The 141,248-nt window shown below is 45.6% G+C and overlaps 4 protein-coding genes and 1 long non-coding RNA gene across 11 annotated transcripts in view; 4 read left to right on the plus strand and 1 right to left on the minus strand.

Annotated features, from left to right (window-relative positions):
* Positions 1 to 19,229: 19,229 nt before the first annotated feature.
* Positions 19,230 to 21,370, plus strand: LOC140650481 (uncharacterized). Its single transcript, XR_012042005.1, has 3 exons — positions 19,230 to 19,324; positions 20,785 to 20,853; positions 21,267 to 21,370. It is a non-coding gene; the product is annotated as an uncharacterized lncRNA (long non-coding RNA).
* A 1,550-nt stretch (positions 21,371 to 22,920) lies between these two features.
* Positions 22,921 to 62,600, plus strand: ATP8B1 (ATPase phospholipid transporting 8B1). The gene is made up of 28 exons (XM_072858950.1): positions 22,921 to 23,039; positions 35,012 to 35,204; positions 38,855 to 38,952; positions 40,278 to 40,391; positions 40,931 to 41,029; positions 41,136 to 41,197; positions 41,636 to 41,708; positions 41,799 to 41,869; positions 43,135 to 43,217; positions 44,897 to 45,055; positions 45,231 to 45,319; positions 46,078 to 46,268; positions 47,167 to 47,375; positions 48,238 to 48,281; positions 48,426 to 48,582; positions 49,761 to 49,949; positions 50,700 to 50,812; positions 51,292 to 51,456; positions 51,816 to 51,927; positions 53,049 to 53,124; positions 53,933 to 54,065; positions 55,239 to 55,524; positions 56,294 to 56,517; positions 57,476 to 57,559; positions 58,504 to 58,749; positions 59,003 to 59,141; positions 60,287 to 60,417; positions 61,279 to 62,600. The coding sequence occupies exons 2-28, from the start codon at positions 35,024 to 35,026 to the stop codon at positions 61,507 to 61,509; spliced, it is 3,759 nt and encodes a 1,252-aa protein (XP_072715051.1). The 5' UTR covers positions 22,921 to 23,039; positions 35,012 to 35,023; the 3' UTR covers positions 61,510 to 62,600.
* Positions 62,601 to 63,963: 1,363 nt separating this feature from the next.
* Positions 63,964 to 79,073, plus strand: NARS1 (asparaginyl-tRNA synthetase 1). 2 transcript variants are annotated; one of them, XM_072859337.1, is made up of 15 exons: positions 63,964 to 64,118; positions 65,071 to 65,153; positions 65,364 to 65,429; positions 65,537 to 65,629; positions 66,064 to 66,153; positions 67,423 to 67,501; positions 68,521 to 68,591; positions 68,876 to 68,962; positions 71,978 to 72,199; positions 72,583 to 72,782; positions 73,239 to 73,374; positions 74,428 to 74,541; positions 76,110 to 76,241; positions 76,849 to 76,980; positions 77,592 to 79,073. In XM_072859337.1, exons 1-15 carry the CDS (start codon positions 64,076 to 64,078, stop codon positions 77,721 to 77,723), a joined length of 1,680 nt encoding a protein of 559 aa, XP_072715438.1. In that variant the 5' UTR covers positions 63,964 to 64,075; the 3' UTR covers positions 77,724 to 79,073. The 2 variants fall into 2 exon arrangements, with proteins under 2 accessions (XP_072715438.1, XP_072715437.1); XM_072859336.1 differs by lacking the exon at positions 63,964 to 64,118 and adding an exon at positions 64,159 to 64,543.
* A 5,268-nt stretch (positions 79,074 to 84,341) lies between these two features.
* Positions 84,342 to 105,388, plus strand: FECH (ferrochelatase). Of its 5 annotated transcripts, none has more exons than XM_072858934.1 (12): positions 84,391 to 84,476; positions 85,660 to 85,813; positions 86,875 to 86,980; positions 88,214 to 88,333; positions 88,714 to 88,862; positions 94,962 to 95,096; positions 95,639 to 95,745; positions 97,542 to 97,640; positions 98,427 to 98,534; positions 99,575 to 99,739; positions 100,155 to 100,214; positions 100,656 to 105,388. In XM_072858934.1, the coding sequence occupies exons 2-12, from the start codon at positions 85,810 to 85,812 to the stop codon at positions 100,788 to 100,790; spliced, it is 1,188 nt and encodes a 395-aa protein (XP_072715035.1). In that variant the 5' UTR covers positions 84,391 to 84,476; positions 85,660 to 85,809; the 3' UTR covers positions 100,791 to 105,388. The 5 variants fall into 5 exon arrangements, with proteins under 5 accessions (XP_072715033.1, XP_072715035.1, XP_072715037.1 ...); XM_072858933.1 differs by lacking the exon at positions 84,391 to 84,476 and adding an exon at positions 85,079 to 85,195; XM_072858932.1 differs by lacking the exon at positions 85,660 to 85,813 and having other exon boundaries at positions 84,342 to 84,476.
* A 21,450-nt stretch (positions 105,389 to 126,838) lies between these two features.
* ONECUT2 (one cut homeobox 2) overlaps positions 126,839 to 141,248 on the minus strand; it is a 20,821-nt gene continuing 6,411 nt past the window's right edge. For both annotated transcript variants that reach the window (XM_072859696.1, XM_072859697.1), the window contains one exon: positions 126,839 to 127,125. In XM_072859696.1, coding sequence (XP_072715797.1) covers positions 126,839 to 127,125 — 287 coding nt within the window. The remainder of the gene's footprint in view (positions 127,126 to 141,248) is intronic.

The following is a 141,248-nucleotide window of genomic DNA, read 5'->3' on the forward strand; positions in this document are numbered from 1 at the left end:
CGGCAGCATCTGTTGCAGCAGCATTAGCCATATCAATTGAGACTGTACGCCTTCCAACTAACTTCTGCTCGGTCCTCATTCACTGGAAATGGAGTCCCTGCTGACTCTGGACTGCGTGTATGCAGCAGGGGAAATATTTTATCCATCCTGCAAAGACAAGAGTGGAAATGCTGCAAATTTGTGCCAGTATCTTCTGGCAAGTATTCCTTCCGTGTTACTGGAGCACATTCATTATTTTACCTGAAAATAAGACTGAGATTATAATCAAGCCTACTAAAATAATAAGCTATATAAGTTTAAAGAAATACAGTAGCTGCAAGGGTGTAATGAGAGAAGGTCGAGTGTTTGGCAGTCACAAAACCTGCGGCAGCACAAGCAGTGCTGTCCGCAGCAGCGCTGGGGAAACGCAGCGTCCGAAAGCTGCAGCTGGAATGAGAGGCAGGGCGATGCTGCCGGCCCAACACTAGCAAGGACTGGGGAGGGGCTGGGGAGGGTAGGAGCAGAGCTAAAGCACAGGTCTGTGCCTGAGCAAGCACAAGAATGGGCTGCAAAGCCCAGCACCTTTGATGTGGCTCCCAGGAAAGAGAGCAGAGGTGGCAGAAGCACAGCTCACAAGGGGCGATTTCAAACAGGCCGCTTGGCTAAACCAAATCACCTCCATTGCACCTTGCCAAGAAGCTGTTGCAAAGACTAATCCCTCTCCTCGTCCTTCTCTTCGTAAACATTTGGGAATGGCTTTGAGACAAGTCGGGACTTTCTGCCCAATGGGTTCTTGGCAGAGCAGCGAGGTATTCTGTCCAAGGACGGCGCCGTCCAGCTCTCCACTTCCAAACACAGAACAGCAACTGGGGCTCCCTCTACGAGCGTTTTCTACTAGTTCAGAAACAAACCAAACCAAAACTACAAGGTATCTTTCAAGGGATAAAACATTTCCAGTCATTTCTACGTATTCATGCTGCTCTAGGTATTGATACTGCTAGCTTGGGACATAACATTTCCAGTGGAAAACAGGGGGAGATGTTTCTGCAGCTCAGAACTACGCTGAAAGCCTTGCAGGATTTTATGTAAATATTTTCAGACTGGATTTGAATGGCCTTTTCTTCTCCACAGATCCAAATAATCTCCTCCACAGGATAGTGAGGTATAGTAACGGATGATCATAAAAGGAAGCGCTCCCCCCAATTCTTCGGAATTTGCAGAGCCAGTGTATTTCAGCAGAAACGTAAGGTCTGCTTTTCAGACCGCAGCTTTACCTCCGCACAACCCAAGCTGGTCTCCCTAGGAAATGTCCATACATACAGAGGACACTCAGATGTGCATGGGAGGGAAGACAAGTGCGCAGAGAGGTGAGTCGATATGTAAAGATATTACGTTCAGCACACCAAACATCTGTGCAGGACAGTGGAACACTAACTGAGGATCCACTGATGAACAAGGTCTTGATCAGTACGTGGAATTATCACCTATTTGAGTTTAGTGATATAAGCGGGAAGCTTAATTATGAAATTGTAAGCTGTGGAGAATGATAAACAAGCTTAGCCCAGCTTTTATTGCTTTGCTAGGAGGAGCCGAACTTTAGCTCACTTCTGCAGCCACTTGGGATCCACAGACGTCCCAGCCAGGGCGCTGGTAAGACGTAATGCAAAATATGTATGAACTGATTCAGTGCCTGCGTTCAGAGTATCGGTGTCTGTTCTGAACTCCACCACAGCTAACATCTGAGATAAAGCCTTTATTTCCTTTCACCACCAAGGGCACAGGAAAAAGCAAAAGGTGAGCACAGCTGGGACAACAAACTTAGCAGTTCTTGTGAAATAAGACAAAGTATTAGAAGCACTGTATCCTGTATTCCTATTCTTGAGTACTGTTAGCACTCTCTGTGGTACAAATGTTAATGCACTAGAACCATAAACCCAGGAGAACTAAGAGTAAAACTCCTCTGGTATTTTCAAAGATGAAACATTGCATGCTGTAGGAGAGACAGGGTGTCAGCTCTGTTTGAAAAGGAGTTCATGACTCGGGATGTTGATCTTTCCGGATAAAATTCAGTCCTGACTGGCTAAACATCAAATGGAGACTGTTCTCCTGTCATTTCTATATTCATCTCCATCTGGTCTGCTTGGAAGAAGAGCCAGAAGAATGCAGTGAGTGATACCTCTTCTTTCCAGAAGACCCTCCAGGTAGCAGATAATGCCAACGGCAGGACATGCTCTTCAGGGAGGGGATCACGTATCTCGTTGACTCAGCCCTCAGAAGAGCAAACTCCTTCTCTGACACTGAAAGATCTGTAGATAAATCTTCATCAGCAAGGGAGACCTACAAATCCATTACAAATACTAAGTCTTAAGCTACCAAAGGTTCAGCAGGTTTGCACTTCTGTACCAGAGAAACATTTTTTGCTTGTCTATTTTTAAAATTCTGAACAGAGTCTTTTCTGCTGACGCTTACGGAGATGGTAGCATCTGGCAGAGGGAAGCTGGGGACAGGACATCTCAATCCACTGAAGTCAGGCTCTTCAGAGCTTCTCTGCTGAGACAATAATCTGCAGTAATTTTGAGAGCAGGTTGGTTGCCATTTACATGCTGCTGAAATAATAGAAAATAGTAAGATATATGTGAAATGTTTATGCCATTATTTCCTCACTGTTTATTTCCAGTGACTTGCAGCTCCAAGGTTTTCCAGTGGCATGCAGGGTCACCAGCTGGGCAGCATTGCTATGGAAGTGGGGCCTTAACCCAGAATTCTAGTTTCTGGGAAAGAAACACACAACCTGGGAGGACTCTGTTAGGCAAAACACTATCTGCAGGCAACGTGAATCAGCCAGCGTCACACAGAACCTAAACTTTTTGTTTATCTGAGGATACAGGTTGAACACTACAGGGAACCTGATTCTCAACCTACCCAAGCAAGAGTCAGGAATAATTCTCCAGAGATGTGATAAATTATTCTAGAATTAAGTCTTATAATGTGACATTTGTGTAAGCCTTTGCAGTTAATTTTCTTGCTGAGTGGGAGGAGGATTAGTAGAGAGAGAAAAAAGACATTAGTTAAGGTATTGAGTCTTCTGTGTTGTCAGAAACTGAAGTATGTGTAACTCTGTAGATGGCTATACATCTTTACATAGTCAACACAGATTTCTGCGTGGTTCTGCCTGATTTTTAATCTATCAGCCATAGCTTTATTGTATACCTATGATTTTCTGTCTCATAAAGCTGATCAGTCCTATGAACTGTTTTCTTCATTATCTTAAATAAAAATACTGGGTTTTTTTAATTAAAAGATTAAAACAACTGTGATTTTACCCACCCATTACAAGCACCTCAGCAAAAGCTCTCCAGCTACAAAGCAAACAAACTGCCCCCCTCTGCCCTCCCATTTTCCAGAAACCCTCATCCTTCTTTAAAATTGTAAATGAATAAAGACTATGGAATAAAATTAAGCTTTCTTGACATCATCTTCCGCCAAGCAATGGTAAGGTAGGTTTCTCCCCCCAGGAACACCACACATTTCACCAGTGCAGAGATACCATTCATCTCAGACCTGCCTGGAAAACCCAGACGAGCCAGCTGGCCCTAGCAACGCGGTGTGCTTCCCGCTCTTTACAGGGAATCTGTGCAAAACAGGACAAAAGGCCTTGCCCTCAGCCAGGCGAGCGGAGCCGCGGCAGATGGCCGAGCAGCCGCGAGGGCGCAGGTGCCACGGCGGCAGCGGGCCATGGTGGAACATGCTCCGTCCCGCCCGCCCGCCTGCAGATCTGCGCCTGGTGAAAACAAACGCCTGCAGCTGGTGTTCCCGCCACCCCCTCTGCATTCCCCCACCCTCCCAATATCCTTCCTTAGCCCTTGTCCTACCTCTGATCTTTGTCTGCATTCCCCAAACACACAGACCCCCTTTGTCCCCAGACCGCTGGTCCAGGAGGAAGAACTAACTGCCTTCTCCGCTTCTCTCCCTTCTGTTTTTTCTTTTCCACTTGAGTCATCCCCGCATTTCTCTTTCCCACCAGATTTCCGCAGCTCTACTTCCACTTCTCTCTCTTCTAGGCTCCCTATCTCTTTAAGCTATTTTCCTCAATCATATTTTTATGCTTTGATGGACATATCTTTACGGTTTGAAAGCCACAGTATACTCAAGATAGACCTAAACATGTTACTTCTAAATACCATCCCCCAGCAAGCAGCCCAGATGATGGGCTGTATACCAGAGACGGTCTGGTTTAGCTAAGCAGCAGCAATAGCTGAAATAATTAAAATAAATCTGCCTTTGAAGCAAGCTAAGTCAATAGATGCTAACTCACCAAATCTAATAATTACATGCTTCCTCCTGTGAAACCTGGAATAAAAGGGTCTATTTCCAAGACACTGTATTTAAGCAAATCAACAAAGAGAAAAAGAGAATGCATGTTTATGTGGGTAAACACATATAATATAAACATATTATTGAATATTTCTTGGTCCAAATAGCAGCACTTTTGTGCTAGGCAGTGCTAGGTTAAGAGTTGGACTTGATGATCTTAAAGGTCTTTTCCAACCTAAATGATTCTATGATACTATGACTTTTAGAGAAGCTGCAAAAATTTAATGCAGATGTGTCTACATTAAAACTGCTGACATTTTTATAGAACGCCACACATAAAGCATAAATTACGTTTACCAGCTATCCAGTGCTTAGGCATTTCTACTTTGCTTACTTCAGGAGTTTAATCAAACGAATGCTATCAACCCCTAACATCATAAATCAGCCATTTTAAGAAGTAATGGGGGCTTAAAGTAGTATGAGTGAATGAATTTCTAGTTAGCTCGTGCTTCTTTGCATATTAATTTTAAGTCTTGAATTTACTCCAAATGCCTATCAAAAAAAAAATCAAAGGGGGATACATTTTTACTGTGTAGATGGCTGATAGTAATGAATTCTCATTTATTACAGCACCAAGTATGTGGTTCTCTCTGCTTTGCAGTTCAAGAGCACCCTGAAAAATTCCAGTGTTCAGCGAGAACATACAAATGAGCCAGCTGTAGAAGATGCCACGCTGCAGCACTGTGTACAAAGGCTCCAACAACACCTCCAACCCAGATGAAAATGATGACAAGCCCAGACGTTACAGCCCAAGTTCTTCTAGTTCTAAAAGGATGGGCTAGGAGTTAGAACGGTGAGTAGAGCACCCCAAGGTCCCAACTATTGTTAGTGCAGCTGGTTGGCAGGTACAACCTCTCCCTCCTCTCATTATGTTTTAAACCAGTCTTTCCCCCAGTTCAGGGAACTTATCATGAGCTCTGCTGTCTCATTTCTTTTATGGAATACTTTCCCCTTAGTCTCAGGCTTCAAGTCCTGTCTATAGGGAACACAGCATTTTAACTTCCATAAAGCACCTTTCTGTAGAGATGTAGTACGCCGAAAGAGGCAAAAGACAAAATAATTTATTTTCACTGTGTATGAAGTTTAGTCAATCACGTCAGTACATCCTATCTTGTTATATTTTAGCAAAGACTGAAGAGATTTTTTGACTACAGTTAAATGGATGCAAACTTGCCATTACTACTTGAAATCCTTCATCTGCACACGTGCTCCGCTGGCTAATTGCTAAACATCACAAAACCCCCAGTGGGAAAGTGCCCACTGCCCTGCTGACTCTCCTTGTATGTACCCGTGCTCAAGTTATGCACAAAACGCAGTACCTGCAAAAAATGATACGCAGCGTGCAAAGGAACCACAGAAGCTATAAGACAGGAAAAGAAGAAGGATGCCGTGACAAGTTTTTTAGAAAGAGTATATGTGGCCACTTTATTGTAATGCCTCTAAAATATATATAGCCACGGCTGTTGATATTAAGCCCACTCATGAAAATGTTACATAAAATGACTCTTGAGATGTTGCTAAAAGCAGTAACTTCCCTTAAAAACAAACAAACTGACTCACTTTCACATGGCATGTCTCTGGTAAAAGAGAGGGATGCTGCTACGTGACAGATAAATACTGTGAATCCTAGAGACAACTGCAGAGCCAGTCCCAGAGCTGAACTGTGCGGGTACAACTGCAGCGCCTGATGCTGCCCTGCGGTAGCACAAAGACCGGCTGGTCACGAGTACAGCAGTGGTTCCTTACCTGTTGCCCAGGGCCTACATGTCCAGGGAGCCCTTGCTAGAAATCTCTGTGAAGATACGATTTATCACACAGTGCTGGATATCCTCCTTACAAACTACTCTTGAAATAGGAAAAAAAAAAAAAATCCACATAAACTATTATTATGTTTCCGTTTTAAAATTGTGGCAGCTTGTACAGACATGCCAGACCGCGTGGCAAGAGAGCAATTGTAGGGTACGAGTCCATGACATAATAATCCATTAAGAGCATCTGGATGCACAGCCTGCAGCCACCATCATTTGCCTGCGGTATTCTTCTACTTTCTTCTTTATGATGGTATTCAATGCCTGCCAAGAGTATGCAATAGCATTTAAGTCAGTGAAATTACTTTACTAGAATGTACCTGTTGGAATTGCTTTAAGGATTAGTTAATGTTTGTACAATACTTTGAATTTGTAAGTAATATTATTGCTTTAATACCTTTCTTTCTCCTGGGGGATTCCATTGTTACAGTGAATTTTCATAGAATTATTGCTAAAATTGCCTGGCAGACTAGATTCTCCCATCTTTCTAGCAGGTCAGCAAGTCAGGAGTGCACTGATAACTGATGTATACTATCTGGGATAACAGTCCTAAGTAAACCCTGCACAAAGGTCTCTATGAATAATGTTACAGTAATTTCTGATCATAGAAGTGCCTCCAACAGTAGCTGCAGGGAAGCACAGGATGGATTCCCTTTGTAAACCACATAAAATAATAGCAGGTTTTTGCTGCCGCTTCAGTCAAGCCAACATACATTACCTTCTCTCAGAAAGTATGAAAGCAGCAAATTACCCCAAATGTGCACAGTTTTGTGCATCCAACAATGCAGGTCACAAAGTCAACAATATACAAAGCAATTGCTCAGAGATGAACAATGAAATACATTACGCAAGAATAATGCTCCCTTCAGGAAAGATGCATCAAAATCACAAAAGACAGCCTGCTATACAGATTGCAGAAAACAAAAGTGACAGTCAGAAAATACCAAATTTTGATTTGTGGAAACACAGGCTCACAGGGAGACAAAAATAGAAAAAACCCTTCTACAGTAAAAAACCCAGAAAAAGGCAGACTTCCTAAGTGTACTCTGATGGTAAAATTTCCATTTTCAAAAGGGTCCAGAGACCAGTTCTGTAAGAAAATCTAAGGCCTAAGGTAAAACTTGAAGTCTGTAACACAAGACTACAGTCTTCACATCTTTTTCTTTTTTCAGCCAGCTAAACAAACAGCGGCAGTCACACAAGGCTGGGGCCACGCAGACTGCGCGTGTGCAATGGTCCTTACGCTGCTTTACGCAGATGGGGAGTGCTGGCGAATCTGTAACCAAAACTCAATTTCCCACTGAAATACCAAACGGGAACCTGAGTAGGAATGAAATGTCTAAACACTTGCATGGCTCCAGGACTAAATCAATTCAGCTCTTTTGGGAAAAAAAAAAAAAGAGAAAGAAAAAGAAAAAGAAATTACCTTCCATTAAAACTGTGTTAGATACTGAATTATGAACCTGCGTGACAAAAAACTACAAAGGTCCAAACTGGGTCCCATCAAGGTGCAGGAGTAACAAATGTCTACCTCTCTCCGGAGCGCTTTAGTGGTGGCTGGTGCATGGAGAAGCCCCGACTTTGTTTCTCTTTCTCCTTGCACAATCCTCTCGCCTGGCATGCTGTCACAGAGTCAAATCCTAACGGTGGTCACTGGCAATTTCTCCGGTTCAGAAAGGAAATATGATGAAAACAGGCACATAAGTCAGGTCACTCACTTTTCAGTTCCTTGGTCTTATCCAAGAGTCCTTCATTTCCAAATATTTCTGTGAGAGCGTGAGTATATTCTACTATTCTGAATTTATCATTGAAACAAACATCATTTGTAATTTCACAGACTTCAGTAACTCACAAAGCACTGCAACACCCGAACATATGTCTGAAAGTTATCCAACCCGTGCAGGATTTCCATTCCCTTCTGCTTCCTGAACTAATCTTAAGTGACAGTAAATATATCGAATGCTTTAAAAGCATTATTTTAAAACTTCACAGTCAAGATCCTCAAAAGTGTGCAACAAAGGTAGCCGTCTTAAGTTTTAGATATTTTGCTCAAGCCTGTACTTAGTGAGACTGAATCCCCAGGCGGTTCAGTACCTGTCTCCTAAAAAGTCTGGCTTCTTCTAAGTGTCTTTAAGGTGAATAAAAACCTTCAAGGCAAATAACAACTATTTTCCAAAGCTACTTAACACGACAATAGGATCGTATTGCAAATCTAGTTCCAGAGGACCAAGTTTTGACACATCATCTCTCAGTCGTTCCACTCATTCAAGAAAAACCTATTTTATTCTGCATAAATCCACGCTGCTGCTAAAATGGGTGCCTGCACCTTCCCTCTTCTTGTCTCTGCTCATTCCTACCAGTTCTTCACGATGGGGCCACCCTCCAGGCAGCCCTGTGATAGGCCGTATTAGGCAACTGATCCAGCTGCAGATGAAGCTTTTTTCCTGGGGCGGAGAGATCAAATTCATTTTCAGCCTGGTCACGTTGCAGATCCAGCTCATCGCACAAATGCACAAACGCTCCTGCCAGTATGAAGGAAATGGCAGGAACTAGCAGACGCTGGCGGGAAAGACAGCGTGCCCTCCGGTATGAGGAAGCTGCGGATTTGCGGTCCACTGAAGTGACCGTGTACCTTGCCTTTGGAGCAAAATGTGCTCCGTGACAAACGGCAGCAGCCTCCGAATCAAGAAGTATGTCAGTGCTTGGATGTCGCCAGACAGAGCTAAGGGCAGGGATTTCAGCGGTGTGGCTCTCCATCTGTCGGCCTGAGGAAGGAATAACACTGGTCCTCACGCTCACGAAAAGGGAAGATGGCACGCTACGCCTTCCAGGGCTGACATCCCACCATTTGGTGTAAAATGCTTGACTTGGATAGATGAATACGTAGTTATAATATGCTGAGTCTTTTCTTTTTTCTTTTTTTTGCTAAAAACCCCCTTCATTTTAGGAAAAGTATTAGTACATAAAATGCACAGAAACAAGTGGTTTTGAATGATACATTTCTTTGTGTAAAAATCACCTACTGACTTATTCTTCGTATTTGTGATTTACAAAAATAAATCTCAAATATTTTGTATAGTTTTTGGAGATGAGATTAAACATTATTTGCTTTAAAAGCCAACAATATCATCGTAGATTTAGAAAACAGATGGAGTCAAGGGTTCCTTCTGTATCTGTTAGAAACATTAAGCCCTGATTTTACAACTAGATCACTTTGGGAAAAAAGTTGCTCTCCTCATGTGAAATGTCACTAGCTTGCTTGACTGCGTTTTTTTTACAGAAACAGGAACTTCTATAAAATCCATGTGTATACTTGATGGACCATAGTCAGAAAAGGGAATGTGTAGGAAACAAAATTATTTGAATAGTTGGAATTGGAAATTAACTTTATTCTCTGCAGTGGATACAGTTATAAATTGAGCCCACTGTTATTTTAAGCGCCCTTGCAAAGCTGCTATACTATAGTTTATACCACAGTCTCTTACCACTGAGTCTTCACATATGTTACCAACGCTCACATATGTTACGAGTACAAGCTGGAATCGCGATGGGTGACCTTCCACTGGCACCACCAGCGGAACCACACAAATGCTCAGGTAAGAAGTTAAGGCATTCACAGGTACAGTAAGGCAAAACGGAGGAGCCAGCGGGGTCTCACACAGCTCCATCAACAGTGCTCACCAGGAAAAAAACCCTTGGATTTGGGTATCTCCTAACCTATTACAGCACGTAACACAGATGAGTAACGTGTGAACTCCACGCCGCGGAGGACTCCGCCCTGCGCAGCATTCCAGCTGTGAAGCGGTTCACAGCCGCACTACAACATCTGCACAAAGGGAACAGAGATCTGCACATCATCTGATTGACACCTTGAGGCATCCAGTTCCTGCAGGCAGAGTGGGAAAACGCGTTCTGGTATCATTATCAAGTATCCCACAAGTATTTCAATTAATAAATACACTGAATCCCTTCAATTAATACATTAAAATTAATAAATTGATAATAAAATTGATTTCAAACAACAAATAAGCAACAGCTACCAGTCTATTAATGGAGGATGATCCTTCTATTTCTGTAGAATGCAGGGGTCAACATCTCTAAGACACATCTCTACAACTAAGCCATGAAAATTGCATTAGGATTTCTTTATGTGTATAAGCACGATATAAGAGAACATCCCTTAAAACAGGGCATAATGAGGCGCGCTCTAAGTGCAGTTTAGCAGGCACTTCATCTTCGTGGAATTCCCTGCTGAGCTGCACTAACCCCAACACCACTAATTAACAATCAGATTGGAAAGGATACCTCATTTAAAGCAGAGCTATATCTAGCAAGTGCAAAACATCAGGCAGGAAAATGTATCTACGCAGAGATGACCTTCATGAAGAAACCTGTATTACAAACACACATCACCCGTGAGCAAGCACAGGTTAGGGTACCTGCTTCTGTATTTTGCTAGATTACCAAGTCCCTGCATTATAAGTTACTGTGGAAAAGTCTCTTTGCTCATCCAGTTAATGACACTTGCATTTTTACAGTACCAAGCTTTGAAAAAAACCCACAAAAAAACACCTTGCAAAACTTGAGACTATTCTGTTATTAGAAGAATTTTTAAGGTTGTGGCACAAAATGAAACCACCCCTTTTCTTGATTTTAATGACTAATATTCCATCTGAAATCACATTACTATGTGAAGAGACATGAAGGCATGGATATTCTTATACCCTGAGAATTAGCTCTAGAGTTCTGTGTACTATTGATTTTTTGGTTCCTTCACTTTTAAATATTGACTTTAGGATATTGAATCTTCCAAAGCTGAAGCAGTAAAAGATCTGGACTCAGCCTCTTTGACACTGAAACAGGGCTTTAACCTAGGAAGACCTCTAATCAATTTTGTCTGAAAGCTTTTAATTTAAATGGTGAAAAAAAAAGAGGAAAAAAATCATAAATATTACAAATGTCTCACTTCCAGCTTTAGCTCCAAGTAAGAAATGGTTAAACACTGCCTATCTTCCGCTTCTAATTAACTGATGCAACCTGCAGTGAGAAGGAGGAGAAAAATAGTTATATAAAAAAGCATATAGTATAATGAGACAGACTACTTTGGGGCTCTCAAACCTGTCTTCAGATCTGAAAGAGAACCAGCAAACACCAAACTAAGTACAGGTTGGGGAACACTCACTCTTGGTCTAATTTATGATTTACATAGTTCAGTTAAGCCCCGTAAATTGTCCCCAAGCTGCACTTAGCCTGCAGTCGTCTGTTTCTGTTTCCGAACTGAGGAAGGGCTTATGTACCCCAGAAGCTGACTGTTCTTCAGATACAAAAGTTGCTATTAAAATAAGATATTACCTCTCTGTACAAGCCTTCTTTTTCCTTATAGCCTTAACTATGAGAGCCATAGAGTTATCATTATTACGGGATGGATACAATTATATTTTTTATGTTTATGACTGCATCACTTCGGAGGGTCTGGTGCTCACTCGTGGCGTTGCAAAGTGTGCCTAGTGATTCAGCTTGAATCTCTGCCATGCTGGGTGTAAGCCATTTGGAAAATATAATCTGAGAGTAGAAACTTCTTAGTCAAGTTATCAGAGCAGGTCTGAGTAAAAAAACCCAAACAAAGAGATCTAAAACCACACATTTTGCATGTCATTGTTGCATACAGGAAAACTTCCACAGAGCTTTTATGAAGAATGGTCACAGCAAATAAAACCTGCTACTTTTGAAAAAATACCACAGCCAAATCTTCATCTAAGTCAGAAATACTTTAAGTCAAGATATTTAAAATCAGTTTAAATTAACCTTTATGAACATGGAAAAAAAATCCCACCTGTCCAAAGCTACCTGTGAAATTACAACAAAAAGTTGTATAATTTTAGTAATTATAGAAATCCTGTAACTACACATTTTCAAAACAGGCAGACCAGTGCATCTTTCACACATTTTAATCAACATAGCACACACACAATCTACTTCAGCATACAGTGTTGTCACAATTTATTTTCTGTCTTTACAAACTATACAAGTTCTAGTGTCCACATTTTCCTCAAAGTAATAATTTTCAAAATTACCGTCTAAATTACTTTTGCTTGGAGATTAGCTAAAAGATACAGAAAAGTTGTTTTTTCCCATTTGGGTTATTTGGTAGAGAAACCAATGGAAAGATGAAGAGGGAGAAGATGGTTTTTATAGCACAGCCTGTCAATCAGAGAGGCTGCAAACTGGAAGCTCAAAAGGTGTCGAGGCACACTGCCAGAGGCACCACAGCCGGGTGTGGATCCCTCCCGCTCGGGACGTCTGCAAGGCTTGGGGACTTCGTCTTTCCTGGAACGCTGCAAGAAAGGGTCCTACCAGCCTACGGCTTCTGCATGAAGAAATCTGGCTCCAAAGATGAAGTCTGGCACAGAAATAATTGGTCATTTCACAGACTTATAGTTGGTCTTTGTTTAATAAACGAGTAAACTGAGAACATGCGAGGATGACACAACTTTGTCATGTGTTTAACACCCTGACGGTAATGCCGTTCTCGGCCCCCCAGAAGAGCTTTCCTAGTTGAATGGCAGGTTTCAAAAATTGAGTTATATATAAAACATGAAAGAAAAGAAAAGCCACATCATTTCCTCTTTTCTGCATGTTAGGAAATGATTCAAATAAGAATGTGAATAAATATGTGTTACAGAACTGCTTAAATATATAATTGCCAATATGCATAACCCTTGATAAACAGGAACAACTATTACTGTTAGGTACAAATCAAGTGCCCATCAATATTTTTGAACAATTAGTTATCAGCAGGAGTGAACCCTGCTTTGACTGTGCTCACTTATTTAAATCAAGATCTGCTCATTGCTTTAAAAAAACCCCAACATTAAAATTGACAACCAGGGGTTGCTATTGTAATACTATATAGTTATTTTATACAGCTTATTCTGAAAAGGACTGGACTGATGATCAAAATAAAAGATAGCTTTTGGTTTTGAGAGACTAGACCAATAGTCAGAAAGTTTTGGGTGCGATTTCAAGTTTAGCCACAAACAGCTAGTATGATTTGAAGAAAAAGAAATTCAGTGTTTGTGTCTTTTTTTTTTTATCCCCCTACGCAAAACGTGGCTATAATTCCCACTTCTCAAAAAATACATTACTGTCTGAAGTTCTAAAACATTCTGGTGATGAGGAGCACAACAAAACCAAACAAGCTCAGGTCATGCACCTTTCTATTCACCTTGGGGGTTGTACGGAAATCTGTAGGAGATTGGTGGGAAAAATAATAGCCTGCCTAGCAGATTCCAAACATGACCATAGCTGTGCTTGTTTTCAGTTTGCTTATCTCTAAGTGATTATGTTTATTACAAACAAGCTTGCTTTCCATCCACCAGGAATGAACAGATGCCAGGGTTAACTTCTTCAGACGACAGTAGCTCCTTTTGCAAAGCTTTGTGCAGCAGGGCGAAGGACATGCGGGTTTGGTACGGAGGGTTACATCCTTTTGCAGGATGCCCACCCGTCCCCTGCGCTCCCTTTCCTAAAAAATCCATGGAGAGCAGAGCAGGAAGCAGGAGTACAGCGGGGCCAGGGACACGCCAGTGTGCCGAATACGCATCAACTCGGGGACACAGCGGCTTGTGTTTCCACTGGACTGGCAGCAAGGAGAGGCCAGGCAAGAACCACTTCTGCTCAAGTCCTCCTAACTTCCCAGGAAATCTCAGATCTGACGTGGTGAGTCCCAAACACTGACAAAACGGGACAAACAGGAGTAGAGGGAGGGAAAGAGAGAAGGAGCAACGGTGCAGAAACAAGTGTATTTTTGACTAGAGCATGCTCTTTTGGGGCAAGGGGGCCTGAGTGAAAGATGAGATTGAGGAATAAGGGAAAGGAAGGAAGTATATAGGAGAAAAATCCAGAAACAGAATTGGAGCTATTTGCTGGGACTGACCAAAATCGGTGTCTGTGAGCAGCAGCAGCAGAAGTTCCTTCATCATGCCCACAATTTACAGAATGGCTGCTGCATTTCCCTTGAGCGCGGACCAGGACTTTGTTAAGTGTAAAAAGTAATATTTGGACTGTGCCATTAATCACTGTTATAGCAATTAATCACTGTTAAGGGGCCTTTTTATCTCTAATAATCTTCTTCCTGAAAGGGCATCATGCAAACCTAGCTGTGCATACAGCTATCTAATGAAAACTGGTGTAGAAACCAAACATTCAGCCCTGGACATGAATTAACTTTCTGGACAGAAATGGAATTATCCAAGGCATAAGTAAACCTCTGTTTCTTTGATAAGCCAAAACGTTACTGATTTTTAATTAACTTTGGTTTTATTCCTGTGTGAGGAATTTGAGGCAGGTACTAAGAGAGGAAGGTGCTGAAAGACACAGCTTTGGAATCCAGCCTCACATTTTAGGTCTAGGGAAAAAAAGTCTATTTGAAAAAGACTTTTTCTGGCACAGGAAAATTGAGTATTGTTGCTACTGAAAAATAAACCAAGCAATCTCTTACATATCTGTCAGTCCAAAACAAAGATCACTTTTATTATACAGCAGCATCCATGAGTGGGTAGATTCTATTTCTGCAACAGCTACTCATAAATGAATAGCTAAACAGTGTTAACCTCAGCCAGGTTCTCCCATGTATATAATGATCAAACACGCTTTTATTAGCTAAGCCTGCAGCAAGGGATCAAAAGATATGATGGTTTCATGGTGTATTGATTAAAAAACTGCAAGATACCAAGCTTTTCCTTTTTTTTTTTCCCCCTGCTTGTATACCTGTTCAATAATAAGACTAGTGTTATGCCAAACTAAGAACGTATGTTAAGGTAGAAAGCACATTTCTCTTTTCAAGAACAGAAGAAATTCTGCTGTGGTCTTTCTCACTCATTTTTGTAATATGACTTGAGTAACAAAGGTGCAACAGATCAGATGCTGGTATCGCTACAGCCGCATGGAAGCTACTTCCTGGACACAGTCACCTGAACCTCACCATGTTTAAACACGGATAACATCCTCTTCAGGAGCGGGTCTGCATGAGAGGGAGAAAACGGGATGCCTTCCAGGGAATTACGTTTCCTCCTTACCCATTGAAAGACAAGGGGATTTTTGCATTACTAAAATATTCTGATGTATGAAGAAGCTTTTCATTCCACTTAGGTTTGATCAATATGGAAAGTTTCAGCCCATGAGGCAGGTGGTTTAAAAATGGATGACAATGCTGGAAATTCTTGCAAGCGCTAGCTGCAGCTTTAACACTACCTTCTGTGGGTGAGAAGTGGAGCTGGAATACAGCAGCTGGCTCTTGAGGAGAAATTAACCCAAACCATGCAAACTGACAACATAGCAAAGACCCCAAAGCTGTACTTGGTGTGCATCTAAACCACTATTGCTGCCCAAATGTCACTTCTTTCCAATTTTGAGCACCTTCCCAAACTGCTTTACTCCACCACTGTACCACTCTCTGCTCCATGCAATGCAAACATTTGAGTTCACAGATATCTGAACAACCTGGACGAGGGAACCAGCCCTGGTGAAATTTTACCCAGCAAAAAACCAGAAGTGATTGTTTCAGCCTCATTAATCCCCTTGATGCAGTTCACTGTGACAGGACGAGACTTTTGCCGCTGACGAGCAAGGTGCTGTAAGGAGATGGTACTGTGTAACTGGGATGTGAGAGCAGAGACAGCTACTTTGTGCAGCAGCAGCCTCAGCCTGCATACACACCCGAACCTCCCCGGTCATCACATCAGCAGGACAAAATGACAATCTGGCCACGGCGCCTGGGGATACGACTCAGTTCTCTGCCTAGGAGCTCTCTCAGTGTCTGTAGGTACTGCAGAACACATCGACAGTGGTAACACAAAGCATAAAACAGAGATACACCATAACAAGAACAGAGCAAAACACCACAAACAGGTATTATAATACCATAACAAGCAGCTTTTATCCTGCCTTTAGTGAGATACAGCACTGTGGATGCTGGTAGATTAGTCTCAATTTGGATTAGCGTACACAGCTTCAAAAACGGAGCTGCCAGGGTAGGTGTAGCAAAACAAAACCAGGAACAGAATGGAGTCAAGTGATTTTCAGTAAAGTTTTGGAGGTTTCACTTATACAAATAAGGTCAAATAAAAAATAAATAAAGTTTCATTTAAAAGAAAATAAAGGAGCTGGGCTGGTTTACAAAGAAAATATGATAGAAGCACATGTTTAACTTACAGTGGCCAGCTACTGAGCAAAAAATTGAAAGCGTTATTGCAGAAAGAGCATATTAAACACTAGAGCATTTGGCTTATGTTACATTCCCATCATCCCTTTAAGACATAGCTAAAATTTTCCATTTTTTTTATTTAATCAGATGCGTAAACATATCTGCATTTCACTTGCCATGAACTGTATTATTTGTGAATAAAAGTGCATGCAAAAATTTCATAATAATTTTAAAATATTTCTTTATTGTTCAGGAACATTTAGTGACCATTTTGCTCTCAGCTGGGCTATATAATAAAATTTTAAATTATAATGGCACTCCAGGAAACAGATTTCTATAAAACAATAAAAAGAGTCTAGACAATTCTTCCTGTTACACAGACTGATGCAGGCTACCATCAGCAGCTTCACAAACAGCCCTTCCTAACACCACCATTCCTCATACCTGCTCCAAACGTTAATTTCTTGGCTCATATCAGCACTATTTCAAAATTGCCCTTGAGCCTTGGTATGCCCAGGACATTTGTGGGGTGGGGGTTAATTAACTCTTAGGTTATGCCCTAGAAACCTTGTCTCCCCACACACAAAGGAACACAGGGGATCAGGGACGGGGGGACCCAAATGACCCAGCCAGAGAAACAGAGCCTCTGCTGCAGCCCCACCAGCCCTGAGGTCCGGGGGTGACACCCATCACAGCGGGTCACCATAGCCATACAGACTGATGGGGCTATGCCTAGGGGGCACAGGACACATTACAGGATGCAGGGCTGGGGATAGCACGGGCTGGGATGGTGCACATCGGGAAGGAACCACAGGTGGAGAAGGGAGGGATCCGGGTGGTCAGGGGAAGAACTGCCTGATAGGCGCAGTCTGTCCTGAATTCTCATTAGACTCCATTTCTAAACACTTTCCTGGGTGAGGGACTCTCTATTCTGCATGCACCAGTGTACATGGAGGTCGAAGCGCCAACAGGATGAGGCCGTTGGTACTGTTTGTTCCAGGACACCTCCTGCAACCAGGACGGTTGCCAGGGCTGCCAGATGAATGCAGATGCAGGGCAGGTGTGTGTCTGTGTGTCCGTGTGTGTGCACCAGCAAAACAATAGCGAGAAGGCCTTTGAGACAGGGTGACCCGACCAACAAACCCAGGATACAAACAAACTAGCAAAACCTCTCAGTCTCCAGATTTCAAGTCAGGGGAACTAGCAGCCAAGTACAGCAGCATCCAGGATCACATACCAAGGCTTATGAAAACTCACTGAATTAAAACTTACAGTCGGAGCTTGTCACATTCCTTTGACGAGTTGCCAGTAAGCTCCCGAGATGTTTACATGTATTTTGCTGGAGCCTGAAAGAAGAAAAATACAATGAAGAGGATAGCAAATAGATACAGCATGTAGCAGAATTGCACTATTGTTGACCCTAAACATAACCGCTTTATTCATTACTTAATTAATAAGCAAAACTATTGGTCTCAAGTGTTAACAGTATCACGATTGAGCATCCTCCAACTCTCCAATCCTTCCTGAAAAGGACTTGGGAACCAGGAGACCGTTTTGACCTTTTACAAAGGCCAAAAGGTTAAAGCCCTGTACCTCTTACAAAGTTTTCTCTGTAACGCTGCACAGTCCCACTAATTAAGACAGGATAAAGTAATCCTGTCACTTAAAACAACACCAGGAGGGAGATCTCACCTATCGCAAGAGCCATGCCTCCTTGGCGCCCGGCATCCGTTCCCCCCGGCCGCAGCCTGGGTGGGGAGCAGGGACCTCCCGAGCACCCCGGGGGGCCCAGTGCCCTGGGACGCGCTGAACACTGTCCTTGTGCCAGACAGGCCACTTCTCCTGCACACGGCAGGGTGACGAGCCGACGGCGGTAGCCATCGCCCCAGCCCCCATTGGTATGGTGTTACTTTTCTGTCAGTCGTCACAGGACCAGTGGGTGACAGAGCCGGGGCCGAGCTCCCTCAGCACAGGCCTGAAGTGATGCAGAACTGAGCGCTGCTTGACCAGCGCATGGCCTTTGTCGACGGGGACGGGGGCCTGGAGCTGCGTCCTCTTCCTCCCACAACGGTTCAGGAGCCACTGCTCCCCAACCTTCAGGGTGACGTGGCCTAAAACACTGCGCGAGTCGCCCCGCACCACAAGTGCCACGTTACCTGAGAGAAATGCGCTGCTGTTGAAGCGCTCGCCGCATCTCTGGGTGACAGAACCACCACGGACACCACATAATGGCAGTGCGGACACAGGCAGAGGGGCAGAGCCGGGGTGGCCTCGCTACAGGGCGTATCGTGAAAAAGGGGCGAGCTGAAGTCTCTTCGTCTAGGGTAGTGACTCCTGTTCGTTCTTTATTACCGCTAACATTTTCCCCTCAGCACTCAGCTTTCTGCCCTTCAGGCCCGGGAGCCCATCCTGCTCCTTTCTGAGCCCCTGTGTGTGAACCGGTGCCTTTCCCGCCGTTCCTCGACGCCGGAAAGGCGGGGGGCGACTCTCCGCAAACGAGAAGGGGGTTTTGCAGGGCCTCGGCGGGAGCAGAGCTCACGGCCCGGCCCGACTCCGCTCCCCGTGGACGGCGGCCCCGCGGCCGGCGCATTCGCGCCCCTCACCTGCCGGGGCGGGGGCATCACGCGTGCTGCTCGGCCGGGCGGGGAGAGGCGGGGGCGGCACCGCCCCGCCGCGTAACCGGAGCGCGGCCCCGGCGCAGGAGGGTCCCACCGCCGCCTCCCCTCTCGTGAGCCGGGAGCGGCCGGGCCGTGCCGTACCGGGGCCAGGCACAGAGACAAGTCCAGGGCCGGCGCGGCCCCTCCCCTCCTCCTGTGCGGCGGGGCCGGCCCTGCGAAGTGGGGGAACCCGTTTGTCCGGTCTGACGGCGGTTCCCGCGGGGAGGCCGGGCGGGAGCGGGGCCGTCGGAGGCATGAGAGGGCCCTGAGCGAGCGAGCGGCGCCGGGACCCGCGCCCACAGGTGCTGCTGGCGGGCGGGCTGGGGCCGCGCCGCTGCCGGGAGCGGGGCGCTGCCTCCGCCGGCTGCGCCCGCCGAGGGGCGGCGGCGGCTCCGCCGGGCGGCGCGGGGGGGGCCGCGGACGGCTCCTGCCGCAACCGAGGCGTTTCGGTAGCAGGGCAGCGGGGCGGGTCCCCAGCCGCACCCGCGGGGCAGCCCCGGCTCCTATCGCTTCCGCGGGGGTTTGCGGCCGCGCCGGTAGCAAAGTCCGGCGGGGCGCGCTGCCGTGCCGGGGAGCGCTGGCGGCGCCGGGAGAGCCCCTGGAGCGGCTGCGCGGGCTGGGGCGCCCAGCGGGGCGTCGCCCAGCAGGTACGTCAGCCCCGCCGGGCAGCCCGGCCGCCCCCAGAAGCGCTCGGTGGCGGGCCGGGGCCGGGGGCTCCAGGGCAGAGCCCTGCCACAAACCGCCCCCGCCGCCTCCTCCCGCCCCGGTGCCAGAGGAGAGGTCAGAGCTGACACCAGGGCAGACCTGAAACGATTTTCTTTCTCAAAATGTCATCTCCTTAGTCTGAAGCCGGATGGGTTTTTGTTGGGAGATTGCAAAGCTGAAAGGCCTCGATCTGCTGGTTGGGCTCGGGGTGTGAAGGCGGCGACGGCTCTGCCTCACGCTGCAGACGCTGTCTGCTCGGGCGGGGCTGGGCCCCAGGGAGCTGTTTTTCCATTGGACTGGGGAGGTCCAGTAGCGCAATGAATATTTAAACAATTAAATATTCATTCAGAGAAGAGCGGCTTTCTCAGGGGACTGTGAGGCGGCTGGTGCTGAAGCAGTTGGTGCGAGGGCCCTTTTGCCAGGTGAGGCCTTTGCTAGTGCCTTGCCTGTCTGGCAGCATGGGGCTGGTGTGGTGGGGCCGGGGGAGCGGGGCTGTGGCGGCTACCGGCCTGGCTGCCCCGCGGCTACCGGCCTGGCTGTGGCAGGTACCGGCCTGGCTGCCCCGCGGCTACCGGCCTGGCTGTGGCAGGTACCGGCCTGGCTGCCCCGCGGCTACCGGCCTGGCTGTGGCAGGTACCGGCCTGGCTGCCCCGCGGCTACCGGCCTGGCTGTGGCAGGTACCGGCCTGGCTGCCCCGCGGCTACCGGCCTGGCTGTGGCAGGTACCGGCCTGGCTGCCCCGCGGCTACCGGCCTGGCTGTGGCAGGTACCGGCCTGGCTGCCCCGCGGCTACCGGCCTGGCTGTGGCAGGTACCGGCCTGGCTGCCCCACGGGTACCGGCCTGGCTGTGGCAGGTACCAGCCTGGCTGCCCCGCGGCTACCGGCCTGGCTGTGGCAGGTACCGGCCTGGCTGCCCCACGGGTACCGGCCTGGCTGCCAGCACCTCCCGCACAGGCAAGGGCCTCTTCTCACCTCTGTGCCTGACGGACAGCACATTCCAGCAGTATCAATCTAAACCCTCACAGTGATTTGAGTCTCTCTCTCTTCCACCCACAAAGGTGTGCGTCAGTTGATCATCACATTTACCACAGAGTGTCCCTAGTCTGAAACTTTGGGTTGAGGAAAGAGTAAGTATTTGCTGGGAGGTAAGGCACAGGGGAACAAATGGAGCTTTGCTTTCTCCCTGAGCTCTGGCAGGTACCGCTGTTTTACTGACTTGCTTTTGTGGCCTTGGGCTAGTTGCTCTGCTTCTGGCTTTTTTCCTTCTCCCCCCCCCATCTATAAATGAGGAAAATAGCTTTCATGGTTGTGGGGTGATTACTCATTAGTGAATGTTTATACAGCCTTTAGAGCAGTAATAAGTGTCCATGTTAAGGAACTGTCATAATTCTGCAGCAGAAAATACTGGAAAAGTTACTTGTGAGGTCAGTCACTCACTTGGGAGATGAAAAGCATTTTTTCACCCCCCAAAAAATCAGTATCTCAGTCCATGTTTCCTACTGCTCTGTGTCTATAGCTTAAATAGCATCCCTTCTCTTAGAATCTGAATGGAACTGTGTTAAATGGAGCAGCTAATGAAGCATTTCACCACTGGCTTGAATGTCAGCAGAAACGTTTTGAAACTGAAGAACGCATACTGTACAGGGAGCTTCTGGCAATAAATAGTTTCTGGTAATGAGTAACAGTGCGGTCTCTTTTATCTTGCGTGTGTGGTGGGGGGTCTGGATGTAAATGGCTGAAGAGTGCCCTGGGCGAGTCAGTGGGACTTACAGCTAACCTGGTTCTTGTACAGTCCCTACTTCTGTAACCGCTGCTAGAGCCCTTGGGTTTAAGTCTCTGCATAAGTGTCTTTACTGGCTCAGATTTGCTCACAATTTTCTGTTTGATTCTGTGGGGGGTTTTTTTGTTTTTTGGGGGTTTTTTTGTCTTCAAAGTCTAGTTCAGGTGTCAAGTGGTATTTGGTCATTTTGTGGTTTTCCTTGTCAGCTTCTGCATTGCTGTTACTGACATTCACGTTAGAGCGTGGTTGCTTTTGTATCTGTCCCAGACCTGTATTTGTCTCTTTGTTAACTTGTAGGTATCATAAAGATTATTTTCAGTAACTTCTAAACTGTTCTCTTCATTTAATTCTCCCTTGTGAGACAGCCTGTGAATGTTCTAGTCCCTTGCTTTGCAGTTTGTGATGGTGAATTCAAAAAGCCACTTGCTCGCTTTGCATTGAAGCCCTCTATTTAAATTAGCTAGAACTTATTTTCCATGCTCTTTTGTTGCCGTGGCTTTTATTTTGATGGCATAGGTAATCATATTGGGCCTTAGTGTAACGTGATACCTGCATTTAAATATGGGGAGGGGTTTGATTTTCTTTTAATTATGAGGGGGCTTGATGTTCTTCCTTGGCTGTTTCCTTTATCTGGCCTCTGTTAAATGAGATGCTTTGTGTAGACATAATTGAATGCAGGATATTGGCCAGGAGCTTCTGAAACCTAACCGTAGCTCTGTCTGTGACTTACTGTATGGCCTTGGGCAAATCACTTAACCTCTCTGTGTTTCTGTAGTTGTCAAGGGTGAAGAACATGGTTCTCATTATATCCCTAGGAGACTGACAGTGCGTGAGCTCTCAACCCTGCTTTGAAGATGCTGTGCTCTGTGACAGAGCACTGCTGCTGCACCTTTGCTTTTTGGCAAGCTTACAAAATTATTCTGTGACGTGTAGTGGTGTGTTTAGTGCTGTGTGTTTTTTTTTTCTTCACGTGTTCTTATATAAATTAGAAATGTATTTTTAATTTGGCAGTAGAGATGGACAGTTTCAGCAAGTTCATGGATGCTTTTGTTTACAAAATGGTGTACAGTTATGCATAGGGAGATGTAAAGCAAAAGCAATAACTAAAAAGAGAAAGGGGGGGAGAGAATAAGCAGTGTAGAGAAAACAGGAAACAAATCAAGGAAAGAACCAGGTCATTTGTCAAAGTGACTTCCTGCCTGAGAGGATGAAGCGGAGGTAGCATGAAAGGGTTTGGAGAACTAAACAGAAATCTCTCTTTTCGTTAAGAAAGCTTTGCAAGGCAAGTTAGTTTCACTATTTGCCTTAAAGTAATTTTCTTTTGTTATTGCATGCACATAGTCTCATGAGGTGGAAGTCAGCCAAGAAACCATTTTCTAACATTGTTTTGTTACAGATGGAGCCTAATTTAAAGTCCGATACAGGGGATGCTTTCTGAGCGGCCGGTGGTCTCTGTGCACTGACAGAACAAGCGCTTCAAGCTGCACCTGTAATGCAGTCTCTTGGTTCAGTCACAAACTGCATTGGATAAAGGTCAGTTTAGGAAAATATCTGTAGTGTCAATTTTAGATGCTGACAGAAAAGGTGTATTACTATGTAATCTCTCAACCTTGTTAGCAGGAAGCAACCTGTATTTTTTACAGTTAAAAATACCTGCTGGTTTTCATGGGGAAGGGTAATGTGTAGGAAAATAACTCTATTTAAAGTTCCAAAAATCTTCCATGCCAAACAATACAGTTTATGTGTGCACAAAAATAATTATTTTTTCCTTTATTAAAACAAAGATATGCTGATCTATAACATGAACCTTGAGAGACAACATAACGATCTCTGTAAAAGGCTGGTTGAAACCCCTTCAGAGTACACGCAAACCTACAGCTTGAACAAAGGTTACCAACTTTATTATCTACTGCAAAGATAACTTGTCTTGATTTGGACTTTACATGATGGAAAGTCTGCATATCTGTTAATGAAAAATCCTAGTGCAGATAGTGGGTAAAATTATTATTTTGTTTCTGCAAGTGGCCCGTCTTCAACCATCCTTGCTTAGCCTCAGGCAACTTGGACTGTAGGCTATGGGTCTCTCTTTGTTATTATTATTTGCTGTTAAATTGTTGGTGACTAGTTAATCTCGTCCTTCTGTAGAGTCCTGTTGGCTCATAGCGATCAATTCACTTATATTGGAGTGTCCTTCATATTCATTTTCATACACAGCAGTCTTAAAATTTTCATAGGTAGCTATCTTGGTGAGTACACAGCGGCCACTAGTTTAATTCTAGTGCTTCCTATATGAGGAAGGTGTGTTGTTTTGTTTTTTAAATGAGGTGCTTTTCTCCAGTTGGTGCGATCATGCCAAACTGAGGTGGGGAAGCATTAGGAGCGAAGGCATTTGGAAGCTGGTGTCCCCCGTGTTTTCGTTTTCTTCTGCTGATGCTGTGGGTTTTTTTTTCTTTCTTCTGTTTTTCCCAAATTTGGTCTTGGACATCTGTTAACAGTACAAAACAGTACTCCCTCTTTCCGGTGACCTCTCTGCAGGGGGTTTCAGGGTTTTGGTCCCTCGGCTTGTTTGGCTGGGTCTTCAATGTGTTCATTGGAAAAACCATCACTTCCCTTCAACCAAGTTTGGAAAGAACAGCTTTTAGAGAAAGTAAGATTTCACGAAGCTTGGTGGTACCAAAGTATTACAATTTTACACTGGTGTTTACCTCCTGATGGTGCAGGTAATTAGGAGGTCATTCTGGCATCCAAGGAGGGGCTGGAGTTGATTCCTTGTAAAAGAAAGATCTGTGGACATTACAAGGTTGGCTGTGCTTGATGCCAATAAAAAAAAATATCTCTTGGAGCGGGAAGTAGTCCAGTTCGGTAAGTCCTTGATCCTCACAGTTGAAAAGGTATAGCTGAAACACCTTTTTGGAAACACTTTTTTAAATGAGCGGTTGCCCTTGGTACATCGTACAAGGCAGGGGGTGTGTGTTCCCGATTGCAGTATAAGCTGAAAGAGATGCTGTAGCTGTCCCAGTACTGTGCCAAGGCATTTCTTTATGGCAGAATAGCCCCATTCTAGTACACACGCTTTGCCAAAGCAGTTTGTTTATATAGTGGGAAATAACAGTGCAAGTTTGCTTATGTCTTTATTTCTCCAGCATCCTTATTCTGCACAATTATGGCACTTCTCTTTTCCCACTTGAAACATGGGTGAGTTGATAAACATAGTTGAGTGAGGCACTGTGGGCTTACGGCGCGTTAGCATGTAGCTGTGTACATGCAACTCTCCATCAGTTGTCTGTACTGTGGTACTCCCAGACTTTTATCCTGGCGCTAAAATTTCAGAATTGGTGGTAAGGGGAGATAAGGAGAAATCAATTATTCACTGGAGTTTAACCATCTCCAGGTGTTCTTCCTCTGGGGGATATTAATGCTGATGTTACTGCTCATTCTCTGTTAGTGTATAGATTGTGTAAGATGTGTTACTTCTAATCAATAGATACAAGATGTTAACTTTATGATGCTAATGTTTGGGGAAAGTGAAATGAACCTCTGCTATTCAGACTAAATTCTAAGTAGCTTCTGCACAATTTGCAGTCACAAATTGCTTGAAACGATCGTTTTTATAAATGTTTTCTGTGAGATGAGGTACCATTATGAATCAAACATCATATGTGAATCATACATGCATATGCGTAGAAAGCTTGGGGCTGGGTAAACGACAGAAATAGATGATACAACCAAGCTGACTCATATGAGACCTGTTGCTTACAAAACAGGTTCCCCAAGGATTTCTCATGTTGCAGTGATAGCCTGAGTCTCCGAAAGTGCTGTTTGAATCTTTTGTGGTTCTGTTATTTGGTGAAGATCTTAGACTCGTCAGGTATGACGTGTGTTCTGGTGTCCTGGGATTTGGAGGTGCATTACTTCACCACAAGCATTTTATCTGCAGCCATATTTTAATCACTTGAATTTTAACCTTTTTGGTGGGAATTCTGAGTCATCTCATGTTAGGCATGTGTTGGCAGTTTCAAGGTGGGAACTTTCTCCAAGGTCACGGTGCAATGAAGAAGGTGTGTAGGGTCAGGAGTTTGTTTCCTTACTACCTCGGTTTTGATTAGCTTACGCTCTCAAGTGTGGTTTGAGCACACTTATTTCAGAAAAGCATGCCTGACCCAGAATGTCTTTGCTGTAGGTAGAATTGTTGAGCTGTGGGAGCTCTGACAGACAAGCAAACCTCTGCTTATTTCCTCAGCTCTGATGTATTTCTGTTGGAGCGGTTTGGCTGTAAGCTGCCCCGTTTGCAATGCATGGTGTAAGTGTTCAGCAGTTCTGTTTTCCTGAAGCAGCACTGGGAATTGGGGTGTGCCTCTACGTCAGCTGCCAGGAACCTAATTGTCCGCGACATCTGGGCAGAGTCTGCTTGTCAGTTGTACCAAGCACCAAGCTGTGCCATTTCCGATAGTCATTGGGAGCACTTAGGATGACACTAAAGGGCACACACCATATATGATATGTTCTGAATGATAAGCTATGTTTTTTTGCCTAATGCAAAGTATACTTGGTTGGCCTAGAGGAATTGAGGCTTCAGCTTCGGGATTCGGTTTGCCCCACTTCTAACGTACTACTTGATGGAGACTGCCTCAGATGAACAAGAGCATGCCTCCAGTCACAGCTGACTTAAAATAGTTATCTAAACTCTTGAGGTTGCCTTTCTCCAAGGCATGTCAAGATCTGGGCTTTACCACGGTCATGGCATACTGTAAGGATGCATACAAAAGTCAGTGTGTTTCTGAACAGATGACTGATAGAAATTGTTCCCCTTGAAGATGTAATTTTGGGGGTGTTCAATTATTTTAAAGTAGCCATTCAATGAAGTAAATATAACTGTTACGTATTAAGTAGCTATATAAATTGATAAGCTTAAAGCATGTAATTTGCATGGTAATCTAACCAAAGCTTAGTAGTGTTTGGAATGAAGGTTATTTCCTTGGCCCATTTGTGCTGATTCATGCTATCTTTAGTAACTACTTTTTTTCTTAAAACGTCATAAAGATTAGCTAGAAGGTTTGAGTTGTTCAGAAGATACTTCTGTCTGCCTGTCCAAGCACTTGTTACCAGTAAAATTTAATATCTGTTTTGAGTAACATGTGATCTATCTCTTATATTTTGGAAGCAAATCTAGTTTTATTATTTGCCTGTTTCCTTGTAGAAGCTCTTGTTACAGGTAGATTAGTTGATTAATACATTTTTAATGCAGGATGATACTCTATTAAAGCATTTGGCTAGGATTGCTGAAGTGAGAATAGAAATGCAATATCCTGCCATCGAAGGACTTTGGTTCTGACTGCTGCTTTGTGAGGATTAAACAGTGAGCAAGAACTGTAGAAGCATTAACTGAACCCATGTTACCAATCCGATGATTATCAGGCTGGGAGATGGACTGCTGTGCAGTGTCCCAAGGTAATGGTTCTTTTGGAGATCCTGTAATGCTCACCTACAACTATTATCTCATTTGTTGTTTGTACTAGACAGTGGAAAGTTAGGTGGCAACTACTTTTTTGGCTGTAGGAGTTTCACTTTACATATAAAACAAATAGTATTTTGTTTTCTCCCTGAATATTTACAGAACCCTCTGAGAATTTGTGTGGTGAGGAGTTGGGCTCCTGGTGTGGTTTACTACCCCTTCCTCTGTGTTTCATGGTATAAAAACATCTTGCATTTAAGCAACTGCATTGGATGTTCATCCCATAACTCATGGGAATCCTCTTTCTTTTCTTATGCCCTAAAAATAGCGATAGCTAATAATAGCCATCTGAATTGCTGCCACCAGGTGGAAAAAAAAAAATCTTTGCATGGTGAACCATCCATATACTCTGAAATGTGCTGCTCATTGCCTCTGTTCTGTTTTAAGACGATTTTTTTTCCTTCTGTTTGAAGCCCACTGCTGTCTTTTTAGATCAAGAATCCTAGCCTTAAGACAAAAGGCACGCACCTCTGTATACCTCCTGCTTTGCTGTGCAAAGCAGACCTTCCTTTTTCTGAAGCAGCCTCTGTTCCTCAGAGTTCTGCTGAATTTGCTGGTTTTGTTAGTAGTGTGAAGAGGTGGGGATTACCCCAGTCATGTGTTGGTGTACCCTACCTAGCCGTTTCAGAGTCTGTTTGCCACAGTCAGGTTTACAAAATGGTCATCTGGATTAAAGACTTTGCTTTATATCTGCATTGTCAGAAAGGATGGATAAATTGATCCTTAGGAAGTGGCTGTTTTGTTTTGCTTGCCCAGGACTTGATATTGGTGACTAGGTTATTTTAAAAGACACCAAACTGCAACCTTACCCAAGAGTGGATCACGAGCTGTCTTGTCGATAACAAGCTTCAATTCTCAAACATTCAGAGCTGTTCTTTAAACATGTGCCCATGGATGAAAAATCATTCTTAAACCTATCAGGGTCTAAGCTGGGTATTGACTTGAGTCTCTCAAATACAGGTGTCTGCTTTGATAGAGCCATCAAAGTACTCTGTGGGCTCTGATTTCTTTTTTGGTCATTTGGATTGCAGTCCTGCAAGTGTCCGTTCAGTTGCTGTATTTACCTAACAGGCTGTCTTTGTTTCATGCTCCCTTTTTAGCTTAAAATCTCAGTTATTGGCAAGATGAGCAATGTGTTACGGCTGAAGATGGCAGAATAATTCTATCTCTTAGGGGAAAATGTAATTGGAGTAATTGTGCATCTGCTAGAAAGTCCTTGGGGGGAAACCCGCACCCCAGGGATTAATGTTAGACATGGTATTCTAGCTGCAGGTTTGGAAGTGCATATTCAGTCCTGTGAGTTTTGTTTTTCAATGTTTCTTTCTCCAGTAACACATAGTAAAGAAATAAATCTAATAAGTATAGGAGAGCTTTTAAAAACATGCAAGTTAGTGGACGTGGAAATTTTACCTGGGTGGAGAAATTTAATTTTTTTTTTTTCCTGTTACTCTATTGCAACACTATTCCTCCTGACAAGGAAAACAAGTATCACTTCACTAGTTCATTGCTGGAGCTCCAAGCAGAGTACTGGCTTTAAAAGGTTTGATGGAGTTTCCCAAGTGAGACTAAAATACATTCTCATTTTATTGAACAGGACATTGGTGTTACCATTCTTTATAACTCTGGTTTTGCTGTTTTATTGGAGAAGACCATTTCCCTATTGGTTTGGCAAAATGCATTTCCTTTTTTCACAACAAGGTGAAGCCTGACAGCTTTATATTTGGATTACGTTGTTAAGGGCTTGGCAGATGCTCACGGCTCAATGAATGCTGGGTTGGCGCAGCTATGGAAGTTTCAGTGTTTGCCTTCTGTCTGCCGAGGCAGCAATTAGTCAGCTGCTGTTTAGATTTCCTCTTGGGATCCTCTCGACAGGTGCCCAAGAAAGACTTCGTTCAGGGGTGTACTGAGGCAGGAAGCTTGTTTGCATTTACCTGTTTTTTGCTTTGTTCTTGCTTAAAATATTGATGTTGTTGCATTCTAAAAACAGTCCGTGGCAAGGTTTGAGAAATTGTTGTACTAGGCACTGCACGAATGTGCGAGAGTGTTGTGCAGAACAACGTGCTAAGGAGACAACGGCAGGTTGTAAGCTGTGCATGTGTCGTGAAAGGACCGATGACTGACAGGTATGTAATTGTTAGGCTGCTTGTGCTTCACATCACAGGTTTTTATATCCACAATAAATAAAAATAACAAATTTAGTAGCATTTTAATTATTTTACTATACCTATGCCTTGTTCTAGATGGATCTGTAACTTTGTTTTAGGGCCACTTTGAGTGACTATCTGATTTGCGGCATTAAAGTTACGCTCCTTGTGACCCCAAGTTCTTGCAACAGTGTCATATGCAGTGGCTCTCCAGAGGAGAATTTAGAGTAAGATTTTGTTGTTGTTGTTGTTTACAGCTTTCAAACCAATGCAGTAAATGCCTTTTTTACAAGGTTTAAGTTGTTCCCAGCTAGCTGGTACTTGCCCTGAGGCATGAGCAGGCACAAAACCTGAGTGACCAAAGCACTGTGGAATTTCCACCTGAGATTTCTGCCCTTTTAGTAAATAAACTCAGGCAGGTATAGTTAAACTTGTGTTTAATACTATTTTCCTCTCCTTTACCTCCCCATACATCAACCCTGCTGTTGGATCAGCTTAATTTTCTAAGATAAGGAGACTCTTAGCCTGGTTTATGCCTGCTGTGCCAGAACTGGGAGCTAACCATTGCTTCCTGCTGGTCTGGGAAGCGCAGCCGCCCCGGTCAGTGCCTGCCTGGGCTCAGAGCCGACTCCAGCCTCGCCGAGGGAGATGGTCTTTGTTGCCGCACTGGCCGTCTCGCTGCAAGTGAGGTTACAGCAGCTGCAGTTCAAGTTGTCAGTGCTCTGCACGCCTGCTGTCAGAGGCTGGCTGATACTGATGGATGGTTGCAGAGTTAGTGGCTACTGAGCTGTTGGGGAAACCTCTTGATTTCCTCTAATGCTTTCTCTAGACTGCAGTTTTGTTTAATGTAAGGGTTTCTGCTTTTGTGACGTATCTGAAATGGAGTGAAAACCCCTCTCTTCAAGTCAGGAACTAGAAAATAAGGACCATACAACCAAGAGCCACCTGCTTTAAGTGTTCTTTGAGTATTTTATCAAGCACCATGTAACAACTGTGGTGTTCCATCTTGGGCCCTCCAAGAACTGTTCCCATAGGCACCAAAAGCTCTCTTTGTAAATTTTGGCAGCATTAGAAGTTAATTCAGAAGTTAGGAAAGTTACTTTTGTGTAACACTGCTGGTGGGATGGTGTTTGCTGCCCTCAAAAATGCATAGCTCGATCCCTGGGCAGCAGGATCCTTCAGGGTTTAAACGTGTAGTTTGCATTACATGTAGTCAAGTAGATCTCGTTTTATGAAATGCTCATCCTGTGTCTGAGAGGAACTGCGCAGCTTTTCTTGTGTTGGAATTTTGTTTTGCTAATTATTTTTCTTTCCCACTGCACATGTTCAAACATTACTAATTATTGGTTGAATCTAAGCTTGATGTGAGAGATGAGGCCTTCAGAGAAATTTCTAAAGCCTCTTTATTTGTAGCTGTTTTTATTTGTCCATTCAATGCAAGATCTGTAAAAGCAGTGTTCATTTTGGGTTATATTATTGTGAAATGGGAAAAACAGGTGAGATCTTGTTTGAAACAGTTTTAACCCCAGCTCCTTCAAACCAAACCCTTTTTTTGCCTTACTTGAAAGACCGTTTTGTAAGTGATTGTTATTTCAGCTCAAGTCTGGATATAAGCAGTGCACACAAACATAAGAAATTGTCTGTCTCTCTTCTGAGAGTAAATTATTTTAAGAATGGACCATTGCTTTTATTTTATTTCAACATTGTTTATAAATAGCTTGTTTCTCCTGCATGGCATAGCCTTTCTAGCCTTTTTTTTTTTTTTTTGTAAATTGTGGTGCCTTTTTTCTCCTCAGAATAGTGACCGCTGCAAAAAACAGTAGCAGCTGCCTCTCTTCTTGCCATGTTTAATTCTCCTTTGGTTTCCGTTGTGTCCATCCTGCATCCAGGTCACGGTGGATGTGCACTCTCCTCTCTTTCCGTCCCCTGCTGGCTCAGTATTAGTTGGCATCTCTGCTGCTCCGTGCTGTCGGTTCCTCCCGTCTCCTCTTTCACATCGTGATCGCTCTCCACCTTCCTCTGAACTTCTGACATTGCTTTGACGTCCCAGCTAGCCCTTTTCATGCAGACTAGGTGTCAAGAAACTTAACTCAACCAGTTTGTCACCCTGTCACTGGAGGACTCCTTCTCCCTCAGCCCCATAACACTTCTCTGCTCTCTTCCGATTGCGGGTGCCTTTCTGCAGTCTCCTAGCCAGCACCGGGCCCTTCTGCTGCCACACACTTGCCGACAGCTCCGCCTGTGTTCCCCATCAGTGGGACCGCCGTCCCCTTGGCTGCTGCTAGTCCCCGAGGGCAGGGTACGTACAGAGCAGGCAGGCAGTGATGCTTCTCAGGAGACTCTGCCAGCCCCCGGGGATGTTAGCGATGAGGTCTTCGGGTGCAGAGATGGTGCCCTCTGCATTTTGTGGTATCAGGGTTAGTAAATGCTGCCTGGAATCACTGACGCGTGTGCGATTTCATTGCCTTCTTGCAGAAGTGATAATGGTTCTGCCTGCAGCACAGAGCAGCTCAGCGGACAGAGTTGTGCTGCCTGCAGGGTAACAGTTAATGAGATCTCCTCTATTAGCAGGGCTTTCCAGTTGGCAGTTTCGTTCTTTGAGGAGGTGAAGTGAATACAATTAATTTGGACTTCCCCCCCCAACAAACCATTGCACTGGCGTTCCCAGCTAGCATCACAGGCTGCTTCTGTTTGCATTTTAGGTATTTCCATTTAGCTATGCATCTATAATAGAAAACAAATGCAGTATTTTTTTGACATCTCATCTAACCCTTTGCATGATTAATTAGTTCATTAATCATTAATCAGTTAATCAGTAAAAATTAATAGACTAAAGGCTGAATCTCTGTGTGCCAGGGGTATGAGCTTATTTTGTTTGCTTAGAGTGAGAGCAATTCAAAGATCTGGTGGTATTTTTTGTTTTAAAGACTGTGCATGTAAGGATCTTTGACTCTTCCCCTCCAGCAGTCCCGATGTAAGGTATTAGCAGGGCGGAATCCTTGACTACTGCGGGGTTTCTTGCAGTCATGTATATTTTATATAAATTTAAAAGAGGAATTGAGCGTTATGTCCTGCTCTAAAAGGACTTTGCCTAACATTCAAACAATTTGGGATTGAAAACATAAAGAATTTCTTCTGCCTGAACAGACATTCAGTGCAAAGAAAATCTTAAGTGTCTGGAAACCCCAAAGCAGGCACATGGTTAAAGAGTCTTTAACCCTGGCTTGCTTGCAAAGTGAAGGCATTGTTGGCTAAGGGCAGGATTGTCTATATCCCTGTTTGGATAGGAAAAAAAATTGGAAAAAGTCAGTGTTTTTGTTGGCTGTAAGTATTGCTCAGCAAGTCAGAGTTTGCAGAATTGTTAAGAGGCAAGACTAATACCCGATTCAGCAGCATCTGCCTGGCTTGCTGACGGAGTGAAATCTCAATGTCACCTGGGGGCCCCGAGCCCTGACGTGGGTTGGGCAACCACCCGCCTGCAGCCACTGCAGTGCATCTGCGCCGTGGCGAGGCACCGTGGTCAGTGAAGGCTGTATAGCCAGCTGCTCATTGACCACCGCACGCGAGAAACTGCGTGGATTGCATCACGGACCGCTTCCTGTAGTGATGTCTGTGCAAGTTGTCCTGGCCCCGTGTATTAAGTTGTTAATGAGTAGGTTGCTCTGGAGATAAATTTTTGGTTCAGGTTTCTGGTTAATACTTTTCGTCCTTTCTATATCAGGTGAAATATGAGATTTTATGGGGATGGGGTGGTAGTTGAAAAAGAACAAAAGGGGTAAAAAGACAAAAAATAAACCAAAATATCACAGTGAGGTATTCAGGTGCCTGAGTTTGAGCTTGAATCTCCTGCGTCTTGAGGTAAATTCCATAACTCCAAGGCTATTTAGGAAAACAAATGATCTTTTCACAAAAGTTTCAGGTTCCACAAGTGGGTTAATGACTAGCTGTCATATTCCTGGCTAATTGCATCAATGAGCAGCCTCTCACAGCTTGAGTGGGTCTTGGGAGAAGTTGTATTGATTCATACCAAATCAAACTGTGCATTCATGTGATACCTGGTGGTTTTGGTTTATTTTGTAAACTGGCAGTCTTTAAACATTAGCCTGTGTGCTGGGCAAGCCCTGCAGTGCTGCGGCTCATGAGTGTTACATGCTTTGGGCTCCCAGCCAACAGTCCTGTCATTTGAGTAGCATATTAAGTGCTCATGTAATATTTATATCTCTCTTATAAGAGATATTAAGGATGGGAGGCAATTCAGCTTTGCAAAAATAGAAACTAACATGGATGTCAACAGGGTTTGGTGTCAGCGCCAATGATTGCTGGTTTTGTTAGCAACAGCATATGGGGTATAGGGTGGCACTGGCCTTCCTTCACAAAACCAGGCTCTTTTTGCAAGATGGGTCAACAGATGGGTACTTGGTAGCTAGTCGCTGTGCATGTTATGTTACTTGGCTTCAGCAATCCTTTAACTTGGTTTTATTTTGAAGTTGCCAGGGAGCAGCAAGAGCAGGGCTGCTCCCCATGGGAAGGCAAGTAGACAGGGATCCTGGGGCTCATGAGGCAAGCAGGACAGATCCTGAGACGGTGGCCAGGTCCAACCGGAGTCCAGGCCATAAGGCAATGCCACGGTGATGAGGCAGGTCCATGGTCAAGCCGGGAAATTGATGTGTAGTTCAGGGTTAGGATCAGGCCCAGTGATGGCTGGAGAGGTCCACAGTGTCAAGGCAGAGCTGAAGGGGGCATGGACATGGCCACCACTCAGCTGGAGACCGGCCCTCCTCCGATGCAGCTCAGACAGGGCCTGCGGGCTGAGCCAAAATGTGGCCCCTGGTCCCATGGGTGTGGGAGGGCTGGGGCAAGGCTGGTCAGGGCCAGAGAGGCTTTCTGGTGCCCTCGGGGCCCTGGCAGAAATGGCTGAGGTGATGGAGCCCCCTCCTCTCCTCACGGTTTTTAATTTTCTTACGGTTGTTGTGGTGCCTACCACAGTCAGGAGAGAACCTGTTCGGAAGTGTTGATCTGCAGAAACAAGTGCAATTTAAGCTTCAGTACAATGAATTTGGGTATTGCACAGCTAGAAATGAACAGGACGCGCTGGTTAGAAATGAACAGGATGCGCTTGTCAGAATGGCCTGAACCCTTGCACCAGATCAGTTACTAAAATGCCACGACACCCAGCCAGGCGACTAACTGGCCTGAGGTATGCAGTATACTTCAGGCAGAGGTATGTGCCCACACATCACAGCTTCAACTGACTAGTCTTGTGTGTTGAACCACAGATTAGTTATAAACTTCCTTGGGTATTTGGACACCAAGATGTGGGATCATGCAATGAAAAATGCTGACATTCAGCTTGTGGGGAGGGGCGAGGAAGCGAGGACTGGTTTGGATGAGACTGCGCAGACCAGGATAGAGGACCAGCTGCGTGACCCAAACCCTCGATGGCGTGACTCGTGCTGGCCCGGTGCCTGGCCCCACCGTGGCCAAGCAGGGCTGTGGCTCCACAGGGGACGGTGTAATGGCAGCTGGGAGTCAGGTGTTTGTGGGCTCCCTAATTCCTACATCCCACTCAAGGTGTGCTGCGTCACGAGCGCACGGCATTCCTTAGTCTGTCACGTGAGCATGTGTAATTACATATAGCAGAACAGTAATTAAGGACTTGCTGTGAAAATAACTGCCTCATCACTTTGGTCTGTGCTTGAAAACTCAGCCCGTGCTCTACGCTGTTCCAGGGAAACTGTTTTTAAACGTGGTTTTTGGTGACCAGCATCAACAGAGTAAAATTATGGAGGCATGGTTGCCAGCACTTGCTACGTTAACTCCTTTCCCTAACTTTTATAAAATGCTCACAGGGCGCTAGCAGCATGATCCCAGAAAGGGATTCAGAGACCACCTTTGATGAGGATTCCCAGCCTAACGATGAGGTGATGCCATACAGTGACGATGAAACAGAGGATGAGTTGGACAGTCAGCAGCCTGTGGTTGAACCAGGGCAAAACCAAATCAACAGAGACACCGAGGAGAGCCGAGAGCCGTTGAAAAAAGGTAACGTTATGACAGAAACTTGATTTGGGTAGCAAATGATCCTGAATACAGAGGCTGAGCCGTGCATGGATCCATTTGATTTTTGTGCTTATTCGTTAGGTAGGATTTGGAATGGCTTATCTGAATCTGTGGAGGACTAATTGATGGCAATTCAGTTTAACAAATGTCAGAATGAAAATCAGCTTCATTCCAATCTGCAACCAGAGTTCTGTGCCACTGCTTGTTGCATAAAGCTAATGATCTGCACGGTGACCTCGTCTTAATTAAGGCGGGCCCTAGATGCACATACCCTGTGGTCTGAGAACTGCTCAAAGAGAGCTTCAGATCTTCCCCATCATCGGGAAACTTGAACCAGCATAAGCCAATTTGCTGTGTTTAGTCAGTTGGTTTGTGTGTATTTCTGCTTTCTAAGTCTTGCGCAGGTGAGATTTCGGCTTCAATGCTAATTTTGTAGCCTCATTATTTTCTTTATTTGCAGTAGTTTCAGAATCACAGAAAGGTAAGGTGAGTAGGAGTTCAAAGAAACGCATCAAGTGCAGTCTGTGTGCTGCCGCCAGCGTAGGAACGTGAATGGGAGGAACCTCTCTGGCATGTTTTAGTCATACCTGTTCTTAACCTCTGTCCAAGGAAAGTCTGTACTCCCCTAAAATACCTTTTCTTTTTTTTTTCCCCAGTGTTGCAATGCGAGTACTTGTTATTTAACCACCGCCTGTTTAATATATATAGATTTCTTCCTGTACGTGTGGCAATAGGGAACAGTTGATCACCTCTCATTGTATAACCACTTATTATGTGTTTTCCTTTTATAACCACCTATTATGTGTTTAGTTTTGGGGTTTTTTTACGATGACTGAGGTAACATAGTCTATAGAATAAACACAGTTTTCTTAGCCTCTCATTATCCGTCATATTTTCTTGAGTTCTCATCATGACTGTTGCTCTCTCCCCCTGCTCCCCCCTCTTATTTTATCCAGATATTTCATTTCATAGACATAGTGTGCCAGCAACCACAGGTTTGCTTTGTGGCCTAGTATAAGCACAAGAAAAAGAAAAAAGAGAGAAACAAAACTAAAACAGGACCTCCTACACCTTCAGTTTCTTTTCTAAAGTGTACCATGCCTTTTCCTTTAACATGGTGAACTGGAGAGAATCTGAAAGCAGGGAGATGAGTTTTGATTCTGCCCTCCAAAGGGCTCGTAGCTCCTGCTAGTTCAGTGTAACCACAAGTCTCTGCTGTCTATACAGTTAATGTTCCCCAAATTATTATCCAAAATATGGACTAGAGCTATGGATATGGCAGAGTTCCTTTGAACTCCAAAGTAGGGCAAAAGCTTTAAGGAAGTAAGAGATGTTACCGTGCAGGCTTGGTAGGCCAGTACCTAATCATAGAGCTTGTAAGCAGTTGACGAACTTTGTCAGATTTTTTTTTTTCCTCTTTAGACCCTTTGGGGTTTTTTGTTTGTTTAAATCCTCTTTGCCTGCTTTTTCTGATTAATAGATAATTTTCTGGCATAAGTTGCAGAATTTGTAGAATCTGCTGACTGGTTCAGTAGCTAATTATATTCAGATAGTGCTTCAAAAACGTCATCCTTTTTGCTACTTATTTTTTCCCGTCAACAAAGATGGTTTTCCCTTTATGTTCCTTTAAAGATGATGAATTACTGATGCAGCTTCCCAAATATTAGGTATTAATATCACTTTCAAGCAGTTTAAAGTAATTTTGGGGAGCTTGTTTCCTGCAGGTTTTATTTAAGACCTAATTTCCCAGTTTTCCACCTGGGGTGCTAAGGCTTTATCAACACTGCAATGTTTTTGTGAACATGGTGAAGAAATGTTCTTGTAGACATGTTTACAATTTTCTTCAGTCCTGTCATTAGTAACTTTCTAAATTCATGCACTTCAGTAATGCTTACCTTCTTTTAAACCAAAACCTGGTCCTCCAGTGATTATTTTTTTTTTTTTGTAAATTTTATGTAAGGCAGCTAAAACCCTGTGACTGGCAGGACTTCTCTGTAAGCCCTGACCAGGATGCACAATGTATCTTCACCATGTGCCATATGTTTTTCATTTATGCAGTCTTAAATACAAGTACTACAGCAAGATAAATATTTCTCTACTATCTTCCCAGCTTGCAACCAATATGCTGGAAATGGAAGTTGTGTAGTCACAGTAAAGATCCTGGATACGCCAAATGAGAACTTGCTTTATGTGTTGGATGGAAAAAAAAAAAAAGGCTTTGTGTCTGGATTTGAGTCTTTAAGTCTGAGTCAGCTTTATCAGACATGACTATCTTACAGTGGCCCTTAGAGCAGCCCAGGAGCACCTTCATACGTGCTTCCCTGCGGGTCCCTGGCAGCGTGTGCCAGTTCCCACCCCACGCCTCTGCCTCCAGGAGTTTCACCCCATCCATGCTCTGCAGTGCTGGATGCACTTAGGTCACGAGAATCCCATGAAACCAAGAAGAGCACCCATTAAGGACAATTGCTGCACGTTGGAGAAAAGGGGGAGATACTTGGCTGATGAGTCACGAAAGCTGGATTTCAGAATACTGTCTGCCTCATCCTTCCCAGGCAGGCAGAGCGCTCCTGTGAGTCGGCTTAGAAACTTGCTGAATGAGTTCAGCGGGGAGTTTCTTTGATGTGGGCAGGGCCTGAATTTCTGGGTGTGGGTAGCAGGATTAGTAGGGCTATCTGTGATGCAGGCTTGAGGACAGGAAAGGGATCCCAAGGATCTTGGAGGGAAAGAGGTAGCCCGTGAAAGAGGGGGCATGGAAAATAACTTGACAGCAGGAGGCATTCTGGCAGTAAATAGTGGCCAGCCAAAAGCTATGTACATCCTAGATGAACCCCATTTAACGGTAGACTTCATAGGACTTAGGTTAACAATAGAGAGCTTAAGGTGGAGATGAATGGTTTGTTAGCAAGTCCTCTAGAAACTTTTTCCTTAGGGAGGCTGTATGTCAGGTCAGGTTTTAGATGCTAAATACTGAAGGTGACAGAAGGAGGCAAGATTCCTCAGCTGCTTTGTAAGCAATTTTATAAGCTTATGGTCCAAAACTTCAGAAGGCTGTTGCAGACATCGCTTGTTTAGTTTTGTTAAATTTTACCGCAAACTGCAATTCATATTCTTGAGTTTTCAAGCAATCAAACAAAATTGATGGCTGAAGAAATAAAATGAGAACTTCAGATTTCTTTTTTTAAGGTCGTAAATGAAAACCTTTGCACAATATTATGGTTATATGAAATAATTGTTTTGAAAAGTTGAGTGGACCTCTTCATTTCTAGAAAGACTGTTTTGGGTGCTTAGTGCTTCACAGGTGTAACAAAAGCAAACCAAAAGAGGGGAAAGAAGGGAATTTAGCATGAATAAATGTTACTCTGGTATGTTTTCAGTTTCTCACAAAACTTCCAAATTATTAATCAACACTTCTTCCTACCTCAGGTTATATTTTAATTGTTAATAATGACAAATAGCCTGAAAACTTCTTGAAAACCTTTTTTTAGACTATGTACTAAAAAGCAGGTACCAGTCTTGTTTCCGTTGAAAGTACCTTTAAAAGATGGCATTTGAGAGAAAACTGAAACTGGTAGATTTGTTCCCTCATGTTTATAACCATCAGGTGTTGACCCATTTTACCTTGTGTCTTCCAGACTGCAGCTGGCAAGTTAAAGCAAATGATCAATGCTTCTACGAACAGCCCCAGTTTAAGAGAACAATATTTCTGTGCTTCAAAAAAAGCATATATGCAGTAAGTTTTCTTTATCTCAATTACATGCTAATAGTACTTGTCAGGGTGAATACTTTCTTAATCTCAGTAAGATCTTTCCAACCACTGCTGATTAGTGTAAAGCCACAATTAACACTTCCTTAGGATTTCCAACAAAGGTGGGGAAGTATAACTGGTTTTGGGTTTGTGAATGGAAAATCAAGGTATCAAGAGACTTGTTTAAGATGAGATAGAGAATTAGAAGCCAGGTGTCCTCAGTCCAAACTCCAAACAGAGTTTTATCTGCTCAACTACGGCTGTTGCAAATGTCCATGTAGGTTTCATCTTTCATATAAGAAGTCTCAGTGTAGTATTAAGCAATATCCTGATTAAGCTAGACTGGGACAGGCTTAAAAATAGATGTTTGGGAATGTCTAGTAATTTAAACAGTGTCATTCTAAATCCACCTAATTAATATAACAGCGACATTTTTATCTTGTTTATCAAGACAAAAGGTTGAACTTTTTTTTCCTGTTCCTAATGTTTTAACTTTTCAAAGTAATAAAGCTATGGTGCTTGTATGTGGTGCTGGTTCCAAGTGACAGAGGCTTGGACCGCAGGGTTACATGTGGACTGTCCGGCTTTATCTGTGATGCATTAGCTCGTGTGGTTCCCTTGTACCTGCTGAGGTACCTGTCTTGCAGACTTGAGGCACTTTGGATTATCTCATGCATGAGTATGAACCTTTAATAGCAAACTGCTACAACTGGAGCTATTCAAATGGAAATCCTTCATGCTTGGACTAGGTAGGGACTGGCACTCATGAGAGTTAACCTTTGCTGGATCTGACGTTATCCCTCCTGAATAAGTCTAATTAACAGCTCTTTGTATCTGGATTCATTTTTTGTAGTTCGATGCCTGAGACCAATTACATCCCTAATAGTGATACCAAGTATTTAGCAGATAATGTCGAAAGGCATTACAGAGAAGATTGCCTAGGAGGAGGAGAGCACTGAGGTTTCCTCCCCTTCTCTGTGCTCGTCCAGCAGTGCCACGTGCGCTGTGTCATTTACCTGGGGAGAGGCTGTAACCTTTCCACACTGTGACTGTACAGTGCCCTGTAGGTCCTCGGTGTAGCTAAAGCTTCAGTCTGAGATGCTTTTTGGGGTGTGTTAATGTCAGTGAAACAGACCTTTTTTGCCTTCTTTCGTTAAGACGGCAATGCACGTTAAACTGTTGAGGAAAGGTGCAACTCTAACAATAGGAAAGATTTCACAAGCAAAATGTTTTACTTAAAAATATGCATTGTACATTTGTAATGTAAGAAGAATCTGCGGTTGTGAGTGACATTTGGTTTTCTTCAACAGGGAAATGCAATTAAGACATACAAGTACAACCCTATCACTTTTTTACCACTGAATCTGTTTGAACAGTTTAAAAGAGCAGCCAACTTCTATTTCCTTGTTCTTCTCATTTTGCAGGTAAGACAGACAGGGAGAATACTAACTGTGAAGTGAATTTGAGGTGCTAATCTACCGAGCTGAATAATACTTATGGCACAATTCAGTGCTATCCTATCAGGAATTGCAGGGTACCTTGTAAGGGACTGTATCTGAACTGCTACGGAAACTAAGCCCATCTTAACAGAAATCTGGAACAACCTACCCTAGCTTTGTATTACCTAGGATGGGCTAGTTGCAGAGTTCATTAATTTCATGGGGAAAAGGTGTTTCTTTTGGCTCTTACTCTGTAAAACATGATGGCCTTAAGTTCCACTCATGAATCAGAAGTGCCAACAGAAAATATGAGCCACGCCAATTGTTAAAGAGAAGCTGACGCTGAGGTAGGGCAGCACGGTCAAACTCTTCCCCCAAGAGTTTTGTTCATCTTCACAACCTGACTTAAAATTCTCTCTGTGTTGGTTTTCTTTCTTACGTTATAGTCAGGTTACTATTAAATGTCTCTGAATTGAGCTGGATTGATAATCCTGTATTGAACTGATTTTATTTGTCTTTTGTAGTCGATTCCCCAAATAACTACCCTGTCATGGTATACAACACTGGTGCCTTTGCTCTTGGTGCTGGGAATAACTGCAGTCAAAGACCTAGTGGATGACATTGTAAGAAACATGTTTTGTTAATATGAAAAGCAAAAGAAAACCGGGTAGTTAATTTCTTTAATTGTGATACACAATAGGGAGTACATTCTCTACTCCTGGTTTTCAGGCTCGTCACAGGATGGACAACGAGGTTAATAATAGGACATGCGAAGTCATCAGGGATGGAAGGTTTGTACTGTTTGCTTCTTAACTTTGTAAGTAATGTTTGTTGCCTTGTTACTAAATTTCATCACAGATCTTAAACCATAGATGATAGGGAAAGTTCAACTTTTTGTTTTCTACCATCTGTGTGAAAACCTAATTGAAAATGGAAGAGAATTGCCCAAAGGAGTAAGTTAAACTTAATTCTGTGGCATTAAATCTGTGCTAAGAGCAACTTCTTTGGAGAGAAGGACAGAAATTCATATATAGGTGAAGAGGGAAGAGAAGAGGTAGGCTGACTTCTAAGTTATAAACCCCCAACTAAATTGCAGCTTCCAGAAAGAAAAAACACACCTTACCAAGATGTAATGTTGTTGTACTAAGGAAAGTTCAATATTTCAGGATTTATAGAGTGCATAGTGTTCTAGATAAATAGTAATAATTATTAAACTATCTTGATATTAGGTTCAAAAACACAAAATGGAAAGATATTAAAGTTGGTGATATCATTCGTCTGAAGAAAAATACTTTCGTTCCTGTAAGTGCTTTAAATATATTTATGTTTCTACAGAGTTCTGTACGAATCTTGACTTGGATTTATTTGATGCTTGCTTATTTGTTTTTCTAGGCTGATATTTTGCTGCTATCCAGCTCAGAACCAAACAGCCTCTGCTATGTAGAGACAGCTGAACTAGATGGGTAAGGCTCTATTTAAGGATTTCTTGGATTTAATTTTGGCTTACTGGTAAAAGAGCAAGAAGTGTGTATTTCAGCATCTACTTGTCACTTGTTAAGCCACACCTGGAAAACTCTGTCGAGTTTTTGATTCCCACAATTCAAGGATCATTAAAAATTGGTGAGGGTCCACTGGAGTGCCACAAAGATGTCTGAAGTGTTGGAGAACATGACATATGAAGAAAGGGTGAAGGACTTGAATTTATTCAGCCTGGAGAAGAGAAGGGTGATTTAATCAGTCTTCCAGTATCTCCAAGATAGTTACAGAGAAGATAACTCTCTTCACAAGGATGCACGTTGACAGGACAAGAAGCAATGGATACAAGTAGCTCCAGAGGAAATTCTGTCTGCGTTCAAGAATAATTGTTCTCACGGTGGATAATTTTTACCACTGGAATAGGTTGCCCAGCGAAGGGGTGGAATTTCTCTCACTGGAAACAGTCAAGCCTTGGCTTGACAGGGCCCTGGATAACCTCATCTAAGGTCCTGCTTCCAACGGGAGGTTGGACTGTTGATGACCAGAGGTCTCTTCCAATCTGGACTTTGCTGTGATTTTAAACTTTTCTTATTACCTGTCAGTGGGAAAACAAAAATACATATTTTTCTGTAGAAGTTTTTCATAGAAACTGCTTACATAGCATAAATCTTACTGTCTCTGTCACGTTGCTTTGTAAATGTTGTTTTAGTTCATATTGTCAGAAGAGCTAGTGCTGAATTCCTTTAGAAAAGTCTGTAAGGATACAGACTTCACCTAATGAGGTGAAATGTTAGTTTTTCTGAATGAGCAGTGCACTCCTCACTCAGCCTTTAGTTATCTTAAAAATGGTAACTTACAACATCATGCAAAACAAGGATCTGTTTGTGCTGTGAAAGGTTTGTTCTCTATTGGAGCTTTTAACAGTATCAGTTATTAAATATTGCTTTCAAATAACCATTACTTCAAACTTAATTATTGCATTAGTAAAACAATGATTCTGAGAAGCTTCACTCATGTACAGTGAGCAGAGGTAAAGGAGTGAGGCTTCATTTGAGGAGAAAAGCAGCCAGTGTAAGAACTAGTCACAAGGTTCATGAATGCTTCATATCCATGCAAATGTGTGGCTTTGCCATTGCTTCAAAGTAGGAGGTTGGTACCTATGGCATATTGATTTGCTTAATTTAATTTTGTTCAAACTTCTTTCCTATATCCATGTTTTTAATAAAATGACCTTTTTATCCTTCCTTCTTAGTGAGACAAACTTAAAATTCAAAATGGCACTCGAGGTAACACACAGATATCTTCAAGAAGAAAGTGCGATGGCAGACTTTAATGGTTTGTACAGTTATATTCTAACAACTATTCCAATGTTGCTCAAACAGTTCACAGTACAACTAAATAAATCATGGGGGGGGGGGTGGAAGCGTTGCCAACGGTGCTTGTGATTCTGGAGTGAGTGGCTTCCTGGCTGTTGTCACAAGGCAGTGCAAGCAAGTTGCACAAAGGAAACTGTGCTGCTGAGCAAAATACAGTCTGTCTGAAGATGAGACCTCTGCCATGAATGAGCTACGGCACACTGAGTAGAGATGATGGGGCCCTCTGAGTGTTTGCCTGCCTGTTTTCTTTGGAAAAAAGTATGTTTGCTGTTGGAATTGGATCTGGAAGATATCTTCTATTGTCCTTTTAATATTTATCATTATGATCTAGCCGCTTTCTGTGCGTGTTGTGGAATCTTGAAGGGCAGGAATCCCTTCTTACTGAGATCTGACACAGTTTTATCTCAAACTGAATTTTTTAGCAATCCTAAAATTGCAAATGCTTTTAAAAAAAAAAAAGACAAAAGACTTACAAAAGAGTGACATGGAGAATTAAGCAAGTAGGGACTGTTCCTGGTTTCCTCCATGAGAACTGAGGAACATGAAGTGAAAAGAGCAACTGACAAATTCAAAAGAAACAGAAGGGAGACGCTTTTTCACACAATACGTAGTTAAGGTAAAATTTACAGTTTGCCAAAGGATCTTGTGGATGTAAAAATTTGTGCTTTCAAAGAATGTCTCTTGAGCAAATTTATATGGAAGGAGAGCCTGCCCACAAAGACATTGGCTCTGGTTCAGGAGATCTGTCGGCTGCAACTTGCTCTGAGACTGTGAAAGCATTTGTGGCCTGCACCTGTAACTGTACTCTTCCTTGCACATCCACCAGTCTTGACGAGAGACAGGGTTCAGGGGTAGAGACAGCCGTGTTTTGGCCTGAACCTGCCATTCTGTGCTCCTCTGTAGCAATCAGCAGTTAGGCTGACATTTATGTTTGTTTATTTGTTTATTTCTGAAACAAGTTTTGATAACAACAAGTGCAACATGAACCAAAATTTTAGGATGAGCTCAGTTTTGGGGAGGGAAATGCAAATATATAGCATCAAGTGCCAGTCATAAAGTAGGCAGTGTGAGTAGGGCAAGTACTAAGAGCCAAAGTAAAATGTCACTTTTTCAGCTGTAATATTCAGGTATCTGCGCAGTGTAGCAATGCACAGTGGCAGTCTGTATCTGCAGCAATGTATTGCATGAAGGTTGTCTTCCCCTTGTGGGATCATTGCTAGTAAGTCTTCAATGGCAGAATGAACTGAATGCTACGTTCATGCTAGAGCATACGATCCAGAGACACACGCTGTTGTAGGCAGGCATTCACTAAAACTTGAGAAATATTAAAAGAAAAGGTGAACAAAAAGTGCCCTGTTTGGCAGTAAAAGCTGTGTGTACTGGTCTTGGTGCAGAAGTGAATTCTTTCTGCTATTTCAATCTAGAAAGCAAAATACCAGCCTAAGATACCATATTTAAAATATCAGCAATACAGCACTGAATATTTGTACACCTTTAAATTCAAAGAAATTGGTTATTCAGAACACTCGTTTTCTCAAAAAAACAACCTCATGAAGTAAAACTACTTCTATGGTGGGTACAAATCAATGCATTTTTATTTAACTGTTGTATATTAAACGTCTTCTCCAAATTTTTTAGGTCTAATTGAATGTGAAGAACCTAATAACCGACTGGATAAGTTTGCAGGAACGTTATTCTGGAGAAACATGAGTTATTCACTGGATGCTGATAAGATTTTATTACGCGGATGTAAAATCAGGAATACAGACTTCTGCCATGGAGTGGTCATATTTGCAGGTATTTATAAATTGAACATGTGTAATATTTACCGCCTAAAAGCATGCCCTGTAGAGTGAAATGCCATCTTTATCTTACAAACATTGACTGTATTTTATGTCCCAGTTTTGTAAAATAGTAATACTAGCACTTGTTTGTGTATTGTATCTTTCCTTTTTTTTCCCTTTATTTTTAGGTGCTGATACAAAAATAATGAAAAATAGTGGAAAGACAAGATTTAAAAGGACAAAAATTGACTCCCTTATGAATTACATGGTTTATACTGTAAGCCTTTTTGTTGAAAATTTAGATGCTTGAGTTTATTTTAAAGTGAATAGAGTGAATGCAAATTTAGGAAACTTTTTTTTTTATTTTGGTGTAATAAGTTTGTTTCCACTTTGTTTGGACCTGATGAGTTGGGATGAAGTAGGAGGGAACCTAAAAAGGTGCCTCGCTGTTGGTGCAATCTGTGACCCTAAACTGCAGGTGTAGGGCAGCCTATGTGCTGCAGAAAAATGCTTCAGACCCAGTGTTGCAGGTGATTCTGTTTGTCTACACTAAACTGTTGGACAGAGACCTGAGGACCCTGGTCCAGAGGGCCGTTCAGCCCGAAATGTTCAACACCCGTGGTTTTTGTCCTTGGTCAGCACCCATGGGCTGTGTGTATGAGGAATACCTGGTGTCCTACAACCCGCACTCTACTGAGTGTGATTCCCTGGGATGGGGAAAGAGGAGAGAGGAGCTGGCCTGTTGGCAAGCAGAGGCACTTAACTCAGCACAGCTGCGGTTCTGCCCCTGCTCCGAGCAGGTTCATGTACCCTATTCGCTGCCTCCTTAATTAAATGTGAAAACACAAAAATGATGCTTGGGGAACAGCCTAAAATGACAACCCAGGTTATTTGAAGAGACCGTTTTGTGGGAAAGGTTTGCTCCCCTTCTTCTTACTTACAAATACATGTAATATTCTACTTTGAACATGGAGATTTGGGATTTAAGTTGAGGAAATGTTTCTGAAATGTCACAGGCCTCTCTGTACACTGTAGATTTTTGTCGTCCTCATCCTGCTGTCGGCTGGCCTTGCCATTGGACACACTTACTGGGAGCAGCAGATTGGCAACTTGTCTTGGTACCTCTACGATGCACAAGACCTCAGTCCTCCGTATCGTGGCTTTCTTAACTTTTGGGGATATATCATTGTTCTGAACACCATGGTTCCCATCTCCCTCTATGTGAGGTGGGTAAATACCTTGGCCTTTAATGGCGGAACTGGTGATAAGGTTGAATTACTGAACTTACGGATTAGTGGTGAATGGACTTAATTTCCCGTTGGTGGTAACAAATGCAGCTTCATGTTGGAGGGGAAAGCATACTAATTCTCTGTCTTACTGAAAAGACATTGGATACATCATGCTCTTCACTGAGATTTTACAAGAAACTGATCTGTATTGCTTTCATATAAAATCATCACTCAAGGATCTTTGACTCAGAATTTAAAGATATCAAGCTTTTCTTACAGTATTAAGCATATCTGCTTTATACTTTGACTAAGGAAAAAATTCTCCCAAGCAATTGGAGACTGCTAGTATTTAACTTCTCAGTCTAGTTCTGCAGTCACAGTGCATGAAGGAAACTACTTGAGAAAAAAAAAAAAAAAAGAAGGAAAAATCATATTTTCCAGATTTACTCTCGAAAGAGAGGCCTTACTGCTCCATGAAGTATGAATAATTTTGCCTTTGACAAACCTGTCTGTAACATGTTTGAAGTCGTCCAGCCTCCTACCTGCTCTTCTCAAATTGGACTTAAAATGCTATTCCCAAGTGGGATTTCTGTTTGTTACGGGAGCAGCACCATCGACACTTTTGGCTTGATAAGGCCGTAGAGGCTTTTCCCCAGTTACTGCGGTGTTGTTGAAGCGGAGCTGTGTGGTCCAACATCAGTTTGAGTGGCCTGTATAGGGGTGATGGTGCTCTGTAATGTGCTGGTAAATGTAATGGTTTTGTCTTAAGCTCCTGGGCTATATAAGCAATTTGAGTCCTGGAAAACAGTGAGAGTCATCTGGATCTGATAATATGTCATTATTTTGAAATGTGAGATGCAGCTCAGAGTGAGAAAATTCATTTTATTTCATTTAGCGTTGAAGTGATCCGTTTGGGCCAAAGCTATTTTATAAACTGGGACCTGCAAATGTATTACCCTGAGAAGGACACGGCTGCAAAGGCCAGAACCACCACGCTGAACGAGCAGCTGGGGCAGATCCACTACATCTTCTCTGATAAGACGGGAACGCTTACACAAAACATCATGACATTTAAAAAATGTTGCATAAACGGCCAAAGATACGGTAAGTCTGTGCCACACTGCCGCGCCCTGTAGTGAAAACCATGGCTAGCCCAGGAGCTCCGACTTGTGACAGGAGCACGGAGGGAAAACCCTGCAAGTCCCGGTATAGCACAGCTGGCAGCCTCTGACCAGTCTATACAAATGAGTAGGAATTTTACTGCTTGTTTGAAATCAGGTGCATACAAGATACAAGTCGTCTTAGTTTCAACTGAACTTCCACGATTTAGCCCTGGGATTGAGTAAAGCTCCAGTAAAATTGAATTGCTGGGGTTTTCTCACTGTTTTTCCCTCTAAAAAGGGTAAACTGATGGACCTGAGTGGAAACTTCCCAGTCGAAAGGCCAGAAATGAGTAATTTAGAGAATGCTTTACTTTTGGTAGAAACACTTCAGGGACAAAATTAATCTAGAAACAAATAAGAAAATTTAATAAGAACAGCAGTTTTTATTTTCAGTGTTAGTTACTTCCATTTCTAATCTTGTCGATTTCAGTATTAGGGTACGCAGCATATGTGCTCCAAAACTATTGTTTGGTTGGTTCAAATAACGAAGAACACAGTGTGCTAACGCCATGTGCTTTTTAAGCATCCTACCTCTGAAGAGAGATGAGGAATTTCTGACAGTGAAAGCTGTGTTAAGCCAATGTAGATGTTTTATGACAATTCCACCGCATGCTTTTTTTCCTTACATTTGCTTTGGTGTCATTAGTATACAAAGGTACTGCGGCTGTGAAAGAACTTGCATTTTTTAAATCTGAGCTATTCTAGTGCAGTAGATATTCTGTGTATTTCTTACGTTGTGAATGAGTTGTAAAAACTTTGTTATTCTGTCCTGTGCCTTCTAACTGATGGTGCTTGCATTGCAGGAGACTGCCGGGATAGAGCAGGGAAGCTTCAGAGCCACCCAGAGGTAGGTTGGTCTGATCTGGCGCTGAAGTCCCTATGGTCCGTAGAACAGGGAGCGTTCCCTTGCCAAAGTATGAAGAGATGCAGGCAGGCACAAAGCAATTGCACGTGAGAGCTCAAACTCTCTCTTCTTCTGTTTTCTAAGCAGCAAGTGGATTTCAGCTGGAACATGTACGCAGATGAAAAGTTCTTGTTTTATGACCACTATCTGATAGGGCAAATAAAATCTGGAAAGGAGCCAGAAATTCAAAAGTTCTTTTTTCTGCTTGCTATTTGTCACACAGTCATGGTTGACACTTCTGATGGTGAGTATGTTTGGTTTTGGGTTTTTTTTTTGTGTAAGGGGAAACAATAATTCAAGTCCAGTTGCACAAGGGAGAGGTCCAAAACTAATGCCAATCCCGTAAGTGAGAAGGGGTGCTAGGCTGCTCTTTTAATTAAACAAAAGCAAGAGCTGGTGCTATCCCTGCGCTGAACTTATCTGACCCTTTATGGAAGGAGGATTGTCTTTATGACAGTTACAGTTGTGGCAAATGCGCATCTTTAACAGCAGCAGATTTAGAAAGGTAGGGGAACAGTTTAGGGTCTTGTGTTTTCATGTTATAGTCTTCTCTCTGTTCAAATACATCTTTAAAATCTCAAAAGCATAAACCTCAAATAAAATTATAATGACACTAGCATAGTCTCTGGTTCCACGTACATATGCAAAAGTACACACACATTTGGACACTTGTTTTCAGTGTGGAAAAAAGAAGTGTTTTCAGCATGAGGGTTTCGTGCTCTTACTCCTTGAAGCACAGCCCCTTGATGTATACAAATCATGTATGTCTGTCCTAAGAGTATTGGCAGCAAATAACCAAAATGAATAACAAAAACGTGACAGAAACTAAATTTAGAGGTGAACAGCTATTGAAGAATTCATGAATGTGAAAAATAAGGTTAGAAGATTCAGTTAAAACATTGAAGAGTAATACTGCTTTACTCCTATCTTTGCGAGATCTTTGTGAACCCAGCAGTCTCCTGTCCTTTCTTGCTTTTCTTACTAATGTTTTTGGGATGTTTCCACTACATTGTATTGGTGTCTGTGGCCAAGGATTTGTCTTTTGGAGCTTCCCTTGAAAATGCTTAAATGAATGTATTGAGAAATTAAGGTATTTAAGTTATATTTGTTTTGAGACAGAGAAGTTACAGTTCTTGCTTCTATACCTGGAGGGAAGAGGGTTCAGTGACTTATCCTGTTTGGAAAGTACACGTAATAAAAAGGAGGGGGTCCCTAGTCCCTCTCCTCTGTGTGCACTGCTATCGGGTGCTGCAGCAGTGTATTAGACGTCACTTCAGAAAAGGAAAGGATGTGGCGTTGCGTGTCCAGCTCTCAAGTACTCTAAAGAATGGGTGTGAATTTTTTGGCTGTGGTGTCCAAGTGCCCCTGTAATGCTCAGGTATATCCTGGCTTTCTCTTCTTTTCACTGTTTCAATGATACAGGTCAGCTCAATTACCAAGCAGCTTCCCCAGATGAAGGGGCCCTGGTAACGGCGGCCAGAAACTTTGGCTATGTTTTTCTTTCACGAACACAAAATACCATCACTATAAGTGAAATGGGGATTGTAAGAACTTACGATGTCCTTGCTATCTTGGATTTCAACAGCGATAGAAAACGGATGTCTGTCATTGGTAAGCTGATTACAACCAACCTTTATAGAAAAGGTCACTTGTATTTCATAGGTGAAGTAGTATGTGCAAGGGGGGTTGAAGGCAAGAATTACGGCTGTGTAACACATAGTCCTATGATAGATTTTAATCCACATAGCTCTGTATAGCAAAAGAGAGGCTTTGTAATGAGGTGCAAATGTGTCCACTAGACAGTCCTGGTGTTCAGACGTGGCCTCTGCTGAAGACAATCTTAGGTCTCTTTAGCAGAAGCTTGCAGAAATGCTGCAAAGATGATTTATTCCCCTTTTTCCCCAGAGAACAAACAAGTTGTATGTTCCTCTAGCTATTGGAACACTAGGTATGCAGGCTGAGGTATAAATAGCTCTTTAGTTTTCATTTCAACTATCTTTGAAGAAGTCAGTCTTGAATCAGTTAGAGATGTGTTGTTTTTAAGGCTATAACTATGGTGCATCGTATCTCTAGTGTACGTGTCTGCCCAGCTCTTATGGGCAAGTGAGGTGTTAATACTCTATGAACCCTTATCAAAAACATAATCCTTGGGAGTTTATCCTCTCCTGTCATGAAAGAGACGAGGAAATGCACTTGTCAACAAAGTTACTTAATTGAACAATATTAGCTATGATGAAGAAGAAACATGATCTTGCAGGTTTGGTACTTAACAGCAATAGACTGAAAAATCTAATCTGAAACTATTCCGTTATTTAAATGTACTCTAACATTTTGTCCAACCTCTCATATTTTACTCCACAGTAAGAGAACCAGGTGGAAATATCAGGCTATATTGTAAAGGGGCTGATACAGTAATTTATGAACGGTTGCACCCAAGGAATCTAAAGAGAGAAGCTACAGAAGAAGCACTAGATGTACGTTTGTATTTTATATGCTGTTTTTAAATTAAAAATTGTTTATTTCTGACTATAATCTAATTTTATTAATTTCCTTTTCCTAAGCTATTAAATGCAGACCTGTAACTGGTTCTGCAAGTCATCCCAAACCTGAGAAATAATCAAAGCAATAGAAGTTTTCATGCATGTTCTTAAAAATGCATTAATTGTCTTTTAATGAGAAGTGAACTTAAATTTTGTTTACATGCTTTTTTTTCATGATTATCAGTATTCCAGGTCACTGCACTCTGTTCTGTTTGTCACCTCTTCAGTCTTTCAGTTCAGACTGCCCTGTCAGCTATAATTTCTTCTTTGGCGTTTCTGAAATACCCAGGACTAACTGCACAATCAGATTTGTTTTATCAGACTTACCAAATGCTTATGATCTTAACTCTCGTGTTTGGTTTGCAAATGAAGAGTTTTGTTTTGTGGATATGTTTTTTTAATTATTTTTTCAGATTTTTGCAAATGAAACTCTTAGGACACTCTGCCTGTGCTATAGAGACATTAGCCATGATGAATTTGAAGCATGGAATAAAAAGTTTGTGGAGGCCAGTGTAGCTACAACTAATCGTGATGAAGCTCTGGACAAAGTATATGAGGAAATAGAAAAAAACTTGATTGTAAGTCAAGCTTTAAATTTTTAGCGTACTTTTATTCTTATATAAGAAGAAACAGATATTTTTGAAAATAAATTATCCTTGTTTATTAGGACATTTTGATTTAGATCTTTTCAGTATTTTACTGGCTTTAGAGCCACACCAAATTTTAGAGTTTAACAGAATGAAGGGAAATGTATTTTAGTACATTTATTTCAGTGTGGTCATTTCTATATGCAAGAGTGTGTCTTTACTGAATTCTTAGCTTGAGCTGTACCTTGGCTTGAAGACATATCTAGAATAGTTTAATTCTCTACTGAAAATAAATCCATTTTCTATACATGTTTATCCTACTAAATACTTGTATTTCACATATCTTCCAGCTGCTTGGTGCGACAGCTATTGAAGACAAACTACAGGATGGAGTTCCAGAAACTATTTCCAGACTTTCAAAAGCAGACATTAAAATCTGGGTGCTTACTGGTGACAAAAAAGGTGGGTTTACTTACAGCCAAAGAGCTAGTAAAAACAGGATAAGGGCTAGAAGATAAACTGGGACAAATGCAGACTAGAAATAAGGCATATCTTTCTAGAAAAGTTTAGTATGAAAGTCCATTTAAATCAAAACTGGAGGAATTTCTACAACGTGCAGAATTTCATCCCAGCTGTTCCCAGTCTGGAGTTGCTGCATGGGCTTCTGTGTAACTTCTGTTACACAGATTAGCCTAGATGCCCGATTTTGTGACTGTCTTCTATAGGGAAATACCCAGCTACTGCTTTTCCCAATGCAAAGCAAATGCGGGACAACTTGCTTTTAACATCAGGCTTGCTTGTCTCCGAGGGCAGGTACCACAACTTGCCTTTTTACAGTGAAAATTTACTTTTCAAAGAATCACAAGTGCTGCTGACAGAGACTGATTTGCTTTTCTTTTGGTAGTTGCTAGTCTTCAGTCCAGCAACACATTTTGTTAAGTCAGTTCAAAAACTGGTATTAAATTTGTAAGTAAGAATGGCTGTACTGCAGCCTAGATGGAGGTGCCGCCAGACCAGCATCTCTCTGATGCTGGCAACAGCCTTGGTTCAAGGAATCCAGGGTAAGGACAGGGCAAGATAGCGTGGCATACCCTGTGGTTGATTCTTGCAATGCCTTTGGTGTAATGGCGCTCTGACATGGAGAGAGCATCTCCACCATCAAGTTAAATAGGCCCTGCTAGATCTTTCTTCTATGAATTGGCTGATAGACTTTTCCAGGTCACTAACAGTTCTTGCATTCAAAACATCTTGTGACAACACATTCCACCACAGTAATGTACATTTCATAGGAAATGTTGCATAGGAAATAAAATTCCCTGTTGTTGACTTTAAATCCATTGCCCACGGTACCTTCATTGCCACACAGTTGTTGTACGACAAATAATTAACAAGCATTCCCCCAGATTGTCTGTGCTATGTATGGTTTTTTTCCTGTTCATCCACCCTGTGGTAATGAAAAGAAACTTCTCATACTAAAACATAACTTCAAAAATTACTTAAAAGGACTTCAGGTACTTCTGGCTGCTCTCAACATTTACTCATGACAGAACTTTAAGTAAGTACTTTCCTCTCTTTTATTGTAGAAACTGCTGAAAATATTGGATTTTCTTGTGAACTCTTAACAGATGAAACAAAAATCTGCTATGGAGAAGATATCAGGCAAGTGAAAAGCACAAAGGATTTCTTTTGTGGGAATCAGAAATGTTCCATTTTTAAAATTAATCCAGCAGTGACATTGGTTTATCCCACAGTGACCCTTCAATGACTGAACAGTATTTCTTGGCAGTTGTTCAGCTGTACATTGTCTGTTTCTCTGCTTTTTATGGAATTGTAATTTTACAAGGCAGCCTCTTAATTGTGGGTAGAGGTGGTGATATCCTATTTGCAGGAGGTTATACATTTAGGTCAACAACTGTTGACATTAAATTTGTCCTGTAGTTCAGACAAGTCTGGAGCCCACCTGGAGCAGGCTAAGCAGGTCTCTCCCTAGTCCAAATCTTGAGTAGTTGCCAGGTTTTGCTCTTGCTACCTGTCCCTGAACTCCAGCATTACCCCAGCTGGTCTTTCACCCTATCCCATGCTCCTGTACGCAGTACAGACCTACGTTATAAAAACACAATGGATCACAAGGTATTCAGCACTTAGTTATAAAGAATTTGTCAAAATGGTTAGACGCAAGGAAAAACAACATGGGGCTGGGAGAACTAGGGCCTTGCAACAATGTCACAACTATTTTTGACTCGTTTTTCCAAATTTTTCCTTATTTGCAAAACAGCAAGGATATCAAAACAGTGTGAGCCTCTTTTCGCTGTTGCTCTAGCACTGCTTAGAACATCACCTAATATATGGCAAAAAAAGTCCTTGCAGCATGTATTGCTTTTCTTTCTTGCAGATTTTCAGTTTGGAACTGATCTAGCTTAAACTTTATCCTTGATTTTTCTGTAATAGTGTCCACCTCTCTTTCCAGTGCTCTTCTTCAAACTAGGTTGGAAAACCAGAGGAACAGAGCTGGATTAAGTACACATTCCTCTCTAAGAATGAATGAGCCCTTCTTCCAGGGTAGTAGAGATCGTGCTTTAATAATCACTGGTTCCTGGTTGGTACGTAGAAAAGATACTCTCCTCTGTATTTGAGATTTTGGGGGTACCACCAAGTCACAGTGTCCTTCACTGAGGACTGTTCATTTGTCTGCTTTGCTAAGCCAATCAATGAAAATTCTTTGGCCATTGTGCCACCAGTTGAACACATCTGCTTGATATTTATGTTCAGAAACATTTTTGGTTTCGAAGGTTGAAAACGGTGCTCAGTAAAACAAGGAGTGTCTTGGGCCTTTCAAATCACCCTGGTAGCTGCCATCAAAGTAAAGCCAAGCCCCTGCAAAAGCATAGTCTGATTTTCTGCATGTTTATTCTTCATGGGGATTCTGGTCTAATGGGGAAAAAAATGAGAGAGAGAGACTGCCAGCGCTACAGAATGCGTGGCTTCGGTATAGGCACAGAAATCATGCTTGAAATGAGAGATGGGCGTGAAAGGGTAGAAACAAAAGACGAGTTTCCTGCTCAGTCCTGCAATATAGTGCTCTCACAGGAGCTTAGAAAGCAGAAAAGAGCTTTTAGCAGAGAGGTAACTAGCAGTAATTCAGTAACTATTACCTGCCCTGTTGGCAGGCTGCTCTTACAGACACCTGTAAAGGAGAAAGTCCAGTGAACAGCTAAGGACCATCTGCCACCTTTCAGCGTTCCAGCCCTAAACCTTTATTTTGTATAAAGAAATGTACCTCTGTGTATAAGGCATAGGAAGCAGGCTGGGGATGCCTAAAGTAATCTAGCAGGAGCATCAGATAAAACTGTAGGTCTCTCTTACCCCCTGCTCCAGCTGAACTGCCCCAGAGCTAACCCGGATATTTACAGGACACTTCCACAGGTGTTGGGCATGGTCGTGCTTCCGTTAGGAGATGGGGAAATAGGAGAGAGGGAAGTTTAAATACCAGAATGTTTTCAAAAGTGAATTAGTTCCCATCAGAAGAAATATTCCTTTGAACTCTGCAAGAAGCGCTGTGACACTAAACACAAGCATTTAACTTTTGTTAACCCCACCAAGTCCATTCTTTTCATTGTTTCCGTAGCTCTTTGTTCACTCCTCTGCACGACCATTTCATTAAAATGCTATAAATGGCTGATGGGAGCATAATGAAGTTGCGTGTTGTATAGGCAGTACTTGGAGTGCGATTTGAAATAGTGTAGATGGAAACATAAAATATTTTTGTTACACAGAATGAAATCCTGCTAGAGAAGAAAAAGAAGAAAAAGAAACTTAAACTGAAATTCCCCAGAACAGCAGAAGAAGAAAAAAAGCAAATTGAGAAGAAAAGAAGGGCTGAAGCTTACAAAGAACAGCAGCAGAAGAACTTTGTTGATTTGGCCTGCGAATGCAGGGCTGTGATCTGCTGTCGAGTGACTCCAAAGCAGAAAGCCATGGTGGTCGAGCTTGTGAAGAAATACAAGAAAGCTATTACTCTGGCTATTGGGGACGGTGCCAATGATGTGAACATGATTAAAAGTAAGGCAGCTGTAAAACTTCTCTCAGTAGCAAAGATCTCTTCTGGGCCTTCTTCTGCAGTCTCTTCACTATTACTCTTTGTTCAGAAGACTCTACCATCTATTTCATTACCCACGTTAACATCACTTGGGTTTTGTTAGCTTCTGTGCCTGTGCTTTCCCTTTTTGCGGAAGCCCTTTATGAAATGGTTAGTGGTTTTTGCTGATGTATTTTAGCTTTTTCTGTAGACATTCCCTGAGAAGGGACTTGAATTACATCTGTTATCACGTTGTGGGTTACAAAAGTGTAATATAAAGAAAAAAGCAATAGCTTAGCTGCCCCTTGCTTGGAGACATTAGCCGTGCTGTATTGCAACTGGCACTCTTTGAACCGCTTCCTGAGAAATCCCACTGAGAAAGAAATTTCTGGGATATGGTTTATGTTAGGAGTGTATTTGTGAACTGCCTGGCCAGTTTGTTCAGGGGTTTGCTTGCTTTGTCTCATCACTTAGTTCTCCCTTGGTCAAACCTCCCAGCGTCCATTCTGATGGAACAAGCACTGAAAGAGAATCCAAGCAACGGTGGAGACATGAGCAGTAAATAGCAGGCCAAGGAAGGGCTTATGCACTGTTGTGTTAGTCTTTAATGTGGCCTTTGTGCTGTATACAGAAATAAAATGAGGCAGGAGAACCTGAAGCAGGGAATAGGAACTGGTAGAAGATTTGCCCTTGGTCGTGTTGTTCCTCTCCCTTTGTTCAACGAAACGTGTGGTATTTGTTTCATTAACTTAGCTGCCCACATTGGAGTTGGAATCAGTGGCCAAGAAGGGATGCAAGCCGTCATGTCAAGTGACTACTCTTTTGGGCAATTCCGCTACCTCCAAAGACTGCTGCTGGTCCACGGACGATGGTCGTACATCAGGATGTGCAAGTTTCTAAGATATTTTTTCTACAAAAACTTTGCTTTTACACTAGTCCACATCTGGTTTTCATTCTTTAATGGCTTTTCTGCCCAGGTAAGAAGGCATGCTCATGTGTAATATTAACAAGCAGATCTTCCTTTTTGTCAGTGCAGAATAGCAAAGGCTTAACCTGGGAAGTGAGTGGAACCTGACGTTATCATCAACAATTTCTGCAGGAGAATAGGTGATAACTATTAAGCTAGTTAGTTACAAGCTAAGCAGTTGGTTATGATTTTGGAACACTGAAGTCAGTATCGTGATTGTGCAGGGAGGAGGGGAGGAAGAGATTGTTATATGGTGGTTTGGGAAACCTTTCCCAACCCTGCTACTTAAGAGATTCCTAAGTGAAGTGAGACGGTGCGTGTATCTATCAGAAGGAAACCAAACTTGAATTTTTTTTATCTTGAACTGCTGGCTAGAATGGCTCGAAATATGCTTCTTGTAACTGGCAGCGTTTGAAGTTCACATAGTGTTGAAAGGTGGTGTTGAAAGGACTTTAAGAGTTGACATGCATCTCCATGGGCATAACCAAAAGATAGGCAGATGTCCTTGCATGGCCCAGCACCCAGGGTCAGGGCCGTAGTCACAGACAAGCAGCCCTGCCTGAGGTTAATGCTGTTTGCTGTGATGGAAACTGTGGATGCCTGGGACAGAGCAAAAAAAGAACATAAAAAGAAACCAGGGTTCCCAGACTTGTATGTGAGATGCCAAGTGCTCATCATGGTCACAAGTGCAGCTATACACCAGACAGACACTAGCGTGAGGTGTTCGGTTTTGATAGTGTTCCAGGTCAGGTAACCCTGATGGTTTGTAAGGAGTGGGGCAGCTTAATACAGGCTAAAAATAGTTTCAACAGAGCTTTGAGCTAAGGTGCTGCTTGCCTTTTGGGTAGACACTGAGACAGGTAATGTAATGCTATAGGAGAGCACATGTGAATTTTCTCAGGAACTGGAAAGAAAAGGTGTGATCAAAAAGAAATCCTTAACTACTGAAATTCCTCCTCTTCTTGCAGACAGCATATGAAGACTGGTTCATCACGCTGTACAATGTATTGTATTCGAGTCTCCCGGTTCTGCTAGTTGGCTTGCTTGACCAGGTATTCTCCGTGGTGTTAACAACAGATGAATCCAAAGGCATCTAACATCAAGTCTTTAATTACACTGAAACTGCTTGCTTTGTTTTATATACAAGGCATGTTGGGGGTTTTGTTTGGTCTTTTGATTTTTAAAAATGTATTCCTCTTCCCCGTGTGTGAGGTAACAAGAGACAATAAGCAGAGAGTTACTGAAATAGCCAAAGTTAATCGGGTCAGAGGTCTTCAGTGCTAATAACGTTTGCTAAAAATATTTCTAAGTGCTTGCTATTCCACACAGCACAGCAAAAGGCGGCTTTGTTAACGAAAAAGATATTCCTTGCTTACCCTTCTGAGCTGAAGATGTAGGGACTGCACAATTTAAAATGACTGTATTTCAGAGAAAGTCTTGGTGTGTAGCATTTGTTTCAAGTCAGTGGGACAAGTGCTTTTGGCCTTCTCCACGTGTTTTTCCATACAAGGCTTACCTGCTGATTAGGCAAATCAGTGTTTCTGCTTTCTTTTGTGAGAAAAGCTAAGAAATAAATTCAGTACCAAATTAAGCTCTCACTTGAGTATTTGTTAGAGACTTAAAGTCAGGACATGCAGTGATAGCCCCCATCTTCTGCTTATTCACCGTGTAGGGAAAGGACTCCAACACAACACGTAGCTGTAAAGAGCTGTGCAACTGTGGACGTTCTTGTCTTTGCAAATAATGGGCTAAAAACTTAGAAGCCTGGAAACGGGATATGTGATAGCTTTGTGAGAGATGTCCTCCCGACTTGGTTCTTCCTAGTTGCATGCATTACTCTGTGCAAACTCCTGCTGCCCACACTGCTATTTGAAAAGGAGAAGAAATCTGCCATTTCCTTTGGGACATTGTATAGTTGAGCTTCTTACTCGTCAGTGCTCACACTGAGAACAAGAAATTGCAGCAACTTTTTTTTTTCTTTTCCCCCTTTATTAAGGATGTGAGCGACAAACTGAGTCTTCGGTTCCCTACACTATATGTTTTGGGACAGAAAGATTTACTTTTTAACTACAAGAAATTCTTTTTAAGTTTGCTTCATGGAGTTATAACTTCATTGATAATCTTCTTCATACCATATGGAGCTTACCTTAAAACTATGGGACAAGATGGAGAAGCACCTTCAGATTATCAGTCATTTGCTGTGACAGCAGCATCTTCTCTTATATTTGTCGTCAACTTTCAGGCAAGTAAGCTTAGTTTCCTGATCCTGGTTGCTCTGAAAACACTTTCTGGTCATGTTTCTAAATTTGTCTACTAAAAACGTAACGATATGCAAAAAGCTTCCCCTTTTTGTCTCCTCTCTTCTCTGTCGATGCTCTCTCTCTGACTGACGTGTCACTGGATGAGAGATGACTTGACCAAAACACTGTCAGTCTTCAGAGTAGTTGACATTATTTTGAATATTAAACTCATGTGGAGCTTTTCTTCGCTTTCAGATTGGCTTGGATACGTCTTACTGGACTTTTGTTAATGCTTTTTCAGTATTTGGCAGTATTGCACTTTACTTTGGTATCACATTTGACTTCCACAGTGCTGGAATCCACGTTCTCTTTCCTTCTGGCTTTCACTTCACAGGTCAGTCCTTGTGTTTTGTGTTTCTTGTTCCTGTCTCACACAGCTTTGTAACTTGAGCAGAACTATGGCCAAAATGGCATGGCATGAACCTGATGGCTGTGAAAGGAAATTATGTTAAATGCTAATTCACTTCCAAGGAAGGGTTTTGTTTATGTTTGGGGCCAGGTTGCTTTATTGGAATATTTCTTTTCTTTCAATGAAAATGAACTGGAACTTGACGTTGCCCAGCCGTAGGAGTCTGCAAATGAAAACTAAGTTAAAATTGGTGGGGTAGCTTAAAGTAAAGGGAATGTGATGAGCTGACAGGGTATGTGTTTGCCAAGTTGCTCTAACTGATCAGTGGAAGGTAAAAGCCCAAGGTAAGACAGAGCCAAATGCTGTTTGCAGCTCCTTGGGATTTTGCTGGAAGTCTGGGGAGGTCTAAGTAGCAGCCATTAGGAAATCTTTTTCTGAGGAAAACGGTGCTTCCTAATTTTCCTAGTGATGCATCTTTCTTATGTTGCCTTGGATCTAAATATCCCCCCGCAAAATAACATCCCCTCTCAATTTTATGTTCTCATTTTTAAGCTGAACCCAATGGAAAAAAGGTAGTTGCCTCTAATATAATGTTTTTCTTTGACCTTTAGTAATGTTTTACACTTCTTTTATAGCTTCCTTCTACCTGAGTACTTTATGAAGTATATTTCTTATGAAGAATATTTCAGAAGTTTATAAAGATGTGACTGCTACTTAGTTTGATGGGAAGTTCTATGAGACTGGGTGTTTGGCTACTAAATATCGCTTGCTTTCTAGACCACGTACATACCAATGATACCGGGAGGGGTTTTTTTTGTTTTGCATGTTCTAAAGCAGGACAAAAGCCATGCATCTCAGCCTAGTGTTTGTCTTGCAGCCTCCCATAACTCTTAAAAGGGCTTTGACATGTATATGGATACGTTGTAATAGAAGTGCTTTATAAAATTCTTTCCTGTTATGCTCTTTTCATAGTAGAGTCTCTGAATAAAAGCTTGATGATGTGATACACAACAGAATACCTGAATGTTAGGTCCTCAGGAAAGAAGCTGTGGCTTTTAGTATCTTACTTGTGTTTTATAACAGTTCACTTGATCATGCCATAAACTAATTTTTGCTCTTTTTATTCCTAGGAACTGCTCCAAATGCTCTGAGACAACCGTACCTTTGGCTGACCATGATTTTATCAATTGCTCTTTGCTTACTTCCTGTAGTGGCATGGCGTTTCTTATCAATGACAATTTGGCCTTTGGAAAGTGATAGAGTGAGTAAAGTCTTAGGTTATTTTGGTTGATTTGGCTCCAGGAGTCAGTATCGGTGCTAATGTTAGAGAGAAATAAGTGAGTGTGCCCTAGGGAGAACCACACGAGACTGGAGCTCAGGTCCCGTGGCCAGGGAGGGTGGCAGCAGGGCTTTCCAAAGGCCAGACCGAGCCTTCCTTCTCGCTGGGTGACAACTGGCGCTATGACGTTTTGCCATCCAAAGCAGAGTGTCACTTTGTGTTCTTATTCCCCAGTATCTCCCTAGAGCGCTTCTGTGTGATGCAGAGGTACGTGTACGAGCGCAGCACACGGTTCAGTCTGGGCTAATTCATCGTTTGTCTTGGCTGAGCACTTGACTTTGTAAAACCACAGAAACCTACTTTGAGGCTACTGATGGCCTGACTTTTGTTTTTATTTGGGCTGTGCTGGAGTTCCATTATTATCTGTCAGAATATAGTGAGCAGTTTTTGCTTGCTTCTGTTCTGCCTTGAGCTGGCAAATAGCATACGGGTATGAAAATGGTTAAAATTGCGGTAGTGTTGTTTAAAAAGGTATTAAAGAAGTGTCAGCATGAGAATACAGGAACAGCTTTCAATTATGTATCTTCAATCCACTTCAGTGAAAGACATTTAAAGATCAATGAAGATAATGAAGTTCAGAATAATACAGTAAGTCTTCCTGAAATGGTGAGGTGCTACTGCATATATTCTCGATTCTAACAAAATCAAATTTAACAAAGAGAACCCTCCTTTTAAGCAGTTTAAGGATGTAAAAAAGTATCAGGTTATTTCCCCAGACAGTAAATGCAGACAAGCTGTTTTCCCTTGTAATCCACAAGCTAATCTGTCTTTGCATGCATGCAGATTCAGAAGAACCGTAAGAAATACATGGCAGAAGAACAACAGTGGAAGCGAAGGCAGAGTGCTTTTCGCCGAGGGACATCTGGCCGTCGTTCTGCTTATGCTTTCTCCCATCAGCGGGGATATGCTGATCTTATTGCTTCTGGACGCAGCATACGGAAAAAACGGGCTCCTCTAGATGCAGTCCTAGGCAGCAGCGTGACAGAAGTCAGAGATGCTCGTGAAACAAGCTGATTTACTGCATTTGGGGGAGAAGCTTTTTATCCCAATAATTGCACAAAACATTTTTTTAAACAAACTCAGGATATTTTTTAAACTAAATGGCATAAGGATATGAAGATTTGTATGTTTTATCAGAGAACTTTCTGGTTTTGGACTACTGGAAGCATAGAAAAGCCAAGAGTTTTCTACGGAGCTACTAATCCTTGTGCAATTGATTTCTGTTTAATGTGAAAGTGAAGGATCTGTGTGCTAGGGTATGAAAACCCAGCAATGTAATTTTTTTTTTTTGTGATGCCTGGAATTGCAGACTTTTTTCACATTTTAATAATATGTTGGTATAAAACTGCAGCTACATTTCATATTTTGTCTTTGAAAGCAAACTGCTAAGTAGCAGTCACCTCGTGTGCGCCACTTCATTGAATTGCACAGTCATAATGGCAAATCAGATGATCAGTCTTTTGAGAGGGCCCTAGATATTCTCAGCTGGGCTCGTACAGCTGAGATTAAGATTTATCTGGTGATAAACCTCAGTCAGTGTCAGATTTTATTAGGAATTCTGACATTTATAGGTGTGGTTTCTGTTCCTTTCTCTTTCTTCAACAGTTGACTACAGCTTGCTGCACTAAATCGAGAGAGATCGTTCTGTGCATCTTGTTAGTAGGAGTGATACGCCATTATTCCTGTTATAGCCAGTTCCTTGATTTCCCCTGGAGTAAAGAGATCCGAGTCAATAGTTAACAGAGGTTTTTTCTCACTTGCTGTTTCTCTGCCTGTCTCTCTTTCCAACTCTAGAATATGTTTGTGTCTACTTATACAGTATATTTATGAACAGATATATCTCATCTCTGGAAAGCTACCCTTTGAGCTGGCAAAAGTTTGCTCATTTCAGTTTTAGATACAGCAGTCAATGATGGGTAACTGGAAAACAGTCACTGGTAGATGGAACGTATTTCACGGGCTAGGGAGTCAATTCTTACAATGTACAAAGTGTTTTTATGAGAGTCTCTTTACATTTGCACTTACTTTTACTCTTCAAGTTGAGATGTATGAATGTTTCACTTTTATCTACTTCCAGCTCCCAGACTAAGGGTGATTGCTGAAACGGTTTTACGGTAAAAATCATGATATACAGCTCTTGTTTAATGGAATGTACATTTCAAAAATTTAATGCAAATAAATATCCTAAAGTTTACAGCTTTTCTTCTAGTAAGTATATGGGTAAGAATAGAAGTGTGAGAGGAGTTTAAGTAGAAAACAGAGATAACTAGTCTCTCATGCAGAGATGATGTTGGTCTTTAAAAAAAGAAAAAACCCAAACCCCACCATGTGTTGGACTCTAAAACCGGGTGTAATAAAATACTAAGTATGTAAATTGAGGTGGGTATATTCCTTTTATAAGACTTACTAAAGCCAAACATCTGTCATAGGTAATGATTGTTTGGCTTTGACTGCTCACGAAAAGCAAAGCTGCCCTAGCGAAGGTTTGTTTGTTTGAAGGGGGACCAAGAAGTCGAGAAAAAGTAGATGAGAAGGGAGCTTGGAAGCTAGCAGGTGGGGGAATGTTCCTGCTGTTATTACCAAAGTAGGCAATAGCAGACTTTGCTCTCTTGTGTTGGAGATTGTGTTATCAACGTAGTTTTACTGCTTGGACAAAAAGATAGGGTATCCGATGCCGAACCACGAACACCAACTCCATTTTGAACCATGCCTTCCCAAGTCTCAAACTAGGAAGCTTTTAAGTTTCTAGGTAAAAACTGGTATTCCTCAAAACGACTTTTCTTATCCTCTCTCTCGAGTCAGCTGTCCAAGGTAGTGACGAGTTCTCGTACGACTCGCTGTGCGCTGGCCCTCGCGCCGCCTTCCTCGGGGCTGCGGGAGGAAGGCCTGTTCCGTACCGCCCGCCCGAGGCGCCTGCAGCCCGCAGGAAGGGGGCGGGGGGCGCCGACGGAGCCCGGGCCGCTTGGGGAGCCGCTGCCTTCCCGAGGCGCTGGCCGCCTCCCGCCTGCTCCCCCGGTGTGGGGGGACCCCGTGCCGCGAGCGGCCGGCAGCCCGCGGCCGCGTCCAAGCTGACCGCAGGTGCGCGTCATGGCAGACGGACTGCGAGGTGAAGCGCGCTGCCGAGCCGGAACCTCGGCACCGGTGAAAATCGGCGTCTGAAAGCGCCGGCCTCCCGCACCTCCCCCTGCCCGGGCCGGACGTCACCCGAGGGCGCGCAGGCGGCAGGGACGACGGTGGCGGTGCAGGGGAGAGCGCGGCCCGCGCCGTGCCAGCGGACGGAATGCCCTCCGCCATCCCCTCAGCGGCGGGGCGGGGCGGGGCGGGGCGGGGGCCGCCTGCCCCCTCGCGCTGCCTCCGCGCCCGCATTGCGCAATCGCCGCGCCCTGTGACGCGCCGGCGCCCTCCGTCACGCCCGCGCGCGGGGGCGGGGGCCCTTCACGCCTTCGGACCCCGCCTGCGGGCCGGGCGGGGCCGGGCGGGGCCGGGCGGCTGATGCAAGGCGGCGGCGGGTTGGCTGAGGGCGGCGGAAGCGCGGTGGCGCCGCTTCCGGCGGCGGGCTGCGGCGGTGCCGGCTGCGGCCATGGCGGGAGAGGTGCTGGGGAGGACGGCGGCGCTCGTCCTGGGTGAGGCCCGGCGGCGGGCGGCCTCTGCGGCGCCTGGCCTCGGCCGTGCCCCGGCGGGGCAGCGCCTGCCGGTGCGGTTCGGTTGGGCCGGGCCCGGCCCGCGCCCCGCGCCCCGCCCCGCAGGCAGAAGATGGCGGCAGCGGCGGGCGGCTGCCGGTCCCCGTCCCCGTCCCTGTCGCTCTGGCTGGCGGCCGGAGGGGAGTGTGCTCGTCCCGGGGGCTCCGGCCTGAGGGTGGGAGCCCTGGGAGCGGCCGGAGGGCCGGGAGAGGGCTCGGCTCGGCTCGGCGCAGCGGAGGGGCGGCTGGAGCGGGAGCGCTGGCGGGGGCAGGGCTCTGCGGTGGCCGCACCCGGGCTTCACCCGCTCCCGCCCCTGGAAGCTGAACCGAAACGCGCCCGCGGGAGCGAAGGGGTTCGCGTTTTAGCAGGCAGGCAGCGGGCCGGGGGTACCCGGGCGGGGGGCGCTTGGAGGGCTCCGGAGCACAGGGCTCGTGTGCCCGGGCGCGGGCTTCTGTCCCGGCGCTGGCCCAAGGAGGACGCGTGTTCTGTGCCGCTGCCTTGTGATTCATTCCCTGGCTACGAGCGAGCCAAGCGCCGACCTGAACTCCGACTTCTCTCAACTCCCTGGCTCCCTGCCTGCCTAGAAAAAGTTATTTCTGTAAAAGGCCGCTTCCTTTTTGGCTCCTGACGCGCAGCCGGCGACTGACAGGAGTTCAGTGCCTTGGGAGTCCTTAAGACCTTAGCATAACACAGTGACTGCATGGATTGATTTTTAGAATGGAAAATATTAAGTAATTCTTACCCTGTCTGACCAACTGGTTGCTTTTGACGGTTCATCACTGCTGGTAACCCTGGAGATGTTATATCCTTGTGTGTGTCCAGTTTCTTCCTGACCGTTTCCGTAGCTGATGGGGGGGTGTTTTGAGTAACTGCCTGTATTTGTGATGTATTTCAGAAGAGCTGTATGTTTCTGAACGAGAGGGCAATGATTCCACTGGCGATGGGACGCAAAAGAAACCATTCAAGACTGTTTTAAAGGTAACTGGAAAACACCTGCTGTTTGGTTTGAAGAGTGTGAACTGCGCTTTAGGTCAAGCGATTGGCCTCGTATTTCTAAATGTAAATTTTATACCGGCTTTTGCAACTCTGACCAGACGGGTCAGAAGAAGGATGTCTGCTCAGTCTCTTCAAGGATGACTTTAGTTCACTTGAAGCGCTGTTGATTCTGGTTTTTTCTCCCCCTTTTAGGCTTTGATGACAGCAGGAAAGGAACCGTTTCCTACTATTTATGTGGATTCACAAAAAGAAAACGAGGTGCTGTGGCTTTAGAGCTTCCTAGTAGAAGTTCTTTTAATGCCCCTTTGTGTAAAGGGACACAAATGTAATCTTTTATCTTCTGCTCTCTCCTTGGGTTGATTTAGAGATGGGCCATTATTTCAAAGTCACAGATGAAAAATGTCAAAAAACTGTGGCACAGGGAACAAATGAAGAATGAAGCGAAGGAGAAGAAGGAGGTAGGTTGCAGACGATACCAAGTTGGAGGAAGCGTACCACCTTTCTTTTCCAAAAACATTAAACAGCTTTGTTGTCATTCCCACCCCTCCGAAAAAGCTTCCGTTTGTTCTTCATCTGTGTCGTTGTTTTACACATGCGTTATTTACAACTTGCCTTTGTTTAGATTAGGACAAGCCCATGGCTGAAACTCATGAAGTTTGAGTAATCGCAATCTACTGCCTTTAGACTTTCTGGAAAAAATGTGAAATGCATCTGTGCATTGTTTCTCATCCTGGTCTTGAATTAGGGCAGGTTCAGGCCTCAGCAGGGCAACATCAAGGCTTTTTACGATATCTATGTCTGTAAGTGTACATTATAGTCGCCAGTAATTGTAGAGTGGGAATCTTACAAAGCCTGGTTACAGCTGTTTAATACATTTTCTTTTTTAAACCAGGCAGAAGATCTCTTAAGGAGAGAGAAGAACCTGGAGGAAGCTAAGAAGGTTATTGTCAAGAATGACCCTAGTCTTCCAGAGCCAAAATGTGTGAGTAAGATCCAGCGCGCTTGATATGTGGCCTGTGTTATAGCGTCTTGTCTGCACAAAGATTGAGTCTGTCTCTGCTTTGTGGCTCCGGCAGCTGTTGAAGGCCACTGGCTTTTTGCTGTCCATAAATGTAACTTTGTTTTTCCGCTTATCTGTGTCCTGTAGTGTGTGGATTTTGGTCTCTCTCATACACTTGATGGGTATCTGAACTTTCGTAGTTCGCGTATCAGACTTCTCTGTGTCTGTGTTTGTCTACCAGTAGAGATCATATTTCTGTTTGAAAAAGTTCATTAGTTTTGCTTAGTTTCATTATTATAGTGGTGGAGAGTGAAGAAACAGTTCTGGTTAGAGGATGTAATTTAAGTTATTGAGACGTGCTCTTATTTGGCTTTATGTAGAGTCCTGCTGGATTTGGTGATTTGGTGCAGTCCTTGGTTTAGCGAGCAGGTACTATGTATGCTGCTGTGACAGGTTTTTGTATACACCCTGTGTAGAAGGGGTTTCTATGTACACGTGTGGAAGATGGTTTTGATTGAAGCCCTGCACTCTCGTGGCCGCTCTTTGGGAAAGGGGCGGCCAGGCCCAGCTGTGCTGAAATCGCAGTCTCTCCCACACTGGTGCACTGTAGCAGTCCTTAACTGCCTGAGGCGTGATCCATTTTGAAGGTGCCTGCTGGGTTAATTGTTGTGACTGTGGCGGTGTCAGTACCCCAGCTACGTGTCTAGATGTACCGATGTCAGATCCAGGTCCTCTGCTTCTTTGACTGCTAGCTGAACTCATCTATTGAATGGCTTTAGAAGTGAATCCAGAGTGCCAGAAAACGGCATCCTTTCCAAGCCTTTTGGTGATTTAATGCACCTTGGATTTCCCGTGGTACCCAAGTACTCTAGGCTTAAGGTGTGAGCTGTTGCATGTTCTCACTTCTTTTGGTCAAATGCAAAGTGAGCTTCTTTAAGAGCTTTTACAGTCCTTAGTTTCTACACGGCAAAGCAAGCCTGCTAAATAGAAAGGACTCAATGTGAAGTCTGGAAATGCTGTCCGAATGTGCTGCCTGTCCTGGCTAAAATACTCTTTCCTTACTAAACAGCTGTTTGGTATCGACAGCTGTGCTTATACCCTGGGTGGAACTTCGCTTCAGGTGCTGCTGGGAGGAGCCATCTTGGGGAGGGAGGTGTCATATACGCTTGTATTCTAAGTAATCATGTGGAAAACGCCATCTAAATGGTGAATAATTTCTCTGTTTGATTGCTTTTATTCCCTGCTTCACAGGTAAAGATTGGTGCTCTGGAGGCTTACAGAGGCCAGAGAGTGAAGATTTTTGGCTGGATTCACAGGTTACGGAGGCAAGGTAAACCACAAGCATTTAGAAGTTATTGAACCCGTGCAGAGAGATGGAACAAATTTAGTAGCCTTCAAAATTGGGACACTTGCAATGAATCGGACAGCGCCTATTCTTAAATTTTTAAACCATCAGCTAGATGTTCTCTTTGGTTTATCACAGTGGTCACTACAACACTGAAAATTCTGCATGAGGTATGAGCATATAGACGTTTCTTAGTTGAAGTCTTGTGGGATTTTCAATTTGGAGGCCAGTCCTGCACAGAATTTCTTCAAAAGACTTGTTTTGTGTTTTAAACTAATCCTGCAAACTGAGGCGGTAGCTAGCATGTGCTCATAGAGAAATCAGCAAATTGGAATTTTAAAGTTATATAAAGTAGCATAACTTCTTTTAAAATAAGTTTAGCAAGTAATACTTGCTGTCAAAATGACTGGTATTCTGGTTAGCAAGGTGGCGTCGGTTAGGGCATGGAAGCACACGGCAGAGGTGGTTCTGACTCCACAGGTATTCGTGCAAATTATCACTGAGGGATTTCACTAAGTGGTTGTGGATCTGGATATCATGAGCAGTTTCTAGCAAATTATTTTTGTAATTAGATGCTTTTGTGGAGAGGTGGGTGACCAGGGGGACATTGCTTTATCCGTGTTAGGTGTACCTTGGGCCTGTGCAGTCAGCGTTTCTGCAAGCAGACTTGTAGTCCCTCAGGACCAGAGGGATGTTTGAAGTCATGGCGTGGCGGTGCAATCCCAGCCCTCTTGAGGCTGGAGCAGGCTTTGCTCTTCATGTCTCTTGAAACTTATTTTAACTTGTTATATAAAATACAGCTCTGTGACAGGCTTCTGTAACTGTGCTAATGCTTCAGTGCTTACCCGGGGCATCTTTGTTTTTTAAAACGGAAGAATGTGATCACAGTCCTTCTGTAACAATCTGCACCTCAGTGATTGATATGTCTTGGGAGTGGGTCTGTTCAAATGGATCGGTGAATAAAGCTGAGGCTCACTGGTTCTTTTTCTTTCCTTTTTAACTAGGAAAAAATTTGATGTTCATTGTTTTGCGAGATGGCACAGGTTTTCTTCAGTGCGTCCTTTCAGATGAACTGGTAAGTTGTGATGATTTAATTCTGTTCTGTCATTAAATAAGTGAAGTGTTCATACCTCATCCATCTTTCTTTTATATAGACGATTAGAAGTTGTCCTAAACCTACTGATTAAGTTGTATTATTGTTAAATTGTATCTCCTACCACTAGAATTTTTTTGTCAATATGAGAACTCTTTAGAAGTGACTAGGAGTTAATCTTGTCTGTGACTCCAATAGATGTTGCAGGAAAACTAAAACTAAAAAAATTGCCTTAACTATGCCTCTGTCTCTTTTTCTTTCTGTAGTGTCAGTGTTACAACGGGCTAATTCTCTCTACGGAGAGCAGCGTTGCAGTGTATGGTATGCTGAACCTTGTTCCTGAAGGCAAGCAGGTACGGGAGTTAGTGTGCTTGGGTTCTCTTGCTCTTTAACAGTTTATCATTTTCCTGATGGAAAGAGAAGCAGAGGTGGATATAACTACCAGATAATTTCGGTGGGAATTTGGTTTAGAGAAAAGAGCAAACCTCCCATAGCTGCTGCTGTCACCCACAGTTCAGTGTGTGACAGGTGAACTATGTGACTGTTCTGCTTTTGCCTGAAGCAATTTTCCACTGATATGTGCCATAGGTATTTCCTAGAATATAACAGTGGGAAATTACGTTAAATAAACAACATAGCTTTATTTTCCCTAACGAGGTTTACTCAGTTTTTATTTTGTGGGGCTAAGAATTTGGGATTAGCTCTCTTCTTTTACTGAGATGGGTTTGTAGGCTCTTCGTGTTGTATTTGTCCTCCAACACTTGGTGGGTGTATGAACAAGTTTACTACAACTTGTTTTGTAAACCTTTGTTCATAATGGTGGCCTCAGACTAAGGAGTGGGCAGGTGTGATTTTAGGTCTCAAAATATGATGCTGCTTATGCCTTGTGCCTTTGTCATTCCAGCCTAGATCTACAAACTGTTACTGTTTGGAAAATTGTTTGAATCTGGAGTTAGGGCTAAAGCCACGTTAAGCAGCTATGCGTGAAGGATGGCCATAAAAAGGATTCAAACTGAAGGCAGGAGAGAAGCTTTTAGGAACCATTAACTGTGACAGCAACTCAATGCACTCATCAGGACGCACAGGCCTATATCAGGATATTAATTGAAAATTATTGTAAGACTTCTGTCTTGGTTATTAAGAGGTGACTGAGAGACAGAAGTAAGTTGTGTCCGTGTTGCAAAACTTAACTTGTGGTGCAGAAACTGCAAGCAAGCTCAGGCCACATTTGTTCTATTAAATATTAAGTCGTCCTTTTAAGACATGAGCTCTTGATAGCTGCTCATAGTAACGTTTTTTTTTTTTTTCCTGAAGGAGAAAGCAAAGCAGTAATGTTGAGATTTAGAGGACAGATGTATGTTTAATGTTGCTAGTCTGTAAGCTTACCTCTTCCTTTAGATATATATTCAAAGTTGTCATCCACTCTTGCAGTGAGAGTTGTTCTTTTGTGTGGATTGACAATCTATATTCTCCTGTCTGGTCTCTTGAGTAAGTGTACTAGCTCTAGTAAGATAACGGGGAGAAGAAACATGTCAGGGGCTGGGGGGGGGGGAATCACACTGTGGAGTGTTATATTGCTTCAAACAATGTTTCCAAGACGTGTTAGACAATATTTGAACAAAGTAGTCCCTCTCTGTGGCTGCCTGTAGTGTGTAAAATAAGGTCAAAGTGTTAACCTTTTGTGGTCCTTTGTAGATAATTCAATTTTCTTGTAAGCCACATAAGGTTGGCCATTACTGGCATGTTTTGCAAATGAAATTTAGATCGGCTTAATTGTTCTAGTTGTCCCTGCCACTCGGGTCCTGTCCCCAAGAGATCGACCTAATGTTAGAGAGCCAAGCTCAGTTAAATGTCAATGCACTCCCTGTTGTGTTTGCCGATCAGAAGTTAGCAAGATTTCCTTTCTTCCTTCGTAACTTACACTACTGGGACTTCTAAAAAGAAAGAACTTTATGCAGTTTGGTAATCATAAGTAGCTCATATGTTACTGCTCCTCATGTTTTGGACATTGAAAACGCTTCCATGTTTTCATGTCTCATCACAATGATACGATGCTTCTAGTGAACAAAACCACCAGCTTTGTAAAAATCTGTTGATTAGACTTTGAAAATGTGCATTTGTACCCTGAAAATACTGTGAATGAAAAAAATACCATTTAAGGGGACAGGAGCCTACTGTGACCCACACGGGGGAGCTGGTGAGACCAGAAAAGAGACGTCTGTGCTGTAGCCCGGGCAGCCGGACAGGGCTGAGCCCTGGCGCGGGGACCTGGGCTTGCCATATGGCAGCAAAGGGACAGGGGATATGAGCCAGCACGAAACTTGCTATTTTCACATTGTGGTGAGGCGCTACCTAGTGCAGAAAGATTGCTCAGGTGTCTCTGACAGACAAACTCAAAAGTACCCACAGTGAGATAGTTCTGCCTCTGTCATGATCTAAGCAACTTTGTTCAACTTTTTCAAAGTTTGCCATCCGGTAGGAGAATGTGGCTCAAATAGGACAAAGAACAAAACGCCTTGAATGTCGTACTGCAGTCTTGGGTCTGTGTTTTCTTCTAATAGATGGGAGGTCTCTTCACTCTGTGTGTGTGTGTAGTGTTCTTAAGGCATACGGGAAGGTTCTTTGCGCCAGTGTGTTGTGTTGTAGCACCATACAAACTATTGTGAAGAAAATTAACTCTATCCCAGCCAAAACTAGTACGCAGCGTAAGTTACCACAGAATGGTTTTGGTTGGGAGGAACCTCTGAAGGTTTTCTGGTCCACTCTCTTCTTAAAGAAGATCTAATGTGAGGTCAGGCTGCCAAGGGTCTTGTCCAAATGTGTTTCTGAATGTCTCCAGGGATGGAGACTGCACTCTGGCTTGGTCTGTGCTTGAGCATTTCACCACCCTATGAAGAATTTTTTTCTTTATAGCCAATTGAATTCTCCCTTGCTGCAACTTGAGATATTTGTCCTTTTACTGGACACATTCAAGAGAGTCTGGCTCCATCTTCTCTATAACTACCCATTAAATAGTTGAAGGTAGTAAGTAGTTTCCCCCTGCTTAGCTTTCTGTTCTTCCAGCTGAATAAACACAGCTGTCTGTGATATATTATACTTAAACTGAATGTATCTGGAAGCTTCTAATTGTCTGCCTGTAGCAGTCGATCCCATTCATGTTGAGTCTGAGAGACTCACGGTGGGTTACAAATGGCGTTTCCAAGCGTGGTATGACTGAGTTACAAAGCAGTCCCTTTGAAAATACTGCAATTAGGATTGTAGCATCTTTTGTTTAAACTGGATTAACATCTCTGTCATGATGCCAGATGGTGACATCCAAGGGGCAAAAAGTGGACTTGTGAAACTTTTGTCTCTCTTCAAATTGATAGGCTCCAGGAGGCCACGAGCTGAACTGTGATTACTGGGAGCTTATTGGCCTGGCCCCAGCAGGAGGGGCTGACAATCTGCTCAATGAGGATTCGGAGGTTGATGTGCAACTTAACAACCGGCATATGATGATTCGAGGCGAGAATATGTCCAAAATCTTCAAGGTGCGCTCCATGGTAGTACAGGCCTTCAGGGATCATTTCTTTGCCAATGGATATTATGAAGTAAGTATATTTTCCTTTGTCAGCAAATGACTGCTTTAATGTCCTGACTTCAAGGCTATCTTTTTCCTGGAAAAACTGTGTAGACTTTCTAATTGACCTGGAAGGGGCAAAAGAAAAGCTGTCAATTAGGAAATCATTATCTGATCACTTTCATCGACATAGATCTCAAAGGTGTGTAGACAAGTGTTACAGGGTGACTCACAAACGGCCTGCGTACCTCTCTTTAGGGTGCTGAAGGATATCAGACTGAAGTACTTGTATGCATGCATACAAGCTTTGCAGATGGTGTTCTGGAAGAGTGTGCCTTACATCACTGCTCTTCTGTGTTGTCATCGTTGTCCTTAATTCTTCACTCGAGTAATGACAGCCTTGTTCTTTAACAGGTCACACCACCAACTTTAGTCCAGACACAGGTGGAAGGAGGCTCAACCCTGTTCAAACTGGATTATTTTGGTGAAGAGGCGTACCTAACACAATCGTCCCAGCTCTACCTGGAGACCTGCATTCCAGCATTAGGAGATGTTTTCTGTGTTGCTCAGTCATACAGAGCTGAGCAATCCAGGACCCGCAGACACTTGGCAGAGTATGGAGAGAGTATACGTCTTTGTTATTTATGTATAAGTGAATTTATAAAGCAGGGGAGTAGCAGGCAGTTGGGTGACATAATGTACAGTGAGCAGACAGCATAATACTGATGTGGAAGGACTGATCAAAAGTGTATTTGGGCGTAATACCTTGTCTTGGTGAATGTCCAGCTGGTCACAATACGTTGACATTTAGTGAAGGAAGATCTGGGTGAAACAGCTGATACATTTTTAGGAAGCTTTGTCTTTTTAGAAAATACAGTTCATACTGTTGTCTTCCTTTTTTTTTTTTTGTGGCTTTATTTCCTTTACAGTGTAGAAGTGGGATAAATGAAAACAGGGACAAAAGTGTGTGTTCTTGTGTTGTGTTTTTTCTTCTCATGAGATTTTTTTTGTCATAGCTAAAGATCTGTGGCTCGTGTGTGGTTTTGTAATGGCATGACTTTGTGTTTCAGATACACTCACATTGAAGCTGAATGTCCTTTTATAAGTTTTGAGGATTTACTGGACCGTCTGGAGAGCTTGGTTTGTGATGTAGTGGACAGAGTCTTGAAGTCATCTGCATCAAGCTCACTGTATGACCTAAACCCGGTAGGCAGCAATGTGGAACAGTCACCAATAGCCAAGAAAATACAGCCTTTAGCCTTTCCTGATCAGCGTGTTCATCTGGGGAAGGCAGGGCATGGCAGTGAGCTCTGCTTGCTTCCTATTATTAATAATAAGAAAAAGAATATTAAGTAACGTCAAAAGGATGAAAATGCTGCAAGGCTGGTAATGACTCTTCCAGAAGCAGGGGACTGTGGGGAAAAAAGTTCCCTGCTAGCAAGTTCCAGGAGCCAACAATGTGCTGGGATTTATTGCAATGTGTACTGTACCAGTGGAATAAAAACCTCTATCCCAGAGCTCGTAATATTGATCGGCCGGTACTTGCAGATTGAGCACAAGGGAGCAATGAAACAACTGGTGTTTTACTTCCTACCCTGCAACGTGGAGCTCTGTAAAGCTATTTTCATTTGTTAGAGACCTTTTGTCTTCTGTTGCCTTTGCAAAGAAGATGGCTTTAAGAGACTGCTAACTTTATCTCCATCCCTAGCTTTTCTCTTGGAGCGCATACAAACTTAGTCATGCCTGTTATTTTGACCTGTTTTCCTGATAAACACCAGGAGGTTCAGTTTTAAACTTGGGCTGAGACAGGGGGCAGGAGGTAGGAAGTAGCAGGAGCACGACCCACCTCACAGAGGCGGGTTCTGAAGCTGTTCTGTGCACAGGGAAGCAAAAATGTTCTTTTGTGGCCTTGGGCATGGAACCTCTGCTAATGGCTCAGCCTGAAACACTTACATGTGCAGTGAATTAATACAGAAAAGGAAACAGCTTTGAAAATACCTCCTCTCTTCTCTCTCTTGCCATCTTTTTCGGTATCTGGTCTGGGAGCTTTACTGGGCTTGGAAGATGGTTGTGTTTAGTTCTAGCTTTTCAGTACTGAGCTTGATTTTTTTTTTTTTAAGTAATAATTTCTTGATGTATGAGCTGGAAAGAGTAATGTGTATGCTTCAAGTCTGGAAGTGGACTTGCTGATCAACTAGAATAGTATTCTTTTTTAAAAATGGTACTCTCACATCTGTCTTTGTCTACTTCTATTTACAGGGCTTCAAGCCCCCTAAACGTCCTTTCCGTCGAATGAACTATACTGAAGCCATTGAGTGGTTAAAGGAACACGATGTGAAGAAGGAAGATGGCACTTATTATGAGTTTGGGGAAGTAAGTCTTTCTGAGGCTCTTTAGGAATTAAAACCAAACAAAATCCCACGGCCGTGCACCAAGGGTGTATAAGGCCCTTGAAGAACAGTGTGTTTGGAGTATAATGCTATGGGCTTACTGTTGCTGCGTGAATCTGTTACGTTTTGTTTGGAATTATATCCATATGGAGTGAAGTTCTAGTCCCATTTAAGTTAAAGGGAGTTTTGCTATAAAATTCAGTGAGGCCTGGATTTTCGTCTGAACTGTGCTGGGAGGTGTAGTGATGTCGTATCAGGGAGTGCAAGTGTGGGTTGGGTTTCACATACTGTCTTTGAACATTGGAATCAAAATCTGTTGTCATCTGTCCATCTCTTCCCTGTCTCGCTCTTCTCCAACATGTGAGACAAAATTACGTGAAGGAGCTCAAGAGGACTTGGTCGTGTAGCCATAGTCATCAAAGGATTTAAGAGAAGGGAGATTTTTAGGAGGAGATCATATAATTGTTTAACTTCAGAGTCTACACAGCATATTCTGAGGGAACCTTGGCAGCTCAAAATCAGATGGGTTGGGTTTTTTGCTCTTACCGTTTTTCCCATCTGTATCAAAGATGGTAGAGATGAAGGGAGGGAGAGGCCTTCAAACTGCACCGAACTTAAGGTGCCAGAGGGAAATAAGGCTTCTCACCTCCTCTCCCCCATGGCAGGCTGACATTTGCTTTGTGAGCTGCCCTTGCACAAGGCCTGTGTTCCTTGCACTTCCCTTGCTGCGCATGCTATAGCTGGCTGCTTTCTGCCCCCCTCCCACAGCAGTCAGTGCTGTAGCAGTGTGCAGTTGGATTAAAACAAGTAACAGGTGTGGCTGGTTTTTCCTATTAAATAAAAAATCTAATTGTCTGCCTGTAACTCAGAATCTAAGAAAAGTGTGATACTGTTGGCTGAATAAAAGTTCAAATTAAACCTTTTAGGGATAGACAGAGTTTTTTGACTAAACAAAGAGTGTTAATTTAACAAGCCACGATCACATCATCACTGATGTTCCCTCTCTGTCAGTGTAACTGTGGTGTCATCCTTCACTTCTCCCCAGTTTTTAGACAATAAACTGCTGAATTGATAAAAATGAAACTTCTGGTAGGTGTTGCACGGTTCCTCAAGTTTCAGTCAGAAAACTTCAGTTGAGGTTTTTAAAAAATAGCCCATATGCACAACAAGGAAAAACTTAAACTTCTTAGTTTTAAGGTTTGTGGAAAACGGTATTGGGGAGGAAGGAGATTAGGTAAGCTCTTCAGTGTTTACTGGATGTTTGGAAAGTCTACATTTCAGGTTAGGTTTTCCTCAGTTTTCTGTCTGAAACATTAGGAAGACTTGGATTTTAATTGAACAGATCCCCCCCCCATCCCAACATATATGTTTTTATATCTAAATATAGTTTCTTCTAAGATAAGTTTGTTTTAAAAGTTTAGGTACATTAGGACAAATGTGTGGATATGTGTGGTCTGAAGCTGTTTTTGTTTCATGCCCGATACATGTGGAACTCAAGGTGTTGGAGTGGTTTTGGTTTTAAATTATTAATAAAGCCTTCTCTAACCTTAGGATATTCCTGAAGCTCCTGAGAGACTGATGACAGACACCATTAATGAGCCAATCTTGTTGTGCCGATTTCCTGCAGAGATAAAGTCTTTCTATATGCAGCGCTGCCATGATGATTCCCGGCTTACTGAATCTGTAAGTTGGTATTTTACCGAGTGTTGCGGGCTTCTAACTAGAGTAGGGAACGTCAGCATGAGTGAGTGTAAAATGAATAAGTACTCCAGGAAAACCTTGGAGAATTCTTACCAGGCTTTGTTTTGGGTGTCTCTCGGCATGGCTTGTTGATCCTATAGAAATAAACGAAGCAAGTCTGAAGTGCTGATAGTGTCAGTAGATCATAGTGAGCATGCTCTTCACTGACCCCAGGTAGGTGCTAGTCTGGTGACAATACTTCTGTGACTTCTCGGAGACTGTATTGTTTAAACGCTGGCTGTCTGGCAGCCAGGAAGAGTGGTGGCTGCCAGGAATGCTGCTGGGTTTGTAGTTTTGTGGTGGCTTGTGTTTGTTTTTTACAGTTTGGCGTGGCCAAGCGTATTGGAGATGAAGTTAGAGCACCTAGTCAGTTAGTTCATTCCATCTATAAATTGGGTCTGGAAGGAATTGCCTTCCTTCCTGTCATGGAGAATTAAAATTACATGGTAAAATGTGTTATGGAAATACAGTTTTAAGTTTGGGCTATTTTTCCTCCCCTTCCTGCAGGCAGTTTAATTGTAATGGTTTGATCTCATGTTGTGTGTTGCAGGTTGATGTGCTGATGCCTAACGTTGGTGAAATTGTTGGAGGCTCTATGCGTATCTGGGACAGTGAGGAGCTACTCGAAGGCTATAAGAGAGAGGGCATCGATCCCACGCCGTACTACTGGTATACGGACCAGGTTTGTAAAACAGATTAGATGTGCTGCTTGTCAGATATGATAGTTGATTTTTTTTTTTAAAACTGCTCTTAAAATGATGCAGTCTAAATTGGAAACATATTTTTCGTGGCCCAAAGTAGATAGTCATTTAACCATTGGCAAAATGCAATGGGTAACAGCTTCCATTCTGTTAAAATTGCTGCTGCTTGCTGCAGTTGCATGCTGCCCTTACCAGATCACCTTCATTAGACTGGTCTGTGCAGGTGTATTCCCCTCGTAATGTCTTCTGCAGTGTTTGTGGAGGTCTTGTTGTTGGGTTGGTCTGTAAAGACTCGAATGGCTAAGCTCTAGCTAGTGTAAGGGGAGGAGAAAAGGAGGCGGTTGAAAAAGAATCGTTAAGACTTTCTTTTTTCACCTTCCTTTTTCCTCTTCTAGTCCTTACACTGCTCCAGGAAACTCAGGACAACTAAGCACAAATATCTTGCCTGAAAAGAGCGTAGTCCACTTTCCTCATCATTCAGAAAATAATCCTGGAAGGGTTTGGTTGTTTTTTTTTCTGGTGGTATTATGGCAATTATAATATAAATAACAAGAAGATGTTTAATATCTACTCTCTGGTTTTAATTTCACAGAGAAAATATGGTACATGCCCTCATGGTGGATATGGTTTGGGATTAGAACGGTTCCTAACCTGGATTCTGAATAGACACCATATCCGAGATGTCTGTCTCTATCCACGCTTTGTCCAGCGCTGCAAACCTTAGCCATCCTTGTGATAAACTCCTAGAAAACGGAGCAACTGCTGCTTGGAAAAGAACGATACACTCTGCTATACTACAACCTGTCTGAGAACAAGACTTATTGCAACCTGTTGCTAATAGAAATACTAATTTTAGGGTGTGAAAAGGAAAATGCTACTGATTAACTGGAAGAAGCCTTAGGAAAAATTGTTAGGTGCATTTATGCTCTCAAGTCAACGTGAAACAAAGATCATGATAAGCTGTCATTTAAAAAACAAAATACACTTCTGCTTTTAATTTCTCTGACTTAAAAGGAAATATGCTGGCCATTCGGGTTTCTTGGAGGTTTTTTTGGTTTTGTTTTTTAAATTTGCTTTAATTTTAACCTGTTTTCTCTTGTGGTTTCTTGTTGGAGAAATCAGGAGTTCAAGCTCTCTAAATTCCCAAATACCGACCTCTGAGAATGGTATGAAGAGACATCATCTAAAGAGCTCAACAAAGTATAAAATGGGAATAATTATATTAAGTGCTGCGCTTTTTTAGCTCCTACTGTTTTTAATGGAAGTTCTGTTTGAGTTTATTCAGTAGCAAGGTATGTAGTATTGAGCACAAAATTCCACTGCAAGAGACATGGGTTGTTTTTTGGGGTGGTTGTTTTTTCCCAGATTATTTATTGGTTCGAAATGATGAGGCTGATGGTGAGGTACGCTTTGCTACTTTTTCCTGATACCTGTGGATGAAGCGCTATAGTGGGTCCATGCGCACCCAGCCTGTGCTGAATTACAGTAGGAGGGGACACGTTGTCAGAGCACTCGCGGGCACTGGGATGTTTCTGGTGCCTTCCAAATTAAGGTTCTGCCATCTGTTCCAAACCAGGAATGACCGATTGAAGACCCAAAGGAACTGGTAACTTTGAAATACAATTGGATTTCAGCATTGTGTGCTGACTGAGTTGCTGTCCTCTCTAGATGAGTTGTAGTTCAAGCAGGGCTTTCCCATGTCATGCTAAAGTATGTTTTAATAGTAGAGCAGTTCCATGTTTCCTAGCTGGCTCCGTGTTCTCTTGTGCTACTGCATCTGAGCAGATTCTGTGATAATCAAGTTATCAAATAGGATTAATTAAATATTTAATGTGTTGAGCCATCTGTATGCTTTTTAATCATAAATAAAGAAATCCCTTTTACTAGAGAGAAAAAAAATGGGTAGGTGCATCATTTGCTACCTGCAGTGAGGCTTGATCTGGATTTGCCATTCGTAGAATTGTTGAGCTGTGCAATACCCATATTTTTGTCATAAGTGACTGGTTTTCTTCATCTTGCATGCTACTTACATAAACTGGTCTAAATCAGCAACCAATAAATTATGGCAACATGAGTTGGTGTGCAAGACAGTAGTTATTGACCTGTAATGTCTGTTCCTGTCCTTTCACTTTGTCTTTATAGCTTACTTGCTTAATATAGCCTCTCCTGGCATAGGCAATATCTGTGTGGGCAAAAGCACAGGAAGAGAATTTTCAAGTGTGGTAAACACATATTCCAAAAAATGGAACTAGCTTTTTTTCTTTTTAAACTAAATCCCCATTAACTAACTTAAAGGCATGAATTTTTATATTTTGGATAGACCACCTCAGCTACCCAGTTGGAACATCCTAGAGAGAAAAAATGAGAAATGTGGTGCTGAGGAATTGGTTGCCAAGGCAGCTGCTCCCGGGGGAGCAGGCCCTGACTTCTGGCGCTTGTAGCTGTGGCTGCCCGAAGTGAGGCCAGGTTTGTAAGCAGAGTTAACATCTGCTTCGCCAACTGATACAGTTGGAAGAAGTGAGGTTATTTCCAGAGCTCTTAAAACGTCTGGATTTAATGTCTCGGGGTTTGTTGGGGACCGCTGTGGCATTGCTGTGTGACCTGACGGGTGCCCCTTTGAAGCAGGGGAGGCGAGTGGAGGCTGCATGAGGATGAGTGAAAGATGCTCTGAGAAATGAGCATTGCTAGGATGGTTTTCTTTCTTATCCAGCTCTCTTTGAATTCACCCTTTTCACCTATTTTCCCAGTCCTTTTGTAGGCTCAATAGAAGAAAATCTTGTACAGCAACATGCCTCAGCTCACTCTCACATTTGCCCTACTCCGTTTTTGATGGGTTGTCCTTTGTCTGAACATAGAACTTAAAAGATTCTTTTAAATACCTGCAAAAGTACAGTCAGCTGTGAATTTCCTGCAGTTTGGGGTATGGTTGCGTGTGTGTTAAGTACATAAACTAGAGGAAGAGGAGAAAAATTAACAAGCTTGACTGCAACAAAATGCTAGCAATTTCTTACTTCTGAACTTACATACTTGACAGCTTCTTAACAGTGAGCTGCAGGAAAAATCACCCCAGTCCGGAAGCTGAACATGCTACCAAGTAGTAATCCTGCCCCTTGGGGTTTTGTTTTTGTGGGATTTTTTGTTGTTAGTGGGTTTTTTGGGGGGGGGAGCGGAGCTCAAGAGGCTTCTGTAATTCAGAATATTGAGGCATTTATGAGCATAGAAAGACTTTATAAAAAAAATTTTCTTCAAGTGCCTGAAGTGATGGGAAGGGAGGAGAAAGATTGGGAAAAGATACTACTAGAAAAAATCACTTGTTGGCAATCAGTTCTCTGTCCTTAAAACTGGCAGGGCTGAGCTGCTTTGTAAAGGTTAAAAGCCTCCGCATCAGGGGAGCTACTAGAGGAAGGTCTGAGGACTTAAGAGGTGCTCGTGGAAGAGGCAGATCAGATAACGAGCTTAAAAGGTGACTGGGATGAAAGATGCTGTCAGTCGAACGGAGACTGCTGTGCAGTTCCATCATCCGCCCGTGGAGCAGAGGTGGTGCTGGGCAAACCACCTGCGCGGGAAAGATCCCTGAATTAAGCAAAAGCCTGTGCAAATCCACCAGTGGAGTAATAAGGAGAAATTCCTTAGGCAGGCACGGAAACCTAGCCGACAGGAATGTGGTAATGTCAAAATGCTGCTTCAAAACAAACCTTCGCTATGTTAAATGGGATTGGTGTAGTTCCTGATTTATCATCGAGGCTCAATTCAGGTCTTTGATCATTAAGAAAAAAAAAATTACTTCTAGAGACTGAAAAATGATAAATGTAGCTTGGTTTTATTTCTATGTCCATCAGTTGTGGTTTTGTATGGTGTAATTTCTTTTTTTTACAGTGTTCTTACAAAATCTGCTGAGTTTGATTATGTCTCCAGTGATTTAAAACTGATGATGATCCTGGGTGTTTCTGGCAGCTGTCCAGAAAGCCAGGTTCCAAGCTCTCTGTCAGTAAAGCTTTTTGATTGTATATTCTTAATTCTGGGCTGGTTTAATCACGTTTACTGCTTCACGTGTTCTTTGGGCTAGCAGTGTTCCTGGGTCCTTCCCATCCAAGTTCGATGTTAATAATTATGAAGTCCTCCTTAATAATACGAGTACTTTGTATATGTGGGCAGTACTGGTCAGATGCCGGGGAAGCGAAGCAGCTTGTTGGTCTCACCAGCTGTTAGGACGCCAGGGACTAGAGGGAGCAGCAGTTTCCTCCGGGCTCCATCACAAATTCCTGCGCAGCTTACATCCCTTGCAGATCGCAATTGTTAATAACAGCTCTCAGAAAGGCACCGCAGCTGCTTGGAATACAAGAATACTTGGTTTATTTCTATTAGAAAGGCTAAACAGATCTGCAAAAGAGGAGAAAATGTGCAATCAGAACTTGGCTTTCTCCTCATCCTCACTTTCATTTTCCCTCAAGGTATCTCCGCACAGTCGGATTGGTAATTGGCAAACTGGACTGCCAGCGCTGGCTCCAAGTAACTTGGCAGCTTTTTGAGATTACCATCGTGTAGCCGTGTTCAGATTACATCTCCTTACGTGCATTGTTTTATATTTATCTGTGTTGAAACTCATCTGGCCACCCTTTGTAAGGACCTTTTGAAGTTCTTTGCCCGTGGTGTGGCACTAACTATCCCAGGGAGCCCAGCATCCTTCACAAACATGGCGTTTCTCCTCTTTGCTCACTTCCCCACTGGGCAGCCATGACCAAAACGGCCACCGCTCACCAGAGGGGCGAGGAGAAGTGTGGTGCTGCCGGGCCTTGGGTGGCGAGAGCTGGGTCTGCCTTTGGACGGCAGATCTCTGGAGAACCTGCCCACGGGGCAATGAACCAGGCAATTCCCCGCTACCCTGCCCAGGCAGCCGAGCTGCCAAAACCCCCGTCGTTGTGGGATGAGCTGCCAGCCGCCTGTCCCCCAGCTCCACAAGAAGTAGAAGTTTATGGACAGCTCAGGATTTTATCAAGCATGGGGACTTTTGCTAGCGTAAGGTTTTGCTTTCAGGTAAAGGTGTTGTCCCAGCACTAGGAGTCAGGTGGGGGCCTGCCACCCCCTCTGCAGTAAGCAGGGCAGTAAGCAGGGCAGCCGTGTGAGGGGCAGAAGAGAGGTGCCTCCGCCCCGCAAGGTGTGCCCAGCCTGAGGAGAGGTGGTATGTGCCAAGCCTGGAAGCGTTGGGACGGGCTTTGAGGAAGCCCCTCGCTGCAGGAGTTGCAGGCGTGAGGGTGGGTGCATCACACCCCCGGGCCCTTCCCGGCTTCCATAAGCTGTCCATGGAGTGACCGAAACCGCTGCTGAGATGTGGGATGCAAATCAAAGGTTTGTGTGCGGGATAACTGTTCTGGTATTTGTTCCTTCGTGTTTCTACCAGGAATGGAGGTTACCAGGCAAGCTCTGCACTCCTGCTCCGGTGGGTCTGATGAGCCAGGAGCCCTGACGCAGAAGTCAGGCCCTGCCCTGCTGCAGGGCTGTCCCACTGCAGTCCGTCCTGTGCACTGCTCTTAGTTCTTGTTCCACCTGAGCTGGAGCTCTTCCTGGCTGTCCTGCTCCTCAGGCACAGGACCTGCAGTGCTGCTGTCTAAATTTATGATGTGGAAAAGAGAGGCAAGGACTATGGCGTTAGGGCCAGCAGTGAGAGCACCAGAGCGCACGGAGCAAGTCAGCAGCAGGGCCAGCAGTACCTCCCTGTCCGCCCCCTCCTGCCCACCAAAGAGCCGCCTTTGATTCCTAGTGTGCACAAACTGCGCCAGGCTGTGACCGAGAAGCACAACTTGCGCCGTAACGGTTTGCAGAGGTGCTGCTGGTCATAAATCCAGGTCTGCGGATATCTGCCTCCAGCCGAGAAACGCTGTTCCTCCCAGCATGCGAAGGAAATCTCCTCATAAATGATGCACGCTGTAAACACAGTGCGTGTCCCTGTGCGCGAGGTGCAGCCCTATTGCAAAGTTTTCCCACTGTGCCATGGCAGATGCAGAATTTGAGCTTTGAAAAGCCTATTCTTTCCATCTCTTAGAGAAGATTTCAGTCTGCAGAGCAAAAATGTGTCCATCACAGTAAATAATGATTTAGGGGTTTTTTTCCCTGTGCACTGGGCCAAGACCCACACGTGTTCACTTGGGAGCAGAGGCAGAGTGCCGGCGCGTGACCCTATCTGTGCCAGGCCGGCTCCTGGCGCAGCCCCTCGGCCCCGATCACCACGCAGGAGTCACCACAGCCTCCGGCTGGGAGGGACTGTGCTTCCCCTGCGCTGGTTTTGTCACTGTAATTTTATCAGCTTTTTCAAAGCGAGTACCATGTTCTGGGGAACAATTTTCCTGTGGTCATTGTCAAGGTCTACCCGTGCAGCAGGAAGCGATGCCGGGTGCTGGTGCAGCCAGTGCCGAGCGCTCAGGACTGGTTCAAGTGCTGAGGACCGGTTCCCAGCTGGCACGGCCCCACGGGGCGTCCTGCCCTGGCGTCAGCCAGACGCACCGACCGCCCTCACGCGTGTCTTCCAGTAAAACCTCAGGTGAAAACATCCCCCCAGTCACGCACAGAGATAAACTCTGGGCGGCTGTGGTACCTGTGCAGGGTGTCTGGGTGCTGATGCAGGCTTACAGAGTGGGATTGCTGCGCTCAAACCGCACGTCCATGTCCTGTGCTACCGACAAGGGCCCTTTTCAGAGGGGGTAACCTCCAGCCCCAAAGCTTCGGGACTGGCCACAGAGAGGGGACTAACCTGGGCGACAGGGCATGGGAATGTCTCTTGGAGGAGCGGAGAATTACCAGAGGCAAAATAAGGCGTTGGATGGTGGAAGAGGCAGGCTGGGGTCGCACCAGGCTCTTCACGACGCAGGGAAGGAGGGACGAGGACTTTTGTAGGCGAGGATCCTGGCTTAACTGCAAAGGCTGGCCGAGATCTGAGGTGGTGGATGAGCTTCTCTGCTGAGAAAGACCCCAAAAGGTTTGAAATCTTTTTTTAAAAGGGTCTGCAGCTTCTTTAGAGCCTAACTGTGCCAACCTAAGAGATGCCCAAGTATGTGTTCTATTTAGCATGTGTGTTTGCAAAGAAAACCTTCCAAATGTAGCCCCGGCATAACACGAGGGATGCCAGAATCAGTTCAGCTTCAAGAAATTAGATCTTGGGGTCTTCTGTTTGGACCATAGGGTGCTCGATCTCTCATTTCTGAGCCCTCGGTCCTGAGGTAACGCTCGGACGGGGACCGTGGAGGGGGACCACAGCCGGGGCAGGACATCCCGACGGCCTCCCGGGCCCACCCCGCCGCCTCTCCCGCCGCACCCCCGGCGCCGCCCCCGCTGCCTGTACGGTCAGCCGCAGCGGGGGCGGTGCCGGGGGTGCGGCGGCGGCGTGGGGCGGCGGAGGGGCCGTCTGAGGGAATGCAGGCGGCCGCCGCCAAGATGGCCGCCGCCGGTGCCGGTGCCGCCGCTGCCGGGCGAGTGGCGCGTCATCGTGAGTCTGCGGGCGCCGTCCGCAGCCGGCGGGGCGGGGGGCTGAGGGCTGCGGGGGGCGCTGAGGGCTGCCGGCCTCGCCGCGGGGGTTGCGAGGGCGGGAGGGCAGCGGGACCGCCGGGACGGCGTTACACAACGCCCGCGAGGCGCCTTTGCGTAACGCTGCCGGCAGAGCCGGGGCCTCCGATCCCCGGGCTGGAGCGGGGCCGGCCGGCCGGCACCGGGCGGCGGAGGCCGGGCGCGGTGGGGCCCCGGCGGCGCTGAGGGGCTGCTGCCGCCCCGGGGGTCGCCTCGCCGCGCTGTGGTAACTGCGCTGCAGGGACCTTCAGGAAAGTCCTTCAGGCTTTAATTCTGGGAGCGCGTGGGTAGTGCCGGCCGGCTCATGGGGATTTGTCCTCCGCATGAACGGAGGGCTGCGGGGCTTGGGGCTCTTCCGTCTGAGAGAAGTTTGTCGTTTGCTGCTGTCGGGCTCGGTTTTTCATTGGTTTGGTTTTTTGGCCGTCCCCCCCCCCCTCCCCGCAGGAGTTTAATTTTAAATGAGGCACTTTCCTTTTTAGAAAGTGTTTGTGTAAAAATCGTCCTTTTCTGACAGTTCACAGGTTGCGTTTTCAAAATAGGGGCAGATGCGCTGAGGAGGTGTGAATAACACATACAGCTTAAGTCAATTCCACAGCTCTCCTCATGCTACAAATGCGTGTTATATATGCCGCCGACATATACGTACGTATTGCAGGTTTTACAACACGCGGTCGGTTTTGTGTGCTCCTTCAGCAGGAGCGCTTTTCCTTACTCTCTGTAAATATAACGCATTGCCCAGTTACTGCCGTAATGGCAGAGCAACTTCCCATGCCTCCCGAGAGGCACCGGTGTGCTCACCCCGAGACCAGTGGAAGTGCGGGCACACACCCGGGACCAGTTTTGCTGGGCCTTGGCTCCAGAGGCTAATATAATAATGCCATTTCTAAAACTTATAAAAGAACACTTACCAATGTTCCTTCAAGCTGGAATCATCATTGTCGCACATCCTGTGCGTTCTGTGTCATGTACTTTATGGTGCAGATAGAAATGTGCCCAAACCTCACCTTAAGTAAAACAAATACTTTCCAGTATTTATTTACGGCGCAGAAGAATCAATACAGCCATTGAATCTTCTCTTTTTAATGTTTTATATAATTAATATATAGTGTCAGCGCTTCAAAAAGTAATAACCTAAGAACTGGAAGAAGAATATAAATATTTGAAGAGAGTCTTTTGGGCATCAGCGATGCTTGAATTGAAGTTCTTTAGTTTGCAGCCTTTTATATCACTGCAGGCACAGGCATCTACAGCTACGCATGAGTAAGTAATCCCGAGTAAGGAGCTGGATTTGCAAGATGCTTTTCACTGTCATTGATTTCAGCAGGTTTTGAGGGCGTTCAGCATCTGTTCAGGATGTTATTAGGGACCTGTGAACCGTAAGATGATGTTCTTCTCAGCGGGTGGATCAGGCCGCTGAGGAGGTCTTTGCTATTGGGGCTCAATTGCTGCTGGAACTCCTGCAGTCTGACCAGGGAAATGTCTCACCAAATGATTGCTGGAGAGCTGGGGATGCAGAATTTAACAATGTTTTTTCATCTTGGGCGATTCACACTATTGTTGCAATAAAAAATATCATGTAGTGACTATGAACTCCTGAGGAAAACAAAGTGTGCTTTTGAAAAAGCAGGCTGTAACCAGCATGTGGGAAGACTTTACTTCTAAAGTATCCTCGTTTTTGGCTGATGCTGAAATCCAGGAATAATAGAAGTCACCTAGCTGGGTAGTGAGAAAGAAGGCTGCCCATGTCCCTGGGTAAATGGATTCTGAAATTGCTGCTCAGTGTACCTGACACAGGGTCAGACTAAGGAGCTGTGTGCTTATGGCTCGCAGGCGCTGACCTACGTTGCTGCAGTTTGCTGGGGACCCTGGATTAACAAATGTGTAACCTACATTGTAGAAGTGGTGTAGAAATCCTTTGCTTGTCTGTAGAGTTAGCCCAGGTATGTCCATACCATGAGGAGTGACATAGCTTGACATGCTTACTTCCTTAGTGTGTCAGCCCTGCGTAGTTTCTCTTGTGTTGTCACCAGTTATTTTGGACTTATGATTGGAGCTTAAAGATTAGTGGGGCTTTTGTTTGGTTTTAGGTTACTACCTGGTATCTGAAAAGCTGTTAGTATACAGAGTGTTTAAAGAAAGGCAGAAGCTTGCAATTTCATGACTCTCTTTGATTCCAGGACCTGGAGCTTAGGGGAGAAAATGCCAAGCAGCGCAATACTGCCAAGCGTGTTTATGTAGCTGTTGAGGGATTAGTGCCTATCTGGTGAAGAGGCCACTCAGCCCGGTGCAAGGTTATCAATGTGCTGTTATCTTTGTTCCAGTTGTAAAAAGCAGCAGTCAGCTGAGGGTCCCGGTACGATGGAGAGGTCAGGCAACTGCAGCTGCAGTGACAGAAAGCACAAAACCTCAAATTCAGCCAGAAGCACGGTAAGTTTGCAGTGGGTCTGGGTGGGTGTGACCTGCTGTCGTTGCCCTCTGTCTCTCTCTGATATGGTATGCTGCTTTACTTGCATAGCAAAGCTGGTTATGTAGTAAAACGTGGCAGTCACAGGGCTTGATCTGTTTTTTTTGTGCACGTGTAATTGCTTTTATCTGGCTGGCTGCATTCACCGAGGCTCTTGTTTTCACGATTCTGTGGGGCAAGGATTGCCTGCCTTGTTCTCTGCAGAATGCAGTGAGGCAGTGGCCTGCAGTAAGGCCTGAGGCAGTGCAGAAGCAATAGAAGAACAAACAGTAGGGTATTATTATTATTTGAGGTTCCGGTTCCTTCTTCCTGGGTTTTATTCAGCGTCCTCCTGATAGACACTCCAGGAGGAGGGGAATGGAAACTGAGGTCCTGACCCATCAGGGCAGGCCTATGCTCCTCTTGGTGACGCTTTGTAAGACTTTGGCTTTAACAAGAGGAGGGCAAAGCTCCCTGTGCAACCTTGGCTCCGTCCACTCAGGAGGCGAGAGATCCTGGTCGCTGGGCTCCCTTGGGCAGGGGAAACGATTCGATGGGGAAAATCCACCTCTTGGGTGAGAGCTGTGATTGGCAGCCATTTGTGTAAAAGCCAATACCGCCATCTGCTCCGCTCTGCTGTGCTGGGAGGGACATTATCCTTAGAACAGTGTGCCGCACCTGGATAGAAAACCCATTGTGGGAAAAAGAAAAACAACAACCCAAACAAAACGAGCCCTGCACTTATTTTATGTGTAGAATGGCTCTTTGCTGCTTTCACTGCTTCGGGAGATGAGATGTGTCTCCAAAGTAATGAAGACAAAGTCCTGTGTGGGTAGCTCATCCGTTTTCTGTGGAAGCTGCTGCTTGGTTTGGTTGGAATCTACAGCTGGCGTTCAGCTGAGGTAGTTCCTTTTTTATAACCTGTTTTATAACCGCCCTTACAGCCTTCAGCTGCGAGATAATTTTCTCAGTATATTTCCAGTTAAACTATGTGTTGTAAAGTGATTACTTTTTTAGAAAAAGTAAAGATCATGTAAATGCTTGTTCTCTGGCTATTCACGCTTGTAGTTCCTATTTTTATGTAAGCAGGATGAGCTTCTAAATAGGATGCTGCTTTTGCAAAAGACAAATGCAGAAGGATAAACTGGTGGTTTTGTAATAATAATAAAAAAAAGGCAGTAGGTCACTAGGATTTGAAATATCTCTTGCTTCCACAGGAAACCTAAAACAGGAATCTTGATGTTAAACATGGGAGGTCCAGAACAGCTGGATGATGTGCATGATTTCTTGCTTCGTCTCTTCCTGGACAGAGATCTAATGACGCTTCCAGCTCAAAAGTGAGAAACACTGTGAACTCTTGTGTTACAGTTAGTGTTGGGTGTTGCCGTCTTAGCTGTAGGCTTGAACATTTAACTTCTGCGTATATCAGCATTTCTTAAGCCTGTTTCATCCTGGGACCAGTCAGTGCAAGAAAGGGTGTTACAATTCTCTGGAAATCGGCGTGCTAAAATGGCTCTCTTCTAATTGCAAATTGTGGTTTCCTGTCACCTAGTAAGTTGGGAAGGGTGGTGGAATATGACATTAAACAAGCCGTGCAATGCTGGTTTGCTATAATTTGGGGAGATTGCCACAGAAAACCCACTGCAGCAGAGAGATTTGGGGAAAGGGGTGGTGATTGGGTTATGGTATTAATACATGTACTTTTTGAATGCTTTAGTAAATTAGCACCATTCATTGCCAAACGCCGCACACCAAAAATCCAGGAGCAGTACAGCAGGATTGGAGGTGGATCACCAATCAAGAAGTGGACGGCGGTGCAGGGAGAAGGCATGGTGAAACTGCTGGACAGCATGTCTCCTCGCACCGGTACTTCTTTACTCTACTGTGCTTGTTAAAAGTTTCTTTTGCTTCATGTGTTGAAAGTATATGCTTGTAAAGCAGCTTTTGCTTCTCCATTTTTATTGTGAGCGTGAACAGTGTTCTCAGTCCTGCTAGGAGATCATGACAAAGATATTGCAGAAGTTCTTACTCGTTAAAAACTAGGCACAAGCAAAAGCATGGGGTTCCCACACATGCAAATGTGTTTTTGTGCTGTGGTCGCTTCTGTGGCTGCATTAGAGAATGGCTTTGATTTTGGAGAGTACTGTTGGTACACATTCAACCTGCAGTAACACAGTGTAGCACCAAAAGCCAACAAGCAAACATTTACTCATCTTCTCAGGCTGGATCCAGCATGTGCTGTGGTCCAGCTGGCACCTCTGTCTGTGCCCAAGGTAACCAGCTTAAAAGCTGCCCTGGGTAAGTCCACCCTTAGATGGTTTTGGCATGTTTCGTCTTGCATAGCTTCAACCGTCAGGACATTGGGCATCTGGCCTAAACTGGTGGCCTCTGCTCCCTCTTCCGTGGAGAGAGGTAGGGCTTGGAGAGAAAGTGATGCAGTTCATCCAGAGGTCATTATCAAAGATGGGGGGGTCACCCTCTAAAGGTACACTTATCTCTCTCCTCTGATTATGGGAAGAAATCTAGATGACTATGATAGACAAAGTGTCTTATTTTCAGATGGCTAAAGCTAGGTGACAGGAGTCTCTGCTGGTGTGTACGACTGCAAGGTGTCATACCTTGCCCTGTAAGCCCTGCTTGAGCTTGAAGAAGTCTACACTGAAGACAAGTGGTTGAGCCTTAGATGATAAGAAAGGGGAATGTATTTCACGTGAACAAATAAGGCAGGCGTGGGAGAAGGGTGTTCAGTGTGGCGTTCTCACTAGCATAAATGAGGTGGAGATTTGTGACCAGCGGCAGTATAATCTCATGTAATTCTCTTATCTTTTATGAAGAGGTAGAGTGGGAAAATGTCGCTCCTCTTAGGCTGCACATTTGCCTGTCGACCTAGGGTTTCCTGGTTGTTCATGTTCTGCACACTGGTGCTATTGAGGTTGACAGGGGGTGGGATCTCCTGCTGTAAAATGCACGGCCACCCTCCCATGGCTGCTCCTCGTGGCTAACTGCAGGACGGTGTCATTCGGCTGCTGCACACTTGCAGCAGCCAGCAGTTAGGGCTCAGAGGACGGTGCAGTGTTCCCTGCTCCTCCGGCTTCCTCCCCTGTGCCCTCCCCTGTTCAGGGCCAGCTCGGTCAGGATGCTGTGCAGGGACTGTGATATAGAACAGCTCCGAGGCCAGAACTTAACGCTATAAAGCCTTTTGTATTTGCCTTTGTTGTGCCAGCCTGAGCCTAAAGAATAGGTGACTGCATGGGAGGGCGTTGGGAGTCTGACTGTTCTCCAAAGCTGCAGGTGTCTTTCGTTCTCTGAAATGTCCCTCTGCAATTATTGCTTGGATGTATTCAGAGCTTTTGAAACTTTGTCTGCGTCTGTAACTATTAATAATGGATAAAAGGACTAACACCAATTGGGCCTGATTTCAGGGCTGACGAGGAGGTCGGTTGGAAGAAAAGGCAAGGTTTCGTAGCTGAACATTGCAGGACTTGGTTGAGTGATAGCAGTGAGCCCCACCCGAGGACATGAGCAGGAGATAAGGCCTAACGGTTTGCCTTGGGTGGAAGTAGATACTGTCTTTGCCAGTTCTTCCTTGATGATAAGAAAACTTGAAAGGTGAATACAACCTCCCTCTGGATCTCTCTGAACCTTGCTCCCCCACAGCAAGGAGTTGTGACTTGTATGGATTGCCCTGCGCTAAGCTACCTGGTGTGGCACTAGTGTGATGGGAAGCGGGTGCAGAACCTTCTGTGAATGTCCTTGTACTACGGGCTTCGGCTAACACGTTTTACCATGCGATTGCAGTGGGCTAGGTGTGCAAACACAGGCAACTGTGGTCGTTCACATAATGGTAATTTGCTGTGATTCAGCCATGTTCAACCTCTCTCCTAAAACCTCCAACCAAATTGATACATGAGCCATTTTTCACCCAGGTTAAATGCATTCATGGTGGAATTTGCACCAGTTTAGCTAAACTGCTTTCAAACTGGTTGTTAGCTGAATTTGACTTCAGCTTGTATTGTTGCTCAGTTAGCAGCTATGACAAACTAGAAGTCTGTTTCTCCTCTGGCGCTTGCTGAAGGTGATAGATCATTTGCTTACAGTACCTTTTATGCTGCAGTTTCTTGCTACGTGACATTAAAACCATGGCATTAATAAATGTGATCAGTGGCAGCACTAGAAATTAAACTTCCACATTCTCGTAGCAGCTCAAGGGTGATGGCCATCTTCTGTGTCTTGCCTCTCATGGGACAGACAGAAAAAGACAGCGACTCACCACTGCTTTGACAGAAGCCAGGAGAAACAGTAATGTGATGGTTGGTCTGTCTGAAATGACCTGTCTGGGGGTCACTTTTGTTCCGATAAGGTAATTCTCTGCATTATGCTGCTTGTTCTTGAAGCAGCAGACTACCTTTGTGAGTAGAAGGAATTACTGAGATTACTAAGCTGCCCACTGAACTCCCCACCAATGTGTTAGCTACAGATAATACTTCTCATCCTGCCACTCCAATAGGAGCGCTAAACATTTTTAATAGGAAAACTGCTAGAGTAAGAGAAGGCAAAGAGGAGAGCCCTGTATTCCCTTCAGCTCAGCAGCTGTACAGTGCGTGGTGCTGCAAGCTGCGTTCTCCCTTCAGTGACTTTTGCTGATGTGGTGCTGGTGTGTCAGGGAATCCCCCTCCGTGTTTGACAGTACGCGTTCTTTGATTCCTGGCTATTTTGTAATTCTTTGTGGCACCTGCTTCAGACTTGGGTAGAAAAGGGCTAGAGGTAGAAGATTGGTAAAAGGCTCTGGAAGGTGAAAAGAAACACTCTTGGAAGGCTAGAACCACATTTATTTCATTTGCTCAGTGTGTAACCTGTCACTGATACCGTCGTTTGAGTGATGTTCGATCCTTTTTTCCATAGAGGCTGCTACTCTAGCTTAATTCCAGCTGTGGTCCCTGCAAGTACAGTCAAGGCCTGAAGCCGAACCGCACCGGCTGTGGCATCCAAGGCAGCAGTGTTTTTAGCAGCAGTAGCCCCTGAAGGGTCAGGCTTGCAACAGGTTCTGAAGATAAAGCTTAGAAAATTTATCTGCTTTTCTCAGCATATCACTCCTGCTTGCTTTTGTTTGGTGACCACTTTTTGTGAAGTCACGCCCGCCTCTGTGCAGTTCTTACACCTGATAAGTTGTTTAGAGACCTCTTTTTTTTTACCTAACAGTAGCTGCAGTTTTAAAAATTGAACGTGATAACTGTTGCTAACAAGTGAATTTAGTGCTAACCATTTCCTTAAGCATTTTGAGTAACGTTGCAGCGATACCGAGTACTGTGTTGCTTCAGAACAGCTTGAAACAGTTGGATGTGCTTCCAGACTGAGCCACGCATTGTGGAATATGGTGTGCTCACAGGTAGCGCTTTGGGAGCACTGAGCCCTGTTAATGAGTAACTCGCAAGTTGTGGTGGTGAGACTTCAAACACAGGGCAAAGAAGAAATCCTTCGCATACTCATTTTACCTTGACCTGGACTTTTGGGGTGTAGAGTTTATAGTTGCTGTGCGTTTGCAGTTGGTGAAGAGCTCATGTTAGACAGTATCAATAACCACCTGTGAAATTCCCTCCTGCGTAAATTAATCTGCTGATTTACTGACTTGTAGTATACATGAAGAAGAGTTCTTCCTTCTGAATGAGTGGGCTTGGGTAGGCTCAGTAGTCTGTAAGGATAAACATGGTGACAGGAAAATCCATTTCCATTGGGGTTTGTTCTTTTAGTGCTGGCATCAAATAGGCTGATGTCTTGCAATGGTAATTATATTTTAAGAAGGCACGTCTTGATTTTGTTAATTGTTTTCAATTATAACAGTTCTTAGTATTTCTTACAAGCTGTATTTTAGCTGAGATTCCCTTGTCAGCAGAATGAAAGCTCACAGGATGAGGGGGCCACGTTGTTTCTTCAGATTGGCAGCTCTTTGTGGACGGAGATGTCCCTCTGTTTCCAGTAGTTCTGACTCTAACTGTAACAACAAAATTAATATGTATACAGACATGAAGATCTCTCCTTTGCTGCCTGTGATCCAGGACAAAACATATTACTGTGAGAGTATTGCAAGAAGTTTCTAAGTTGGCCGTGTGTTTTCCCAGTATGTCCTTTTCCAGGTTAAACTCCTACTGTCTTTGCTCTGGTTAGTCAGACTTTTGTTTTTAATGCCATTTAAAAATGTTTATGAGGTTACTGGCTCCTGGGGCTCCTGAACTTGGGTCGTTATTTGCTACTGTTCCCAGCTGGGAGCTCTCTTGCCTCCTGCAGAGAGCTGGGGCTGACTGAACCTGCCTTCTGAATCCCGTATAAATGTATGGAGTGGAGACCAAGCATGGGACATCTGCTTCCTTCAGAAGCCTGTTAAATGTGATTTCAGAGCTAGTGACCCGGAAGCCCTGAAAAAGAAACTTTGCTTTTGTTCTCCTAAGAACCTCTGTCCTCTACTTAAAAAAACCCAACCAACCAAACAAACAAAACCAAAACACAAACCACAAAATAAAACAAGAAACCTGTCCTCCCTCCCTCCCCCTAACCAAACCATACTCCCCAAACCTTGAAGCCAATGCCCAAAAGATTAGAAATGAAAAAAACCTAAAACGTTGTCCTTGAAGAGAATAATATTGCCTCCGAAATAAAGTGTTTAAAGGCATGAAGATTTCTATGAAAAACACCCAGAAACCAGAATGCAAGAACATGTGTCCCTTATTCAGCACCACCGATCTCCCGTCCCAAACAACAGTCCTGGTCCTTGGGGGTTTATGTGCAAACGGAGCAGACTTACCAGGGTGGGGGAGGGCATCTTCTCTCGCGAGGATGGTGAGCAGAGCAGTTGCATCAAATGATGGTTCTACCTTGTCTTGTTTTTAGCTTTGTTTTTTAATGTGGTTAACTGGAGGCAAGGAAGTGGAAAGAAGTGAAATAGAATTACATCTGCATAAAGTGATGAAGGAAAAGATAGAGTAGGTGAGGGAAATGCAGGGGAGCCAGGTCTTTGCTGAAGCTGAAATAGGAGTTAGAGGGCAAGGAAGGGAGGGCATGTGGAGCAAACGGTCGGTACCTGGGAGTTCTGCCTGAACGCCCCTGCAGTGCTGGGACTGAGGGCCTGATCCAGCAAAGGCATATGAACCCTTCACGCACTGAAGGCATCCTGTTTTGGTGACTTCTCTATTGGCACCTGGAGCGTGAGAGGGGTAAAATTATCTGATTTTCTTGAAATGCCTTATAGGCAGCTGATGTCTATAAGGTGTGGGGCCTTTTCCTGTTTGAAGCTGATCCCTGTAGAGCAGAATATCTCAGTGCTGGCACACAAAATTGCAGCCAATTATATTTGAACGTTCAGGTAAATAAAATTTCCTGGAATGTGCAAACTGTTTAAGCAATGCATTTCCTTTTGCATGGCAGAATGAAGAAAGCCTTGTCTTTCCTAAGGTTTTGGCATTTTAATTACATTGGTGTGTTTAAAACATCTGACTTCTAATTTCAGTAGGCGAGGTGAGCTGTGCTGTTAGGAAGCCCATAGCACGTCTGTAACCGTGGTCTGTGTTAGGGCATAGTAGGGTTCATTTAGTGTCTCGTTGTGACACTTTTTTACCAATACATCCTTTAAATCAGAACTTGCCCAGTAAAACGTCAGAGCTCTGTACAGTCTGGAGACCATGCTTCTGCTAAACTAAGTAAAAGCAGAAGAGTGATGCTTCCTGCAGAAGGAAACAATAGTATAAATCACTTTTAAATTCTAATAACAGCAAAGTGAGTTACCAGGAAAGTACTTGGCCAAAGAAAGATGTGTTTATATGACAGTGGTTTAGAAAAGTAGACAGAAAATTATCAACAAGTTTATTTCAGCAGTTTCAGTCTGTCTGATTCTGTACTTTGTACTTATTAATGACGTGTTATTGAGCGTTCTTGGTTTTTTTTCTGCAATTTCTTTTCCTGTGCTTTGACTGGCAGCGCCTCACAAATACTACATTGGCTTCCGGTACGTCCATCCTCTGACAGAAGAAGCAATTGAAGAGATGGAGAAGGATGGCATTGAAAGGGCTATCGCTTTCACCCAGTACCCACAGTACAGTTGTTCTACCACAGGTGAGCGTCTGTGCAGGAGCAGAGCACGGACAGAGGCGAATGTAGGCACACGTCTGTGGGCCTCGAGGGAGGTGCGGAGTGTCAGTGCAAGCTGTCCTGTCTTCCTCTAAGTGCCCCTTCCTCTTGGCTTCATCGCCAGCTCGAGGTGCTCTGGATGTACTGTAGTTCCGAATTTTAGACAGAAACTTCTTAACTCAGGATAGTGTTATGTTACCACTGTTATTGTGAGATAACATAAACTGAAGGCTCAGGAACACGACTAAGCTTTCTTCATGGAAACTAGAGCAATAATTGTTCTTCAGTTAAAGACTGGTTTAGCAAATTGTTCTTGGCTGATACGTTGTATGAACTTTGATATAATTGGTACACTGTATGAACTTCGATATAATTGTTTCCATTTGAGGTGCCCTGTTCTGATTTATGGTTGCATTTTAAATATCTAGCATTTTAAAATACTGCAATACCTTGCTACAAAACTGTTTTCATCTAACAAGTTGCTAATGCCTTGGCTGAACTTAGGTTCTTAATTCTCTGCATTTCAGGAAGCAGTTTAAATGCCATTTATCGCTACTATAATAAAAAAGGGGAGAAGCCGAAGATGAAGTGGAGTGTAATTGACCGATGGCCCACACATCCCCTTCTTATTCAGGTAGGGGTTTGTATGAGAGCCTTTGAAATTAGCAGTCGGAACGAGGTGTGTGAACTGAGCAGGTCTGATCTGTTATCAAATTGGCATTCCCTGGGGTTTTCTTAGATTGGCTGATGTAGGAGAAACTTGGTATCTTTGCATTGCCAGCTGACTTTAAAACCACAAAGAACTAAGTAAGTACAGGTGGTTATGGAGTTTCCTTTTTAGAAATATTTGCTACCAGTAAAAACACAGTATAATGTTAAGTGACAGAAACATTCTGAGGAAGCACTTCCCTTAGATCAAGTCTTAGCTTCTAACAAAGCTTACAAGATTTTTAGATATAGAATGTACTAAAAGAAGATGAACCTATTTGCTGATTTAGGCTGTGTTTATATGCTCTATTTTAAAAAAAAAACCACCTTGAGAACAATAAAAGGAACGCTTCACTTTGAGGGTGTGTTTTAGTTACGGTAATGAAATGTGTCTTGTCTACTATGTATGAAATTACAGGAGAAGGATGGGTATTTCCTGCCAGATGTTTTGGCATGATAATGTGTGAAAGGGACCACCATGCACATCTTGTTTTAAAAGCACAGTCATGTTATCATAGCAGTGGTGGCTGGAAGGGACCTCTAGAGGTCATTAGTCCAAACTCCTGCTCGGAGCAGGTCTACAGTGGACACACATACCAGTCATGTCGGTTTGTCAGATTCTCATCCGGCAGCAAAGAGGTAATTCTAGGCACAGCACTGGCTGTGGCAGGAGCAATTAAGGGAAACCTTCTTGCTCCTTCCTTTTCAGAGAAAATGGCATTTTTATCTTTGTTGGGGAGCTTCTCCTCTAGTTGGGGCTTTGCAATTTTTGTGGTGTGCTGAACAGATGATAAAAGTGACTGAAGGAAGGCACGGTGGAGCTCACCAATGTGCATTTCCTTAAGCCCAGGGAGGCTGTAATTGAAAGGGCCAACTTGGCCCCTGATTATAAAGTTGAAATGGAAATTAAATTTTTTTAAGATTTCTGATCTGTTTTTCACTGTAAAATGTCTAAGAGAGAAGACCATGCAGACAGTTACTTCGTGCTCCTGCAGCACCATATGCCAGCAGTGAAGGCAGCTGCTTTTCTCTCTGTACGGTCCCTCAGCCTAGCCGTGTGTATGCAGCGTTACGGCGGTGAGAGTCAAGGGTCAGAGGTGTTTCCCTGCTTTTTTGTGTAGTACTAAGAACATTTCAGGTGTCGATGGACAGAGGTTGTCCATCTCTCCCATGTTCTGTCCCAAGCTGAGTTCAAGGTGAAGGTCTCCGAATACAGTGATCTCAAACTTGCCTTGACGGTCCGTTAGGGGACACCTTTCGCAGAGCAGGCGCTTCTCCCATGCCATGTGCCCGTGCTCTAATTCAGTCTGAGTGTAATGGGGCTGCTAAGAGAGGATGGTTGTGCTCTGCCCATTCACCATTTCTCTCTCCCCCTGCCCTCGCAGCTGCACGCGTGTGCCCTCTGCGGCCAGGGAACCGCTCTTTGGAGGCGGCAGAGGAGAGTTGGGTTGAATTGGTTATGTTCTTTCAGTTTGTTACCATCACCTTAAAATCATTGGGATGACCAAAAGTTCACGGGGGCCTTTGGTGTGTTGGGACTGGGCACTGTGTGATACTGCGTGCTGTCTCTCGCTGTTGCCCCGCACATACTGAAGGGGAATTCTGAAGTTCTTAAGGCAACCTGGCACATTGAAGTTGCCTGTCTCGGGTCATTTGAGGTCACAATAATGCCTCTTCTCAGTGTTTCTGATTCAGGTCTTTGCTTTTTTTTTTTCTGAACAGTGCTTCACCGATCACATACAGAAGGAACTGAACCTGTTCCCACCTGACAAAAGGAAAGATGTCGTCATCCTCTTCTCAGCTCACTCGCTGCCCATGTCTGTGAGTTATGTCAGGTCGTTTCTGTCATTGTTAGATCCCAGTCACACTGGCTGGGCTGAATGGAAGGGTGTGCGGCTCGCACACCCGCGGGGTAGGGCCACAGTTGTGGAAGTGCCAGGCAAATATAAAAGAGAAATACGAAGGTGAGTTAGTGAGTTGCAGCTGGAAGCCTGATGCAGAGCTGGAGGCGAGGCACATGAGCTGTGATTACTCTCCTGCACGCTTACTCAGATCTGTGCTGTTGGCCACTGGTGAAGATGGGGCGCTGGGTTAGGTCAGACTCGGTATGGCTGCTTTCACAGCCTCACGAACTTGCCAGCTCAAACTGGGGTAGTAATGGAGGGGCAAATTTGGTTATTTTCTCACCTCTGGAAAGCAGTAATCATACTTTCCCTGAAGGAATGCAAGTAAAATCTTTGCAAGGTTGTAATAAATGACTTAATCCTCTGTCAGCAACCAGCGACTGCAGTGAAATGGCTCTCGGATCATTTTTCAGAAATGCAGTGCTATTACCAAAATGTAACCGTATCTGTATACAACGACAGAAGAATTTATCTTTTATCATGCAAAGGAGGAGTAGATGTTCTGGTAAAGCAGCTTCATCATAGGTTTCACTGGGCAAGAACGCAGTTTTTCTTCCCAGTTTCGGATGAGGCAGGCACTTGATAGAGCTCATCCTGGGCGCAGCCACGTCATGCGCAGTGTGCTCGCCTTTCCCAGTCTTTAGGTGGTCTTTGCCCAAATGTGTTCACTGGAAGAAAAAGGTGTGGTGTTCTTGTGTTGAAGGTAGTGAACCGTGGTGATCCGTATCCTCAAGAAGTGGGAGCTACCGTCCAGAGAGTCATGGAGAAGCTGAACTACTCCAACCCTTACAGGCTTGTGTGGCAGTCCAAGGTATGTGCTCAGGGAAGCTGTAACGCCACCGGCCACTGTAAAGCTCTTCAGGTGATGGAAGAGCTTAAGGACGTCATAACCTCAGCACCTCTTTCCCATTTTCAGCAAGTGTTTCTGCTAGAACAGAATCCCCATATTTTACTCAAATTCAGTCTTTCCAGATACTCTACCCACAGTTTCTCGCCTTTTTTGTATATTGCATAATTTTAAAGTAGATTTTTGCTGTCCGTTAGAAAACCTATGATCTCATAACAGCTAGTTTGGCATTTGGCATTTGCCAGAAGGAAGAATCGAGCACTCACTGGATTTTTAAGGTGTTGCTTTCTGAGGATCTCTGAGCAATCTTTCTGAAGTCATCACTGTGATATAGGCATTCTTGATGATAATGTGAGCCTGATCCAAACAGGCTTTGTTATTTTTGATGAATACTGCTTGCATTACTTTGTACTTATTATTACTACTGCAAATAGCAAGGAACATTAAGTTTTACCAGAATTATGTAGTACAAGTAACCTTATGTCTCGAGGGCATCACACCTATCGTGCCATTGTTGTCTTGTTCTTAAAGTTGCATATTATGGTACATCAGCACTGAATACTTCATGGATGGTAAAGGGGTAAGGAGAGTTTGCTACAGAATGGTGACTTCTTTCAAAGGCAGGTAAACCCTGTGCAGTGGTGGTCAGACTTTTATTGAACTGAAAAGTACAATTGTTGTACTTTTGTACAATTGTTGTACAACTTTAAAGTTGTACTTTAAAGTACAACTTTAAATAAAGTTTCATTTATTTTAATGAGAGTCTCATTTAGGTCAGCCCAGGTTCTGTTTCTTTGGGATTTAAATGATGGGACAGTATGCCTTCATAAAAAATTTAATGGAGAAAGTGAGAGGTACTATCAAAAGCGGGGAAATATGAGTAACTGACTCCATCTTAAACATAATCTGGTCTGTGTTGTCCTGCTTAAGAAAACGTGAGTGTTCTTTGTAAGAATGATTTAATGAGGTTTTTTTTCTTTATTTCCCTCCCCCTTTTCTTACAGGTTGGACCAATGCCTTGGCTTGGTCCACAGACCGATGAGGCCATTAAAGGACTGTGCCAAAGAGGAAAGAAGAACATGTTGTTGGTCCCAATAGCGTTTACAAGTGACCACATTGAAACACTTTATGAACTGGATATTGAGTATGCCCAAGTTTTAGCGAATGAGGTGAATGTTTTATAGTTTTTATAACTGTTTGGATAGTGGTGCTCTGAAATTACTGTTCCTGTTTTGAAATTTGCTTTGTAGTTGCTTCTTGCAACATCATTTGGGGCAAATCTTGTTTTTCTGTAAATTGAAAATTAATCTGAACTGGCTTAACTCAAATTAATTCTTAGCAACACAAAACAGGTGGGAATTTGTCTTTCTAGATTTAACTCTTTAAGCCACTACTATCCTTACTAAAAAAGAATCATTGGTTTTTGGCCGCAAAGTGAAATTTTGCATCGTAGTTATTTTTGCTGTATTGAATAATTCTGTCATTTTGGGGCAACATCTGAATGAAGGAGAAAGGAAGATTTTGAAGGCTAACTAGTGAAGGATCTAGCAGACTTAACTGTTTTTCTCCTTATTTTTGATTCAGTGTGGAGTTGAAAATATCAGAAGAGCAGAGTCTCTTAATGGGAATCCACTGTTCTCCAAGGTATCTTCTTTGTTGCAATAGTTGTAAAAGTTTGCAGTTGTGTGTTTCCTACTAGATTATGGATGTCTTCTTGTAGTTTTATCGTATTTTGAGTTTAAGAGCAAAAATGGAAATCCCTGTACTTAATCTGTATTAAAAGTGGTTTTTTTACCACAGTTTGTGGGTTTAAAAAAAAAGAGTTCTGAAGTTTGGTTTGACAAAATCCAATTTTTATTCATTTGTAGTAATCTTTTAATGAAATATTTCTCTTAAGATATTATGCCAATGCAGTTTCAAAGCAGGATTTCCCCCTGAAGTAAAGGAGGGTAGTGCTTAAAAAGTGTAGTCTGATGGATACACAATTTGGCAATCTCGGGAGTCAGTGTGACGCATGTTAAAGCATTTTTTTTAATTTTAAGCAGATAGGTTTACTCACTTCTGATTTTTAATTAACTCTTTCAGGCTCTGGCAGACTTGGTCTGTTCGCATATCCAGTCGAATGAAATCTGCTCTAGGCAGTTAACCCTCTGCTGTCCGCTCTGTGTAAATCCCGTCTGCAGGGAGACAAAAGCCTTCTTCACGGATCAACAGCTGTGATGGGCGGTCTAGGAGAGCACCGCCGGATTATACAGGAAAATCGCCCTGGTGAAGCCGCGCGAAGGAAAGAAACCGCTTGACCAAACTCTCCGCTGTTACATGCTTACAGGCTGGTAGTCTGTGATGTTAGCATCATGTAACAGTGGGGAGAACTTGACTTAATTTTGTTTTATTTTTTCTTATGTTTTCTTTGTTTGAGAAGAGTTTGTAGGAAGTAGGGAAATAAGGGCGTTTATCCTGCGAGATGCGAAAAGATCTTGTTTCATCTGGTTCTGATTGGACATGAGCCCAATTATGAACGTGAGCCCATAAGTATGCACTGAAAAACTTAAAAAACTTTTCTACAAATTAGCTTCTATTTCCTAGGCAGGGATTTATTGGTATGCAGTTTTGTCATGAGTGCATTAATTTCAGCTTTCCAGGTCAAGCATACAATTATTTGTTTTGTTTATGCTTAAGGTACAGTATAACCGGCATAGTCACTGATTATCTCTTCTGAGAGAGATTTTTCAGATGGGTTTGAAGATCAAGTGACTTCTAATGCTTTTTAAATAACGTGTATATTTTTTTAGAACATAAAGATAAGGCTTTGCTTTGTTTTGTTTTTTTTTCTCCTGCCAGACACTTCCAGTGAAAGCTTAGCTGGGGTAGTAGAGCGCACAAGACTTGTTTACATTTTCTAGAAAAAACGCTCTCATTATCTGCAGGAAGGGCTCTGCATTCGAAGAGCATAAAATGAAAGAAAGAAGCCTGCTTGGGTGATGCTGAAGAACATGCTGAATTGAAACAAACTGTATGTTTCAAAGCTAGCAGCAGCATGTATGGAAACATGTTGGTTTATCTTCTAAGCAAAATGGCTTTTAAAAATTATTATTAAAAAGGGCTTTCTCTCTTTGGTTAAGTAAATTTAGGAAGTCAGGCTTGCTCTCCAGAAGGTTTATAGATCTGCTCTGTGCTTTCTGCTGTGCCACAGTGCTGTGGTTTTTGTGGGATACCTATGGAGTTCCATAGGTACGATTGATCTAGCTTAATTGATGATGTTATTTAAAACTGAGGTGATAAGTCAGGAGTAATTTATGTTGCAGATACCTGAGAGCAGGCAGCCCCGCAGGCTGCCATGTGCTTATGCATACCTTTGTCAAAAGCCGAATTTTGCTTTTACATTTTTGGCACTGATCGTGGGCCGGGAGTATGCACTCGTCACCCAGCTAAACTTCTTGCTTGTTTTGGCAGGTGTTTGGCCTGCTGGACATGAGGCCTGCTGAATCCACTCCTAAGTAGTGGTCGTTTTGTAGAGTGAAAAACCTTTTTAGGGCAGTATTCCCTCACCATCAGCACCGGGACCGGTGTCCAGGTTAGCCTTGGGATAGGAGGGGGCTTTTCTGGAGGGCTGGTCACCACACAGCACGCCCGAGCTTGGCACTTGCAGTAGTTCAGGGCAGAAGTACCGCAGCACCTCAGTCAGTGGTCCTCTCGCACAGGGACCTCTCCTCCTGGGTGGGACAAAGGAGGAGCAAAGCTGTGACGGTGTTCCGTGGGACCGAGCCATAGGTGTAGTAGTCTAGCTGTCAGCTTCGTGGGTATAAATGTTTACTTTATGTAATTAGCACTGAAATGCCAGTACTTTGGCAATGCAGGTTGTTTTCTGTAAATTGATGATTCAGCTGATGCTGATGTCTGAGAAGCAGATGCCATGCTGCTCGGACAGTTTTATTTGCTTATGTAATTGTGAGGCATGAACAGTTTGAACCTCTGATCTTTCAAGGATAGGGTTGTTTACAAAGGAAATAGGCCTCTGTTGGTATAACAGGGGTTTATCTTGTTCTATTTTACGTTGAAAGAATTAAACATGGGATGCTAAAGAAATGAGTGGATGCTGTGTCGATCAGCCAGCGGGCCAAGTACTGCCACGGAGCGATGTAGATCCTACTGCACAGCCTCACTAGGGCCTGTGGCCCAACACGTCTTGAGAGTTGATTGACGTGTCTCCACTGCCATACTGCAGCTTCCGAGTGTGATTATGGTGAGACAGACTTAAATTCCTTCAGTGCCAGAACCTCCTACATTACTGCTGTCCCTCATTCCTTCAGCAGAAAGAAGTCTTCCTTGACCCTTCATGCCTGTGCCTGTTTCAGTGGCAGGGAGCCAGAAGCCAGGGCTTCTGGTCTCCCTTTCTGGCTCCATTCTTGGTCTCTGCTCGCTGCCTTGGCAGGAAAAAGGAACGCAAAGCTGATTCCTGCCCTTGCTCAGGGGGAGTAGGTAGGGTTATCACATGTGTGTGGAAGGGTGAAATTTTCATGGCAAAGGGAAAAATTTCCATGAAATTCCATGGAAAAATTCACATGGAAAAGTGAATCACTGTCAAAAGAATAAAAGTGTCTGCAATATGTCTGGGAAGGGAACACTGGCCTTATGTCTCATTGGATAAAGAGCTTTCTCCTTTCCCATTTCTCTGCTTGACACTTATGGGGCAGTGGAAAACAATCTGTTTTGTAAAATCTTCCTACTTGTACCTCTTTCCTTCCAGCTGAAGGGTGTATTGACCTTCAAATCCAGGTTGTGACCAGCACACTTGGAAGCGTCGCTGAAGCTGGCGAGTGAAGGTTAACTTCATATGAACATTGCGATACTATAAATATAGATTGGCTTTTGATTTCCATACTGGAGAGAGTACTGAAAATATTAGCCGGCACTAATTATGAGGCATTACGTTTGTCCCCAGTAATAAAAGGTATTTAAAATTCACTTTTTAGTATGCTAACCACAAGTGAGATAATTACTAAGCCTATTGCTGCTATTAGACCATAATGTAGAAATCACTTAATTTTCTAGCTTTTAGCAGATGGATCTCGTCTCAGAGTTGGTGGGGTTCTTCATTTTGCTGAACAGATCACGTAATATCACTCTGTCCTGCTGTTTAACACACATTATTTTGTCTTAGCGCAGCATCAAAAGCCTGTTGAAAAACTACCTGAGCAAGTTAGCTAGCAGCTCTGCTTAATATTTTTAATAGAAATCAAGACAACAGTGAGACTAATAACAGTGGGAATTCTGCTGCCATTGAAATCTCCTAATCCTGGGTTTTCTGTTTGGGAGCATTTCTGACTATGTTCGCTAACAGTGGAATTCATTTGACCTTACTTTAGATGCTTCCGATCTACATGTCGACATCTGAGCTGGTCTCCTAGGTACTCTTTATGGTCAAAAGATTGTTTTACTATGCGTTTCTGAGAAATTACTCCTCTCTCAAAGCAGATGTCCACAACGGGTTGGATGAGTTTCACTCCGTTGCTGCCTCTGACCACGAAGGGAGCGTGGTGCACTGACTGAGAGATAGTTAGCTACGTTGCATATCGCTAACGTGAGGAGAGATGAATCCCATCCATTTATGTGCCTTCTTCTTCAGCACTCTGCCAGTGATGCGTAGCCGCTGCATTTGGGAGATTGCAGTCTTAATCCTACAGTTAGGCATTCAGTTTGCCCCTCTGGCAGATTTTAAACATTTGGTGCTACTAACTCAGGACCCAGTCTCGTCAGATCCTGATCACTTTCTGCTCCGGTTGAATTGATTCGAGCATATGGAAGTGGCAGCATCTGGGAGACTCTAGTCCTCGGACAAGAATCTAGTTCGATTTTTTTTCTGCACTCCTTTTGCAGTACTTTATTTCGTTCACAGGTGTTTATCATTTACATATGCCCTGGCAAAAAGCAACCAGTTGGACGTGAGCTTGAGTGATGTGTTGAGGCAGCGTTGTATCCCAAGATTTTGTTGGTAGGAGCCGAGTCCTCAGGCTGGGCTTGAGCAGTGGGGGGCTTCGGGGACGGTGCGGTGTCGCCGTCCCCTTGCCCAGGCTGCTCAGTCTTACTCCTAACGCTGGCGGTGTCGTTTGCAGTGCAGGCTGGCAAACGGGAATGAGAGCTGGGGAGTGAAATCCTCACGCCAGCACTCCCAGCGCTGTGGAGCTCTGGCCTGAGGATATTGGCTGCAAAAGAGAGGAGTTCAGAAATGGAGCCCTTGGTGTCCTGAGGAAAGAAGTGGGAAGTAAAGGTGTTTGCAAATGGAACGTTTTGAAGCATTTGCTCATGATTAGGCTGTTCTCCTGATTTAACCCTCTGCAATTTTGCTTTTTTCTTTTTTTGTTTAGTTGAAGTTTTTCTCTTCTGGAGTTTATAAAATCTCCCTTATTACTGGCTGCATTTTAGAAAATGTGATAGCTTCCAAAAGTGGTGCTGTAATATTAAAAGGTGTGTGGATAGTGTCTGTGAGCTAACCCGCTCCCCTTGGAGAAGAGGATGTTACAGTTGCGTTCAGTGGGGCCGGGATTTTCCTAGGAATACCTGAAAGCTCACTTTATTTTCCCTTTCTACCACACCCAGAGAGTTGGACATCAATATGAAGCGTAAGATGCAGGAGAGAGAGAGAAGTTCCTTTTATTTTTTAATGCCAGATGTGTTCAAATACTTGCTTTTAGCCCAACATACGTGTTTCAGATTGAACAAGGACTTCCATTTAATGTAACACAAAAAATTTGTATAATCTTACTGTGTATCATTTGCCATAAAGATGGAATTTCAATTAAATTTTTCGGAAGAAATAACTGAGCTGTGCGTCTTGAGTAAGAGCCTGTTATGATGGTATTTGGTGTCCTCTCTGTTCCTTTCCTTTTCTCTGCACCAGAAAGCAAAAGCACTTGGGCGCGGACTGGGCAGCATTTTGATTTGGATCAGGAGTGAACGGTGAAGCAGTGATTCCCCCCCGACAGGGAGCTGATTCACTTTGTGCACAAGAGGTTCAGACTCTGGATGCCTCTGGAAAGAAGCGCTCCAGACGTGCACCAAACGCTCCCGCTGTGCCCGGGTCTCAGCCAAATCCTATCTGAACGCTCGGTCCAAGGAGCCAGACTAACGTTACCTGGCGTAGGGCCTCAGCGCCCGCTGAGGTACACCGGTCTGGTCCTGATGTGCCAGATTACTTGCCGAAGTAGCCAAGCCGTGGTGGGTCAGTCCCTTAGGTTTTCAGGGGATGTAACAGCACTTCAGCCCTCGGGGCTCGCAGTCCTTCAGGCTCAAGTCGGCACGCGCGAGGGCAGAGTTCAGTAACGAAGCTCTGTGAGCAGCAGCCTTTATCTGGGTATTTATGTGTGTGTTTGAAAATGGATGTCCCCAGTAGTCCAAGCTGCTTATTCTGCTCACGCAGACGTGTCTGTATACATAACCTTTCAGCAGTCAGTACGTTGGACGTGGTCATTTCACACTGCCCTCACCCCCGTGACTTCCCACCCGGGGTAAGAAACTCCAGTATCAGTTAAACTGGTCCCTTGGTGGAGGTGACGATTGCACAGCGAGGCTTTCGCACAGGAACCCGCCCACCTCTGGCTCAGAGAGCAGTGCCTGCCTTTATAGTTTTCTGTATAAGGGGTCACATTCAGCCCGAGCCTTTGTTTTGAAGGCGCAGTCTGTTCCCGTGTAGATGAGCACGTTCAGGCTGGGGTGAGTTACACCTCACCCTGCCTCTTCGGCTCCGCTTGCCACGATCTCGCTAAGTGTCCGGGGCAATGCCAAGTGATGCTTCAGGATGTGGAAGGGATATAAAACACACGGATGCGCGTGGTGCGGTTTCCTCGTGCCGAGGTCCGGCTACCCGCTTGGAGCAGGTGTGGAACCGTCAGCCTGCTTTCCGTGAAAACGCGGGGTTTGCGTGCTTGCTGTGAAAACGGGCTCAAGACGATGGTGAATAAAAGATTTGCGCTGGTTTTCAATCCCACCTGTGATTGTTAATTTATTCAGTTAACAGTCTCTAGGCAGCTTATTTCTTATGTTAAAAATTAAGTGCTTGATTGATTATTTTCCAGAACAGTGATGAGAGTTGTTGCATACTTAAGCTGATCCATTAGCGAGCTCTCGTTACTAGATTGTGATGGGGGAGAGAGCTGGATGGATGGAAGCTGGGAAGAATGAAGGAGAGCGGTGATTTTACTTCCTTTCTTTCCCCTGGTGTTTCAGCCAGTAGCTTTGCCATTTTGCCTTGGAATGGAGATGTTGGCTGAGTAAGCATGGCGGAACTTAAGCAATGTCACATTTATCTGAACCTAAAAGAATAACATTGTGGACGCATTGGCTCGCTCTCCCTTTAGAAAGTTATGGTAGGGTAAAGAATTGCCAAGCATCGGTTAGTCTGTGGCCATCGCCCGCCTGCTAGCTTTTACCCTCTCAGTTCCCAAATGCGGTAGCGGAGAGAGACGCTCCTCTGTATTCAGCAGGGGTGACAGTCCCTCCGCTGCTCTTGCGGCAGAGAAGCTGGTTTGGCAACTTCTCGCCTTGTGGTTAATCAGCGTGTTCCTGGTTTCTGCTGAGATTTGTATGGGGAATCCTGACCTCGGGGGAAGCCGCTCGCCCCTCTGCGGCTGCGGGTGGGCTGCAGGCACCTCGGTGCCCCGCTGGGAGCTGCGGCGAGGGGTCCGCGGGATGGCACTGAGCGACGGGTGGTGCTGCAGGCGGAGGCAGCTCAGGCTCGCAGCGGCTGCACGGGGCTGCGCGAGGCGTATTTTCCCTAAACTCATCGTGGGAAGTTACGGGATTGTCTTGGCAACAAGGTCGCTTTGTGTTGGGTAGATGGGGTAAAGCCATGAATATCCGTCCAGGTTGCAGGAGGATGGATATTCGTGTCCTGTTAACAGCAGGTGAGCTGAGCTCCCTGCTACCTACAGCAACCCCTTAGAAACAAAAACCAGCGTACCCACTGCAAGGGCATTGTCGGAGTCCAAGGAAGCGGCCCGTATATTTGCCAGTAACTGCAGAGGTAACACGTCCACCTGCTCTCCTGCTTTGCTGCTTTCCTCGTGGAGGACGGGCAGACCCTGAAACTGTGGCCGACAACCAGGTCCTCGCACCTTTACGCTCGGCACAGGCTGGTCGAAAGCTTAAACTGATTTGTACCTCCTGGCTGGGTCAAACCACCATCGGGACCATCCGAGCACGTATGGGCTGCGCTGCGTCTTTCATCTCTGAAAAGTACTCATCTTTTAGCGACATGACCTGTGGTGTGCTGGGCAGGTGATCTATTTATAATTCATAGCTTTCAAGCTCTCACGGGCAAGTTCTGCTCTTGCGCGTGGAGCACAGGGATTTGTAAATTCGGACCAGGTCTAAAATCTGCCTTTTGTTTTCCTGCTAAGTAAGTAAGTGCCGTCAGTAAGTGCCAGGAAAAGGTTATTTAATTTGCATCCGTTGGCCTGGCTGAACGGCATCCTTTACGTGACTGCCCGGAGATGGATCGGCTGGAGGTGGATCGTCTCCGAGACGCGCGGCCTTTTATCCCCCCGGGCTCGGAGGCTGCAGCGGGAGCGGCTGCCCGCTGACATCTGAACCCCAAAGGCCAAGAGATCACGAGGCCATAACGTGGGGAGAAAGCGCTGAAGGTGTCGCTGCCGTTGTCCGCGGAGGAGGGGAGCGCGCCTGTGATCACATCGCTCACGGGGCAGGAGAAAGGGCCAGAGGTCACGGGGGTGGGACAGGGACGCCCCGCTGCATTTCGTAGTGCACGGCAGGGCTGACGCCTGGCAGCGAAGGGTGTTTCTCGCCGGCCCCAAGGACGGCTGCGAGGGCTCATCCCTCCCAGGGCCAGGGCCACCGCGCAGGATGCGGAGTTCCAAGTCAAACCTCTGTCTCGTTACCTCGATGTCAAGATACATTATCCACAAAGTACTAAAGAGCAACCTTCCCTCCTGCTGATTTATGGCGAGGTTTCCAGGGTCTCTCAGAAATGCATGGGAAGACACATTTACACTCCCTAGTGGCGAGGAAAACCTGACACAGCGGCGGGGAGCAGAAATACTCCGGTGGAGCCGAAAGCATAACTGCTGCACGTATGCTGCAGCGCCTGGAAAAATCCATGACAAATGGAAACCTCTCCCCAAACAGTGCTCCCAGGCCGGGATGCTGGGGCACCTAACGCAGTGCCAGAAAGGCTTTGAAAGACCTCGAACCGCAGAGCAGAGGGATGCAGCTGAGAGGAGAGGGGTGGATGAAACCTCGTCCCCCGAGCAGCCGCGGCTGGGGCCAGGCTGCTGGGGGTGCTGCAGCCGGCTGGGGACCGCAGGCGTCGCCGACTCGCACCACAAGCGTGGAAACGCACCTCCGGCAAAGGGGAGCCTGCCCGAGACGGCGTAATGGCAGAGCTTCCTGTGAGCGCAGGACTCTGCTCAAGGCGTTCAGAATTTATGTTGGTGTTTGAGATAATATGCTGCTGTTAATTTTGGCTCGGGTAAATAATTTGAAGTCAATATACCTCCTTGAATAATTATGTCAGCATAACTTCGATCAGAAGACAGCCTGTTACGTTAAACTGCAGCACTCTGCTTCCATTAACAGAGCTAGAGATAAACTGAAGATATTAAGTGAGATTTTGGGATCATTAAGCCTATGCATATGGTTTAGACTAACGGTATCTTACGTTACCCTGCCAAACCATGTAGTGCTTCCCAGCAGCGCGGCAGTGCCTCGCTGCATCGGTCTGAACCGCAACTGCTACGATGGGCATAAAGCACTCAAATGCAGAAAAATATGGCAAACCCCATGTTTCTGTGAAGTCACTGGAAGGGCTCTGATGCTGGGTAAGGTGGGCTCTGAATATGCAGTGGGGACAGATGGGACTTGCACGTGCAGTAAATAATGTCCTGATGTCCCCTGCAAATGCGTTTGCTGATTGCGGCTACCAGGAATTTAAGACCGGGGTTGACGCCTGCTGAATCAGGGGTCTCCCTATGCCAGAGGGCTGCGGCCAGCCCCTGGGGCGAGGAGGAGCACGGTTCCAGCCGATGGCAAAGGGCTGCTGCGAGTGTTGCGCTCTTTCCTTCCCTTGGCTTTACGGTCAGGGTGGGGTCAGGATTGCAGTGAGTAAACCACAAGCTCTGTAGGTTCGAGCATCGTTTAGAGTCAGCGTATTTGTGTGCTCTCCGTCTGACATGGATGCTCATATGGACAAAACCCGCTACTTTCACAAAATGGAAAAACAGGAGGACACGTCGCCAGGATTTTGCTGTCTGTCTGCTCTGGCAAACTCTCTTGACTTTATCACAATCCATGTTATGTCCAGGTCCCCTCAAAAGATGCCCGAGGCAGCTGTGCATGGGAGCGCGTTTTCCACATTCCACATTCCCCGTTTGGCACGGAGGCAGGCAGTGTGTTGTGCAAAGGCCCTGCTCCGGGCCAGTTCCTTCCCAGTGCTCCCAGCACGGATGCCTCCCTGCCTGGTAACCGGCGGAAGCTGAAAAGCTCGCCTGCAGAACATCGAGGTCTGTCAGTGGATTATTGGAAATTGAGGGGGATCTCGGCGTGAGCCGGCTTAGCGGTATGGAGATCTTCTCTGACGGATGAAGTCAGCATTAATCCACTGGGTCTCACCCAGGAGATGCTTTGCTGACAGCACGGTGCGAGCACCGGCCCTGCCCAGAGACCAAACGGGGACCCAGCAGTGGGAACCAGGAGCAGAGAGCAGGAAGGTGGTGTGAGTCGTAACCTCTGGAAGGATCGTCGACGCTTAAGAGAAATCCGTGATGCCAACTGACGTGACAGCAATGCCGCAGTCAGCTCAGTTCAGCTCCAGGACGTACAATATGCTGTGGAGGTGAGAAGACCAAGCAGATTTGGGGCTGAGGGATGGAGAAAAGACTGCTGTACGCAGAGCTGAATGAGAGGTGTCCCTGAGGAGGCTTTGGGAGCTTACACAGGGGTGGCGGGCACCAGAATGGCGTTAGCAGCCATTGCAAACCACCCCAAGTCCAACCGAACAGCCGAGCCGGCACGGCAGGATTTGTGATTCATAGTTAAGTTGCTACGGCCGTCTGTTCTCACGGAGAGGGCTGTCGGTCCTTTGCTCGGCAGAACAGAGACCTGGAATAATTTACTGCTCATCGGGGACCCAGTAGCCCAAAACAGCTTGAAAGGGGGATTGCAGCTTCTCAGCCAGGGAAGTGCGAAAAGGCCGTGCTCCTTCAAAGGGCGCGCGGGAGAGCTGCAGCTTCTGCCCAGCGCCCCGGCACAGAGCCCAAACGGCCCAGTGCTACAGGGAGAGGAACAAGAGGAAGGACCCTGGAGAAAGGAGTTTCTCCTTGAATTCTGCACTGAGGAAACAGCCAGCTACCGTGGGATGACTTGGCGGTTTGGACGCTGGGTTTGGTGTAAGCTGATGATTGTGCGTGAGATGCTAGAGGGTGCAAGGAGTACCTTAATGGCTGCTGGCACTTTAAATCTTTTTAGAATGTCGGCATATGTGAGAAGGTGTCTGGGGACAAACTTAAGCTTCGCCTGGCTGCGCGTGTGCAAGGCAAGTCAGAGAGCGTGCGCCCACAGTTCGTCCTCCTAAAAGGGCCAGGAAGCAAAGCCTTACGGGGCGACCCGTGCTGCGTGAAGCAGCCCCGTTCCCTTCAGCGCGGCTGCCCAGCGGTCCTGGGAGGGCCAGCCCTCCCGTGCGGCCCAAGGGCCTGCAGCGCATCCGGCCCCTTCCCTTGCTGCCGGTGCCAGCGGCCTGGGCCACCCCGGGGGCCGGGGCGGATGCGCTGCCGGGGGGTGGTTTTCCTCCCGGGATGATGAGGAGGGAGCTATAATGCAGAATCCAGAGCCTTCGGTCGTTCTTTTCCTGTCATTTTTAAGGATGATCCATAACGTGTGAACATCACCCGCAATCAGGGCCTAATTACGTTTCTCAAGTGAGCGCGCTGCATTTTCAAGGAAGCCTTAAACGAGCACTTAAGCTGTAATGCTCCTGAGTGCAGCGCTGCGGGATCCGGGGTGGCTCCGCATCCTGCGGGCTGCGCCGGGCTCCTCGCAGCCAACTCCCACAAGCGCTTTTATCGCAGAGTTATTGGGCCATTATGGTCTACGATTGTCTTTTACTGCCTTTGATTTCTTCTGTTGCCAGGCGTGAGGAAAGTGATGTGTAACATGATCCAAAGTGTTCTTGTTTGTTTTAATCTACTGTTTTAATATATTATGGCTTCCTGCCATTACGCCTTTCTCAGATGGACCCTGGAGTCACTCGCAGAGGTTTTATATGTGCAGAAGCTGAAAGGCATTCTTCCAGTGGGTGCATCTGATGGCAGGCAGAGCTAATCTTGTCTTGTTCTCCTCTGTGTGTGTGCGTGCCTGTGTGTTGACACCGGTTGTTTCCACCTGCGCATCCACAGTCCCGCTGTGGTGTCCCACCGCGTTGCCTATCACAAGGGTTTTTCTCCTCCTGATTCTTTTGCTTAAGCACCTCCGTGCCACGTGCTGAAAAAAAAAATTCCAGTGGTATTGCACAATCTGCTGTTTTTCCCTGAAAGAAAGCCTTATAATGGCACTTTGTACCAGGCTGCAGCTTTCCCTGCATGCTGGCTTCCAGGCTTTTCCCCTAGGCTTCCCTACGAGGCTTCAAACCGGGGCTGAGCGTTTGGACCGCAGAAGATGGCAATGCTGTAAGTCAAAGCCCCCGTTGCCAGCGCTTCATCTGCAGTCAGGAGGGGCCCGTGCCATGATCACCGCGGGTCTGACACAGCGATCGTTACTGTCAAGTCCAGCCTGACAGATGCACTGCCGTCCCCGGCGCTGCTGTGTGCCGGCCTGCCCGAGGAGGAGGAGGAGGAGGAGGAGAGCGTGGCACCCGCTCCTTCGGGCCGGGCTGTGCTGCCGGGGGCAGCTGGGGGTGAACATTTTGGGGAGCCCCCCAGGCTCCCCACCACGCACCGTGGAGCCCAGCCAGGGAGCAGGGGCACCCGCTGGCCTGGCCTGGCCTCCCTGGCGTGCCCCTGCGTCCCCGCAATGCAAATAGGTTTTTTTGGTGTGTTTTTTTTAACATTGGTTACAAAACTGAGGTTTTTTAAGGTGTTTTAACCTGGAATGATTGTGTGAGCCCTGGCAGGATGAAGAAGGAGCAGGTCGAGGGGAATTCACAGGAATGAGCTGCTCCAACAGGGACAGGGAAGTTGATCCCCTCACCACAGGGTGCGAAGTCTGGCGTCGACCCGAGTGCAGGTGTCACAACCTGGCACTGGGAAAAGCCACAAAAGGAGAGCGCGGCAATTCTTGTTGTGGGAGGTTTCCAGCTGCTGCCAGCCAGTGGAGGGGATCGGGAGAGAGAGGTGGGGGGGGAATGGGAGAGGTGCAGTCAGGAGATGGAAGTGGCTCTGCTCCGGGGACACCACTCCAACCGTCGCAGCTCCTGCCCTCCCTGCCCTTGGGTTGTCAGGAAGAGTTGGAAGAGGGCGTGCAAAGAAACACCACAGCTGTTTAATGCCATTTTGCGTTCATACTGGTGTGTTTTGCAGGCCCAAACGTGACTCAAATGTAAGCCGATAAACTGAGGTGGGTGAAGAGGAGTCTCACGTAGGCGCCATGGGTGCCCCACCGCAGCTGCCGTGTGTGGGCAGGAGCTTTTGCCGGGACTATGGGAGGATCCAGAGCATCGAATCCTCCTCGGGTTCCTCGGCCAAGCACGGCTGCTTCTCCATCCCCTGGAAGTGCACGTTGCCGTGTGCGCAGGGGGCCTGGCCGCGGCTGCTGGTGGGCTGCGCTGAGGATGCTCCGGCCAGTCTGGCAGGTGCTGGGCTGGATCGGCCCCCGTTTGGGGGGGTGGGGGGGTAATGCCCAGCGTTCTCAGCACCACTCGCTGCTGCGGCACAGCCTGGCGCCCACCAAGGCCAGCGGCTTCAGTGCCAGTGCAGCTGGGCACCGGCGGAGCTGAAGGTGTCCCCTTGCCTGGGGGATTTTCTGCAGTTTAAGGAGATGCTGAACAGCGTGCCGTACCGATACAGCACTGCAGCCCAGCTGAAATCCTGCCACACGCTCAGGTCATCCTTCAGCTTTTTGTCAGCTTAATGAAATGGTGCCGTTTCCTTCTTCCAGATGTGCCCACTGCTAAGTGCCTGGAAAATGCATTCCCAGGGGAATGATCCCGCAAGTGAAATGGAAATGACCTACCGTGGGCTGCATTAGTCTTAGTGCCATCGCTTTTATCTTTTTGCTGTTGAAGTGTTTTTACCCTTTCAGTGGTCAGCCACCCTCCCGGCCCTTCCCCGGGACCGGCCGCCATCCTGGTGGCACTCGCTCCCGCAGTCCTCACCGCCGCCTTCTCCCGGAGGAGACCCCTCCGCCCGGGCGGTTTGCTGCCCACGGCAGGAGCCCGGAGCTCTGCACGGGGAGGGGGCTCGGCAAAACGCGCCTAACCCAGCTTGTTCCTTCTTGCGCTCACCACAGAGCCTGAGCACCGGGATCTGGTTTGGGTCAAAGCCAAATCTGAGCGGGTGGGCTCCCTTCCGCGGGTGTGTGGGGACGACGGGTTTAGGGTGAGGCTGCATTGTCACTGCCGTTGCCCCTGTAGGTGGACCAGCCGGCCGTAGCTGTGAGGGCAGCGTGGGGCAGGGCGCTCAAAGAGATGCTCAGCCCCGTGGTTGGTGGGTGTGCGAGCTGCCGGCAGCACGGGGCCTGGGGGGGCTCGGTTCCCTCCCCTTCCCCGGGAGTCCCCGCTGCACCCCATGCCAGAGGGTGAAGGTGGAAAGGAGACTTGAATGGCAGCGTTCTGGGCTCTTTGACACAAAATGCTGAAGAGGCAGGTCTGCTTTTATTTGCACCGGTAGCCACTCAGCAAAGTTAAATGAAGCAGCGTAAATGTAATTAATGGCAGAATCTGGCTCAGTGTCAAGAGAGAGAGATGAAGAGAATGAGCATGAAAATGAGTTCTTCTGTGATTTCATTAACCCCAAGGTTAAAAATCGGTGTTAAGGTTAGATTCAAGATAATAAAACCCACGGTGCCTTTTTACCGGCGACGGTGCTGCAGCCGCCCAGCTGCCCTGTGTGCGGCACACGGTGCTCGCCCGGGGACGGGGCACGGCGGCTGCCGGGGGGCTGCAGAGTCCCTCCCGCCCGCCCCTGCCCTCCCGGGGCTACGCCTGGGTGCCCCGAGGTGGCGACCGGTAGCCCCTGCCAGTGGCTTCGGGGTGGGCAGAAAGGAACGGCATCTGGAGTGACTCTTCCAACGCTGCCAAAAGGTTGCGGAAGGGAAGGGCCATTTTTATGGGATTCTTTTTTTTAAGAGATAAACATAGGAAAGTGGTTTTCCTTGTTCATTGAGTTTTGCATTTGATCTGCTTACGATGAGATTACTCAAGGAGAAAAAAAAAAAAAGTCTTTCCCATAGCTGGAGTAAAACGAATGAATGAATGCAAACCTGGCCCTGAAATTTCAGCTTGAGGAACCTCCTGCTTCCTCTGGTAGTGCTGCTGCAGGGAATGAAGGTGTGATAATTCGCTTAATTTTATGGTAAATTAAGATGCAATGCATCATGTAATTCCATGATTTACATGGAAGGTGACTTTTTCTTTTACAAACATCTTCACTGCTGTAATGTAGACAGTGAGTTACCACCGACTGAACCAATCTTTGGAATTTTCTTGGGAAAACCAGAGGCTGCTGGAAAAGGAAAAGGATAAAGAAGCTGAGGTTGATGACCTCTGTCTCTGCTGGTGCCTCCTTCAGCTGGTTTGCCCTGGGTGGCAGCGCGGGCCCCTCTGGGAGCAGTGCCAGTGACTATTGCTGAAGGATGGGTGGTTCCTCAGACGAGTTACCCTCTGTGAACAGGACCTGATGCGTCCCGGCCAGGCTGAGGCAGGATTTTGCGCACAAGTAATTAAGCTCTGCTTATAAATGCAGTTGCTCCTGCCTGTCCCACCTGCGAGAGCCAAACCCGACGCCCTCCCCCAAAGCAGTGCGGAGATTAAAACTCCTGGGGAGAACAGTGGGAGCATGTGGGTCCCGCACCCAGGTACCGGCACAGCAGAGGAAAGATGGGCCATGTTCCCATCGCTTCCCCTCCAAGCGCTGCCAGCGCTGTCACCCCCTGCCCCAGGGGGCCAAGACCCTTTTGGTGGCAAGAAGGATGCTCAGCAGGCGCAGCGCTCATCCCGTTTTCTTCTCTTGCTCTCAGCCTCTAGAGCAAAGCCGTATCATCACCCTCTGCTCAGGAGCTATGGCGTTACCAGATGCGAATGCAGCGCTCTGTTTCATTTTCAGTCAGCCTGCATAATTATAGCATTTGTCTTTACAAAAGACCTTGAATACTCCCATGCCAGAGCCCGAAGTCCCTGTCGTGCAAAGATCCCTGAGCGGGGGCGCTGAAGTCAATGCGTATGCATCGTACCACGCATGATAAGCAGGAGGAGTAAAGGTTAATGCACTGGCAAGTCTGTGCAAGAGGAGACCCGGGAGAGAAGGTTTGTAAAACGCTCTGCTTGAGAAATCCTCTGCGGGATAACGAAGTTCCTTCTCTCCATGCTCTGGTTTGTCCCTAATCCATTATAACCATAGAATCATAGAGTGGTTTGGGTTGGAAGGGACCTTAAAGATCACCTTGTCCAGCCCCCTGCCGTGGGCAGGGACACCTTCCACCAGACCAGTTTGCTCAAAGCCCCGTCCAACCCGGCCTTAAATCTCCCCTCTTTCAGTTTACAGCTGTTACCCCTTCTCCTATCACTACGTGCCCTTGTAGGAAGTCCCTCTCCGGCTTTCCTGTAGGCCCCTCCAGGTGCTGGGAGGCTGCTGTACGGTCTCCGGCACTCGCTGCCTGAGCTGTGTTCACAGGAGAATGTGTCAGATCTTTTTTCAAGTACATTTTGCTCGTACTTGGCCAGATCCTGCATGCAACGCTAGCGTTTTCGGGACGCAGTCCTACGTCAGTCTGACTGTGCTCGGCTCTGCTTTACCCTGCTGTACCCCTGGCAGCGGCAGCAGCCGGCGCCTGTGCTGGGGCCCGAGCAGCACAGCTCCGCTCCGCTCCGCCCCGTGGTGCAGGATCAGGCTGCCGTGAGCAGCTGGACACCGGGAAGGCACCTGGAAAAAAAACAGGAACTTTTCATCGCACAAGGAAGCAAAAGCGTTGTTTTCCTCCTTTATTGAACTTTGGCAAATAATATGTGTGTGTGGGTTTTACATCAATAGCTATAAATAAAAATTTGAAAGCAATGTAATACTTGTCATTAAGATAAAGGACATCTATTGGCACAAATCATTGAGTAAAAACCCTTTAATGATAAAATAACATTCACTCTTTAGCTACTTTATTTGTCTGAAAAACTCAGCTTACACTCAGTTCAACGTATCACCTTCCACAAAGTTAAAAAATGACATAAAATGACATAATAAAATATACCTTAAATTTCATAATACAAGTACCTTGGCAAATTTTAGCAAGCTGGACCATCTACTGTTGGCCACAGTAGTGAACATTGTCATCGTCTCACATACCCCTTGTTGCCTTTGGACTGAAAAATGCAGGTGAACTCAGCGTGTAGGTATTACAACAACTGCGTGTCGTCTGAGCAGTGTCTGGGATCTGCTAGCATGAGTTGAGTCTGCCGAAACAAATACCGAGTCTGCTTATTGCGGAAGAACATATAAAGCTTTCTGGAAGATTAAACACTATTACAATCATTGACTGTCTTACAAAAAAACCTATTTTAAATTCTTGTATCCGTTACTGTCTTTGGCAGATAAATAAGAAAAAAAAAGAAACAGACTATATTACAACGCTTTCATTATCACAAGCTACTGCATAAGGCCAAATGAAAATATGTTTCTTTGCACTAAAGAAAGCACATCTCTAATATCTCCTTAATGACAGACAATATAAACACTCTACCGACGTTACTTCAGATGCCTTGTTAGAAGACTGCGACTTTCATACTCCTACTCCCCAGGTGGCACTTTCTACGCAGAGTAAAGTGTACTTAGTAGTTGATTTGGCTTTATGTCCAGTATGATCAGTGAGTCAGGGTTACGTTAAGAGTCTGAAGCTCGACCCGGATATCAAAGACAATCGATTTGCCAGTCCGCTAGCGGTACTGCAAAACTGGGGCTCTTGAGCGTGGAACCGGTTTGGGACACGAGGGACAAATCAAAGGGGGTATGAAACATTTTAAGAAATCGGAACCCAGAGCAGAGGGGGGGAGTGACGGGGCTGCCGGAGCCGGTGCTTGTGCTCCCGCCCGGTAGGAGTGCGGCAGCGGGGCGACCGGCTGGGCCGCGCAGGCAGGAGCGACGCGAGGGGTCTGGCTGCGCTGCCCGGACTGACGCCCCGCGACGGGCTTGTCCGTAAGTCGTCTGTGTCCTGCCGAGCGCCTGCCTCGCCGCAACACGCGGGATGATCGGCCTGGGCAGGAGCCACAGACGGGGCAAGGGATGCGGCCGAGGCTCCCGAGCACGCCCGCCGTGAGCAGTGCCCGGTGCCGTGCCCGCGGGTCTGCCATAAAGCCAAAGTAACTCCTGTTCCTGGGAAAAAACGCACAGTTGGCTCCCTTCTGAGCAAGACGTGTATTTTCAAGTGACGGACTTACGAATCGAATCGTCCGGGAACAAGCTGCTAGTTGGCCAAACTTTTCCTCTAATAAAAATTTAATTTAACTGGAATTCAATTTGAGTGTGTGCTTAAAACACAGATAGATGAGAACTGATCTAAGTATCAGTTCTTATCGGTACTGAATCGTATGAGGCAAAACTGTGCATGTTTTCACAGCTTAAATGTCTACACAACTGCGCCACAACTGCTAACAGACAACAGGCTCCATGCATAAATAAATACCATCGAACCAAAAGACCTATTTTCAAACTTGAAAAAGAAGTTGCCATTAAGAACCACGATGCATCACACTGCTAAGGTTTTGCCTCATGCATAAAAATGGTAGCGCTGATTGGCAGTTGCTAATTATAATACTACACCGTCACACAGAACAATTAGCTGTTCAGACCAAGTAGCACAAATGTAGAAAATAATCTTTTTTTTTCAACAGAGCAAATTAACACAGATTGTTTCTTCAGCAAAATATGAAACTGTAAACTTTGGGCTCATTCTGCAACTTTTCCCCAATCCATAATAAACAAAAAAACCCAACAGGAAGAAAGACTGACGTACATTTTTAAGCGCACCTTTTCCGTCTATTACAAAAGCACAACCTAAAACGTATAAAGCTTTTTCTTTTTTAAATCACAGTTACCAAAAAGAAACAGTGAATAATTTATTACATACGCTATAATAACATTACTCTAAACAACTATTCTCTATGAGGTATATCTGAGAAAATTCGGTAAGGGATTGCACGGTCTGCGTTGCCAACATGCCCAGTTTTATATTAAAGCTTTGGAACCATGAAGAAATAGAGAAGGAGAGGGAGAAGGAGAAGGAGAAGGAGAAGGAGAAGGAGAAGGAGAAGGAGAAGGAGAAGGAGAAGGAGAAGGAGAAGGAGAAGAAGGAGGAGGAGAGGGAGAGGGAGTAGGAGAGGGAGAGGGAGAGGGAGAGAGGGAGAGGGAGAGGGAGAGAGGGAGAGAAGAAGGAGAAGGAGAAGGAGAAGGAGAAGGAGAAGGAGAAGGAGAAGGAGAAGGAGAAGGAGGAGAAGGAGAAGGAGAGGGAGATGGAGAGGGAGAGGAAGAGGGAGAGAGGGAGAGGGAGAGAAGAAGGAGAAGAAGGAGGAGAAGGAGAAGAAGGAGAAGGAGAAGGAGAAGGAGAAGGAGAAGGAGAAGGAGAAGGAGAAGGAGAAGGAGAAGGAGAAGGAGAAGGAGAAGGGGAACGGGAAGGAGAAGGGGAAGGAGAAGGAGAAGGAGAAGGAGAAGGAGAAGGAGAAGGAGAAGGAGAAGGAGAAGGAGAAGGAGAAGGAGAGGGAGAGGGAGAAGGAGAGGGAGAGGGAGATGGAGAGGGAGAGGAAGAGGGAGAGGGAGAGAAGAAGGAGAAGAAGGAGAAGGAGAAGAAGGAGGAGAAGGAGAAGGAGAAGGGGAAGAGCCTTTGGTATTATTAGGAGTTTTGTTTTTGCAGGGCTGCATTGCAAAGCACCACAGTACAAAAAGCCCACCAGGTACGATTCGGCGGCCCAGTTGAAGCTGAGGTATTCACAGGAAGAATAAAAAAAAGCACAGAGAGGTCTAGACTGGCAAAATCGTTGCTTTGGTTCAAGCAAGGCACTCGTCCCGTGGTAATGTCACACTTTGCAAGTGAAGCATGAGTCTGGTAAGAAACGCGATTGCTGCAGAGGACGCTGCCAGCTCTGGGGATTTTCTGTGTCCAGCCTGCCACCCGTCCGTGCTGCGCAGGGGGTGGCGAGGGGCACGTCGGGAAGGTTTCACCTACCACAAGGACAGAGCAGCTCCTCCACGCCCAGAAGGCATCCTGAGAATTATTATAGGTTTTTATTGAAGGAATATATATATATAGATATAAAAAGCACACTTGTCAAGTCCCTATCTTTTCCAATACAGACTTAAACCCAAAAAGAAATACAAAATAAAAGGCAACATTTAATTAAAGCGGAGCGTTTGTGTTGAGCTGTTGGTAACCTGTCTGTGTGAACCCAAAGGCCCTGCTCAGGCAGATTCCTTAGGGAAAGGCTCAAGCCCCTGCAGTAGACGGCGGCGCCGGCTTACAGCCCCCGTCCCACCCTGCGATGCGGTCTGTCGGGCTCTGCGCTGACGCGGGGTGTCACCAGGGCAGGAGATGCTGGGGTGAGTGTCACCTGCCTTAACTGCCATCAGTCTTTCTCTTTTCAATCTACCTACCAGCCAGTGCCCACCTTCTTCTTGTTCTCACTGCGGAACAGGCTCTGCTAATGGCAGGATTAGGGGGCTCTGAAAGAAAAGCTGACCTTGTGTCTGACCGGCCCCCGGGAAGCTGCGGAGGCACAGAGTCGTGGGGAGAGCAGGCCGTGCCCAGGAGCGGATCCAGCTCATCGGAGCATTTGGTTCGGTCGTATAAACAGGATAAAACAGGCTAAAAGAAAGAAGTGCTAAAGGGCACCGCTAATTCCCCAAAGACAACAACCAACTTTTAAGTAATCACTTAGGAACATGATACTAATGGAGCTTAATGTAGCTTTGTTTCATTGCTAACTTGAGAAAAATAATTAATTGATTTTCATACGAAAACTGTAATTGCAAACGACAACAACAAAATGTAAGCAGGAGCGAGCAGCCTCTGCATCCGCCGTGCCCGCCGGGTCCATCAGAGACGCAGCGTGGGCCAGGCAGAACCGGGCTTCGCCCGAGCAAAGGGCTTGCTGCTTGCTGCCTAGATGGCCAAAATTCAGGAATCCCCCTCCCCTCAGAGCAGCTGTCAGCAGCGGGCTCTGCTAGCGTGGGGCCCACAGACCAGCCCGTTAGGTTATCTTCAGGCACGGCATTGCTTGAAAATCATAATCTCTAATGCTAATTGCTGCTGCCGAGGCAAATGACACCCCCAAACACTTCAGCAGGACTTCTGCAGGTGGCGGCACGCAGACCCCTTTCCCCAGGGAACCGGCTGACAGACAAAGCCCGCACTCATCGCCAGCTCAACACAACAGCTCCATCCACCGGAATTTGGCGTGGGGAAGGACGTGAAATGGTTCCACGTCTCCAAACATTTTTGGCTGGCAGGAAGGCGTACGGGAAACACAGAAAGTGTCGTCACCAGAACTGGCAGCTTCCACAAGCAGGATCTCTGTGGGTATCTGGGTTGCAGCTGTACATTACTGTAGGTAGGCGAGAACAGTTGAAACTATAAAAGAGCACAAGCAAAATGCAGACCGCACAGAGAAAGAAATCTTTGGTATCTTTGGTATCATCAACACGATTAAAATTACAAATGGAAAAAGTCAGTGAGGTAGCCTCTTTGGTTCTCACTAGAAATAGAAAGGTTTTTTCTTTTTTTCTTTTTTCCTTTTTTTTTTCTTTTTTCCTTTTTTTACACACACAGAAGTTCATTCTTGGAAGCAGCTAGTTTAAGGGTTTCTCTCTTTTTGCTTGGCATGTATTATTTTTCCCCCAGCTTAAGTTTTAAGAAGCCGCAAAGTTCAGGCAAAGTATCCCAGTGTCTTTTTTCCCTATTGTTTCTGAATGCACAGTTTGAGGTTGAATATTCATTGCTTGTCCTCAAAATTCGCTCTGTTGTTCTTACAGAAAATCAGCTGTAGTGCTTTGAAGGTAATTCTAAATAAAAAATAAAAACTATACAAGGGCATCCTCAGATGATGATGAATAAGTTAAATAAATAAGTTATATTATGAAGGCTTTATGTGCCATAATAAAGGTACGTCGCACTTTCTAATCAGATGGGAAGAGATTGACTTAAATAATTTAAACTTTGATATTTAAACAATTAAAATCAATTAAAAGAAGAAATTAAACCTAGACTCCTGTTTTATGTAACTTGTTATTTTCCTCCCGTCTGTAACAGAACCGGGCTGCTCTATGAAGCAATACTAACTTTTAAGCGTATTTACCAACACAGGCTTTGCATCTCTGATGCGCTACAACAGTAAAATGGATAAATAAGCAAGATTAATCCGAAATTAATTCATAAATCATTGAATTAAATAGTTACAAATAACTAACATTGGAGCCTGATCCCGCAGCCTGTATTCAGGCAAAACTCCCATTGAATTTTAAAGCTAAAATGAAACTCAATGTGATTTAGGCTGAACAGAGGTTTCGGGACCTAGTCTAAGACTAAATTAAATAAATCACTTTATTGATAGACAATATATTGGGTTAAAACCCACAAGTGTCTGGAAAAAAATAAAACCATTTTAAGCTTTGCCTTTTTAAAAAATTTAAACAATAAAAATTCCCCTTAATAAATAGAAAGGAGGCCAAGTATAAAGTTTCTGCGTGTCTTAAAAATACTTAGGTATTGTGACAAGCAAGAAAAACATTGGGTTTTGTCCAAAGCTAGCACACCCTTTGCAATACCATGTCGTTACCGTGTCTTGCTTTGGAAGAGGAGATCCCTATTCCCTTACGCAGGTCTGAGCGTAGTTTGCTGGTTTAGTCCTTCTCGTCTTTGGATTCAGCTTTAGGTAAGAGAGATCCAGAATAAAGCTATTCAACCGAAGTCATCAAGCACATTCTTTGTTCCTTCACGGATGATTAAACAATATCCAAGGTTTCTTGAAAGTTGAATTCATCTTGGATGTGCCCATGGTAGTAACTCCAAGTACACGGTACGGAAGATGCTGGGATACTATCTGTGCATACTAGTCTTTCGTATCAGAATAAATAAAAGGAACAAGTTACATTACACGTCTCTATAGGTTCATAAATATATGGTATATAAACATAACATATCTATTTGAGTTTTTTTTAGTATGGGCAGAATATAGCATATATTCTGCTCATACACGTACATACAAATATATCTACCCACAGTATACGCTATCGACACTCCTCTTCTGAGATAGCTGCTACATAAAAGCCTACAAGAGTTGACAGTGAAATGGAAGACGTAACACAGGGCCATGAAAGATGCAGGGATAAAAAATGCAGCAGTATTTTCAGATGTTCAGATGAAAATGATTGTTGTCAAATATGGAGGAAACACGGGTGTTGACATATTTGCAATCCCCAGCACAGAGAAGCCTCACGCGCTTTGCTAAACAAGTGACGCAGTGCGGGCAGTAACATCAGGCTCAGTACTACTCGGTCCACGTAATTATATCGTTCCCAGTGGGAGACTGCGGATCAACATTTGAAAGATCGAGGCAAGAACTTAAGCCATAATATTGCATAACAAGAACTTCCACAATTTGGAGAAAATTCATGATTTCACTGAATATACCTATTTTTATAATTCAGTAGTTGATCTGGACTTACTTCGTGATGGCTATTGGGATGAACCCTGAACAGAAATAAAAAGGCCAGGTCTTGGCTCACAGACTTCACGAGAAGCCCAGGGCAGGCTCCTCGCCGCCTGTAAGGACGGGGGTACGCGGGAGGCAACACCACCAGTCTGTGGATGTCGCTAATGTGAAGCGTCCCACACGCCCATCTCTGCGGCGGGACACCGACTGCCAAGCGCACGCCTTCGGGGACGCCTGGGACTCTCCTCGCCCGAGATGCACTCCTCTGCCTTCTGGCTGCAGTAAGGGAAGGGGAGGTAGGGGACGGCAGGCTGGGTTTCACTGGTGGTGCGTCATCTCCTGCAGTGGTTGCAAGGGCACTATGGAATGGAGCATGAGTAGAGCGACCGAAACCCAGCATCGCCTGACACTGCTGCAGATTGCGGGAGGACGCTTTCAGAACGAGACACTTCCCATGAGGGCAATGCCACGTTCAAAATGCACGTGGAGAGGCTGGTTTCAGTGGACCCTCTTGGATGGGAATGAAGGTGAAACTTCAACATGACCAAACCTCCTCAGCTGGGCCCTGCTCTACAGCGTGCTGACTCAGAACTTCTCGCTCAAATACCCGGAGGCATCGGTACGCATCAGCCCAGACCTGAACCATTTTTTGGTGGCTGTATTCCACATCTGACTACAAGACTTCTTTGGATCATTTTCAAATCATGCACGATCTGTCTGGAAATCTGTGTTGAAGGATGTTTTGATTCCTGGAGCTGGTATGTGCTGTCAGTTTAGCTGTGAGGATCCTGAATTTACCTTTCCTGTCCTGAGCCAACAAGGCTTTTTGATTTTCTTTCTTTTTTCAAGTGTAAGCATTGGAAAATGACTGCAGCAGTTTTGCAAAGTAGTTAAGAAGAAGCCCTCATTTAAAGGTAGAGATGGAGCAAAATGGTACTGCTGCGCTCCAGCTCTGAAGATAAATTTGGACCTAGGTCTGTATGTCATGATTTGGATCATCATGGCTTTGATCAACCAACATAACATGTCTAATATGTCAAAACGAACTACTGAACTGCCACATGAACTGCTGAAACCTCAGTTTCGGTTCAGATCGGGATCTGATCTCAGTCAGCCAGGCTGGGGCGGTGCTCAGCACTTACAATGACATAAATCGGTACACATATATTGCAAGTTTTATCCCTGGGGAAGAGAAAGAAGAGTGCAGGTTACTCAACCGATTTCACATACAGAAGGATGGCTGCTCAAAGCTCTAGACATACAGGAGACCAACTCTACCTGACAAAACAAGTCATACCCAACCAACGTGTTTTTCCTAGGTGGCTCTGGAGAGAGGAGACGTACCAGCGTAGTATCCCAACATCTTGCACTTGGAGTCCATGCAGCTCTTGGAGAGATCCCGTGTGGGGCAGAAACAGGAAAAACATAAATAAACCCACCCTTTTGGTTGCTCAAAGAAACAGAAGTGATTACCTGTACACAGATCAATGGCGCTATATGCATTTAGTCATGCAAGAGGAGACAATGAACTAAAACAAAAGTAGTGAGAATCCTCATCTTTGGTATTGTAGCTGTTGAGGTTTTGGTTGCTCTGTTCCTTGTTCTTTTGAAAAAACTGCATAGGCACAAATTAAAGACAATCTTCAACTTTAAGATGACTGAGTTGTCAAATGAAGCAGCAATCGTACTGGCTTTGCTTTGTTCTCGTTCTTGTCAACCCTTTCTTTGAGATCTGCTTCCTAAAATGTCCCAGATGTCTGTCAAAACACAGTGTGTTACTCGTTTGCTTCCTGACGTGCTTCCTTGTTTTTTTATTTTTATTTTATTTTTAAATGGAACAGTTTGTTGCAGAAGAAGTAGGTGCAGAAAACGTTTCTTTGGTTTCGATTAAGTAGTACATAAAAAAAGTCTCAAGTGTCTCTAAAGAACCACGACCGCGCTTGGCTTGCTGCCGGGGACTCGGCCGGCGCTCCAGGAGAGGCCGTTCACTGGTAAGTGCGCACATCGAGCGGCTGCGGCCGTTTCGGCGGCGGGGGTCGGGGCTGCGAGGCGTGGGCAGGGCCGCGGCATCGGTGCGGCTGCGAGTGCGGAGGCTGCGGTCGGGGCTCTGCTGACATCGGCTGCCAGCGCCGCCTGCCCGCTCCGCTGCACGGCAGCCGCCGGAGGTGGAGAGAGGGCTTGGAGTTTGTGAGGCTTCCCCGTCGCCAAACAACCACCCGCACCAGCGATGACGGAAGGAAAATGGCAAGTTATAAACATCTTTGGCTTGCAGTAATCCTGTCTCTTTGGTGTGCTGTGTTCCCGCCAGCTTGGGTAACTGGTGGATACAAGGAACTTAAGGATGCAGTAGACCTAGATGGCGTATTGAAGCTATATGCGGCACATCTAAAATGGTCAGTGGCATCTGAAGGGCTTGTTTCTGTTTTTTTCCTGCTTGAAAGTACCATAAAATACCCCCAAAATGAACAAAAATACATTGAAGGCTAAGTACGTTTCAGTAACAAGGACGTTGTCGAGGAGAAACTAGATTCCTGGTAACTAAAAAGGACGAATTAATGACCTAAAAAAATCTAGATCTTTCAGAACGTTGTGTTTGCTCCACGTACTGTAGCAGTTAAATTGACCTCCTGAGTGTGCATCTGCATTAGGTACAAACACAGAACTTGTGACAAACTGCAAACTGTGCTTGAGGCTCGTGTGGTCACAGAGGTGTTCCCTACCGACTTTGGAAGTGAGACTGCATCTCGAAACAATCGCTGCAGTGAGTCCAGGATCGTACCTATTTCTATAGCTACTGGCTTTGTGCTTGATACTTCGAGCTCAAGTGAACTGAATTTTTCTGATCCAAGATCAAGCTATACTCGCTGATTAAATTAAACAAACTAAAAAAAACCCCAAACAAAAACTTAAATTTGATCTTTTTTTTTCCCTAAAACACTTAAAAAAAACATGCCTGAGTTTTAAAAACAGGTTCTCGGATTCTTTAGCGTCTACGTGTCAGACTTTGTGCTCCGTTCTCGCGTGGCTGCGCCACGGCGGTGAGCTTTGGTGTAGGGCGGTGTGGCCAGCACCGGCGCCCTGCCGGCAAGCACTGGGCACGGGCAGGCTGCCCAGGCTCGCAGCGGCACCCCCGCCGGCCGGGGCTCTTTGGGGCTCAGGAGAAACTTGCCTCGTGAACGACTCCCCTACGTTTCAGACCTGCTTCGCCTGTCCTGAGCATAGTATTGTATAGAAAGAGGTTAATTTTTAACTTGCGCCTGCTAAGACTGACTAAAAGCCGTAAGAAGTGTCCTCTGTTACAGCTGGGCTGGGGTTCATTTCCAGGAGGATTGTGCTTTAAGTCACCAGTGAAGGACCTCGCTGCGAAGCCGCTCTCTCCGCCGTGCCGTGCCGTGCCGCGCCGCGCCGCGCCGGCCGCTCCCCATCACGCTTTGGTGCAGGTGCTGGGGGCCGAGGAGGAGCCCCCGGAGCTCAGGTCGTCCTGCCACTTCTCCAGGCTGCGCCGCCGGGCGTTCATGAAGAAGTTGCTGACGGTGGTGAGCTCCAGGCCCAGCTGCTGGGAGATGGTGATCTGCATTTCTTTGGAGGGGCGCTTGTTCTCCTTGAAGATGGCGAAAAGCGTTCTGCGCTGGAGGTCCGTGAAAACCAGGCGAGATTTCTTCTGGGAGTTGTTCCGCTCTTTGTTCGGCTCTTGCTCTTTGCGTTTGCAGGCTGGGGAAGGGGTGGGCAGAGACAGAGAGAAAGCGCGCGTCAGGACGCATGTGGCTGCCCGCAGACCCCGCTGGCCACTGTCACCCTCCTGCAGGCCCGCGGAGCCAGCAGTGCACAGCTGCCGGCTGAGCCAGCACCGCGCTGGCACGTGGGACCCGAGGGCTCGCGGAAGAATCCCAGGGGGGCTACGCTGCTGTTTGCGCTCACGTCCCAAAGACCCGCATTTTCAGAAATTATTCTGGACGGGCGTCTGACTGTTAGGCGTTCGGGCACTGCATTCCGAGGCAACCGGAGCGCTCCTCCCGACCACCCGCAGACAGAGCCCTCAAATTCACTTGCCATTTCTGGACAGTGCACAACTTGGAGATTTTCCACGCTTTTTATAAAGCCACCACCTGAGAAACGTGTAGCTCTTCTGTTACAGCAGCATTAGAACTAACAAATTAGCTTATCTGATGTCAGTCTAGGGATGAAAATGCAAAGCACATCCTTTTTTTCCCCTCAATAGCTAAGACAAAGATTAATTCTTTGCAGCAACTTCTCATGTGCCGTAGCATATAACAACTGCAGATTACTATTTTTTAACAAAACTGTGCAGGCCACTATTCCATCATGTAAACTGCCCCCCGGGTAACGTACAGGACAGAGGAAATACAACTGGAAATTGCTGTTCATGCATTTAGAATAAATCTATCCATATTTTGGGAGAGGTAGCCTTTTCTTTGGTCTGCCATTCCAAACACATACTTAAAACAATTACCGTGGGCAGAATGGTGAAGGCAGGAACCCCCCAAACCCGCTTTGTTGGTACAGGGGAAAGAACAGCTGAGCAAGCAGAAACTGCCCCCCGCCCCCTCCCCACGCTCCCTACACGATTTGCAGAACAAACCCACGCTCCGTCTGGGGCCGTGGTGTGTTTTCTGGGCATCAGCTGAAATCTGCAGCACGCCGGGCTGCCGTCCTGTCTGCCAGCAAATGCGCACAACTCCTGCCAGGCATTCCCCGGGGAACCGGTGCCGACCATCCTTCTGCACCCACGTCTCCCACTCACTCCCACCAGCGGCGGGGAGGGCTGGCACGGCGGCCCTGGCCGGCAGGAGGGATGCTCGCAGCGCCTGCGCCAATGGATCCTCTCCCAGAAGATGTCCGCAGGACGGAGAGGTGCTGGCCATACACAGAGGGATGGGTAAAACCCCACCGCAGGGGAGGACGCGTGGTCGAACTCCGCTCCCAGCTTCGCTCTGTCTGACCCAGGACAGGCTGCTCCGCTCCCCTCGTTCATCTTCTCCATCCCCAAAAGGAGGCCTGGTTCTACCTCCCCAACAGCCAAGTCTAACACTTCTACAGGAGTTTTATTACTTTAAACATCCCAACACAAACCCCGGTCAAAGCTCCCGTGGCAGCAACTTCCTGTGACCACCACTGGGGAAAAATCATGTTCGATAGCACAAACTGCCAGCGTCCAGCTGAACCTTCTGTTTGCTTGTTGTCTCCCGAAAGAGACCTCTGTGGCCACTTTTTAACCATTTACCAATTTATTTGTGGTTTCTATCCACTGCTGCAACAGCTGCTGTCTGAAAAAGCTGCCAAAACTTCAGACATCTGTTGTGAGAGAAACTCGTGACTTCTGCTGTGAGACCGTTTGCTTATGGCCTCGTGTAGAAATAACCAGACCACTTAGTGTGTCTCAAATTCTACAGCTCTCTGCAGGTTTGCACTTTCATGTGGTCTCTCACAGACTACAATGTTGAAAAGCTATGAAAAACCAGAAAGAAGTGAAATCGCATCTTTCTGAGATGCCGTGGCAGCAGTACCTGCTGTTCAGGCAACGTCCCTCATCAGCAATTAGCTCTCCGCACATCCCTAGGGCTCGTGGACATCCAGGCAGTCCCATGCAGCCTTCGCTCCAAAGTCATCCAGCAGCTGCCACCTGATGCACATGGTTTAAGGCCAACGAAAGCTTCTTCCCCTGCCTGTAGCATCTCTCACAACCCCTGCACAGCCACTGACTGCAGCGCGGCCGCGCTTGCCAGCAGCTCCATCCTCTTCGTCGCTGCTTCACAGCAGGTTCTTAAACCGCAATGACTGCATTTTCCATAAGCAAACTCGGAAGCATCGCTGAAACCAGGCATGGCATTACACGGCACGATACGCTCACCCCGCACGATGCTCTTCACAAGCTGGTCCAGAAATGAGGTAACGCTTCCCAACAGAATTCATCTACGAACGTGCAGCTTTGCTGAAACGCACTGGCTGATTTTTTTCCCCCAGTGTCTGCTGGCAGCGGTTACCAGAGCCTGTCTCTGTGGAGGTGACAACACTCGGGCTTCCACAGCCGCGGGTCAGGCACTGGCTCGCCTTGGTCCTTCTCCCCCTCCTCCCCTGGGGATTTTGCCCCAGCGTGACTCCCGGCGGTGTCACCCCCCAGGGCTCTGTGCCTCCTCCCTCCGCCCCACGCAGAGACTGCCGGGGCTCAGCCGCGGCAGCAGCCCACCACACACCGGGGCATGCCCCTCCAGCCACGGCACAGCAAGGCTGTGCAAGGGGAGGCCTCCGGGCATAAAGCCCACTGAGCTGTCTAGAAACCCGGGCCCTATATATTTGAGTTTATCTCAAATATATAGGGTTTACAGCATGCGTTTTGAAGCTCCCTCCAGGAGGACAAAATAGTCTAAAATACCCTGGATTGCAAATCTCTTTTAAAACAGGCAAATGTCTTTCATCTGAGAAGAAATCTCCCCTTCCTCCTCAGATCGTCCTTATCACCTTAAAGCCTGACCCTCTGCTTCCCTGGGCCGGAGGTTCGGCACGGCCAGCCTCCCTGCTCCCCAGCTCACTCCAGCGCGGGGAGCCGGCGGCGGCTGGGTGGGAAGGGCAGAAAGCCACAGGGCAGCTGCAGAGCCCTCGGGCAAGCCGGCAGTGCTCGGCGGGGCTCAGCAGCATCCCTCGCCCCGGGGCATCTCCCAGGGGCAAGGGCGAAGCCGAGCAGAAATGCCTGTCAGAGCTCAGGTCAGGCGGGACAGCAGCGCCTGACCATCGCTGTGCCAAGCGATGCTAATGGAGCCTAAAAAAATCAGTATTAATAGCTGATCTGTATTTATTAGCGCAGAGAGAACATCAAGTGCTGAAACCAATACCGCTGCCATAGCGTACCCGGATTTAAAAATAGCCTGATAAGGCTGTCTACACAGGGCAGCAAGATAAAAAAAAAATCCGTATGTTGACATGGTTAGGTAATGTGCTGGGACAAAACAAGTAGAGTGAATTGATAAGTGGGGGGGGGTTTAAGCAGCCCTATTAAATAATTCTGCAGGTCTAGAATATTAAATGCGAACCTGCTCCAAAAAGTAAAACTCAGACTGTGGAAACGTCTGTAATTAACCCGAACTCAGGACCATACCCATCGACCTGTGCCCGAGCGTGGCACCACGGGGAGCCTGGCTCAGCCGGGTGTGGAACGGACTACGCCGATCAGCTTAGTTTTGTGCACGGGACAGTATTTAACGGGATTTCTGCAGGAAACTGGAATATTTTGCTGGAGTGGCTGGTCCTGACCCCGCTCTTGCATCTGTTCTCAGCTGCCAAATTCCAGTGGCTGCAGCAGAGCTGCCTCTGGGAGGAAGGTCGGGGTCGGACCATTCGAAATACCCCAAGAGGGCCAAAATGTAAGAGGAGGATGCTCCGGAGAGTCGGGTCCAAACCCAGACTTACGGGTTATGGGTGAGCGTCCCCGGGAGCGATTCACAGCACGGCCGCCCCGGAGGCAGCGGCACCGGCACAGGGTTTCTGCTGGGGCCCGAGGGAGCGGGGCGGCAGCAAGGACGCTCCTGCGTGGCACGTCGGAGGCTGCAGGGTGAGCCCATTACTGCGTCCCGATGGCCGGCCTCAGGTCTCCAGAGGTGGTTAGCCCAAAGGCATCACGCGGGAAGAATTTGGGTTCCCTGACTGCATCTCTGACTGCATCTCTGCATCTACCTCTACCAGATAACACGCTCCACAGATAATGCTTTACTGCCTGTCTGAGATGAAAAAGCAGATTTTAGGCTGGATTTCTGCATTTGATGCTTTACTTCGCCTTTTGTCTGGAATCCATGGGGTGGTACCCCAGCACTGGGGATGTGACCAGCGCCTGCATCTTTGCTGCAGTTTCTAATAGGTTGCAGGACACTGGGAAGAGTCTAGTGTTTCCTAACATCACTAATTTATGTCCAGAGATACTCTGCATTTTACAGTTATTGGTATCTTATAATAAATAATGCAAAGGTATGTGCTTTTCAATGCATTCAGTAAATACTTTCCTTGAACTGTTAAGTTTGCTCTTGAAAAGGCACCGTAAAGGCAAATGTTGTTCCTTGACGTGCACTTATCAGAAGAGAAAAATGGAGTGAGCACTCTAATAAAATAAAGTTATTATCCAGGAAACCTGCCTACAGAAAGAGAAACGTTTTAATAGTAGAGGAAAGGGAAGCGGCCATCTTGATTCTAAGAACAATTTGATTTATTAACTGCAGTTAATACTGAACATATTCTACGGAAGAAAATGGACAACTGGCAAGAATTGAAAGCCATAACTGTGGAAAAAAAACCCGAAAACCTTCCCTTTTCTTCTACACTGGACTAAAGACGCTTTACATAGAAACAATACAGAAAGAGTTCAGAAATAGATACAGTACTGCCTCGCTTAATGTTGCCTGAAGTGGAAACCCACCGATTTAAAGGGCATTAAGAGCAGTGCAGAGACCTGACGCCGCACTGCGGGGCTGTGTCCCCAAGGAGAGACAGTCTGTCTTCAGTGAGCGTGGTTTTGTCCTGCAGCTAAAACTAAGGGAATGTTTAAAAAATGTTGCCTTAAAACAGAATTAGGTATTGCTTAGAAATGAACAAATAAAAAAAGCCCCCAGAGTAAGTGCGGAGAGGCGGGAGGCAAGTCAGGCGAGGCACCAGGAGGTGATGGCAATGAGCCCCAGAATCTCTGCAGTTCTCGGCGCTAATTAGGTTCCTCTGCACAAAGACAACAACTATTCAGATGTTCGACTTCAAACATGCAAGACGCTCCATTGATTTTTTATTAGCGTGTTTGCAAGCCTGAGGTTAAGCAGGTGCTGAAATATTTTGCTAGATCCCAGAGAGAGGGAGAGCAGGGGCAGGCAGGCAGGCAGTCGTCCCTCCTGGCTAACAGGTACAGCAGCTCCCAGAAAGTTTCACCCAGCCCCACCTTTCTGTGCGAGTGTTCGGCAGCTGGGAAATGTGCCACCCACGTCCCGGGCCCTGGTTGGCAGCCAGGGAATCAAAATCCAGCCATCGGTCCCGGCTGCCCTGCACGGCTGCAGCTCCGGGAACTGGGTGAAGCCCCACCGCTCCCAGCTCGTCCGCCTCTGTCTCTGCAGAGCCTTGCTAAGGGGCTGTCTCCCCGACTCCCCTGCACCTGTAAGCCAGCTCCCCTCATCAGTAAGGCTGGCACTCATTTCACCTAACACTGGCCAGGGAAAAGCAGGGCATCCCATGTCCCGGCTTCCCCTGCAGCCAGGGCGCAAGTGTCGGCTGCAGCCGGGATACCTCCCCGCCTGCGGGCAGGTGCCTCGCTGCGAGTGGGCGACAACGGGGAAGGACACGGCCTCCGCTCACGTCTGCCACGGACTCCATCGTGCCTTGGGACACCTCTCAAAAATTCGCTCTAAACTGCCTGCACTTAATAGCTTTCAATACAATTCACATGGAAAAAAGAATCACGCCACACAGCTTTGGAAGACATCGTGACCCCGCTGTAACCAGGAGCTGCAGTGACTGATGTGCACTGCACCGATTCCAGCATCTGCAACCCCATCTGCTTGAAAGGGATCTGCAGGAAAGTGGTGATTTTTCTGGATTTTATTTCCTCAAGCCCATCTGAGTTTTGGTTTCCTTGTGAACTTCACACACTTCTAATTAAAGCTCCTTTTTTTTTTTTTTGGTCACTGAGTATCATTAAATTGAATATTTCTATTAATAGTTCCTTTGTCTTATTTTCTGCAACAATAACTCTTAGCTTCCATTTTCTTCCTCAGAAGAGAGGAACCTAGCCAGCCCCTGCATTACAAATACCGATAAATCCTGAAAAATATCTAGAAACGTTTCAGTTGATAAGTATTGCCTTGTAACTTCTGCTTATAAAGACTCAAGCACTGGGAAATTTACTCTACCACTAAAGATGAATGCATGGCAACTACCAGCAGAAGGCAGTGGATTCACTAACGCCGCTGTGGGGGTCTCCCCTCCGCCCTTCTACGACGAGAACGCTTGTCCCCCGCAGCTGCGGTGGTCCCCAGTGCCCTGCCCGGCCCTGCCTACCCCCTGCCGGGCTGCGGCTCCCACCGTGCTCCAGCCCTAGCCCAGCTCACTTGGGAGAGCCCCGGCTGCCGGTGGATCCCTGCGGGGTGGGACCCACAGTCCGGGGCAAGTCCTGCACGGAGCTGGTAAAGCGTGATGAAATGCAAGGGCTCAGATCAGACGATCTGGCATTTTCTCACGACAGTTTTTTTCACTGAGAGATATCCACCGGGCTCCATTGTTCATGGCTGAAACGAAGTGTGGCTCAGAGCAATCAATCTGCAGTGCGTAACGCTGGCCTTAGGAAACCCAGAAGCAGCGTTGCACATCCCTGTAGGCAGCGATAGCTCCTGTCAGCTGTTTATGCATGCACAGAAAGACCGGTCCTTTTTATAGAAAGTGCTTTTGCCATATGTAGGCCAAAATTGACCGATGGGGAGCTCACCACTGCGACTGGCAGCACAGTCAGCCACATCCCACCCTCCAAACCCTCCGGCACGGGGCAGGGATGCTCACTGGAGTGAGCTGGGGCCTCTCTCCTCCCTCGGCTCCTCTGCTTCCCCGCGCAGAGGCTGGTGCTCCGGGAGGGAGACAGCCGGGGGTCGAGGACATGAGGGTCACCAGCATCAGGAGGAGGAGGAGCAGGACAGGAAGGGGTCCCGGGGGCTGGGGTGGTGCCTGAGCAGCCCTCGGTGAAGAAGAGGAGCTGCTTGCAGAGCCGGATGGTCTGGAGGCGGCGGGCCTGTGAGTTGCCTCAGCGGGCGCTTCAGAAAGTAAGATTTGCAGAGCTCGGGTGGGTGAGTGTTCATGTGAACGCCGCGGGTGGCTAGCACATCCAGAGAAAGCCTGCGTCCCACACCTGAGAAAGAGGATGGGGACTGTGCCGCTGGCAGGGGATGGGGCAAACTCCGCTCATCTGTGTCAGAGCTGCTTGGAGCTATGCTTGTGGCAAGCATGCCAACACAGAAATAATGACTGCTCAAGCAAACGAAAAAGTGTTAATGTGAAATCTTCCCCTGGCTAACGGCACCATGGCCGGAGCTGCAGGGAGTCTGGGAAGCCACATCCCGGAGATGCAGGAGCTGGTCCGTAAGGGGACCCTGGGCAGTGATGCTTAGGGGCAGAGGAGCTTTGCCAACCAGGCTTTAATATCACAAACTGTAGAGACAGGCACAGAGGGACCTGCGGAGACTACAGACCCATCCCATTTCTCTTCTGAGAGCCTGACACCAGTTTCCTTCGGATACTGGAAACATTAAGGAAAGAGCTCATGTGGTTTCATGTCCTGTGAAGCACAAACACAGTGCAAGCCGGGCGCTCATACAAACAAAACCCCAACATAAATCTGACGTCAATCCATCTCCCCCCTCAGGTATCTCTACTTTTAAACCAATTAGGTGAGGGGGTTTTAACTAGAAATCCTGGAGGACTACTTAGCAGTCTGGGATTTCTCCGGGCCATACCTCATGGTCTGCTTTCACTGAAAATAGCCTCCCTTCGTCCTCACCTCCTCTAAATTTGGTTCCCTGCAGTTTCTCAAGTTAACTAACACCCTCCGAGTATCGCCGGTTTTATGATGTTTTTAGTCTATGACAAAAGTGACTTTGGAACTATGAAACAAATGGCAAATGTTAAGAAGGAGCCAAGTAGAGAACAATATTCCCTTAGTCCAGCAGTAAGTCATTTCTCTCTATCGTTCGTAAGGATAAGCCGTGAATATTGATCTCCCGTATGTGGTTTCATGCGGGTGTAGTACAAAGTCAACTAAACCCAGTTATCTGTCTGATGGAACTAAAAAATGTTCCTCAATTTGATTTCGGAGAGAACTCAATGTGAAGGAAATTTAATTATGCTAGTAATACTGAACACAATGAAATGACCATCAAAAGGTTTTCCAAAGGTTTAAAATGTTTTTCTTTCGCTATGATTCACTTAAAGCAACCTCTTGGATATCTGTGTTACTACAATCTCTTAAAAACTAGGCCTCAAAAATCAATTTGATTACCTCTCTGAATTAAGTATGCACAAATGAAAGCAGCTGAGATCAATACAAATTAGGTTAAGTACTCCACTGTGTACGAAATCATTATGTAACAAGAAACAATTTGAATGAAGATGCAAATAATCACATTGTCGGGGTGTGCAGCCAGCGCACCTTCGCCTCCTCATTTCCATCGGCTGCACACGCACAAAACCTTCCTGATTTTTGTAACCCCTATGAATGCCCTCTGATGGCATTTACCTAGAAAAACAGAATATGCCCACAAATGAGAAGCGTAGCACAAAGTGTTAATTCCGTTCTTCTCGAGAAGATCCGTTGTTATTGGAGAAGACCACTTTGCTCGCCCAAACCAACTCTCCTGTAACAGCAAGATGTTCCCCACACCACAATTCCTGTTTGCAGATACAGGGATTCCTACAACGCTCTGAGAAAGAAGTCCACAGCCTCGCTGTTTCCTGCCAGGAACGGGTTTTCTTGGTACTCAACCCGATTTTTCTCTCTCTTAATTCTGTCACGGAGGGAACGCCTTCCTCTGTCTAGGTCTTGCATCCTTCAGCTATTTGAGAAGGAAAGATGAATGGGTTTGGGCACTTTGTTCTTTTATATTTCTTTCTGGCACGTAGCAGGTCTCAAGCTATTTGTGTCAAACCTCTTGTAAATCTGCTGGGTGGCTGAAATTGGGCTGTAAATCCTGCGGGGCAGGGGCTGCTTCCTCCCGTGCAATGCTGCAACACCCATCTCAGTGCGGGATCTCTGACAAGGGCCTCTAACTACTATTGTAATATACTTCCATCATTAATACAGAATACTAAATAATAGATGGGATAAGGCCAATTTATTGCACTCTAGGGCGAGAATGAGTGGAGGCTTGGTGAGCATGCAGTACAGTTTCAATGTACCCCTTGTCGCTGAGTGGGTGCAAGCTCTAACCACGCACTGAAGCAGTTTCTGCAAGGCAGCCTCTTCTGTGGCCGAGGCAGGGAGCATCCCCTGACACCCAATATCCAGCCCTCTTTGCAAACAAGCTTTTCTGTGAGCCGCAAAAGGAACAGACCTGATTTCTGACAGATGTCTGTTTCAGAGTTGATCGTGAGCTCGTAAGGCCTCCTTTCCGATAGCTGGGGGATGCAGAAGCTCTCCCTCCTGCCAGAATCACCGTCCAGCGTGGTGCAAGCTCACGCCGTAGCCTTGTTGCAGGGCAGGCACTTACAGGATCTTCCTTCTCTCTACAGACTCCTGTTTTCACAACAAGGGGTACAACCGCCCACAGTTGCCTGTGAGACCTCTGGTCCTGGTGCAAGACACCCCTGGGGTACCCCGCAGGTACCAATGATGTTGTGCGGAGAGGAGCAGGGGGCTGCAGGGACAGGCAGACACACCCCCTGCATAATCGCATCAACCTCGTCGAGGTGCCCAAATACACTTGTGCTGGTTCAGAGTCCCAGCTGCTTTCAGAAGCACAAGCTGACAGAACCTGTAGAAGCAGTGGCATGTAAATGCCATCCCCCGAGTGTGATGAGCAGTGTCACGCCGTCTGCGGTGCTGATGTACCACTTCCCGGCACCACCAGCTCGTGCAGCAGCAAGACTGCTCAGGTACTCATCCAGTCACAGCAAAACGTTGGGTCCTTCAAACTGCACTCTGCGAGTCCTTCACTTCTAACGCCTGGGAGATTTATGTTTCCTCTTGTTCTGGAGATTCTCCCTTTTGAATCCCAAAATAGTTTCCAGCTGAATTATAACACTTTTCTGTAACGAGGATTTATATTCCCTTCGTCAGAGCACAGCGCTGAAACCAGACCTTCCCCACACCGAGTGCTCTGCCTGTTGTAGCAGCATCTGCAAGTGATGCGCCAGCACATCCCCTCAAGTACCAGAATACAGCTGTGACCTTCTCCCCGTGGAGAAAGGGAAGTGCTTCGGGCATCTTTTCCAAGAAAGGACTGGGAATTTAAAGTTGACGTAGGCGAGCAAGCGCTGAATAGGAGTCTGAAATCTTAGAGTGGATTAGAATTTGAAATATCTTGCCTTCTTGTTTTCTGCCGATTACATCTAGCAGCTTTCCCACAGCTGCGTCGCTTTGACACCCTCCCGTGCCGCAGTTCCCTCCTGGCACCTTACACCTACAAGTCAGAGTTGCGAGCTGAGTCCCACGGGCCGGGCTGCAAGGGAAAGTACGGATCTACTGGGCTCCTGCTGTGTGCCTCCAGAACCAGCTTGTTTTCAGAAATTCTGACTCATGGGAGAAAGCAGGAAATGATTATTTCCTTTTAATGGCTGTTATTGATAGGGTGCAATTATGAAGAACAGGAGAGGACAGGAGCAAAGCTCTGCCGACTTATCGGGGAAAACCAGACCCGTGTTGCTCTCCTGGCTCTCCTTGTGCTTCAGACGACTGCTGAACACAGAACGTAAGAGCAGGCCTGGGAGGAGTGATGTTCTTTGCCACAAAGTCAGGTTCCCATTTCCTTCTTCACAGCAGGCTTCAGCAGGAGAGGTAAGTGTCCTTCCTCCTCGAGCACCAACAAGGTAGCGTGTGGAGGTGCGGAGGGGATTGAGCTCCCTCCAGGCAGAGGGGCCGTGGGTCTCCCACCTCCGCAGCGAACATGCTGCCGTGCAGGCGGTGGATGGGAGATGGGATGGCTCTTCAGCAGGCTATGTGAGCGATAGCAGTGCATCAAGTAGTGCCCCTGTCACCCCAGTGGTATGAGCTAGCTGACGCCGAGCATGGCTCTGGCGTCGGGTCTGTGCGGCCGTGCCCCACAGGACACCTCTTCTGCAGTGCACGGTCAGGGCTGGATGTGAGAGGAGAGCCAAGACGCTGCACCCTGGCAGGATCCGGGCATGACGGAGGAGAAATTTGGCACTAAAGATGCCAGAAGGACACTGGAAAAGCTTTGGGAGCTTATACCTAATCTGTGTGAGCCTCTTCACGTCGGGAGCCTGCGATCAGGGCCGACACGGTGCCGTGGTGCCACTAGTCCTTACCAGCAACAGCTGGAGGAAAGACGCTTGTGCTGTGACACTGGCTGCCGAGGAAAGCAACGGTGTCCTCACCTGATATGGGAACGAGTGGGCGTGATAAGCACAGAGGAGAAGGAAAACGGAGAAGGCGGCGTGTGGGAAGCTCTCCAAGGAAGACTTCCTCATGCTCTTCCTTTATCCTCTTCAGCTGTGTGCTGCTTGCCAAAGCTTAATGCCTCAGCGCAGGCCCCCGTTCTCAAATGCCCATTATGACAAGCTGAGATCTGCTGGAAAATCACCACTACTCATAAATATGTTCCCTGCTTACTTAGAGATATTTTGGTCTCAGAGACAATTTGTGTTTTGGGAAACTGCCAGCCTCTATCGCTTGTCTAATAATTCCTTTGTGCAGCATTTTCCAGTGGCTTGAGTCCCCTTTTTTCACAATGGAGTAGTTGATTTTATAGCTCAAAAACCCCAAACAACCCCAAAACACTCCAATTTCTTCTTTGATTGCATTTCTATCTGCCATCAGTGAGTTGTCTGGTTGATCTTATCACTGAACCCATCTGAGATTAGTCTATTTTGTATGATTTCTGCGTCCAAAAATCCTCTATAAATCAGAGAGCCTTTTATGCAAAAGTCTGCAAGATTGATAGAGCTGGATACAAAATCTTTTACCTTGGAAAAAGAGATGTATTATCTGTCCCATTGGACATACTGCTTTCTCTGCATATTCATCTCCAAAGTATGATGGGGCTTTTTCTAGAGAAGACAGGAGACAAGATAGTAGTCTTAAATACAAACAGATTGCTATCAGAAGAAAGGGAGTCATTTTTTTGCTGTGTCTAGCGGGGATAAGATGAGAAGCAAAGGATTTGAAAGACAAAAAGGGAGATTAAGGCTACTCATTAAGGATTTTTTTGTACCTGTAAGCCCTGGAAGAGGTTGCCTAGGTAGCCTGAGAAATCCCCGTCACTGGAGATTCTTGAAGAAGGGGGCAGACTGTCAGGACAAGGGATGTCTCAAGTCCTGCTTTCCCTGTTAGATTAATTCTCCGTACACCTGCAGAGCCCCGTTTCCACTCTGAAGGCAGCCACAGGGGAGCTCCTCTGATGCGAGGAGTCTGCTACTTTTAGTGCTTGGAGACTCAGAATAGACGTGTTGGGTTACTGGCAAGAAGCTTGTAATCTCTGAGTAATGTCTAACTGGAAGGGATGAAAAAGCCACTTGCAACTGGTGGATGACAGGAACACCTAGGACAAGATTTTGTGACCAATACAAGGGAGGACTGCTAAGGGTGAGCAACTGGGTGCAGAAAAAAGAAGCGCAAAGTTTGAGTCAAAACGCCACTCTAAGGAGCGAGGGAAGAAACAGCATCAGTTACTGGAAAATAATCCTTTTGGCAAAAAAGTTCTCTCCTTGTGTGCTTCTCGCCACAAATAAATTCTGTCCGTTTTCAAATGCAGAGGAATATTTGAGTTTGGGATATTTCAGTTCAAATGCTGATGGCAAAAAGATACTAGGAAAAAATAAGATGCTGGGAAAAAAATCTAATAAGGAAATAGTGAAGAACAGATCAGAAAAGCTCAGAATGAGTAACACCTGTTGATAGACTAATTGTTTCTTTAAAGAAGTAGAGGGAAAAAAAAGATAGAAATGCATTTAATGACAAATGTGGTCAGATTTATCTTTATCAACCAATCCGGAAACCGACAAAAACTGGTTGCTTAAGAAAAATGGTATTCAAATTTCTGCAGGGCAGAAATGTCTTCAGAAATGATGTGGAGCAAAAAGATAGGGCAGGATATTATTTCAGAAAGTTGGTACATGAGAAATATAATTTATCACCCAGCACCACAATTTACCGCATGGATTGTTCAAACATAACCACTAATCTATATCTGAAGAGTACTAATATTTCAAGCCACTAAGCACCTTTCAAAGAATCTTTATGTACCTGTATGTTTAGTTCAATGCTAAGAAATAGTTTTATATATAGATAACGCACTTGATACAGATGTTATTATGCCTTAATTTTTAGCTGTACCTACGGACAACAAAATAGTCTCAAAATCCAGAGAAAGAAGCATTCGGTAGAGCACAAAGAGGCAGAGGGCGGAGGGACAACAGCAGTCCGCCTGCACACAACCCAGCCCTCGCACCCAGCGAGGGACGTAGACGTACAGGGGCTCTCCTGGGTGCCGGAGGGTTGGAGGGTGCAGTAGGGTCAGCTGCGCGAGCGCAGCCCTGGCCTTGGTGGGATGTCGAGCCACCGTCCCTCGCTCCTCTGTTATGGCCCCCCACGGCTTACCGGGCTCTGGGCCAGGGAGAGGCCGCAGCCACTGCCTGCCCCGGGGTGCCTCGCCCCCCTCCAGCTCCCCTCTCGCCTCCTTTGCCTGTCCCCTCCTAGCTCTCCTGCTCCCCTCCACACCCCGCTTGCCTCCGTCCCTCTCCTGTTCCACTCCATCCCCCCGCTCCCCTCCACCCCCCCGCTCCCCTCCACCTCCCCGCTCCCCTCCATCCCTCTCCTGTTGCACTCCACCCCCCGCTCCCCTCCACCCCCTCACTCCCTCCACCCCCGCTCCCCTCCACACCCTTCACTCCCCTCCACCTCCCCACTCCCCTCCACCCACCCGCTCCCCTCCACACCTTTCACTCCCCTCCACCCCCTCACTCCCTCCAACCCCGCTCCCCTCCACCCCCCGCTCCCCCACCCCTCTCCTGTTCCCCTCCACCTCCCCGCTCCCCCATCCCTCTCCTATTCCCCTTCACCCCCTCGCTCCCCTCCACCCCCTGCTCCCCCACCCCTCTCCTGTTCCCCTCCACCTCCCCGCTCCCCCACCCCTCTC

The sequence above is a fragment of the Ciconia boyciana genome, chromosome 4, assembly GCF_034638445.1.
Source record: "Ciconia boyciana chromosome 4, ASM3463844v1, whole genome shotgun sequence".
NCBI classification, from domain to species: Eukaryota; Metazoa; Chordata; class Aves; order Ciconiiformes; family Ciconiidae; genus Ciconia; species Ciconia boyciana.

Coding starts and splice junctions, on each gene's coding strand:
- ATP8B1 (XM_072858950.1), top strand. CDS start 35,024: ATGATCCCAGAAAGGGATTCAGAGACCACCTTTGATGAGGATTCCCAG. Junction 55,525..56,293: donor TGATGTGAACATGATTAAAA/GTAAGGCAGCTG, acceptor TCATTAACTTAG/CTGCCCACATTGGAGTTGGA. Junction 60,418..61,278: donor GGCCTTTGGAAAGTGATAGA/GTGAGTAAAGTC, acceptor GCATGCATGCAG/ATTCAGAAGAACCGTAAGAA.
- NARS1 (XM_072859336.1), top strand. CDS start 64,249: ATGGCGGCAGCGGCGGGCGGCTGCCGGTCCCCGTCCCCGTCCCTGTCG. Junction 66,154..67,422: donor GTCTTCCAGAGCCAAAATGT/GTGAGTAAGATC, acceptor CCTGCTTCACAG/GTAAAGATTGGTGCTCTGGA. Junction 73,375..74,427: donor CACTGTATGACCTAAACCCG/GTAGGCAGCAAT, acceptor TTCTATTTACAG/GGCTTCAAGCCCCCTAAACG.
- FECH (XM_072858932.1), top strand. CDS start 84,404: ATGCAGGCGGCCGCCGCCAAGATGGCCGCCGCCGGTGCCGGTGCCGCC. Junction 86,981..88,213: donor CAAATTCAGCCAGAAGCACG/GTAAGTTTGCAG, acceptor TTGCTTCCACAG/GAAACCTAAAACAGGAATCT. Junction 99,740..100,154: donor CCCAAGTTTTAGCGAATGAG/GTGAATGTTTTA, acceptor TTTTTGATTCAG/TGTGGAGTTGAAAATATCAG.